Source organism: Triticum aestivum, chromosome 4A (assembly GCF_018294505.1).
Source record: "Triticum aestivum cultivar Chinese Spring chromosome 4A, IWGSC CS RefSeq v2.1, whole genome shotgun sequence".
Lineage (NCBI taxonomy): Eukaryota > Viridiplantae > Streptophyta > Magnoliopsida > Poales > Poaceae > Triticum > Triticum aestivum.
In genome coordinates, this window is record NC_057803.1 from 42,257,529 (window position 1) to 42,401,707 (window position 144,179).

Genomic DNA, 144,179 nt, shown 5'->3' on the forward strand with positions numbered 1-144,179 from the left:
ATTTGCTCATCTCGGTTGGACCAAAACATTACGAAGGGGAAATAGAGAGTTTGCATTGCGAACTCGGTGGGACCTATCGCTCATCTCGGTTAGACCGAAACGTTATGAAGGGAAACAGAGAGTTTGCAATCCCATCTCGGTGAGATTGAGATCCCTATCGGTGAGACCGAAAATACTAGGGTTTTGTGGCAGTGGCTATGTCAACTGAACTCGGTGGCGCCGGATGGAAAGTTTCGGTGGGGCCGAGTTTGACTTTTGGTTTGGGACAAATGTGGATATGAGAAAGTGGTTGAGGGTTTTGGAGCATATCACTAGGCATTTTTAGCAAGTAATCCATTAAGCAACACCTCATCCCCTTTTAATAGTATTGGCTTTTCCTATGGACTCAATGTGATCTTGGATCACTAAAAGGTAAAATGTAGAGTCTTGAGCTTTAGAGCTTGAGCCAATATTTTGTCCTTAGCATTTTGAGGGTCCACATTTCTAATACATGCCATGCCAATCATTGAGATTTCCTTAAATATTTATATTGAAATAGTATTAGCTCAATGAGCTATATGTTGTTAGGAATTACCAAAACCACCCAGGGATAGTTGCACTTTCAACCTCCCCCTTTTTGGTAATTGATGAAAACATATAGATCAAAGCTTTGACAAATGATTATAAGATTGAACTTCATCATCGCTTTGAGAAGTATGTGACAAGCAAGAGCTCCCCCTAAATTTGTGCATTATTTAAAATTTGCTTTTGAATGCAAATGCACAATCGATTAGGATCATGGGTTACTCTTCCATGTCACATACATCTTGGATTCTTGGTGGAGCGCTAAAAATGATATAACTTAAAAGCATGCACTCATCACCAAGCAAAGTGAATGATCATATAATAATATAAAAGATAATATCATCCAAGCAAGCATTAAGGTAGCATATGATCAAACACATGACCAAACAAGTATCTCACACAGACAAAGACATAGTGTATCAACCAAGCGCATAAAAAGGTTCAACCAAAAACAAGAGAGATAAAAAGCAACATACTCTCTCTCGAAGCCTATGATCTATACATATTTCTCCCCCTTTGGCAACAAGTTACCAAAATTTTTGAAAATGCATAGTGCTATGCGTCTCTCAGGCCCGGCCTTCGGGAGGTGGTGTAGAGAGAACTCCAAGGACGAAGGCATCTATCGATGTAGTTGGAGCTGGTGGAGTGGCTGCTGGAGGTGGTACTGAGGCTGTAGCTGCTGGTGCTGATAGAGTAGTTCTAGAGACTGGTACTGGCACTGCGGCAGACCTCTCACCTCGTGGTACATGCTGAAAAGCATCAATAGTTGCCTTCTGATACGTCTCCAACGTATCTATAATTCTTGATTGTTCCATGCTATTATATTATCTGTTTTGGATGTTTAATGGGCTTTATTATACACTTTTATATTATTTTTGGGACTAACCTACTAACCCAAGGCCCAGTGCAAATTGCTGTTTTTTTGCCTATTTCAGTGTTTCGTAGAAAAGGAATATCAAACGGAATCCAAACGGAATGAAACCTTTGGGAGAGTTATTTTTGGAACAAACATGATCTAAGGGACTTGGAGTAGACGTCAAGAAAGAAGCGAGGTGGCCACGAGGCAGGGAGGCGCACCTGCCCCCCTAGGCGCGCCCCCACCCTCGTGGGCCCCTCGCAGCTCCACCAACCTACTTCTTCCTCCTATATATATCCATATACCCCGAAAACATCCAGGAGCACCATGAAACCATATTTCCACCGCCGCAACCTTCTGTACCCAAGAGATCCCATCTTGGGGCCTTTTTCGGAGCTCCGCTGGGGGGGGGGGCGATCACGGAGGGCTTCTACATCAACACCATAGCCTCTCCGATGATGTGTGAGTAGTTTACCACAGATCTTCAGGTCCATAGTTATTAGCTAGATGGTTCTTATCTCTCTTTGGATCTCAATACAAATTTCTCCTCGACCTTCTTGGAGATCTATTTGATGTAACTCTTTTTGCGGTGTGTTTGTCGAGATCCGATGAATTGTGGGTTTCTGATCAAGTTTATCTATATTCTTCTCTGAAATCTTTTATGTATGATTGGTTATCTTTGCAAGTCTCTTCGAATTATCAGTTTGGTTTGGCCTACTAGATTGATCTTTCTTGCAATGGGAGCAGTGCTTAGCTTTGGGTTCAATCTTGCAGCGTCCTTTCCCAGTGACAGCAGGGGCAACAAGGCACGTATTGTATTGTTGCCATCGAGGATAAAAAGATGGGGTTTATATCATATTTCTTGAGTTTATCCCTCTACATCATGTCATCTTGCCTAATGCGTTACTCTGTTCTTATGAACTTAATACTCTAGATGCATGCTGGATAGCGGTCGATGTGTGGAGTAATAGTAGTAGATGCAGAATCGTTTCGGTCTACTTGTCGCGGACATGATGCCTATATACATGATCATGCCTAGATATTCTCATAATTATGCACTTTTCTATCAATTGCTCGACAGTAATTTGTTCACCCATCGTAATACTTATGCTATCTTGAGAGAAGCCACTAGTGAAACCTATGGCCCCCGGGTCTATCTTTTATCATATAAGTTTCCAATCTATTTTATTTTCCAACCTTTACTTTCAATCTATATTATAAAAATACCAAAAATATTTATCTTATTATCTCTATCAGATCTCACTCTCGTAAGTGACCGTGAAGGGATTGACAACCCCTTTATCGTGTTGGTTGCGAGGTTCTTATTTGTTTGTGTAGGTACGAGGGACTTGCGTGTAGTCTCCTACTGGATTGATACCTTGGTTCTCAAAATTTGAGGGAAATACTTACGCTATTTGCTGCATCACCCTTTCCTCTTCAAGGGAAAACCAACGCAGTGCTCAAGAGGTAGCACCTTCCTTATCCTCTCTTCTACTTCCTCCTGGAGCTGCTCAACTGTAGTCTGTATCTCAGTTACCTTGAGGTCAAGATCATAGAATTTTGTTTCAACGATCCTCTTGAGGGTCTCCTGATTCCGAGTCAAGGTGGCTGAGGGAGTCCTGGATTAGGGGGTGTTCGGGTAGCCGGACTATACCTTCGGCCGGACTCCTGGACTATGAAGATACAAGATTGAAGACTTCGTCCCGTGTCCGGATGGGACTTTCCTTGGCGTGGAAGGCAAGCTTGGCGATGCGGATATTCAAGATCTCCTACCATTGTAACCGACTCTGTGTAACCCTAACCCTATTCGGTGTCTATATAAACCGGAGGGTTGTAGTTCATAGGCAATCAACTCCATACACAACAATCATACCATAGGCTAGCTTCTAGGGTTTAGCCTCCTTGATCTCATGGTAGATCTACTCTTGTACTACCCATATCATCAATATTAATCAAGCAGGAGTAGGGTATTACCTCCATCGAGAGGGCCCGAACCTGGGTAAAAACATCGTGTCCCTTGTCTCCTGTTACCATCCGGCCTTGACGCACAGTTCGGGACCCCCTACCCGAGATCCGCCGGTTTTGACACCGACATTGGTGCTTTCATTGAGAGTTCCTCTGTGCTGTCACAATTAGGAAGGATGCCTTCTCCCGTATTTAAAGACGGCGCCGTTTCTAAGGGAGCCCTGGCTGTCGGCCAAACCCTCCGGCTAGGTGGTTTCCTCATGACCGCCTGTTCGGCTGTTGCGCCGACGGTGACCTCCCGGGTCATCAAAAGCAACCTACATGTCAGCTCGGAGCTCGTCGAGCAGCTAGATCCAATGGAGCTCTCTTCCGTAAACGAGCTCTTGGATCGCATCGCCGCCCTGGGGGTCGCTACGGATTACGACCAGGTTGGGCTTAAACCCGATCTAAGAGAAATCAACTCTCCCCAAGTCACCCACCACGTTGCCGTGGTAGAGACGCTGTGCGGCGACCCTTCATCTATTTTAAGGACTAGCTATGTCCGAATTCCCGACTCCTCCAAGCCGGATACCCGCGGAGAGGAGGATGTAACTCAAGACCTGAGCTTAGGATCAGGCAACGGGCTAGATTCGTTGGACAACATCCAAGAATCCGAACTTCAGAGTTCGGAAACTCTTCGGCCTCCGAATCTTGGATTGGGTGAGGTTTCAGATTCAACGACACCCGCCCACCCGAACATAAGCGATCTCTCCCAAATCAGGCAGAGGCCCGAGGAAACAGTACATCATTACTGGGCCAGATTCCTCCTGGTTATGAACAGGATAAAGGATTGCCGCGAGGGAGACGCAATCTCAATTTTCTGCAGTAATTGCACGGACGAGGGAATCCTTAACGCCGTAAGTCGTCGTGATATTACACGCTTCGCTGACTTGGCGTCCATAGTACAAAAATACTGTGCGATGGAAAGCGCCTGGAAAACCGAAATAAAATTTTGGGATAATCCGGCCTTGAATAGTAATCCCGTCCGAACTAAGAGGGTGCATCATCATAGGACACCCGGGATAAACACCAAAAAGCCAAAACCCTCTACAGGGCATGGAACCGTACTGGAAAGGTGGCTTGATGGACCCTGTAGAATTCACAGTACAGAGGACGCCACACCAACTCACAGCCTTAGAGCATGTTGGATACTCCGGCAGGTGGCCAAAATTGGCGAGGACCTCTTAATTCTGGAGGCCGCAGAAAGCCAGCCCGAGGACACCAGTACCGTTCTCACAGTCTTCGAGACTTTCGCATCAAACAATATGCGAAAAAGAACACTCCGCAGCCTCGCCGAAGTCTATCAAGTTGCAACAATAAATCCATGGAGCGACACTGCTATTACCTTCAACGCAAGTGATGAACCTAGATTCCGAACAGCCCGAGCACCAGCCGCATTGGTCCTCAGTCCCATAGTGGACGGCTTTCGCCTCACCAAGGTGCTCATGGATGGAGGCAGCGGACTGAACCTCATTTATGAGGAAACCCTTCAAAAAATGGAAATAGACTGGAACCGCATCGAGCGAAGCAGCACAACCTTTAGAGGAATAATCCCCAGTCGGGAAGCGCGCTGCACAGGAAAAATCACACTAGATGTGGTGTTCGGCACGCCGGATAATTACAGGTCCGAAGAAGTCACGTTTCAGGTGGCCCCGTTTAAGAGCGGATATCACGCTTTACTAGGGCGGGAAGCATTCACAATCTTCCAAGCAATACCCCATTACGGGTACATGAAGCTTAAGATGCCCGGGCCGAATGGAATTATCACTCTAGCTAGTGATCCGGACATAGCACTCCGCGCCGAAAACAAGACGGCCGCATTAGCCCTTGAGGCGCTATCCGAAGCCTTAGCGGCCGAGGAACTGACTGCGCTGCGCTCCACGGTTAACAGGGATGATGTGATACTCGATAAGAGATCCAAATCCACATCCTTCAAGCCAGCTGACGAAATAGTCAAATTCCAGGTCCATCCAACGGACCCCAATAAAACAGCTTCCATCGGGGCACGACTGAACCCTGATGTAGACGCCGCACTGCGAGAGTTCCTACGAGAGAACTGGGACATTTTCGCCTGGCACCCTTCAGACATGCCAGGGATCCCACGCAGGCTGGCCGAACACAGCTTAAATATCCTAAAAGGATTCAAACCTGTCAAACAAGCCCTTCGGCGTTTTTCCGAACCCAAGAGACAGGCTATGGGAGAGGAGCTAGCCAAGCTATTGGAGGCCGGATTCATTAGAGACATAAAACATCCGGACTGGCTAGCAAACTTGGTGATGGTACCAAAGAAGGACAAATCCTGGCGCCTGTGTGTCGATTTTAAAGACCTTAACAAGGCTTGCCCAAAGGATCCCTTCCCCCTCCCCCGTATCGATCAAATTATCGATGCCACCGCAGGACACGACTCGTTGTGTTTCCTCGACGCATACTCCGGTTACCATCAAATCAAGATGGCAGAATCAGACCAAGCCGCAACAGCATTCATCACACCATACGGCCCATTCTGCTTCAACACAATGCCCTTCGGGCTGAAAAACGCCGGCGCAACATATCAGCGCATGATCCAGACATGTCTGGCAAATCAGATCGGCAAAACAGTGGAGGCGTATGTGGATGATGTGGTCGTCAAATCAAGACATGTCGAATCTCTAGTAGACGACTTGAGGCTTACATTCGATAACCTCCGAAAATATGACATCAAGCTCAACCCAGAAAAATGCGTCTTCGGCGTTCCAGCCGGAAAGCTCTTGGGCTTCATTGTATCCGGTAGAGGAATTGAAGCAAATCCAGCCAAGATCCGAGCTTTGTCACAATTGGATATCCCAAAGGACCTCAAACAAATACAAAAATTAACCGGATGCGTGGCGGCTTTAAGCCGCTTCATCTCCCGCTTGGGAGAAAAGGCACTACCCCTCTATCGCCTCCTTCGGCGCACCGAACACTTCGAGTGGACGGAGGCCGCCACGGCCGGACTTGATGAAATAAAAGCCATATTGGCAACAAACCCAGTCCTGGCCGCGCCGAACACCGGCGAACCAATGTTATTGTACATTGCAGCAACACATCAAGTTGTCAGCGCAGTGCTCGTTGTCGAGCGGGAAACGGATGGACACAAATTCCCCCTTCAAAGGCCGGTCTACTACGTATCCACTGTCCTCACTCCATGCAAATCACGGTACCCGCATTATCAAAAGATTGCATACGCGGTATTCATGGCATCCCGGAAGCTACGACACTACTTTCAAGAGTGTTCCATAACAGTAGCCTCGGAAGTACCACTCAACGATATTATCAACAACCGCGATGCAACGGGCCGGATTGCAAAATGGGCCATCGAGCTTCTCCCGTTCGATATAACCTATAAGCCACGGCGAGCTATTAAATCGCAAGTTTTGGCCGACTTCGTCGCAGAATGGACGGAGGCCGAGCTCCCTAAAGAGTACGACACATATTCAAACTGGATTATGCATTTCGACGGCTCCAAAATGTTGGCCGGACTGGGGTCTGGCGTCGTCCTGACGTCCCCCACAGGAGACACAGTCCAATATGTGCTCCAGATCATGTACATGGATTCCAACAATGCAGCCGAATATGAGGCCCTCCTACATGGTCTCCGGATAGCAGTATCCATGGGTATCCAGCGCCTAGAGGTACGCGGGGATTCAAACCTCGCGATATCCCAAATAAATGGAGACTTCGACGCCAAGGACCCAAAAATGGCAGCTTACCGCAACGCCGTCCTAAAAATGTCAGCTCGGTTCGAAGGGCTGGAGTTTCACCATATAGCCCGAGAAAACAATCAAGCAGCGGACGTCCTGGCACGCATCGGAGCAAAACGCGATGCAGTCCCCCCAACATCTTTTTGGAAAGATTGTTCAAGCCATCCGTAGCATGGGAGGGGGAACCCGCAAATAACAGCCCGGACCCAGCCGCACCACTCGACGCCGAACAATCTGACACAATTGGAGGCTCTGCCAATGAAATTACACCTTCAGCCCACGTAATAATGGCGGTCATCGCCCCGTGGACAGAACCATTCCTAGCCTACCTTACTAGGCAGGAACTCCCGGAGGACCAAAACGAGGCCCGCTGCATAGTGCGGCGATCTAAAGCCTATAGAGTCCATGAGGGAGAGCTTTATAAGAAAAGCACTACCGGAGTCCTTCAAAGGTGCATCTCCGAAGAGGAAGGGCGGAACCTTCTGGCTGAAATTCATGCCGGACTCGGTGGTCACCACGCCGCTGCTCGGTCCCTTGTTAGCAAGGCTTTCCGTACAGGCTTTTATTGGCCGACGGCCCGGGCAGACGCTCAGGACCTAGTCCAACGATGCGCTGGTTGCCAACTTTTTGCCAACCAAAGCCATATGCCACCCACCGCACTCCAAACTATACCCATCACCTGGCCTTTTGCGGTCTGGGGGCTTGACATGGTCGGACCCCTTAAAGGTGGGACCGATAGGAAAAAATACTTACTGGTCATGGTGGATAAATTCACCAAATGGATAGAAGCCAAGCCTGTTAAAACGGCCGAATCCGGACCTGTGATAGACTTCATATCCGGGGTTGTACACCGTTATGGCGTCCCCCACAGCATCATAACCGATAACGGTACAAACTTTACCGCCGACGAGGTAAAACTCTGGTGCAAAAACATGGGCATCAAGCTCGATTATGCTTCCGTCTATCACCCACAAACCAACGGCCAGGTCGAACGTGCAAATGGTATTATCATGAGCGGCATTAAACCCAGACTGGTGCGGTCCCTCAAGGAATCTAACACGCACTGGGTAGAGGAGCTCGACTCCGTGCTATGGGGGCTGCGGACCACGCCAAATCGCACCACCGGATACACACCATTTTTTATGGTGTACGGCGCAGAGGCAGTTCTGCCCTGCGACATAATTCATGACTCACCTAGAGTGCGCATGTACGAAGAAAGAGAAGCCGAGCTTGATCGGCAGGACAACTTGGACGCCCTGGAGGAGGAGCGTGACGTGGCAAAAGCCCGTTCCGCATTTTATCAACAGCAGGCCCGAAGATATCAAAGCAGAGAAGTACGGGCCAAAAATTACAATGTTGGCGAACTAGTTCTACGCCTGCCGGATAAGAAAAAGGACAAACTCAAGCCCAAGTGGGAAGGTCCATTCATAATCGACCAAGTCCTGACTGGCGGGGCGTACCGCCTGCGAGATGCGTCGGATAACCGACTCGAGCCGAACCCGTGGAACGCCACCCGTCTCCGAAGATTCTATGCCTAGCGCCGGACTCTGTGTTCGTCTCCTTCCTCTGTCCATTTTTTTGCATTTTTCTGTCTTACATTTCTCTCCTTCCCCTCTTTTCTTTTATAGCCCTTAAAGGCTCATCTAGTGACGCGCCACTCGCGCTCATTAAACCTGGGGGCTTCTTTAACAGAAGCTTATTTATACGGGCTTCACGCCCAACACATGCGTCAAACTTCCGCATGTACCTTTTTCTTCACCATTATATGCATCGATATGACTTAAGTTTTGGCCAAGCTGGGTTGCCTGGCTCCTGTGCTTACCCCTACGTTCCCGATTGTTCGGCTAGGCGGTAAAGGGAGCACCTCTGCGATTGTTACTGCCGGGTCAGCCGGATGTGTACCTCAGACTGGGTGAAGCCGAAAGCTAGCGTTCTTAAGGGAATATTCGGTCGGTGAAATAAAAGATGATCTTTTTACTCATTTTATGCGCCCCCAGATGCTTTTTTCTGCGTCTTTTACGCAGTCCGGACATGCACTTTAGGGCATGCCTCCCAGCGAAAGGAACCCCTAACGGAACTATTCTCTCTGGAAGATGTTTCTTACTAACCATGTAATATAACATAACTAGTTGGGCACTTGTCTGATAAAGCACTAATGACCCCTACGCCTGGTCTCCACGCATACCACGGTTCTTATATAACCGCTATGGTATTCGGACACACTCCGGACCGTCAGGTCCCGAGGTTGAAGCGAAAAGGTCGGCAACGACAAACGATCTACAATCCGGCTAGAAGGCATTACACATGTCAATTCAAAATTACATAGTCATTCTGACTGATTGTATTCCTCTTCTATACCATCTAACAGGCTGTCTAATTTACAGTCCTGCTGGGAATACTTCGCGGCCAACTCTACTTGGCCGTATACTAAGCTCACAGGGATCTCCTTCCCGTCAGGCCCCACTGGTCCGACCTCGGCCATGTGGTTTGGGTCAGACTTCGTAAAACGGGTCTTCACCATGGCCCAGGCCTCCCTAGCGCCTTGTCGGCAGGCCGATATCTTCCACAACCGGAAGCGCCGCCGAGCTCCCTTCAGCTTCTCCGCAAGCTCTCCAAGGCCCTCGGGCATGGAGTGGGCAGGCCATAAGGCTTGGGCAACGCCTCGCATCGCCTGCCGAATTCGCTCGTGCAGTTGCATGAGTTCGGGAAGAAGGTCACCCGTAGAACCGGGCATCTCCTCTGCAGGACGACCTGTGAGCATACCTACAGACATTACTCTGTTAGTCGACTTCCTCGCCGAACTCTTTTTTCAAAGTTCGTTCAAGCACTTACTAAATATGCCGCGTCGAAGCCGCTGATTCTCCTTCGTGGAGTCCGACAGCTGGCCACGAACATCTTTAAGTTCGACGTCCAGCCTGGTGTTGGCATCCTGAAGATCATTCTTCTCTCGCCTCACCTTTGTCAACGTACTCTCACCGGCCTTTAGCCGGCGTAAGAGTTGTTGCTTTTCCGGATCGAGTCCGGCGCCATCTGCAACATGATTTGTCAGATTTGCACCCACACCGCACAATACTAATCTTTCGAAGTGTATCTTACCTGAGGGGGTCTCTTTGGGCTCCCCTGCTGCGGCTAGTGCGGCCTCTAGTTGGGCCTTGCACTTTTCCAGCTCCTGGGACAGTACAGTATTCTTCTCTGTAAGAACCTGCATATTAAATGATCCTTAAATCAGTTGCTCTAACTGTTTCAAGTCTCGGGGGCTACTGGTATATATATATTTGACCAAAATTTTCTTACCCGTATGTCTTTTACATACTGCTCCGTGGCTCTGGCTAAACCATTTTGAGCGGCACGGAGGTACGCATCTCCCGAATTAAAGGCATCTAAAGCCTCTTGGGAGAAACAAGCGTCGCGTAGAACTGTCCGGCGACGCCTGTGGTTCATGGCACTCTCCACTTCAGAATTTGTGGCAGACAGCCTGTCCGCATCCTCTGTCGGAGGAGCGTCCGGTGCGCGCCTTGTGCTCGCCTCCGCTTCCTGGCCAGACGTTGGAGCCTGGCTGGTGGAGGCGCGATTGGCAACCTCTCCGGATGTAGTCCGATGAGGTCTCTTCATTCTGAAGATAGCACGAACGTTAATATGCCCTGACAGAATAACACCAGGGAAACAGAGGGTGTGCTATACCTTTGCGCCGGCATCTCAGTCCGGACTACATTCCTTTTTGCCCCACGGGGCCCTGCGGCCCCTCGTTGGCTAGCCGCCGCAGGTTCGGCCTCCTGCCTCGGAAATCTCCCCTGCAAAACACGGTTGTCGTTAGAAACACCGGAATACGTGAGAGTGGAATCTCTCTCAAGGGAATGAGACTCCGGTTTCTGTCACCTGGGAGGCCGGGATTAACCCTGGGTAATCAGCCGTGATGGCTACCAAGGTATTGTCCTTGCTTAGCTGATGGAACACCCCGTCGATAAGCTCCACCGATATGTCCGGATCCTCTTCGGAGTCCGGATCGAGGGACCATTCTGGGTCCTCGGGCTGTGGAGGGCGGCTGTTTATATCCTTTACCTCCTGTCGCAGTTCCTGCATTGAAGTCGTTAGACTACATATCTAACCGTGGGAGTACAAAACAAACGGGCAAGCGCAATTGTTCACTTACCCAACTTGGAGGATCGTACATAGTGAATCCGGCCTGCGGGTTGACGCGGAGGAATTCCTCCTTTTCTCCCTTGTACAAAGAGGATAAGATCTTTACTAAGGCGGCAGCTGAGGCCGGCCCCTTACGACCGTAACGTGTGGCGTCATCCTCCCCGTTGAAATCCCACATGGGGTGGCCTCTATATTGAAGCGGCTGCACCCCCGCATAATGCATGCGGCCATGACTCCAATCATGGTTAGTCCGGAATGAGCCAACAGTCTTATCCGGCCCATCAGGTAAAGGACGTCTCTGTCGCTTTCTCTCTGAGAGCTCCGCGGATGCCAGCTCAAGCGTTTCTTCAATGGAGCACTGTTGAACTCAGGGAGACCGACCCGGATAGGGTCCGGTAGCGGGACGTCATCTATGTAAAACCATTCCGAAGGCCAGTCCTCGGACGCCTTCTTTGGGGTTCCGGATAGGTATCCGGTCCCGGCGATGCGCCATACTTCGGCTCCGCCCACTTGGTATATAGACCCCTCTTGAGAACGGGGCACCAGGCAGAATAACCTCTTCCACAGCGCGAAATGAGCCTCAACGCCTAAAAATAGCTCGCAAAGGGCGACGAAACCCGCAATATGTAATACGGAGGCGGGCGTGAGATTGTGCAGCTGGAGGCCGTAGAACTCCAGAAGCCCGCGGAGAAATGGATGAATTGGAAATCCCTAGTCCCCTTATTAGATAGGGGACGAGGCACACCCGCTCTCCTTTAGAAGGATTGGGGGTGCTCTCCGCTTGTTTTCCGCCATTGTAGGTGGCGAGACCGGCTCGGACCGGGACCATGTATGCCTGAGGGAGAAATCCCTTGGCCTGAAGCGACACTAACTCGCTATGCGGGATGGTGCAACTCTCCCAGTCCCCGGGTTTGGGACCGGAGGGGCGAGGGGAGGAGCTGCGACGGCTGGTCATGTTGGAATGGACCTTTGCTGGAAGCACTCTGATGATAACTCGCGAAGAGGAGAAGATGTGGTTTGGACCTAAATCCCCATCCCGTTAAATAGGCGGCTCGTTTATACGGCTAGGGATGTGGATGTAAAAACGCCCTGGCTTTTCGCATTCGTTTGACACGTGGAAGACGACCATTATTGGGCGTGGGAGCCAAGGAGCGCTACATTACAAAAATCAGACATTATTCCTATAGGTACACAGGATTTGGAGAAGAACCCGCCTTGCAATGCCGAACAATCTGCGCGCCGGACTCGTCGTCATTGAAGCCTGGTTCGGGGGCTACTGAGGAAGTCCTGGATTAGGGGGTGTTCGGGTAGCCGGACTATACCTTCGGCCGGACTCCTGGACTATGAAGATACAAGATTGAAGACTTCGTCCCGTGTCCAGATGGGACTTTCCTTGGCGTGGAAGGAAAGCTTGGCGATGCGGATATTCAAGATCTCCTACCATTGTAACCGACTCTGTGTAACCCTAACCCTATCCGGTGTCTATATAAACAGGAGGGTTGTAGTTCGTAGGCAATCAACTCCATACACAACAATCATACCATAGGCTAGCTTCTAGGGTTTAGCCTCCTTGATCTCGTGGTAGATCTACTCTTGTACTACCCATATCATCAATATTAATCAAGAAGGAGTAGGGTATTACCTCCATCGAGAGGGCCTGAACCTGGGTAAAAACATCGTGTCCCTTGTCTCCTGTTACCATCCGGACTTGACGCACAGTTCGGGACCCCCTACCGGAGATCCGCCGGTTTTGACACCGACAGTGGCCAAGCCCTTCTCAATCCTCAGTGTAGCTTGAATCAAATAGCCTAATTGATCTTGTTTTGACTTGAGGAACACCTGAGATGCTTCTTCTGCACTTGGCATCCTTGCAGCTTTCTCTGCCTTAGCTTTGTCTCTCTTCTCTTGTGCTTGTACTGAAGATGGTTCCTCCTCATTCATCACAACTGTGTTGTCTTCAAATGCAGGATAAAGGGGTAGATGCTCCTTGTCCAACAAGTATGTTCTTGTGCCCATCTTATAATTGATGAGCTCCTGAATATGTGGAGCATACCCACAACTTCTCTTTTGGTCAGCAACAGTCCTCTTGATTGTCTCTACAATCAGACTCATGACCTTGAACTTCTGAGGGACATCAAAGATTTTTAGCATGTTGATGGAATGTCCTCTGATCATCTTGTGATCTCCTGACTTGGGTAGCAATGTGTGCCTTAGGATCTAGTTGATGGTAGGAAGACCAGACAACAAGTAATGTATAGATCCAAGCTTGTGAGTCTCCAAAGCTTTATTAGGGAGATCTTTGTACATGTTTGCCATGGAGTTGTGGTCTTTCTTCTTCTTGGCATACACATCCAAGTCATCCTCATGTTCCTCTGGGGCATTGATCAGCTTGTCCCATTCTTCAACAGTGGATTGGTATACCTAGTACCTTCAGACATCCATATGATCTTCCCATCTGGGTAAAAGTGAGCAGTGGAGTAAAACTGCATGATCAGCTCATCATTCCATTTTGTGAGCTTCTGTCCAACATACTCATCTACTCCACATGCTTTGAAGCTGTCATATACTCCTGGGAAGTGATCTTCATTTTCCTTGATGAATTCCCAATCAACCCATCTCATGTCACAAACAATGGGCTTCTTGTCAAGCAAAATAGTTTCATAGAAGTCTTGCTGTTCTTTTGTGTGGAACCTATAGTCAACTGTAGTCCTTCTCCTCACAGCATGGGGATCAGACTGTCTCCACTATCTCAGTCCAGCATCTTTTCTGATGTGCATGTCTTCAGCCACTGGATGAGTATCATTGTGGTCTGGGATCTTGGGTTTCAATTTCCTAAAAACAAGAGACTCATCATCCTCTTCTTTAGCTTGAGGCACTGGGGCCTTGTTCTTCTCTTCTGCAGGAATACTTCTAGTGTTTCTCTTTGGCTTCTGAGCTTGAGCTTTTGGAGCATACTTGGGCTTTGATGTTGCAGCCCCTGACTTAATTGCATCTCCCATAAGCTTCCGAGCTTTGGGTGTTGGAGCATCCTCTTCCTGTTCCTCTTCTTCCATGGGATCCTTTAACATGGATGATCTCCCTAGAACTCTGGCAGTGGTCTTCTTGACCCTCTCCTTTCTCTTCTTGCCTTCTCCAGCCTCTTTGGGTTCAAGAGTGAACTCCATAGTTTCTTCCAAGGCTGCTTTCCTAGGCTTGGATGTTGGCATTCTCTTGGCAGGTGCCTTCTTGTGCATCCCTGGCTTTGTTGTAGCAGCTGAGCCATACTCCTTCAACACTTTCTTCTTTGAGGTGGCCTCATCTTCAACAGCCACATAGTCTTCATCCTCAGAGTCCGAGGTTTTCTTCTTCCTTGCTCTAGTGGCTGCCTTTGGCAAGTTACTAGGAGTGCTCCTGCTGCCATCATCTGAGGTGCTTGATGGATCTGAACTCTCACTCAATTGCACATGTTCCTCTGATTTGTTCTGACTGTCAGTCTGGTCAGACATCTTGGCAATCACTGACAGGAAACCCTGTGAATAGATGTAGATGAGGGAGAGTGGATGAGCATCACAAAGTGCAGAGTTTTTGCAAAACAGATGACTTAAAAACTTAGTTTTAGTTCTCCACAGAAATCATTTCAGAGCTACCGATTTGATAAACTCGGTGATACCGAAGTAGCTTTTGGAACCTAAACTAGTGAACTCGGTCAGACCGAGTCACAGTTCGGTGGCACCGAGACTGCTAGCGTTTCACAGAGAATCGAACTCGGTCACACCGACTTGCAATTTTCGGTCAGACCGAAAATGCATGTGCTATGGCCTAAGCCAAATCGGTGAGACCGATTTCTACAATTCGGTCGGTCCAAGATGAGTCCGGCGGAGACCTAACCCTAAATTTACAAATCCAATCTAATCTAAAGGAAGTTTTCAGTGGATGGATTGTTTGCATACATAGTCATGATCATGGCAAAGTAATGTGCTACGAATCGGAGTTGGGAAATAGCACAAAGAGTCAAACTCATACTCTAGTTTGGCGGGAGTTCGCTACAGTGACAACGGCGGAGCAGAATTCCGTTGACGGCGACGGAGACCAACGGCGGGAGGTCAGTAGCGGCAAGGAGACGATTCGAAGACCCGAGGAGGCAGATCAGGACACGCGCGGGGTGACGGATTTTGGAGAAATTTCCAAAATTCAACCCATCGGTATACATATCCCGACCCTGTCGGTGTGACCGAGTGGAACAACTCGGTGGCACCGAGATGCAGAATCGCGAGGGGTTACTGCAACTCGGTGTGACCGAAAAGTTCAAATCGGTTGCACCAAGATGGAAAACCTAGATCAACTTAGTGAACTCGGTGTGACCGAAGTGGATGACTCGGTCATACCGAAATGCACAAAGAGGTTTTTGAAGTTTAAGTCTATGACGAATCGGCGACTCCAAGTGCTCCTCACACAGAGTGGTTCGAATCTGACTTGATCAAAGTTTGTGATGTAGCATGAATAGAGTTTGAGATGAGAAAAGCATATATAGCTAGAGGAGGTTCTTAGTCATTCTTGTTCATCCACTTGGCAAAAGAGAAAAACGCCAAACAATCAAAACTACAAGTGGATGTCCTCGAATGAGTAAAATATGAAACCAACATGCTCACACAATAAAATGGCAAATGAAATATGTGGCAGAGCATGCACAAACACTCTAGCATCTATCAAGCAATTGGCGATGACTAGGTCATCTATATATGAGTATATTGACTGAGAAGTCAAATGAGAACATTTGATCTTAGGTCATACTCATCGTTTAAACATAAGTGGGGTTGCCACTTTTACATAAAGCATTGTTGTGTTCACACCATTAGAGTTGCTTTAGCTCAATTGATTAGAGTAAATCTCCCCCTAGATATGATATCCCCCCTAAGAGGGATGAACTAACCTTGTGTTTTGTCGATGATGACTTCATGTAGGTGTTGAAGATGTAGATGCTCAATGTTGATGTAGATCATTTGGAGTAATCCATTAGAGTGAGTTGCACTTTCAATACCCACACAGGTTAGTCCCACAAGGAACAAACAAGGATATCCATAGACATAGAGTGATGTTCACATAAGATGATGTCCATGAAATCATTAGGTTACCTTGTCCCTTGTCTTATCAACAAGAGGGTTTGTGACTCCTTGAACTAGTGCAAGATATGGAAGTTGTTTGCACGTGTCCTTGCCAAAAGATATGCGTGAAGTGTGTTAGCGGAGTCACCCTCAAGAACTCTCTAGTCCTTTTTCTTCGGGATCCAGACCATCTTGATGGGAATCCTTGGAGTTGTAGTTGTACTTGATGAAGTTGAACTTGATGTAGTCTTGGGAACCCACTTGACCAAGGCTTTGGGAGCTTCTTCAAATGCATCAATCTCCTCTTGAAGCTTGTCCTTGCCTTCTTGCTTGTGGTCTTGTGGTGGAAGATCATCTTGAGCTTGTGTTCTGATGCGGAGCATCCCAAGGTCATCCCCATGGACCTACCATCATCTCATCAAGTGCCTAGTGGACACATGACTCGATCACGTGCAAGAGCTCTTGAAACCAAGGTGACATCTCTCCTCTCACAATTCCACTTTGATGCACATGAAGCATGGCTACTACCTCATATGGATACTTTGTGCATACTCAGGTACAATGGAGAAGCTAAGGAGAAAGGACAAGAAGAAGAGGAAGATGGACGAGAAGATGAAGAAGAAGGAGGGCTGAAGGAAAAGTCCCAACCACCGGACGACCGGCCGGGACTGGACGTCCGGCGCCTGAAGCTTCAGCCGAGCCCCAGCCAGCGGACGTCCGGTCCAGACTGGACGACCGGTCCAAACCAGACGACCGGTGCCCCGACACCCGAAGCAAACAAGCGGACGTCCGGTCCGGACCGGACGACCGGCGCACCTACACCCAAACCAAAGTTAGCGGAAGTCCGACGTTTCCGGACATCCGGCACCCCCATCACAGAGCAGAACCAGCGGACGTCCGGAGGACACCGGACGACCGGCCGCTCCTGAGACTCCAGACGTCCGGTCACCAGCGGACGTCCGGTACCTGGCTGCGTCCAGATTCGGGCCCGAGGCCCATGTACCCCTACTTTCGCCCCCATTTGCACTTAGACTATATATAGACCTCCCCCACCTCCTTTCTAGGGTTAGCAAATGTTTAGCTCAGATTTGTGAGAGAGCTTTGCTCATCCACTTGGTTACCTTCTCATCGGAGATTCGAACCTCCACCGGGGAAGATCCCCCAAGCGGATTCAAGACCTCCTTTCGGAGAAGATCATCAAGACCCCCTCTTGGGCGGCCCCATCAAGACCTCCTCACGAAGAAGAACCGGTTACCGTGTATCATCCTTAGTTATCCATGGATTCGTGTACCTCTACCTATGTACTCAAGGATCTAGCCCATGTGTGACTTATTCGTGTCGGTTTAGTGATTTCCTCTTGTGTTTTCCTTCCGTTCTTCCTCGTGTTCTTCGTGTTTTCCCCGGGATCCGCTCCTTTCGTGAAAGATCGGGCAATTAGGGTCTCTACCCTACATCATCTTGGTATCTAGAGCAAGGTTGATCACGATTTCGGAGCCCCCCTCTTCGTTTTCTAGCTTGATTTTGTTGTTTTTCGTCCTAATCCGAAAATCCCTACAAAAATAGCCCCAAAATTTTTTTCTTATGTTTTGTGAGTTTTGATGATGTTTTGTTGGTTTTGATCCGTGAATTTGTTGTGTTGCAAGTGGATCTAGCCTTCCCCCCCACCATGTCCACCTCGAAATCCCTCCCAAAATCCCCATTTTCCGCCCAAAACCGCCTCCCGGATCTGAAATTTCGCGTTGACCCCGACCCACCGGACGACCGTCACTTTACCGGACGTCCGGCGACCCAGGAAGCACGGACGTCCGACCTTACCGGACGACCGGCGACCAGACATCCGTCCATTTTCGGACGACCGCTACTCTGACACTGATTTCACTCAAATTGTTGTTTGAGGCTTCCGCCACATCATCCGCTACACCACCACCGACTTACGCAAACCTTTCCAATACCCCAACCCACACCACCACTTACCTGATACCTACTCCGACATAATTGCTACTTTGAGGTTTGAGAATTTGAGTTGCGGTACCGTATCCTTTTGTGTTTTGGCTATCTAGGTACGGTTCGACATCGACATCACCGCCGCTCAACTTCGCCCCGGACGCATCATCAACAACGACCACCTCGACTATGACTTGGTATTCGTGCGACAATTTTGACACCATACCGGAAGCAAGACCAGTAACCTCATCTTGGTATTGGACATATCACTCTTGCCATTACATTGATAGCCATAATAGCCTTACTCTTTTGCGTTGCTTACCCATCGAGACTAGCCATTGAGTATTGCCGGCAACGAGACTTGTGCACATTAGTGATCATACTTCCCATAGCATACATACATACATCATTGTTGCCTATATTGGTATCATCTCTTGTGTCACAAAGTTCTCATCGCATACTCACTTGCTATCTTGGTTCGTCAAGCATTGCATGAGAAAAGAGCTCAAACATCAAAGAGCCAACCAAGCTTTTAAGCAACGAGGAAAGATAAGCAAAGAGCTTTTAAGCAAGAACCATAGCATCATACAACATTAAGATTGTCATACTCGATCATCTTGGATCATATCATAGCAACACCTTGCATAAAACATATTTGGGATAGAAGTCGTTGCATTTTTGCTAAGTAGGTTGTGCACAAGTTCTTGTATCCGCCTATCGTGCAATCGTGCTAGCGTCTCTCTAGTGTTGTGCAACAAGAGCATTTTTGTGGATTCCACATTTTGGCTCACCCTTGGTTGCACAACCCCACTTATCTTTTTGCGCGTGTGTTTCCGTGTATCGTATATGATTGGTCTACTTGTTACATTGCATCTTGCGAATCTTCTCCAACATTATTGAATCTTGCTTACATTCACATTAAAAATTGTGCCACCATCCTAACCAAGCTCCACCATAAGCTTTTACTTGTGTAGGTGTGAGAAACCTACGAGAATTCGTACCAATTGTGCTATTTCCTTGTCCTACATTGGAGTGATCATCGATTCACTTTCAACTTCGGTCAAGGTACATTGGGTATTCGTTCTTCTCTTTCTACCACTCACATTTGTCTTGGAATGATGGATAGGCCAAGTACTTCTACCAATCCACTCTTCATGGATCAAGGTGACGACATGAAATCCTTCGTCACCAAGAGTCATCTCTTTGGTGCACAACGTGCTTTGCATCAAGAGCAACAAGCTATGAGCGAACGCATCAACAATCTTGCCGCCGACTTGTGATTTTCTGAGCAACGTACAAGGGACTGCTTCGACAACAAGCTCGACGATCACAAGCTAGATAATGATGCAAGGATGGACGAGATTCGCGCTTTGTTGCTAAACCGCTCTTCTTCCACTTCAAGAAGGAGCCGTTCAAGTCGCCATTCCGACTTTACCCCCTCCGACTCAAGTATACCGACATCGAACACTCTTCATCGAGCCGCGCGCAACGAGCGTCAAGCAAACCTCAATCCTCTTCGAGACACCGACTCACAAGAACATCGACGACGTCAACCCGAAGAAGCCTTTGCGCTAGCTCAAGAACGGCAACAACAACGCCAACATGAAGAGGAAGAACGCGCGCGTCTACACCAAAATGCACAAGATGCCGAGGCTCAACGTCAAGAACAACAACTCCGTGACGCTCAAGCACTTGAGGCGCAACAAGCTCAACGTGATGCAAGTTGAGCCGTTGCCAACCGAGGCCGACAAGCCCGTGAACAAGAGGAAGCACTTCACGAAGAACTTCATGAACGATGATTTCAAGCTCGCATGCATCGTCTAGTTCCTCCTCGAGTTTGACGCACTCCTCCACAAGCTCGCCAAGACCATCAAGTTCATCAAGATCATGAAAACAATGAGAATCCTCCGCGACAAGAGCAACACGAGGTTGACAACCCTCCGCGTCAAGAGCACCACGAGTTGAACAATCATCTACAACATGGGCGTCATCATCCCCGACCCCAACACAATGAAGAGCAACGCTACGGCAAGCTCAAGTTCACCATGCCCAAGTTCAACGGAAGCAACGATCTCGAATAATACCTTTCATGGGCATTGAAAGGTGACAAGATCTTCCGTTTGCACAATTATGAAGAAGAGAAGAAGATCGCGATGGCATCCCTTGAGTTCCAAGACTATGTTCTCATTTGGTGGGAACAAATCATAGAGCGCCGCGAGACAAGAGGTGAACCACCCATCACTACTTGGGCACAAATGAAGGATGTCATGAGAGCACGCTTCGTGCCTACCTACTACAACCGCGACCTCTTCAAGAAACTCCAACAACTCAAGCAAGGAACCAAGAGCCTTGAAGAATACTACAAGGAGATGGAGATTGCAATGATAAGAGCCAATGTGATGGAAGATGATGAGCAAACAATGGCACATTTCTTGAATGGACTCAATCATCCAATCAAGAAGATAGCCGACTTCCAACCATACTCAAATCTCATCGAGCTCGTGCACCAAGCTACCAAAGCGGAACGCCAAGTGCAAGATGATTTCAAGTATGCCAAGTTCTCATCCAAGTCCTACGGCTTCTCCAATAACCAAGCTTCAATGACTCCAACACCGACTACAAGACCTTCTACTTCCAACATCGGCAAGTCAACTTCCAAGAAAGCTTCGCCAACTACAAGCAATCCTAATACGAGCAACTTCAAGCCGAGAGCTTCATCATCATCAACCCCTACCGATGAGACCGTCAAGACTAGTTCCCTCAAGTGTTTCACTTGCGGCGGCCGAGGCCACAAGTCCTATGAGTGCACCAACAAGCGCACCATGATCTTCAACGACGATGGCACTTATGGTTCCATGAGCGAAGGAGAAATGGAAGCCCTTGAGCAAGTCGCCATGCACCGCCAAGTGAACAATGAAGACGAACAAGTCTTTTGTGATGAAGACTCAAGTCCCGCACTTGTTGTCTCCAAAGTCTTGAGTCTCCAACATCACCAAGAAGAAGACCAACGATGCCACATATTCCACACCAAGGCCGGCATCAATGGACGATCCGTCAAGGTCATCATCGATGGAGGGATTTGTCACAATCTCGCAAGTGAAGAACTTTGCTCCAAGCTCCAATTGCCCAAGACGAAGCATCCACATCCATACAAAGTGCAATGGCTTAGTGACTCCGGTACCATCCAAGTCGAGCACCGAGTGCAAGTATCCTTCAAAATCGGCGCCTACGAAGACACCTTGGAGTGCGACATCATCCCAATGACCGTTTGTCATCTTCTCCTTGGACGGCCATGGCAATTCGATAGAGAAGTCGTCCACAATGGGCGTACAAACCACTAAAGCTTCAAGATGCACGGAAAGGAGTTTGTGTTATGACCTATGTCTCCAAGCCAAGTGATCGCCGATAAGAAAGCCACCCATCGTGGAGAGAATGGTGAGAGAGTGAGCCACCAAAAAGAGAGTGAGCGCCACAAGCCCAAATTGAGCGCCTCCATGATGAGTGAAAACAAGAACCTAGTTCTATTTGCCACCAAACGTGAGATGAGAGAAGTGTGTGAGAACCCATCTAGAGTCCTACACTATGTCCTCGTGTGCAAGGACAATGCACCACAAACTAACACTTCTCACACTCTTCCTCTAGTGTTGCCTTCTCTTTTGCAGGAATTTCAAGATGTTTTCCCTGATGAGCTACCTCCGGGACTACCTCCTCTACGAGGCATTGAGCACCGCATCAACCTCATCCCCGGAGCACCGCTTCCGAACAAAGCTCCCTACCGCGTCAACCCCGAAGAAACCAAAGAAATTCAAAGGCAAGTAAAGCATCTCATAGACCATGGTCATGTGCGTGAAAGTTTGAGCCCTTGTGCCGTACCGGTCATTCTTGTGCCAAAACATGACGGTAGCTTTCGTATGTGCTCCGATTGTAGACCTATCAATGCTATCACCGTTCGCTATAGGTACCCCATTCCATGCCTAGATGATATGCTAGATGAGCTTAGTGGTGCCACTATATTTTCCAAAATTGATCTTAAGAGTGGTTACTATCAAATCCGCATACAAGAGGGCGATGAATGGAAAACTGCCTTCAAAACCAAATTTGGTTTGTATGAGTGGTTAGTCATGCCTATGGGTCTCTCGGAAGCACCGGGCACTTTTATGTGCCTTATGAATCATGTCTTTCGCCCTTACATTGGTATATTTGTTGTGGTTTACTTCGATGACATTCTTGTGTTTAGCAAATCTATCCAAGAGCATGTCACCCATGTCCGCACCGTTTTGCAAACTCTTAGGAAAGAGCGTCTCTATGCTAATATGGAGAAATGCCTTTTTGGTGTTGATAAGCTCGTTTTCTTAGGGTTTGTTGTCTCTTCTAAGGGTGTTCATGTAGATGAGTCCAAGATCAATGCTATTAAGACTGGGCCGCAAACAACCAACTTGCATCAAGTGCGTAGTTTCCTTGGTCTTGCGGGTTTCTATCGTCGCTTTGTGAAGGATTTTAGCACCATTGCTTCTCCTTTGCATGCTTTGAGCAAGAAGAATGCGCCATTTGTTTGGGGACCATCCCAAGATACTGCATTCCATGAGCTTAAGAATTTGCTTACTCATGCTCCCGTGCTTGCTTTACCCAACTTCGACAAGCCTTTTGAGATTCATTGCGATGCTAGCGTGTAACACCCTCGATGCGACTATAGCTCCCACGTGTCGAGGCACGACTTAGAGGTATAATCGCATTGAAGGCATATGTCGCAAGTTAGGAAATCTTCACAACATCCCATGTAATATGAATAATAAAGGGGAGATAACATAGTTGGCTTACACTCGCCACGTCAATCAAGTACATAAATAACATTACATCATCCAAACACTCATGGCCCGACTACGGCGCCAAAATAAAGAGAACCCAACATGCGACAACGGTCCCGATCACCCCCAACTGGGCACCACTACTGATCATCGGGAAAGGAAACATAGTATCGTTGAGAGTCTTCGTCGAACTCCCACTTGAGCTCATACGCGTCTCCTGGAGCGGAATCATCAGGCCCTGCATCTGGTGTAATAGTAATCTGTGAGCCACAGGGACTCAGCAATCTCGCACCCTCGCGATCAAGACTATTTAAGCTTATAGGTAAGGCAAGGTAAAATATGAGTGGAGCTGCAGCAAGCGACTAGCAAGTATGGTGGCTAACTTATTCGCAAAAGAGAGCGAGAAGAGGAGGCAAAGCACGAGCGAGAAACTAGAGAGCAACCTGCGCAAACATTACTCCAACACCGTGTCCACTTCCCGGACTCCGCCGAGAAGAGGCCATCACGGTAACACACTCAGTTGATTCATTTTAATTAAGTTAAGGTTCAAGTTATCTACAACCGGACATTAACAAATTCCCATCTGCCCATAACCGCGGGCACGGCTTTCGAAAGTTCAATCCCTGCAGGGGAGTCCCAACTTAGCCCATGACAAGCTCTCACGGTCAACGAAGGAATAGACCTCCTCCCAAGACGTTCCGATCAGACTCGGTATCTCGGTAATTCAAGACACTTCGACAGGTTAAAACAAGACCAGCAACACCGCCCGAATGTGCCGACAAATCCCGATAGGAGCTGCACATATCTCTTTCTCAGGGCACACTCAGATAAGCAATCGTACAACTAAACCAGCCCTCGAGTTTCCCCGAGGTGGCGCTGCAAGGGCTCTAGTTTGGACCAACACTCAGAGGAGCACTGGCCCGGGGGGGGTTAAAATAAGATGACCCTTGAGTCTGCAGAACCCAAGGGAAAGAAAAGGCTAGGTGGCAAATGGTAAACCAAGGTTGGGCATTGCTGGAAAAGCTTTAATCAAGGCGAAATATCAAGGGGTTCCCATTATAACCCAACCGCGTAAGGAACGCAAAATCCGGGAACATAACACCGATATGACGGAAACTAGGGCGGCAAGAGTGGAACAAAACACTAGGCGAGAGGCCGAGCCTTCCACCCTTTACCAAGTATATAGATGCATTAAGATAACATGGCAATATAATGATATCCCAACAAGTAAATAAATGTTCCAACAAGGAACGGCCTCCAATCTTCACCTGCAACTAGCAACGCTATAAGAGGGGCTGAGCAAAGCGGTAACATAGCCAATCAACGGTTTGCTAGGACAATGGTGGGTTAGAGGTTTGACATGGCAATTTGGGAGGCTTGCAAGCAAGTGGTAGGCATCGTAGCAATGGCATAGCAAAAGAGCGAGCAAACTAGCATAGCAAAGATAGTAGTGATTTCGAGGGTATGATCATCTTGCCTGCACATTTGTCAGAGTTGACTGGATCCTCAAAAGCAAACTCAACGGGCTCCTCGTTAGCGAACTCGTCTCCCGGCTCTACCCAAACAAGACAAACAAGCAACAAGGATACAATCAACCACGTGCAAACTCAAACAACACGATGCAAAGATGATATGCTATGCGGGATGCGATGCGGGATGCAAAATGCAAGATATGACAGGAAATGCATGAACCTGGCCTCAACTTGGAATTCCAAGTGTGCCACTGGAAAGATGAGATGAAATCGCTTGAAAATGATATAAAGAACGCCGGAATCGGAGTTACGGTTTGGAAATGGCAAGCGATTCAAAAATGACACCGGTCTGCGATTTACAGCAAGTAGGCATCTAAATGCAATGAGATGAACATGCTACAGCACCAAACATGACAACAAAATACATGGCAGGGATGCAATCAAGATGCTTAACAAAAGTCTAGCACTGAGCTACGGCCAAATCATCCATTAACAGGTTCAAACAAGCATGGCAAAAACGCAAATGGTAAAACAGATCTCAGACTTAGTGAAATTAACACTTGTCTGGAATTTCAGATCATATAGCCCTCTTCGGAGCAACAAAACAACATGCTACAGGACCTGAACATGACAAAGAAAGACATGGCATGGAGCTACTCAACAAGCTTAACAAAAGTCCCTTAGTGACCTTGAGCCAAAAGGGACCACAAAATATACTAACAAGCACACGAACATAGCAAAAACATAATCAGTTTTCAGACTTAGTGAAAACTGGGACATGCTGAAACATAACTCACGAAGGCATGTTTACGAGCTCGATGCACTCACCATGGTGCAAGTCATGGCAAGACAAGCATACATCCCTTAAGAAGGCACAAAATTCAAGCTAGACATGGCAAGAACAATGGCATAGCATGCACGGATCAACTACAATAACATCGGCAAAATCGCAAACAAGTTGACGATCTGCCCAGATTCGCAACGAAGCAAAAGTAGAGCTCGATTGCCTCAAGCTAGGGTGCTCCATAATTGCAAACAAAGACATGGATGGATAGAGCACTACAAGATTAACAAAACTCCCTTACTGATCATCCTCAAAAGAGGCACGGATCACTAGGAAACAACAAGAACATATGGCATCATGAGATAAACAATCCCATGACTTTGTGAAATTACTAAGTCCCTGAAAACAGAATTAGCAAGTGCACCACTTTGCAAGCTTGCACAAGTCACCACACACATCCTAAAAATACATGGGTTGCACCTCTGGAAAGATGACAAAACCCTTAACAAACATATGTAGAACTCACGGGCATAGCACGCACACAATAATCATGGCAAAAATGACAAAAGTGCTAAACGGAGTAGCAGATCTCACAATTAACTCAAGTAGTCCTCTTCTAACAGCATTTCGGGCATCAAGATGAGCTCAAATGAAAATGATGCAATGGAATGAAATGATGTATTCTCTGAGGTGAACATTTTGGTATTCTATATGCATGAATCGGATCTACGGATGCAAATTTACGGAGCCGCGAACATGTGCACTTGGGCTAGGGTTTCTGAGACTTAGGGAAAAAATCAACCCTGATAATTTTCAGATCTGGATCGGGGCAGCGCGCGAACCGAGGTGGCCAAGCTCTCGCCGGAGCTCCTCTCCGGAGGAGGGCGCGGGGCGGCGCCGGGGAGGTCGGAGGAGGCGGCGGCTGGCGGCGCCGGGCCCGGCTTCGGTCGGCGGAGTCCGACGGCGGAGCGGCGAGCTCCGGGCGGCGGGCGAGCTGGGGGGCCGCGGCGGAGTTCGCCGGAGCCGGGATTTGCGGTGGTGCGGCGAAGGCCGAAGGACGCCGGCGAGCGGCGCGGGTGGCGCGCCCGGTCGGTGCGGGTGGCGGGAGGAGTCGGGCCGGGAGGGCCCCGCCTGGGCCCCAGCGGGCCGGCGCGCGGGCAGACGCGGCGAAGTGGGCGCGGTGGCGGCGCGAATCGCAGAGCGCCACATGGCGACGGCGGCTGAATCGGACACGTCCGGCCGTCCGGATTTTGTTCGGCGGCTGGAGGAGGAGGGGGACTAGGGTTTCACCCGTGATTTCGGATGGGGGAGATATTTATAGGCATAGAGGGAGCTAGGAGAGTCCAAATGAGGTGCGGTTTTCGGCCACGCGATCATGATCGAACGCTCTAGATGATGGAGCAGAGTTAGGTGGGTTTTGGGCCAAATTGGAGGGGTGTTGGGCTGCAACACACACGAGGCCTTTTCGGTCCCTCGGTTAACCGTTGGAGTATCAAACGAAGTCCAAATGGTACGAAACTTGACAAGCGGTCTACCTAGTAAACCAAGGCCGCTTGGCAAGTCTTGGTCCAATCCGGAAATGTTTAATCCCCAGACACGAAAGAAAGCTAGAAATGACCACCAGAGGAGAACGAAGCACCGGAATGCAAAACGGACAACGGGGAAAAAGCTCGAATGCAAGAGATGAACACGTATGCAAATGCAATGCACATGATGACATGATATGAGATGCATGACAACGCCAACAACACACGGAGACAAAACCCGAACCCGAGGAAATAAATATAACTTAACGCCGGAAACGGCAAGAGTTGGAGTACAAATAGGGAAAGTTACATCCGGGGTGTTACAACACTCCACCACTACGAAAGGATCTCGTCCCGAGATCTAGGACTGAAAGAACGCCGGGTACTCAGAACGGAGGTGATCCTCGCGTTCCCAGGTAGCTTCACGGTCGGAATGGTGTGACCACTTGACTTTGAGAAATTTGATTGACTTGTTGCGAGTCTTGCGTTCAGTCTCTTCAAGAATAGCAACTGGGTGCTCACGATAAGAGAGATCTTCTTGGAGCTCAATGTCCTCGAAGTTGACGGTGCGGTCAGGAGTCTTGAAGCACTTTCGAAGCTGAGAGACATGGAACACGTCATGAACATTTGCAAAGTTTGAAGGAAGCTCGAGTTGATAGGCGAGGTCGCCTCTCTTGCTGACAATCTTGAAAGGTCCCACGTATCTAGGGGCAAGCTTCCCTTTGATACCGAAGCGACGAGTACCTTTCATAGGAGAGACACGGAGGTAAACATGATCTCCGATCTCGAAAGCCCAAATCACGGTGCTTACTATCATAGTAGCTCTTCTGGCGGGATTGGGCTGCTTTGAGGTTATCACGAATGACTTTGCACATTTCTTCTGCTTCTGTGATTAAGTCATTACCCAAAAGCTGACGTTCACCGGTTTCAGACCAGTTGAGAGGGGTACGACACTTCCTGCCATACAGAATTTCAAAAGGGGCCTTGCCCGAACTTGCTTGAAAACTGTTGTTGTAGGAGAATTCAGCATAAGGAAGACAATCCTCCCACTTCATGCCGAAGGAGATCACACAAGCCCTGAGCATATCTTCAAGAATCTGGTTGACACGCTCGACTTGACCGCTTGTTTGAGGATGGAAAGCTGTGCTGAAGCGGATGTTCGTGCCCATGGCCTTCTGAAAAGAATCCCAAAACTTGGAGGTAAAGATGCTGCCACGGTCTGAAGAGATCACTTGTGGAATACCGTGCAGAGAGACAATACGAGAGGTATAGAGTTCCGCCAATTGAGCTGCAGTGATCGACTCTTTGATAGGCAGAAAGTGAGCCACTTTGGTGAGTTTGTCAATGACAACGAATATAGCATCATTGACACGCTTGGACTTTGGAAACCCAGTCACGAAGTCCATTTCAATGTGGTCAAACTTCCATTCTGGAATGGCAAGAGGTTGGAGGAGACCTGCTGGCCTTTGGTGTTCTGCCTTCACTCTTCTGCAGACATCACATTCATTCACGAATTGAGCGATCTCGCGCTTCATTCGAGTCCACCAATAAGCTTGCTTAAGGTCCTGATACATCTTCGTGCTCCCAGGGTGGATGGAGAGGAGAGAATTGTGAGCCTCGTTCATGATCACTTTACGGAGGTCACCTTTGGGCACAACAATACGATCCTCGAAGAAGAGAGTGTCCTTGTCATCAAGGCGGTAGCACTTGTACTTGGACTGGCTCTTGGCAATCCCAATCTTCACCTTTTTCACCATAGCATCAAGAAGCTGGGCTTGGCGAATCTGGTCTTCTAAGGTAGGAGAGACTTGAAGGTTGGCGAGGAAACCTTGAGGAACAATCTGCAGGTTAAGTTTGCGGAAAGCTTCACAAAGCTCGGGTTGATAAGGCTTGAGAATCAGACTGTTACAGTAGGCCTTTCTGCTCAATGCGTCAGCAATCACATTGGCCTTGCCTGGAGTATACTCGATATCATTTCGACCCAACGAGTTTGCCTGAGGTTGAGATTAGGCTGAGTGAAGATGTACTTGAGACTCTTGTGATTAGTGAAAATGTCCACTTTTCTTCCCAATAGAAGATGTCTCCAAGTCAAAAGAGCATGCACAACTGCCGCCAACTCGAGATCATGAGTGGGGTAGTTCTTCTCATTAGGCTTCAACTGGCGAGTGGTATAAACAACAACTTTCTTCTCTTGCATCAATACTGCGCCAAGACCTTGGAGAGAGGCATCACAAAAGACCTCGTACGGTTTGGATTCATCAGGTGGAGTCAGAACTGGAGCGGTGATCAATTTCTCTTTCAAAGTGTTGAAAGAAATATCACACTCCGGAGACCAAACGTACTTGACATGCTTCTGGAGAAGATTAGAGAGAGGCTTCGCGATCTTGGAAAAGTTTTCAACGAATCTTCGGCAATAGCTTGCGAGACCGAGAAAACTGCGGAGTTGCTTCACGTTCTGAGGAGGTTCCCAATTCACAATTGCAGACACCTTCTCAGGATTCACGGCAATGCCCTTGGCAGAGATGATATGACCAAGATAAAGCACCTCATCAAGCCAAAATTCACACTTGGAGAACTTGGCGTAGAACTGATGTTGTCTGAGCTTATCGAGAACCAAACGCAATTGCTTGGCATGATCTTCCTTGTTCTTGGAGAAAACCAGAATGTCGTCGAGATAGACCAAAACGAAGTCATTGGTGTAGGCATTGAAGATGAAGTTCATCATGCGAGAGAACGTCGGAGGAGCGTTGGCGAGGCCAAAAGACATGATAGTGTATTCATATGAACCAAAGCTTGTTCTGAATGCGGTCTTGGGAATATCTTCTTCACGAATGCGAATCTCGTGATAACCCATATGGAGATCAAGCTTGGAGAATACTTGGGCACCTTTGAGTTGTTCGAACATCTCATTGATGTTGGGAAGTGGATATTTGTTCTTGATGGTCTTCTTGTTCACTGGACGGTAATCAACACAAAGTCGGTCCGTTCCATCCTTCTTCTTCACAAAAAGAACACCACAACCCCATGGAGAAGAACTAGGCCGGATGAGACCCATTTTCTCTTGCATATCGAGTTGCTTCTTCAGCTCTTTCAACTCTTCAGGTCCGAGCTTGTAAGGACGCTTGCACACAGATTCCATGCCAGGCTCAAGATCAATAACGAATTCAACTGGCCGGTGCGGAGGCATTCCTGGAAGCTCTTCTGGAAAGACGTCTTGATATTCGCAAACGACTGGAATTTGAGAGATGGCATCCAATTCACCCTTCTCATTGATAGAAAACAGACGGATGGTATTATCCCGAGGGGCAAAGACAATTACATCCTCAGACGAATGAGTCAATTGAATCTGCCTGGCTGCACAATCAAGCTGAGCCTTGTGCTTAGAAAGCCAATCCATTCCGAGAATAAGATTAATATCCGAGTCACCAAGAACATTTGGAGAGGACAAGAACTTATAGTCACCCAAAGTGATTGTAACATCCGGAACGCATACTCGAGATGTCATTTGATGGGCCGGAGAGACAATGGCCAACAGCTTCGGCAACACTTGAGTAACAAAATCATGCTTAGATGCAAAAGGTCTTGAGATGAAACAATGCGATGCACCAGTGTCAAAAAGAACTTTAGCTAGAATATCATTAACAGGAAGGTTACCCATGATCACATCTGACGAGTCCTCTGCCCGAGCTGCATTCATCAAATTGACCTTGGCATGCTTGGGGTTATGCTTGACCACAGCTGTACTCGCCGATCTGACAGGAGGAGGAGGAGGAAGACGCCTCTCGTTGAGACACTTGTTGGCATAGTGACCCTTCTGTTGGCACTTGTTGCACGTGACCTCTGAAAGCGGACGGTGATACGGAGCACTCGATCTTGGAGCTTGAGACGAAGTCTTGTTCTGAATGCCAGGGTTGGGTGGTTGGGAAGAGCCACTGCCACCTTTACTCTTCTGCTGATACGGCTGACGAAACGGAGGAGGAGGAAGCCAAAACTTCTGCTACTTGGCCACTTGAGTAGAGGAAGAAGGAGTAACATCTCTGACTCGCTTCTTGGAAGCATCACACCTCAACTGAGAAGCCTCTTGTTTCAGTGCCATGTTGTAGAACTCATCGTATGTCAAGGGCTCAAAGAGAACAAGAGCTAGCTGAATTTCTTCTCTGAGACCACCCTTGAACTGGTATATCATGCTCTTCTCATCAGGGACGTCCTGCTTAGCAAAGCGGGCGAGCTTCTGAAACAACTTGTTGTAGTCATAGACAGACAAAGAGCCTTGCTTCAGATTGCGAAATTCCTCACGCTTGCTTTCAACCACGCTCTGCGGAATATGATGAGCTCGGAAATCTCGACGGAAATCATCCCAAGTGATAACACGTCCACCTCTGGAGTCCTTGTACTGCTGGAACCATTCTAAAACTTGATCTTTGAGTTGGAAGGAAGTGAACTTGAAAAAGTCCTCAGGCCTGACGTTACTGCACTCGAAATGCTTGCACAGATCCACAAGCCAATCGTCAGCATCGGTTGCCTCAACACAATTGCTGAAAGTCTTTGGCCTGTTAGCAAGGAACTGGTTGAGTGTAGCAAAGTGATTCTGATTGCTGCCTTGATTCCCTTGGTTGCCTTGATTGCGCTCTTGAAGAATTTGCATGATCAGCTGTGTGTTTGCATTGGTGCGGCCATCACAGCTTGCCATTCCTCCGGAGGAGGCGGAGGTGGTGGCGGATCAGGATTCGGAGTCGTGCGCGTTGGAGGAGCCATCCTGAAGAGGTTGACCACCATTAGCACATCGATAGATAAATATTGAAGCTGAATCCAACGGAATGAAAATTGCAACATATAGTCTTCACATCCGAACAAAACGAACGAATGTATTTCTCTTGAAATGGTCACATACCCATAAATTGAGAAGCCACGTAGAATTAAGGTAGAGAAATAAATCAACAAGGTATGGATCAAGAACGAATAATCGGTAAGAAATCCCAATCTCAAACCAATATCCGTGGAAGAAGAACTAGAGCTACAAGAATTCCCACCTATGAAACTCCCGAACCTTTCCGGTTATGCAATCAGGTGTTGGGGATACAGGGGAAGCATAATATCTCACCCAAACTAGCAATTCCTACATCCATCTATATCCATCCTTCAACACATAACTAAGAAACCTTCGGAAACCATCTACCTCAACCTTCGAAAAGCATCCGTTATACAAGTTATGGCGATACTCCCGAACTCCCGCCCCAGTACTGGGTGGCGTCGAGGTTATCTCACCAACGAACTGCATAAAAGAGATTTTCGATGTCGGCGTACTAGACTCAGGTATTCCAGAACTACAACGATAAAATTATGATGACAACACCTCAGAGCTCAACTCCTCGGGACACTTCCACTAAACCCCTGACAGGAGGCACCAAGACAATGTTCTCATCATAAAACCATCGGAACGATTCCAAGATACCCGCGTGATCCTAATTTTTTTTAGTGAAATTTGAGAAGAGAAGAGTCAAAACTCTACGTCAGGATGCCTCACCAGAGCGATGAGGAGACTGGGAAGTAAAAAGAATTCCTAAACTCTCCGATATATAATTCCTAAATGACTCAAAACATTTTTCTAGACACAACTCGGCCGCTAAAAACGATCAAGCAATGGGGCTCCTAAGGTCGGGGAAGGCTTTGATACCAAATTGTAACACCCTCGATGCGACTATAGCTCCCACGTGTCGAGGCACGACTTAGAGGTATAATCGCATTGAAGGCATATGTCGCAAGTTGGGAAATCTTCACAACATCCCATGTAATATGAATAATAAAGGGGAGATAACATAGTTGGCTTACACTCGCCACATCAATCAGGTACATAAATAACATTACATCAACCAAACACTCATGGCCCGACTACGGCGCCAAAATAAAGAGAACCCAACATGCGACAACGGTCCCGTTCACCCCCGACTGGGCACCACTTCTGATCGCCGGGAAAGGAAACATAGTATCGTTGAGAGTCTTCGTCGAACTCCCACTTGAGCTCATACGCGTCTCCTGGAGCGGAATCATCAGGCCCTGCATCTGGTGTAATAGTAATCTGTGAGCCACAGGGACTCAGCAATCTCGCACCCTCGCGATCAAGACTATTCAAGCTTATAGGTAAGGCAAGGTAAAATATGAGTGGAGCTACAGCAAGCTACTAGCAAGTATGGTGGCTAACTTATTCGCAAAAGAGAGCGAGAAGAGGAGGCAAAGCACGAGCGAAAAAAAACTAGAGAGAAACCTGTGCAAACATTACTCCAACACCGTGTCCACTTCCCGGACTCCGCCGAGAAGAGGCCATCATGGTAACACACTCAGTTGATTCATTTTAATTAAGTTAAGGTTCAAGTTATCTACAACCGGACATTAACAAATTCCCATCTACCCATAACCGCGGGCACGGCTTTCGAAAGTTCAAATCCCTGCAGGGGAGTCCCAACTTAGCCCATGACAAGCTCTCACGGTCAATGAAGGAATAGACCTCCTCCCAAGACGTTCCGATCAGACTCGGTATCTCGGTAATTCAAGACACTTCGACAGGTTAAAACAAGACCAGCAACACCGCCCGAATGTGCCAACAAATCCCGATAGGAGCTGCACATATCTCTTTCTCAGGGCACACTCATATAAGCAATTCATACAACTAAAACCAGCCCTCGAGTTTCCCCGAGGTGGCGCTGCAAGGGGCTCTAGTTTGGACCAACACTCAGAGGAGCACTGGCCCGGGGGGGTTAAAATAAGATGACCCTTGAGTCTGCAGAACCCAAGGGAAAGAAAAGGGCTAGGTGGCAAAAGGTAAGACCAAGGTTGGGCATTGCTGGAAAAGCTTTAATCAAGGCGAAATATCAAAGGGTTCCCATTATAACCCAACCGCGTAAGGAACGTAAAATCCGGGAACATAACACCGATATGACGGAAACTAGGGCGGCAAGAGTGGAACAAAACACTAGGCGAGAGGCCGAGCCTTCCACCCTTTACCAAGTATATAGATGCATTAAGATAACATGGCAATATAATGATATCCCAACAAGTAAATAAATGTTCCAACTAGGAACGGCCTCCAATCTTCACATGCAACTAGCAACGCTATAAGAGGGGCTGAGCAAAGCGGTAACAAAGCCAATCAACGGTTTGCTAGGACAATGGTGGGTTAGAGGTTGACATGGAAATTTAGGAGGCTTTCAAGCAAGTGGTAGGCATCGTAGCAATGGCATAGCAAAAGAGCGAGCAAACTAGCATAGCAAAGATAGTAGTGATTTCGAGGGTATGATCATCTTGCCTGCACAGTTGTCAGAGTTGACTGGATCCTCGAAAGCAAACTCAACGGGCTCCTTGTTAGCAAACTCGTCTCCCGGCTCTACCCGAACAAGACAAACAAGCAACAAGGATACAATCAACCACATGCAAACTCAAACAACACGGTGCAAAGGTGATATGCTATGCGAGATGCGATGCGGGATGCAACATGCAAGATATGACAGGAAATGCATGAACCTGGCCTCAACTTGGAATTCCAAGTGTGCCACTGGAAAGATGAGATGAAATCGCTTGAAAATGATATAAAGAACGCCGGAATCGGAGTTACGGTTTGGAAATGGCAAGCGATTCAAAAATGACACCGGTCTGCGATTTACAGCAAGTAGGCATCTAAATGCAATGAGATGAACATGCTACAGCCACCAAACATGACAACAAAATACATGGCAGGGATGCACACAAGATGCTTAACAAAAGTCTAGCACTGAGCTACGGCCAAATCATCCATTAACAGGTTCAAACAAGCATGGCAAAAACGCAAATGGTAAAACAGATCTCAGACTTGGTGAAATTAACACTTGTCTGGAATTTCAGATCATATAGCCCTCTTCGGAGCAACAAAACAACATGCTACAGGACCTGAACATGACAAAGAAAGACATGGCATGGAGCTACTCAACAAGCTTAAAAAGTCCCTTAGTGAACTTGAGCCAAAATGGACCACAAAATATACTAACAAGCACACGAACATAGCAAAAACATAATCAGTTTTCAGACTTAGTGAAAACTGGGACAGGCTGAAACATAACTCACGAAGGCATGTATACGAGCTCGATGCACTCACCACGGTGCAAGTCATGGCAGGACAAGCATACATCTCTTAAGAAGACACAAAATTCAAGCTAGCCATGGCAAGAACAATGGCATAGCATGCACGGATCAACTACAATAACATCGGCAAAATCGCAAACAAGTTGACGATCTGCCCAGATTCGCAACGAAGCAAAAGTAGAGCTCGATTGACTCAAGCTAGGGTGCTCCATAATTGCAAACAAAGACATGGATGGATAGAGCACTACAAGATTAACAAAACTCCCTTACTGATCATCCTCAAAAGAGGCACGAATCACTAGGAAACAACAAGAACATATGGCATCATGAGATAAACAATCCCATGACTTAGTGAAATTACTAAATCCCTGAAAACAGAATTAGCAAGTGCACCACTTTGCAAGCTTGCACATGTCACCACACACATCCTAAAAATACATGGGTTGCACCTCTGGAAAGATGACAAAACCCTTAACAAAACATATGTAGAACTCACGGGCATAGCACGCACACAATAATCATGGCAAAAATGACAAAAGTGCTAAACGGAGTAGCAGATCTGACAATTAACTCAAGTAGTCCTCTTCTAACAGCATTTCGGGCATCAAGATGAGCTCAAATGAAAATGATGCAATGGAATGAAATGATGTACTCTCTGTGATGAACATTTTGGTATGCTATATGTATGAATCGGAGCTACGGATGCAAAGTTACGGAGCCGCAAACATGTGCACTTGGGATAGGGTTTCTGAGACTTAGGGAAAAAATCAACCCTGATAATTTTCAGATCTGGATCGGGGCGGCGCGCGAACCGAGGTGGCCAGGCTCTCGCCGGAGCTCCTCGCCGGAGGAGGGTGCGGGGCGGCACCGGGGAGGTCGGAGAAGGCAGCGGCTGGCGGCGCCGGGCCCGGCTTCGGTCGGCGGAGTCCCGCGGCGGAGCGGCGAGCTCCGGGCGGAGGCGGCTGGAGGCGGCTCCGGGCGGCGGGCGAGCTGGGGGGCCGCGGCGGAGTTCGCCAGAGCCGGGATCTGCGGCGGCGCGGCGAAGGCCATAGGACACCAGCGAGCGGCGCGGGTGGCACGCCCGGTCGGTGCGGGCGGCGGGAGGAGTCGGGCCGGGAGGGCCCCGCCTGGGCCCCGGCGGGCCTGCGCGTGGGCAGACGCGGCGAAGTGGGCGCGGTGGCGGCACGAATCGCAGAGCGCCACGTGGCGACGACGGCTGAATCGGACACGTCCGGCCGTCCGGATTTTGTTCGGCGGCTGGAGGAGGGGGACTAGGGTTTCACCCGTGATTTCGGATGGGGGAGATATTTATAGGCATAGAGGGAGCTAGGAGAGTCCAAATGAGGTGCGGTTTTCGGCCACGCGATCATGCTCGAACGCTCTAGATGATGGAGCAGAGTTAGGTGGGTTTTGGGCCAAATTGGAGGGGTGTTGGGCTGCAACACACATGAGGCCTTTTCAGTCCCTCGGTTAACCGTTGGAGTATCAAACGAAGTCCAAATGGTATGAAACTTGACAGGCGGTCTACCGGTAGTAAACCAAGGCCGCTTGGCAAGTCTCGGTCCAATCCGGAAATGTTTAATCCCCACACACGAAAGAAAGCTAGAAATGACCACCGGAGGAGAACGAAGCGCCGGAATGCAAAACGGACAACGGGGAAAAAGCTCGAATGCAAGAGATGAACACGTATGCAAATGCAATGCACATGATGACATGATATGAGATGCATGACAATGCCAACAACACACGGAGACAAAACCCAAACCCGAGGAAATAAATATAACTTTTAACGCCGAAAACGGCAAGAGTTGGAGTACAAATAGGGAAAGTTACATTCGGGGTGTTACATAGCGGTAATGGCATAGGAGGTGTGTTAACGCAAGAGAAGCGCCCCATAGCTTACTTTAGTGAGAAACTTTCCGGAGCGCAACTCAACTATCCCATCTATGACAAAGAGCTATATGCTTTAGTCCGTGTTTTACATGAATGGGAACATTACCTTCGTCCCCATGAGTTTATCATTCACAACGATCATGAGACTCTAAAGTATCTTAAGGGTCAAACTAAGTTGAACAAGCGTCATGCTAAATGGAGTGAATCCATTGAGTCTTTTCCCTATGTCATCAAGTACATCAAGGGTAAAGAAAACATCATAGCGGATGCCATTTCCCGCATATGCATGCTAGTCACGCAACTTGAGTTAGATGTCATTGGCTTCGAGCATATCAAAGAATTATATGAGCATGATGAAACTTTTGCCACTCCGTATGCCAAGTGTTTGTCGAATACATCTTGGGAACGCTATTACATGAAAGACGGCTATCTTATGAGAGCTAAAAAACTTTGCATCCCCAAGTCGTCCCTTCGTTTGTTGCTTTTGCAGGAATCCCATGGAGGAGGCTTAATGGGACATTTCGGACGCGACAAGACGTTCGCCATGCTCTCGAAGAGCTACTTTTGGCCAAAGATGTTTTGGGACGTCAATCGCTTCACCAACCGATGTTCGACATGCCGCAAAGCTAAGTCCAAAGCTCAATCTCATGGCCTCTATATGCCTCTGCCGATTCCATACCAACCATGGGAATACATTAGCATGGACTTTGTACTTGGTTTGCCTAGAACTCGCAATGGGAAAGATTCCATATTTGTCATTGTGGACCATTTCTCCAAAATGGCACATTTTATTCCTTGTCACAAGATAGACGATGCTTCACATGTTGCTAATATCTTTTGTAGGGAAATATTGCGTCTCCATGGTGTGCCAAAGACAATTGTCTCGGACCGCGACGTCAAGTTCCTTAGCTACTTTTGGAAGACCTTATGCGCCAAGCTCGGAATCAAGCTACTCTTCTCCACGGCGTACCATCCTCAAATTGACGGCCAAACGGAGGTGACAAACCGCACACTCTCCGCTCTACTTCGAGTACTCATCAAGAAGAACATCAGGGAGTGGGAGGAGTGCCTACCTATCGCCGAGTTCGCTTACAATCGAGCAAGACACTCAACAACCGGCAAGTCTCCTTTCGAGGTCGTTTTCGGATTCAACCCATTTTCACCATTGGACATTCTTCCTCTACCACTCCAAGAACGCATCAATTTGGACACAAGTGCGCGTATGACACATCTCAAGAAGATGCATGAAGATACAAGACACACCATCGAGCGCCAAGTTCAACGCCTTGCGACCAAGCTCAACTTCAACAAGCAACCTATGGTCTTCAATATCGGTGATCGAGTGTGGCTACACCTTCACAAGGACCGTTTCCCACAAGAACGCAAATCCAAGCTTCGACCACGAGCGGATGGACCCTTCAAGGTGCTTGAACGCTACAACGACAACACTTACAAGATTGACCTCCCGCATGACAAGTACAATGTGAGCGACATCTTCAACGTCAAAGATCTCTCTCCCTTCCATGGTGATGAAGAATTTGATCTGAGGATGGATCTTCCCCAAGGGAGGGGAGATGATGCGGAGCATCCCAAGGTCATCCCCATGGACCTACCATCGTCTCATCAAGCGCCTAGTGGATCCATGACTCGATCACGTGCAAGAGCTCTTGAAACCGAGGTGACATCTCTCCTCTCACAATTCCACTTCGATCCACATGAAGCATGGCTACTACCTCATATGGATACTTTGTGCATACTCAGGTACAATGGAGAAGCTAAGGAGCAAGGACAAGAAGAAGAGGAAGATGGACGAGAAGACGGAGAAGAAGGAGGGCTGAAGGAAAAGTCCCAGCCACCGGACGACCGACTGAGACCGGACGTCCGGCGCCTGAAGCTTCAGCCGAGCCCCAGCCAGCGGACATCCAGTCCAGACCGGACGACCGGTGCCCCGGCACCCGAAGCAAACGAGCGGACGTCCCGTCCGGACCGGACGACCGACGCACCTACACCCGGACTAGAGTCAGCGGAAGTCCGACGTTTCCGGACGTCCGACACCCCCATCACAGAGCAGAACCAACGGACGTCCGGAGGACACCGGACGACCGACCGCTCCTGAGACTCCGGACGTCCGGTCACCAACGGACGTCCGGTACCTGGCTGCGTCCAGATTCGGGCCCGAGGCCCATGTACCCCTACTTTCGCCCCCATTTGCACTTAGACTATATATAGACCTCCCCCACTTCCTTTCTAGGGTTAGCAAATGTTTAGCTCAGATTTTGTGAGAGAGCTTTGCTCATCCACTTGGTTACCTTCTCCTCGGAGATTCGAGCCTCCACCGGAGAAGATCCCCCAAGCGGATTCAAGACCTCCTTTCGGAGAAGATCATCAAGATCCCCTCTTGGGCGGCCCCATCAAGACCTCCTCACGGAGAAGAACCGGTTACCGTGTATCGTCCTTAGTTGTCCATGGATTCGTGTATCTCTACCTATGTACTCGAGGATCTAGCCCATGTGTGACTTATTCGTGTCGGTTTAGTGATTTCCTCTTGTGTTTTCCTTCCGCTCTTCCTCGCGTTCTTCGTGTTTTCCCCGGGATCCGCTCCTTTCATAAAAGATCGGGCGATTAGGGTCTCTACCCTACATCATGTTCCTTGGAAAGAAGTAGGATCATACTTCTCTTGTTGAGGAACAAACTTCGTCTTGGGGTATTGATCTTCTTCCCACTCAACTCCATTTGCATTGAACTTTCGTTCAAAATCAACACCTTGATTCTTTCGGTGCCTTTCTTGCTTGCATACAATTTCCTCAATTGCTTACTTTCGACAAGGCTCTTGTAAACACCTTTCTCTATAATTCCCTTCAATAAGCTATTTTCTTGCTCAAGTGTAACTTGGCTAAGAGAATCATTAGTGGAATCAAGAGAACTACTAGAAGCAACAACATTGGGTTTAGCACGATTATTGTTACTACTAGAAGAGGAATCTTTCTTACTCTTGTTGCTAGATTTAACTTGTGGCATGTAAGTAGACGGGAGTAAATGCTTGGCAATGTAAGAAGAACTTTTTTTGCGAAGATCATAATTGATCGCTTTTAAGAACCCATGCTCTTGCTCAAGGTTAAGCTTTTCGAAGCGTAAATTCTCATGAGTCTTTAAAAGCTCTCGATGATTTTCCAAGGTAGTTTCATTAGCTAACTTAAGAGTGTTTAGTTCTTTAGTTAGACTCTCAATCTCCTTCTTATCATTGTCATTCGTTTTATCTTGATTAACATGATTAATAGCAAGTTCATCATAGTTTTCATCACTAGAATTGTCGGATGTGGGGTTCCGACAAACCCTTAAGGTTCTAACACTAGGGTGCGCGCGAAGTCTTTTCCTCCCACCAATCTGCGCCCTAACTTGCTAAGATCTCGTGGATGAACTCAACGAACTCGCAACACGGAAAGACACAAGATTTGTACTGGTTTGGGCCACCGTTGTGGTGTAATACCCTACTCCAGTGTGGTGGTGGTGGATTGCCTCTTGGGCCGATGATGAACCATACAATGGGAAGAACAGCCTCCTCAGGTTGAGGTGTTCTTGTGCTTGGCTAACTTGTGTGGGTGAGAGTGATCTAAGGTCTCGTCGTCCTCCTCCTCTCCCTCTTCTTCTCTTCCTCTCTCCTATGGTGGGGGCTAGTCCTACTTATAGAGGCCCTGGTCCTCCTCCCAAATCTTGAGCGGGAAGGGAGCCAACAATGGCGGGCCAATTTGAAGGGGGACAGCTAGTACAAGCTATCGTGACAAAAGTGGTCTTCGCCTACCAAAGGCTCTGGTGGTGACGCCATCTCGGGCTCCATGATGACCTTCGCCTTGCCGTCCTTCTGGTCTCGGTCTTGTTGCACCAAAATGGCAACCTTTGCCTGATGCCTCGGTACTCCTCACCTGCGCTGGTTTCCTTAGCACCAAAGAGGAAACAAGGACGTTGTGCGCGCTGGTGCCCGCCTGGTGCCGATCGTCATGGCTCACGTCACGAGAGCCTCGTGAGGTTCGCCTCGCCTTGACATCTCCGCTCCTCGTGAGCGTGCCTGACTAGGCCGCTCCAGAGGAGGTCTTGTGTCGTCCGCCTCGCGAGGCTTGGCCCCTCGCGAGGGTCTTGGATGCCTTGTTGATGAAGGTGGACTGTATGGCCTACTAGCTTAGCCACGCCACGGGACGCAGGCAGGCAAGTCTAGGGACCCCCGTTCTCAGGACGCCGACAGTAGCCCCCGGGCCCAAGGTGTGCTCGGGCTTGGCTTCACGGCAAAGCCAAGGGTCAAGTACGGAGCACCGCGGGCCCCGAAAGCCCGCGGCCTTGGTTGACGCATGGCGGTTTAATTGGATGTGGGCGTCTCCACTTCCCCACGCTGCCTCGGCAACTGCTCGACCTGTCAAAAGGCTGGCGCAGGCAGCACTTGCCTTCATTGCTTCTTCCTCTCCTTGCTCTAGATCCCCTTCGTTACTCTCCGCCACCGCTACCTCCAGATCCGCTCTAATCTCATCCTGTAGCTGTGATCCATGGCGCTGCGCAAGGCCAAGGCTTCCGTAGCGCCGGCTTGGTACGAGCCGTCCCTTGAGGCGCCCACCTTCACGGAGAAGAGCCTCGCCTCCGTGCGCCTGTTGACGGCAGGCAAGAGCAACGAGTGGGGGAAGACCGAGCTCCGGCTTGCCTCTGACGTGCCAGTGCCCGAGGAAAGCCCTTTCTTCCCCTTCTTCTCGAGCAGCATCGCCGTCGGGTTGGTTCCTCCCTTCTCCGGCTTCTTTTACAAAGTCCTCGACCACTACGGGCTGCAGGCGCTGCATCTCCGTCCCAACTCTGTCCTCGTCCTTTCCATCTTCGCCTACTACTGTGAGGCGTACCTGGGCGTGATGCCGTCCGTGGCGCTCCTGCGCCATTTCTTCTTCCTCCGTGTCAGCGAGGGTAACATCTCGGATGCGCTAACTTCGTTGCATCTGGCAAGGCCAACTCGATCTCGAGCACTGGGAAGAGGGCCGATAACATTTGATCCCAATGGGTCATGATGGACGCCAAGTGCGCCGATCCGCGTCTGGTGTTGCCCACGGCGGCGCCCTCTTTCCACGGGGGATGGCCCAGGGCGGAGCTTGCTGATGAGCGGGCCTCATCAGTGTTGGGGCATATGGTGACCGACCTGAAACCGGGCAACACGAGGGCGGCAAAGGTGACAGGGTCATGCTTATGAGGGAGTTCTTGACCCTGCGAGTAGCTGCACTCCAGGCGCGTGCACGCCCTCTGTGGGAGCTTGAAGAAGAGGGGAACATGACACGCCTGAGGCCAGGGGCCCTGCCTGATGATGAATTGGCCGCTGTCCTGCGCCTCATAGTTGGGGACAACCAGGAGTACCCACCAAGCGCCTTCATCCCCCTGTTCTAGCGCAAGGATCGGGAGGAATTCGTCGCCTCCAGGCCAACCTTTGATGCACGTGGGTTGGTGCCGCCGGTGTTTCTGGGAGCCCCCGCGGCACCGGAACCGGTGGAGGTGTCGTCTGGCGAGCCCCGCGGGGAGGGGGAAGAGGAGGTGGACCCGGAGAAGACTCTGGAAGAGGTGGGGGAGACTTCCCCTCTGAGAAAGGCCGAGATCCTCCGCGCACTTCCTAACGATGCCGAGGCCGACGCCCGCCAAAGGAAGAGGGAGCAGCCCCCCATCCCGATGAGGGGTAGGTCGTCGTTGGTGCCTCGTGATGCCGCCTCCGCCCCGATGCTATCAGGCTTCAGGCTTCCTAAGCGGAAGTATGTCGTGGTGGATCAGTAAGTGTCTCAAGCTTCGCCTTGTCCCTATTTGCAGTCTTCATTTCCTGATGCTGGCCCTTGGTTGGTCAGTTCGACGTCTTCTGCGAAGAAGATGAAGGAGGATGCAGTGTCTGTGCCTACTTCCTCAGGAAAAGGTGGGAGCAGCGCCCGCATCTCCCAGCCCGGTCGTCCTCGCGGGGCCAAGAGGAGCATCGCCACATGGAGCCAACCTCCATGGCCTTGCTAGCTCCGGAGGTGCCGGCGCCTGGCGCGGCTGACGAGGTCCCAGTTGCTCCGGAGGTCGCGGTCTCCCAGGTCCTGGTGATGATGTCGCCTCCTCCCACTGCTGCACCTCCACTTCCAGGTTCTTCTGCCCCTGCTGCTACTTTGGAACGTGCTCTCTTGGAGATGACCCAGCTGCAGGCGGATCTCATGGGCACAGACCCACGCCTTGTGGCCGGGCGCCTGGAGTTGGCTTTAGGCTGGCTCCATTCCGACTCGGCGGTTCACGCGACACTGGACCAGGCCGTTGCGGCTTCTGAGGAGAAACAGAGCACCGCCAATGCTGCAGCCGGTCGTGAGATGGCATTGAAAGATGCCGAGATCGCCTGCGACCGCTGCCAGGCGCTGGAGGACGAATTTCAGGGCCTGCGCACCAAGCTCGCCGAAGAAGCACGCTGCCACCAAGCGAAGGAGGGGGAAATGAAGGCCTGGGAGGGCGCCGTCAAGAACCGCGATGCCGAGCTGGTGGAGTTGGGGCAGACGCAGGCCGCCGAGCGCAGCCGGTTGGAAGAGCTAGAGCGGGAGGTGAAGGTGAGGGAGGCTAAGCTCGACGCCAAGGAGCGAGTCCTGACTAAAGACCGTGCGGCCTTTGCCGATCTCGAGAGGAGGTCCCGGAAGGCACTAAAGACGCTTTACGAGCACGACCTGGAGAGGTCGCTGGCCACCGACGAGGACGGCCCTGCCCAGCTGCTTCCTCTCTTGGTGCAGGCGCTCGAGGAAGTCGTTGATGGTGTTGGTCCTATGGCGGAGGCAGAGGCTCACGTCCTGTCTTCAGCTGCATTGACTCGTGTCTTCAGCCACCTGCACCTTCGCGACCCCGACGCTTGCCTTGATGAGCTGCTGGAGCCTATGGCTGAAGACCAATACGAGGTTGCCGCTGCAGCTGTGCAAGGTCAGGTGGAGGCCTTGTTGGAGAAGTTCCGCAGCTTTGTCTCCGCTCCTCTGTCCGGCGATGTCACCGATCCTGCAGCTGGTGGTGAAGGCGAAGACAATGATACTCACGAAGTGGCGCCTTCCGCAGGTGATGGCGGCGTCCAGGGGTGACCTGCGGCTACTCTCCTGTTTCATTCCTGCAACATGCATTAGGCCTCGGGGAGGCGTTTAGACTTTTCATTTGGTATCGTGAGGATAACGTGCGAGGACAATATGTTTGTAATATTTTCTTTGAGATTTTGTGATTTCCTTCCTATTTGCTTTGTGTTCTGCGCCGGCAGAGCCCGACCCCGCGCATACCTCAACCGCCATTGGGCCGACCGGAAACTAGGAAGGGCCAAGGAGTGAGGGGCTACGTGACCAGTTAGGCTCCTGACTTGCGATGCTCGGGAGTCCCCCTTGATGCACAAACATCTTATAGGGAGAGTTCGCGAGGATAGACTGATGTTCTACGTCGGCAGGGCCTGGCCCCGCGCATACCTCAACCGCCATTGGGCCGACCGGAGACCAGGACGGACCAAGGAGTGAGGGGCTACATGACCAGTTAGGCTCCTGAGTCGCGATGCTCAGGAGTCCCCCTTGACGCGCAAACAATTTCCATACCTGCCCTCGCCGAGGCCTCGAGAGGTGCGCGTGATGCCCAGGTCCGGGAGACCTGGTTGGGTGGCGTGCGCTTGGGTGTGGCCCGAGCGCAGCCCCGTGCCCAGCCCCCTCGCGTGGCTCTCTTGAAGGGAGGCGTTGCGGTGAGGCCGGACGCTGAGCTCTGGGCTCCCTGAGGTTGGTACGACCGTGGGGCCGCCCTCAGTTGTTTATCACCAGCGCAGAGCATAGTGCTTCTGCTTGTGCACGGGCATAGCCGCTCCTCGGCAGTGTCGATAGCCAGCACGGAGCATGGTGCTTCCACTTGTGCGTGGGATGGGGGCCCCCCTCCAGGAGGAGCCCCCGGGGCGTGTACAGCCCCGCCCTGACACATGGCTTGCACGGTAGGGCTGCGAGGTGTATCTGGGCACTCGTGAGCCAGCGCGGGACTCACGAGGCCCTACCTCAAGGCAGGTTGCGCCTGGTCTTGAGTCTTGGTGACTGTGTGTTCCTGCAAGGCGGTCAGGTGCAAGCACTCTACGTCCTCAGGTCCCGGCCCTCGAGCGAGCTCAGCTGCCGCTGGTATGCCAGGTCGCGATGCCGTGGTCAAGGCTAGGGGGTGAGGGCTGGAGAGCCAGTAAGAGCTCCTGAGTCGCGATGCTCAGGAGCCCCCCTTTTAACGCGCAAGCGAATTGCACGGGGTGAATATATCCGCGGCAGGTGGCAATTGAGCAGGCGATAACCATAGGCAGGTTAAGCAGGGAAGGCAAATCAGCTTGGGTAAATGCAGGAAGATACATGCCACCGGGTCTGACCTGAGCGGCTTGGGGATGATGCAGCCCGAGGGGCGCCCCCAGCAAGGTAAGCTAAAGACATAAGCAAATGTGATACATGCCGTAGGGACGGACCCACACGGCCTGGGAATAATGCAGCCCAAGGGGCGCTCCCAGCTTAACGAGCTTGGAAGATGTCACCTGGTTCTATAGACGAAGCCGAGTTGGTGCAGCTGAAGGCGTGCGTTGGAGAAAGGACTCCTCATGAGCCACCGGAGCCCTGAGTCTCAGGGGGCTTTGGGGGCTCAGGAGGCTTCCTGAAGACCGTCTCCATTCCCTCTAGGGTGACGCGGTGCCCGGCCTCTTGAGCCGCCAGGTCACGCCGCACGGCGCGCTGATAGGCCTGCGCCACGCTCGGCAAACCAAGGGGCATGCGAACATAGCTATGTGGCGGGCCCTCACAACGGCCCACACGCGAAGGCCAGAAACGCTCCTGAGACGCGGCCCTGTTGAGCCGTGGGACATCGATGCAGACGCGCAGGTCAACACTCTCGCCTGGGTGGTAAGCCATGCCCTATGAGCGGCTTTCGCCCCGCATGGCTCTTGCGTCTTGCAGTTCCTGTGTGGTCTTGGCGATGAACTCCTAAGCGGTGGGCACTCCTTGCCCTGCGTCCTCCTGAGGAAAACGTGCCGCGTGGCACACCTCCAAGTGGCGCCCAAGCGCCTCCCTCGTGAGGTTGGCAAGGCCTGAGGCCCTCCAGAAGAGAGCCCCCGAGCCCTGCCCGAGGAGGGTGCTGGGCGCGCCTTCCTATGCGACGGAGGGAGGCGCCCTTGGGACGGACGCTGATCCTGACGAGGCTCCCGTCGCGAGGCCATCCTCCTGAGGTCCTGCGCGGTGCAGCTGCTTCTTCTTGGGGATGGCCTCCGGAGGGCCCTCACTTCTGTTGTCGGGGTCATCGATTGCTGTAGCTTGGAAGGCGCGCTCGAGGGAGCACACCGTATCCCTTTCTTCACACGGGATCGTGATGACCCCACCACTTCCAGGCATCTTGAGGACGTTGTAGCCATGGTGGGTGACCACCATGAACTTTGCCAAGGCCGGATACCCGAGGATGGCGTTGTACGGCAGGCAGATGTGCACGACGTCGAAGTCGATGAGCTCAGTGCGATAGTTGTCGCGTGTGCCGAAGGTGACAGGCAGGCAGACCTGCCCTATCGGTGTGGTGGAGCCGTCGGTCACTCCTGAGAAAGGTTTGGTAGGCTGGAGCTGCTCATATGGCACTTGAAGGTTGTCGAAGGTGTCGGACGTTGAGCCCCGCACCACCGTCGATGAGGGTCTTGATAACCTACACATTGCTGATGACTGGGGAACACAACATCGGGAGGATGCCAATGGTGGACGCACATTTGAGCTGATCTACCGAGTCAAAAGTGATGGCGCACTGGGACCACTTGAGCCGGCGCGCGGCCTCAAGCTTGGGGAACGCTGCGTTCACCTCGCGAGCGAACCGTTTGAAGATGCGCTGAGAGGCTGGGGCCTGGGCACCGCCCAAGATGCAGGCGATTGCACGCGGCTCCTGGAAGCCCCCCAGCCCCCTTGTCCTGATGATGGTCGTCGTTCCTTCTTGGCAGCAGTGGAGGAAGACCGGCGTTGCCCTGGGGGCGATCCTCACGAGGCTGGTCCCTCCAGGGCCCCTCGCGAGGTTGGTCCTGCCAGCGGTCCTCACGAGGCCTGTCGCGCCATTCTTGGCATGGGCCACGGTCGTCCCAGCGTCCCTCGTCCTCCTCCACGGCCGTAGCCCCGATTGCTGCGCTCGGGGCGTCGACCGTAGCGTCCCTCGCGTAGGGCTCGGAGCTCTTGGCAGTCGCTGGTGTTGTGGGTGTTCAAGTTGTGGAAGGCGAAGAACGGTCAGCCGTTCTTGGATGACTCGGGCTGATCTCTGCCCCGTTTGGCGTCGGGCCCCGCAGCTAGCACTACCGCTTGCTTGCGCTTCACGTCCTTGGCCTTGGCTTTCTTCTCCTCTGTGCCCGCGGCTGGCAGCTCAAGGAGGGAAAGGCGCCCCTCCTTAGCTCTCACGCACTTGGTCGCCAGGTTGAACAACTCCTGAGATGTGCGGAGCTCCTCATGGATGGCGAGCTCTTCCTTCATCTTGACGTCATGAACGCCGTCAAAGAATGCGGAGATGATGGCCTCATCCGTGACCTTGGGGATCTTGAGGTGGGTGTTGTTGAAGCACTCGATGTACTTCTGGAGGGTCTCCCCTGGTTGTTGCTTGATGCAGCGTAGGTCGTTCGCGGCCGGCAGGAGGTCGCGAGTGCCCTGGAAGTTGGCGACGAAGCAGTCGCGCATCTCGTCCCAGGAGGAGATCGAGCCATGCTGCAGGTTCAGGAGCCAGGTGCGGGCCCCATCCTTGAGAGCCATGGGAAACCAGTTCGCCATGACTTTCTCGTCGCCGTTGGCTGCTTCGATGCTCAGCTCATAGAGCTGCAGGAACTCTGTGGGGTCGGCGGTGCCGTCGTAGCGAGGAGGCAGATCTGGCTTGAACTTGCCTGGCCAGGCGACGCTGCGCAGCTCGGGGGTGAAGGTGCGGCAGCCGGCTGTGGTTACCGGGGCCCGCCTTGGAGGTGGAGCTTGGTCTTGTCGAGGTCCGCGTGGTGCCGCCGCAAGCGGCGCAGGGTCTTAACGAGGCGGCGCAGGAAGTGCGAGTGCAGCTTCACGCGCCCTTGGGATTTCTTGGCAGCTTCTCTCTTCGCGCGCGGCCACTAGTCGTGGCGGATCACACCGCGAGGCCACACGCCTTGGTGCCAAGGCGCCGTCTTTGGGCTGGGGTGGTGGAGGCGCGCCTCGGGCCTCGTCGCGCATGGCTGGCTGACGGTGAGGCCGAGAGAGGGACAGCGTCATGGAGCCCCCTGCGGCGCCAACGAGCTCGGCGACGCGGTCAATGTAACGCCCTCGATGCGGCTATATCTGCCACATGTCGAAGCACGACTTAGAGGCATAACCGCAGTGAAAGCAATGTCGCAAGTGAGGTAATCTTCACACAACCCATGTAATACATTAGGGAAAAAGATATATAGTTGGATTACAATCGCCACTTCACACAAATACATGAATAAAGCATTACATCATCCAGATACACTCAAGATCCGACTACGGAACCAAAATAAAAGAAGACTACCCCAAAAGCTACACAGATCCCCGATCGTACCAACTGGGCTCCACTACTGATCAACTGAAACGAAACGACACTACGAACAGGGTCTTCATCGAGCTCCTCCTTGAGCTCGGTTGCGTCACCTGTACGGTATCATCGGCACCTGCAAACTGGTTTTGGAAGTAATCTGTGAGTCACGGGGACTCAACAATCTCAGACCCTCGCGATCAAGACTATTTAAGCTTATAGGAAGGGTAAAAGGTATGAGGTGGGGCTGCAACAAGCACTAGCATATATGGAGGCTAACATACGCAAATGAGAGCGAGAAGAGAAGGCAAAGCACGATCGAGAAACTATGATCAAGAAGTGACCCTGGAATAACATACGTCAAGCATAACTCCAACACCGTGTTCACTTCCTGGACTCCACCGGAAAGATACCATCACGGCTACACACGCGGTTGATGCATTTTAATTAAGGTAAACTTCAGGTTTTCTACAGCCGGACATTAACAAATTCCCATCTGCCCATAACCGCGGGCACAACTTTCGAAAGTTCAAATCCCTGCAGGGGTGTCCCAACTTAGCCCATCACAAGCTCTTACGGTCAACGAAGGATATTCCTTCTCCCAAGACAATCCGATCAGACTCGGCATCCCGGTTACAAGACATCCTCGACAATGGTAAAACAAGTCCAGCAAGACCACCCAGATGTGCCGAGAAATCCCGATAGGAGCTGCACATATCTCGTTATCAGGGCAAACCGAATGAGCAAGGCGTCGAGTGGGCTAGCCCAGAGTTGCCCCTGGTAGCTTCGGACATCGCTCGGTTGGACCAACACTTAGACAAGCAATGGCCCGGGGGGGGGGTTAAAAATAAAGATGACCCTTGGGCTGGCCTAACCCAAGGGAAAAAGAGGTTAGGTGGCGAATGGTAAAACCAATGTTGGGCCTTGCTGGAGGAGTTTTATTCAAGGCGAACTGTTAAGGGGTTCCCATTATAACCCAACCGTGTAAGGAACGCAAAATCCAGGAACATAACACCGATATGACGAAAACTAGGGCGGCAAGAGTGGAACAAAACACCAGGCATAAGGCCGAGCCTTCCACCCTTTACCAAGTATATAGATGCATTAATTAAATAAGAGATATTGTGGTATCCCAACAAAATATCCATGTTCCAACATGGAACAAACTCCAATCTTCACCTGCAACTAACAACGCTATAAGAGGGGCTGAGCAAAGTGGTAACATAGCCAAACAACGGTTTGCTAGAACAAGGTGGGCTAGAGGCTTGGTTTAACAATATGGGAGGCATGAGAAGCAAGTGGTAGGTATCGCATCATAGGCATAGCAAAAGAGCGAGCAACTAGCAAGCAAAGATAGAAGTGATTTCGAGGGTATGGTCATCTTGCCTGAAATCCCGCAAGGAAGAAGAACGAGTCCATGAAGAAGACAAATGGACGTAGTCGAACGGATCCTCACAATGCAACGTTATCAGAACTAACCCGAAGGAGCAACACCGGAAAGAAGCACACATCATAGTAAACAACCAACACATGAACATGGCATGACATGCGGGATGCGGTATGCGATGCATATGCATGATTTGGAAAGGAATGATTTAGCCTGGCCTCAACTTGGAAATCCAAGAGTTCCACTGGAAAGGTGAGTTGATTTCGGTTGAAATCGATATAAAGATCACCGAAATCGCATGCACGGTTTGGAAATGGCAAGCAAAACAAATATGGCACCGGTCTGCGATAATCATCAAGTGAACTTCTAAATGCATCACGATAATTAAGCTACTTCACTCAAACATGGAAACAAAATACATGGCAGGGATCCACTCAAGATTCTTGACAAAAGATGAACACTGAGCTACGGCTAATTCACTCAATAGCAGGTTCAAACATGCATGGCAAAAGAGCAAATGATAACAGGTTTCAGACTTAGTGAAATAACAACAAATCAGGAATTTATCATCAGGAAGCAATCTTTAGAGCATGAAAACTACATGCTACAGGAACATATGATGGCAAATCAAGGCATGGCAGGAAGCTACTCGAATCACTTAACAAAAGTCCCTTAGTGACCTTGAGCCAAAAGGGATCAGAAAATACAATTGCAAGCATGTGAACATGGTAAAAACATAAACAGATTCAGACTTGGTGAAAAACTGGGGCATGCAAAACAGTTAACAAGTAGGCATGTTTATGAGCTCGATGCACTCACTACAAAGCATGGCTTGACAATATAAGCATACACCCAGCAAGACGACATGGCATAGAAGCTAGACATGGCAAGAACAACAACATAGCATGCACGGATCAATAACAACAAGCTCGGCAAAATTGCTAATCATGTTAACAATCTGGCAGGAACATTTTATAGCAAAAGTAGAGCTCGATTGACTCAAACTAGGGTGCTCCATAAATGCAAACAAAGACATGGATGGATAGAGCACCACAATATTAACAAAACATCCTTACTGATCATCCTCAAAAGAGGCACGGATCACTAGGAAACAACATGAACATATGGCATAACAACAAAATCAGGACAAGGACTTGGTGAAATTCTAAGTCCCTGAAATCAGCATCATCGAGTAAGCTACTTTGCATGCTTGTGCTAGTCACCACATAGATCACACAAATACATGGCAAGCACCTCTGTAAAGATAACATGGCATATAACAAAACACATGTAGAGCTCAGGATCATAGCATGCACACATTAATCATGGCAAAAATGACAAAATGCCATTTGCTGAAACATATCTGAAATATTCCTCACAAATCCCTCTTCCAACAGCATTTCGGGCATCACGATGAGCTCAAATGAAAATGATGCAATGAGACGAAATGATATACTACTCGAGGCGAACATTTTGGTATGCTACACGCGCGAATCAGAGCTACAAGTGCAGAGTTATGATGCGATGAATATGCTAAAAAAATACTAGGACTTGGAGAAAATATACCACTCCGAGAACGGATCTAGGGTTGACTTTGGCACAGAAGTCGAGGCGGGCCGGATCTTCGCCGGAGGCAACGGGGCGGCGGCCGAAGGTGAGGGAGAGGGCGCCGGAGTGGAGCAGGGGCGACGCGACGGGGTACGATGATCGCCGGTGGGAGGCGGGCGCCACGGGGAGGCGCTGGCGACGGAGGGCACCGCCGGGGCGCGGAGCGAGGCGCCGGCGCGGGGCATGGCGGCGGGTGAGCGCCAGCGAAGGGCGGCGGCCGGCGGGAAGGAGCCGCGGCGCATCCGGCGCGGTGGCGGTGGAGATCGACGGCGGCGCGGGGCGCCCTAGGCGGCGGGGACGACCAGGTGGCGGGCGCGGCACACCGGGCCGGGGGCCCCGGATCTGGGCCTCCCGGGCCCGCGCGAGAGAGGCAGCGTGTACGGCTAGGTGGAGGCGCCTGAGTGGAGGGGAGCGGCGGCGGGGCGATGTGGCACGACGTGATTCATCGGAGTGAGGTGGCCGGCGGGGGTGGACATGTCCGGTGCGGCGCGGACATGTCCGGTGGCGCGAGGAGGGAGATGGCTAGGGTTTGGACTGCATGAAAATTCGGAGGAAAGCACATATATATGGGTAGAGGGAGCTAGGAGAGTCCAAATGAGGTGCGGTTTTCGGCCACGCGATCGTGATCGAACGACCGAGATGATGGAAGGGGTTTAGGTGGGTTTTGGGCCACTTTGGAGGGGTGTTGGGATGCAACACATACGAGGCCTTTCCGGTCCCTCGGTTAACCGTTGGAGTATCAAACAAAGTCCAAATGGCACGAAACTTGACAGGCGGTCTACCGGTAGTAAACCAAGGCCGCAAGACAAGTCTCGGTCCAATCCGAAAACGTTTAACACCCACACACGAAAAGAGGTAGAAAGGGACACTGGAGGACATAGGAGCACCGGATTGCAAAACGGACAACGGGGAAAATGCTCGGATGCATGAGACGAACATGTATGCAAATGAAATGCTCATGATGACATGATATGCAATGCATGACATGCAAGCACATGACAAGGCAACAACAGTGAATAACTACAGGACACCTGGCACATCGGTCTCGGGGGGTTACAACACTCCACCACTACGAGAGGATCTCGTCCCGAGATCTGGAATGGCACCGGAGGGAAAACAGAAGAGAAAGAGAGGAGGTAAAACTAAGTTGCTTCTTTGACCAATGAGTGAAACCAAGGAACCTTGCGAGGTTGAACAATTTCGAGAAAAGAATCCAAAGAAGGTGAACAAAGTCGAAAACACTCCGTTAGAAAAGAGGAACAAAGAACATTGCGAAAACCTTGAGGTTGAAGGGCAAGATATATATTGAAACCACTCTGGTTAAGAAGTTAAGCAAGACTTGATAAGATGAAAAGAACTTGAGCAGAGGACACAACACTCCGGTTAAATGGATAAGCAAAGGAAAGAACATGATCTTTGATAAAACGAGATGATGGGTTGAAGAGAGCAACATCATAATGCCTCCGGAAGAAAGAATAAAAGATCGCTCATTGGAATAAAAGAATGGAGAAGGGAAATGCCAACTTATGCCACAAGTGAGCTTGAAAAGGCATCCTTAGGAGAAGGGTCGAACGGAGTTGTTGGAAAACCAACAACGAAAAGAACAAGGTTGTAGTGGACTTATGGAGAACATCTCAAAACTATGAGGTGAAATTCTGCCGCTCATGGAAACGATAGATTGGATTGATATGAACAAGGAGACGAGAAACTTATTTCACCGGGAGGGTAGGAGAAGAACTTGGATCATTTATAAGCACCATAGATAGCAACAATCCTTAGGGAAGGCTTTAGGTGAAACATGACACAAGATAACTCCAACGAAGAGGTTGATGGATTTAAAATATCTCATTCATAACAACATGTGAATCATGAAACATGAATTCAAATTATCAAGAATGACATAATACCACCTCCAATGATACGGAAGAAAGAATTGCACTCTGGATTACAATATGAAGAAAGCTTGAGCTTCTTAGAAAAGAATCTCAATGAAAAACTTGGAGAAGGAATAAAATCCTTGATGAACCATCATGTAGAGCCTTCATGAAGAACTCCGTTAACCAAAAGAATGATCAAACGGAAGAAACAAAAAGTTGAAAACACAAGGTGAAACCTTGTACCGATTTAGATGAATCTCCATGGTGAAATAGTTGAAAACGGTTGGAACTCCAGGAAAAAGAGAAGATGAAAACAATTGAAATCAGGAATTTGAAGAGCCTCCAGAATAAGGAATTAATCACTCGATGAAACAAGAATAAGAATTACATTATACTTATCCTTCACCAATTTAAATTGATGACAATCAATGGATTTGGCATATTACTTATTCTCGTAGAAAAGATTAAGATAGATATAGCATAAACTTGAGAAGGTCTTCAACGATCCACCGGAAGGATTGAAACAATGAATAAATTGATATGATAACCAAGGAAGAGAACTCTTGAACGAACCACCGTAAGAATTAAAATGAACGAAGTAAAGGGATGAATCACCGGTAAGAATTAGCAAATGAACGAAGATGTTTGAGAGAATTTAGATCCATGAGAACAAAGAGATTACGAGCTGATTAGAGAGTCCTTGATTTAAGCACCGATATGATTTTGAGTATGAGAGCTGAAAGCTGGAACGAATAAACCTGAATTTATGGACTCCGGATAATCAAACTGAGAAGACTCTTGAATTGCTCCGGATAGGTGAAAAGAATTCCCACAATCGAAAATAATTCTGAGAGGATGGCAACAAGCTAGAATCACGAATCTTGAAGAGAATGGAGCAGGATTGAGAGAAAAATCTTCTCCGGTCTTCCAATCTGAAAATGTCGACGAGAAACACCACCATGAATTGTTTAGACGCTCCGGAAGAATCAAAAGCGAAAAGATTGAGCCAATGATGAAAAGAATTAAACCGATCTTGGAGAAAGGCATTTGACTGATTATAACACATACTTACGTCAAACTTTGAAATGAATTTGAGAATAACTCCGGAAAATAAGAAGACTCAGGTAAGATCCTGGGAAAAGACCTGTGGGTTAGGGCCCACTCAAAAGAAAACATTGTTGAATGATTTAAAAGAGAGAATGCACCGGTTGAATTAAATGGCTTGAATGATATAACATCCTCGAAAGAGTTTGAACGAAAGCAGAGTTGAAACATGAATCTTCGAAATATCTTGAGCACTCCGGAACAATTGAATAGTGAAAAGTGGATGATTAAGAGGTGCACCGGCATTAGAAAGCATTGAAACAAGGAAAATGATATGATCAACAAAGCTTGAATTGAATCCACCAGAGAAGAAAAGAAAGAAGAATGACGAACTTGAGGCTCCGTTAGAATCTTCATGAACATCACCGGGTAAGAACATTGACGGAAAAGAATGGAGAGACTTCATATTCATAAGATAGATACTTCATAAAGAAATCCGAGTCCTTGAAGAAAAAGGGTGGGAGGGCGGGAAAACAAAGGCAGCTTGGGACGAATGAAATGAACACCGTTGAGAGGACTTGAGTTGATCTTGTGGAAGTTGAAATGATTGGATCCACTTGAGGAGGAGCACGTCGGCTGAAAAGGATTGACATGACAATCTTGATGATCAAGAAGGATTGATATTCACATAGGAACATGAGAACACCACTTAGGAAAAAGGTATGGAATCAACATTTGACTTTGAAGCAACTCCAGTACCACAACTCAAAACAAAACAAAGGATTGGCTTGCAGAATAAACCAGAACAAACATATGATAGAGGTTTCGTCCGAAGTTTTCGTGGCGGGGCCTACACGGGCTCGATCGTACAACACCATCATGTACAAGGCAGTGCACATGACATATGAAGCATCCCCGAGTTGGCATAGCCAAGGACTCTTTAAGGCACAACGAGACCACTGTAAAATCGACCGTGGATAGGCGGACCACTAGACGTCGAACCCCAATTTCATATCATACATCTGTCAGAAAGATATCCTAAAAGCTACTTGAATTCCCACTTATAAACTCCCGAACTCTCTGGTTATGCAATCAGGTGTTGGGGATACAGGGGAAGCATAATATCTCACCCAAAACTAGCAAATCCTATATCCAGCTGTATCCATCCTTCAACACATAACCCAGAAACCTTCGGAAATCATCTACCTCAACCTTCGAAAAGCATCCATTATACGAGTTATGGCAATACTCCCAAACTCTCGCCCCAGTACTGGGTGGCATCAAGGTTATCTCACCAACAACTGCATAAAAGAGATTTTCGATGTCGGCGAAACTAAACTCAGGTATTCCAGAACTGCAATGATAAAATTGTGATGACAACACCTCAGAGCTCAACTCCCCGGGACACAGCCACAACCCCTAAATGTCAGGAGGCACCAAGAACAATGTTCTCGTCACAAAACCATCGGAACGATTCCAAGATACCCGCGTGATCCTAAATTTTTTTAGTGAAATTTGAGAAAAGAAGAGTCAAAACTCAACGTTAGGAGGCCTCACTAGAGCGACGAAGGGACTGAGGAGTAAAAATAATTCCTAACTCTCCGATATATATAATTCCTAAATGACTCAAAACATTTTTCTAGACTAAAAAATTCCAACGATTTGATCAAGCAGGGGGCTCCTAAGGTCGGGGAAGGCTCTGATTACCAACTTGTAACGCCCTCGATGCGGCTATATCTCCCACGTGTCGAAGCACAACTTAGAGGCATAACCGCATTGAAAGCAATGTTGCAAGTGAGGTAATCTTCACACAACCCATGTAATACATTAGGGAAAAAGATACATAGTTGGCTTACAATCGCCACTTCACACAAATACATGAATAAAGCATTACATCATCCAGATACACTCAAGGTCCGACTATGGAACCAAAATAAAAGAAGACTACCCCAAAAGCTACACAAATCCCCGATCGTCCCAACTGGGCTCCACTACTGATCAACTGAAACGAAACAACACTACGAATAGGGTCTTCATCGAGCTCCTCCTTGAGCTAGGTTGCGTCACCTGTATGGTATCATCAGCACCTGCAAACTGGTTCACGGGGACTCAACAATCTCACACCCTCACGATCAAGACTATTTAAGCTTACAGGAAGGGTAAAAGGTGTGAGGTGGGGCTGCAGCAAGCACTAGCATATATGGTGGCTAACATCCGCAAATGAGAGCGAGAAGAGAAGGCAAAGCATGATCGAGAAACTATGATCAAGAAGTGACCCTGGAACAACCTACTCAAGCATAACTCCAACACCGTGTTCACTTCCCGGACTCCGCCGGAAAGAGACCATCACGGCTACACACGTGGTTGATGCATTTTAATTAAGGTAAACTTCAGGTTTTCTACAACCAGACATTAACAAATTCCCATCTGCCCATAACCGCGGGCACGACTTTTGAAAGTTCAAATCCCTGTAGGGGTGTCCCAACTTAGCCCATCACAAGCTCTTATAGTCAACGAAGGATATTCCTTCTCCCAAGACAATCCGATCAGACTCGGCATCCCGGTTACAAGACATCCTCGACAATGGTAAAACAAGTCCAGCAAGACCACCCAAATGTGCCGACAAATCCCGATAGGAGCTGCACATATCTCGTTCTCAGGGCACACCGGATGAACAATACGTCGGGTGGGCCAGCACAGAGTTGCCCCTGGTAGCTCCGGACATCGCTCAGTTGGACCAACACTTAGACAAGCACTGGCCGGGGGGGTTAAAAAATAAAGATGACCTTTGGGCTGGCCTAACCCAAGGGAAAAAGAGGCTAGTTGGCGAATGGTAAAACCAATGTTGGGCCTTGCCGGAGGAGTTTTATTCAAGGCAAACCGTCAAGGGGTTCCCATTATAACCCAACCGTGTAAGGAACGCAAAATCCGGGAACATAACACTGATATGACGGAAACTAGGGCGGCAAGAGTGGAACAAAACACCAGGCATAAGGCCGAGCCTTCCACCCTTTACCAAGTATATAGATGCATTAATTAAATAAGAGATATTGTGGTATCCCAACAAAATATCCATGTTCCAACATGGAACAAACTCCAATCTTCACCTGCAACTAACAACGCTATAAGAGGGGCTGAGCAAAGTGGTAACATAGCCAAACAACGGTTTGCTAGGACAAGGTGGGTTAGAGGCTTGGTTTAACAATATGGCAAGCATGAGAAGCAAGTGGTAGGTATCACAGCATAGGCATAGCAAAAGAGCGAGCAACTAGCAAGCAAAGATAGAAGTGATTTCGAGGGTATGGTCATCTTGCCTGAAATCCTGCAAAGAAGAACAACGAGTCCATGAAGAAGACAAACGGACGTAGTCGAACGGATCCTCACAACGCGACGTTATCGGAACTATCCCGAAGGAGCAACACCGGAAAGAAGCACACATCATAGTAAACAACCAACACATGAACATGGCATGACATGCGGGATGCGGTATGCGATGCATATGCATGATTTGGAAAGGAATGATTGAACCTGGCCTCAACTTGGAAATCCAATAGTGCCACTGGAAAGGTGAGTTGATTTCGATTGAAATCGATATAAAGATCACCGGAATCGGATGCACGGTTTGGAAATGGCAAGCAAAACAAATATGGCACCTGTCTGCGATAATCAGCAAGTGACCTTCTAAATGCATCAAGATAATTAAGCTACTGCACTCAAACATGGAAACAAAATACATGGTAGGGATCCACTCAAGATTCTTGACAAAAGATGAACACTGAGCTACGGCTAATTCACTCAATAGCAGGTTCAAACATGCATGGCAAAAGAGCAAATGATAACAGGTTTCAGACTTAGTGAAATAACAACAAATCAGGAATTTATCATCAGGAAGCAATCTTTAGAGCATGAAAACTACATGCTACAGGAACATATCATGGCAAACAAGGCATGGCAGGAAGCTACTGAAATCACTTAACAAAAGTCCCTTAGTGACCTTGAGCCAAAAGGCAGAAAATACAAATGCAAGCATGTGAACATGGCAAAAACATAAACAGATTCAGAGTTAGTGAAAAACTGGAGCATGCAAAAGAGTTAACAAGTAGGCATGTTTACGAGCTCGATGCACTAACTACAGAGCATGGCATGACAATCTAAGCATATACCCAGCAAGAAGACATGGCATAGAAGCTAGACATGGCAAGAACAATAACATAGCATGCACGGATCAACAACAACAAGCTCGGCAAAATTGCTAAACATGTTAACAATCTGCCAGGAACATTTTATAGCAAAAGTAGAACTCGATTGACTCAAGCTAGGGTGCTCCATAAATGCAAACAAAGACATGTATGGATAGAGCACCACAATATTAACAAAACATCCTTACTGATCATTCTCAAAAGAGGCACAGATCACTAGGAAACAACATGAACATATGGCATAACAACAAAATCAGGACAAGGACTTAGTGAAATTCTAAGTCCCTGAAATCAGCATCATCGAGTAAGCTACTTTGCATGCTTGTGCTAGTCACCACATAGATCACATAAATACATGGCAAGCACCTCTGTAAAGATAACATGGCATATAACAAAACACATGTAGAGCTCATGATCATAGTATGCACACATTAATCATGGCAAAAATGACAAAAGGCCATTTGCTGAAACATATCTGAAGTATTCCTCACATAGCCCTCTTCCAACATCATTTCAGGCATCAAGATGAGCTCAAATGAAAATGATGCAATGAGATGAAATGATGTACTACTCGAGGCGAACATTTTGATATTCTACACGCGTGAATCGAAGCTACGAGTGCAGAGTTATGATGCGATGAATATGCTCAAAAAATACTAGGACTTAGAGAAAATATACCACTCCGAGAACGGATCTAGGGTTGACTTTGGCACGGAAGTCGAGGTGGACCGGATCTTCGCCAGAGGCAACGGGGCGGCGGCCGGAGGTGAGGGAGAGGGCGCCGGAGTGGAGCAGGGGCGACGCGACGGGCTACAGCGATCGCCAGCGGGAGGCGGGAGCCGCGGGGAGGCGCTGGCGACGGAGGGCGCCGCCGGGGCGCGGAGCGAGGCGCCGACGCGGGGCATGGCGGCGGGCGAGCGCCAGCGGGAAGGAGCCGCGGCGCATCCGGCGCGATGGCGGCGGAGATCGACGGCGGCGCGGGGCGCCCTAGGCAGCGGGGACGACTAGGCGACGGGCGCGGCGCACCGGGCTGGGGGGCGCATCTGGGCCTCCCGGGCCTGCGCGGGAGAGGAGGCGGGTACGGCCAGGTGGCGGCGCCTGAATAGAGGGGAGCGGCGGCGGGGTGACATGGCACGACGTGATTCGTCGGAGCGAGGTGGCCGGCGGGGGTGGATATTTCTGGTGCGGCGCGGACATGTCCGGTGGCGCGAGGAGGGAGATGGCTAGGGTTTGGACTGCGCGAAAATTCGGAGGAGAGCACATATATATAGGTAGAGGGAGCTAGGAGAGTCCAAATGAGTCGCGGTTTTCGGCGACGCGTTCGTGATTGAACGACCGAGATGATGGAAGGGGTTTAGGTGGGTTTTGGGCCACTTTGGAGGGGTGTTGGGCTGCAAAACATATGAGGCCTTTCCGGTCCCTCAGTTAACCGTTGGAGTATCAAACGAAGTCCAAATGGCACGGAACTTGACAGACGGTCTACCGGTAGTAAACCAAGGCCGCAAGACAAGTCTCGGTTCAATCCGAAAACGTTTAACACCCGCACACGAAAAGAGGTAGAAAGGGACACCGAAGGACATAGGAGCGCCGGATTGCAAAACGGACAACGGGGAAAATGCTCGGATGCATGAGACGAACATGTATTCAAATGAAATGCTCATGATGACATGATATGCAATGCATGACACGCAAGCACATGACAAGGCAACAACAGCGAATAACTAGAGGACACCTGGCACATCGGTCTCGGGGCGTTACAGTCAAGCCACTCCTCGTAGAGGTCGTCGACTGGGCGGTAGTGCAGGAGCTCGTTTGCGGTGATTAGTGCGGCCCGCGCCTCCATGGGAGCGCGGTGTGGATGAGACGAAGAGATGGCTGGGGCCAGCGATGGAGTTGTGGTGCGGTCGTCCTACCGCACTGAAGGATACAACGAAGACGCTTGCTGCTCGTTCCCCACCGGGCCGGTGGCAGGGTTGGCAGCGGGAGACGGAGAACGACGTGGTGGCCCGCTGATGTGAGCCGTCTGCGCAACGCGGGCGGTAAGGGCAGCCCGACGCTCAGCTCGAGTACGGCGAGCGTCTGCCATGGGGACAATGGAGCGACGGAGCGACGACCTGATGGAAGGAAAGCTATGGCGCACCCCTACCTGGCGCGCCAAATGTCGGATGTGGGGTTCCGACAAACCCTTAAGGTTCGAACACTGGGGTGCGTGCGAAGTCTTTTCCTCCCACCAATCTGCGCCCTAACTTGCTAAGATCTCGCAGACGAACTCGACAAACTTGCAACATGGAAAGACACAAGATTTATACTGGTTTGGGCCACCGTTGTGGTGTAATACCCTACTCCAATGTGGTGGTGGTGGATTGCCTCTTGGGCTGATGATGAATCATACAATGGGAAGAACAGCCTCCTCAGGTTGAGGTGTTCTTGTGCTTGGCTAACTTGTGTGGGTGAGAGTGATCTAAGGTCTCGTCGTCCTCCTCCTCTCCCTCTTCTTCTCTTCCTCTCTCCAATGGTGGGGGCTAGTCCTACTTATAGAGGCCCTGGTCCTCCTCCCAAATCTTGAGCGAGAAGGGAGCCAACAATGGCGGGCCAATTTGAAGGGGGACAGCTAGTACAAGCTATCCTGACAAAAGTGGTCTTCGCCTGCCAAAGGCTCTGGTGGTGACGCCATCTTGGGCTCCACGATGACCTTCGCCTTGCCATCCTTCTGGTCTCGGTCTTGTTGCACCAAAATGGCAACCTTTGCCTGATGCCTCGGTACTCCTCACCTGCGCTGGTTTCCTTAGCACCAAAGAGGAAACAAGGACGCTGTGCGCGCTGGCGCCCGCCTAGTGCCGATCGTCATGGCTCACGTCACGAGAGCCTCGTGAGGTTCGCCTCGCCTTGACATCTCCGCTCCTCGTGAGCCTGCCTGACTAGGCCACTCCAGAGGAGGTCTTGTGTCGTCCGCCTCGCGAGGCTTGGCCCCTCGCGAGGGTCTTGGATGCCTTGCTGATGAAGGTGGGTCGTACGGCCTGCTAGCTTAGCCACGCCGCGGGCCGCAGGCAGGAAAGTCTGGGGACCCCCGTTCCCAGGACGTCGACAGTCAACAAGTAAATCATCATCACCTAGCAAATTATCTTCATCACTATTGAAATCAACATACTTGGGGTGTGATACCTTTGGGACTTTAGCCATGAAGCATCTTCCATTTCCTTCATTTGGTGACTCAAATATGTCGTAGGAGTTGGTTGACACAAGTTCTAGACCGGCAACACCTTCATCTTGAGTATATTCAGAGTCGGAGTGATAACTTCTCTCAGAGTGATTGTCGGAGTCGGAGCCGGCTACCCATTCACCAACATGAGCTTGATGTCTTCGTTTTGTCTAGCTCCTTGATGATTTGTCCTTCCTTTCCGAATCCTTGCTTCTCCGTGATTTTCTTCGTTCATAATGGTCATCTCTACTCCTTCTCTCTCTTGGTGGTGGTTCTTCTCTTCTACTTCTTCTTTTGGGAGAATCTTCTCTTATTTTGTAGGAAGTCGTACACTCATTGGAGTAGTGTCCGGGTCTTCCACAATTGTAGCAATTACGTTCACGACTTGAAGATCTTTTGTCATTGTAGGACATTGACTTGGAACTTCTTTCCTTACTTCTACTCTTGTAGAACTTGTTGAAATTCTTCACCATCAGGATCAATTATTCAGTGAAGGCTTGTTTCTCACTTGATGATGTGGGAGCATCACATGAGGCTTTGTAAGCACCACTTGACTTGTTATGAAGCTCTTCCTTATCCTTGAGTGACATCTCATGAGCAACAATTCTTCCAATGACTTCCGTTGGCTTGAGATCTTTGTAATTCGGCATCATTTGGATCAATGTGCACACGGTATCATATTTTCCCTCCAAGGCTCTTAGGATCTTCTTGATGATGAATCTATCGGTCATCTCTTCACTTCCTAAGCCGGCAATCTCATTTGTGATGAGAGCAAGCCTAGAGTACATTTCAGCGACACCTTCACCATCCTTCATTTTGAACTTGTCAAGTTGACTTTGAAGCACATCCAATTTGGATTCCTTGATGGAGTCGGTAGCTTTGTGCGTATCAATCAAAGTATACCAAATTTCCTTTGCATTCTCAAGACGGTTGATTTTGTTGAATTCTTCGGGGCACAATCCGTTGAAGAGAATATCACAAGCTTGAGTATTGTATTGTAGCATCTTCAACTCTTCCACGCTAGCTTCATGGTTTGGTTCTCTCCCATAAAAGAATTCACCTTGCAAGCCAATACACACAATAGCCCAAACGGCGGGGTTATGTCCAAGAATATGCAATTTCATCTTATGCTTCCAACTAGCAAAATTTGTACCATCAAAGTAATGACCTCTATGGTGATAATTTCCCTTGCTAGACGCCATACTCTCCTAGGTTGTGAAACCAAGGCTATGATCACCAAAAGCTATGGAAATCAAGATAAATGGAGACCAAAGCTCTGATACCACTTGTAGGATCGAAATTATGTCTAGAGGGGGGGTGATTAGACTACTTGACCAAATAAAAATCTAGCCTTTTCCCAATTTTAAGTCTTTGCAGATTTTAGCAACTTAGCACTAGTCAAGTAAACAACCTACACATGCAAGTGTAAGAGTATAGCAGCGGAATGTAAAACATTGCACATGAAGGTAAAGGGAGGAGTTTGGATGGAGAAAACGCAATGTAGACACGGAGATTTTTGGCGTGGTTCCGATAGGTGGTGCTATCGTACATCCACGTTGATGGAGACTTCAACCCACGAAGGGTAAACAGTTGCGCGAGTCTAGGAGGGCTCCACCCATGAAGGGTCCACGAAGAAGCAACCTTGTCTATCCCACCATGGCCATCGCCCATGAAGGACTTGCCTCACTAGGCTAGATCTTAATGAAGTAGGTGATCTCCTTGCCCGTACAAACCGGTTCAACTCCACAACCTTGACGGAGGCTCCTAAGTGACACCTAACCAATCTAGGAGGCACCACTCTCCAAACGGTAATAGATGGTGTGTTGATGATGAACTCCTTGCTCTTGTGCTTCAAATGATAGTCTCTCCAACACTCAACTCTTTCTCACTGATTTGGATTTGGTGGAAAGATGATTTGAGTGGAAAGCAACTTGGAGATGGCTAGAGATCAAGATTTATGTGGTTGGACTGGAATATCTTGACCTCAACACAAGTGTAGGTGGTTCTCTCTTAGAAAATGTATGTTGGAAGTGTAGGCATGTTCTGATGGCTCTATCCATTAATGAAGAGTGGGTGGAGGGGTATATATAGCCTCCACACAAAATCTAACCGTTACACACAATTTACCAAACTCGGTGAGACCGAATCATGAAACTCAGTCAGACTGACTCGGTTCAAAATGTGAACGTTGGGATTTTTGGTGGGTCTGACACGTCAACTCCGTGGGACCGATTTCATTAAGGTTAGGGCATAACGTAATCTCGGTGAGGCTGATTACACAAACTCGGTGGGATCGATTTTGGTAATAAGCTAATCAGAGAGTTGGTCAGGCAAACTCGACCGATTTGCTCATCTCAGTTGGACCAAAACGTTATGAAGGGTAAACAGAGAGTTTGCATTGTAAACTTGTGGGACCGATCGCTCATCTCGGCTAGACTGAAATGTTATGAAGGGAAATAGAGAGTTTGCAATCCCATCTCGGTGAGACCGAGATCCCTATCGGTGAGGCTGAAAAGACTAGGGTTTTGTGGCAGTGGCTATGTCAACTGAACTTGGTGGCGCCAGATGGAAAGTTTCGGTGGGGCCGAGTTTGACTTTTGGTTTGGGACAAATGTGGATATGAGACAGTGGTTGCGGGTTTTGGAGCATATCACTAAGCATTTTGAGCAAGTAACCCATTAAGCAACATCTCGTCCCCTTTTATTAGTATTGGCTTTTCCTATGGACTTAATGTGATCTTGGATCACTAAAAGGTAAAATGTAGAGTCTTGAGCTTTAGAGCTTGAGCCAATATTTTGTCCTTAGCATTTTGAGGGGTCCACATTTCTAATCCATGACATGCCAATCATTGAGCTTTCCTGAAATATTTATCTTGAAATAGTATTAGCTCAATGAGCTATATGTTGTTTGGAATTACCAAAACCACCCAGGGATAGTTGCACTTTCAAATTTGCCTATTGAAACTCCAGGAGGTCCTCCTTCAACTAAAGGTGATCATGTGTTTGAATTAAAACAATTACCAAACACTTTGAAATATGCTTATCTTAATGAGAAGAAGATATAACCTGTTATTATTAGTGCTAACCTTTCAAAACTTGAAGAAGAACGATTATTTAAGTTCTAAGGAAGCACGGAGCTGCTATTGGATATAATCTTGATGATCTTAAAGGAATTAGTCCCACTCTATGAGAACACAAGATTAATATGGAACCTGAAGCTAAACCCGTTGTTGATCACCAACGCCAGTTAAATCTGAAGATGAAAGAAGTGGTAAGAACAGAAATATTAAAACTTCTGGAAGCATGTATAATCTATCCTATAGCTGATAGTAGATGGGTAAGTCGTGTCCATTGTGTCCCTAAGAAAGGAGGTATTACTATTGTTCCTAATGATAAGAATGAACTTATTCCACAAAGAATTGTTATAGGCTATATAATGGTAATTGATTTTAGAAAATTAAACAAAGCAACTAGAAAAGATCATTACCCTCTGCCTTTTATTGATCAAATGCTAGAAAGATTATCTAAGCACACACATTTCTGCTTCCTTGTTGGATATTCTGGTTTTTCACAAATACCTGTTTCTCAACCCGATCAAGAAAAGCCCACTTTTACTTGTCCTTTTAGAACTTATGCTTATAGTTGTATGCCTTTTGGTTTATGCAATGCACATGGTACCTTTCAAAGATGTATGACTGCTATATTTTCCGACTTTTGTGAAAAGATTGTTGAGGTTTTCATGGATGAATTTTCTGTTTATGGGAAGTCTTTTGATGATTGTTTAAGCAATCTTGATCGAGTTTTGAAGAGATGTGAGCAAACAAATCTTGTCTTGAATTGGGAGAAGTGCCACTTTATGGTTAATGAAGGTATTGTTTTGGGCCATAAAATTTTTGAAAGATGTATTGAGGTGAATAAAGCTAAGGTTGATGCAATTGAGAAAATGCCATGTCCTAAAGATATCAAAGGTATTCTTAGTTTCCTTGGTCATGGTGGTTTCTATAGGAGACTTATCAAAGAGTTTTCTAAAATTTCTAGGCCTCTTACAAATCTTTTGCAAAAGGGTATTCCTTTTGTTTTTGATGATGATTGTTTAGAAGCCTTCGAAACACTCAAGAAAGCCTTAATTTCTGCACCTATTGTTCAACCACCTGATTGGAACTTGCCTTTTGAAATTACGTGTGATGCTAGTGATTATGCCGTTGGTGCTATTCTAGGACAAAGAGTTAATAATAAATTAAATGTTATTCATTATGTTAGTAAAACTCTAGACAGTGCTCAATGAAATTATGCTACTACTGAAAAATAATTTCTAGCAATGGTGTTTGCTTGTGATAAATTTAGATCCTATATTGTAGATTCAAAAGTAATTGTTCACACCGATCAGGCTGCAATAAAGTATCTTATGGAAAATAAAGATGCCAAACCTAGGATTATTCAATGGGTTCTCTTGCTACAAGAATTTGATTTGCATATCACTCATAGAAAAGGAGTGGAGAACCATTGCTAGAAAATATTCTTGATGACCCACAACCTATTAATGATAGCTTTCGTGATGAGCAGTTAGGTGCCATAAATGTTTCTAATAGTACACCTTCGTATGCTAACTATGCTAATTACATTGTTGCTAAATATTTACCATTTAGTTTCACATACCAACAAAAGGAAAAAAAATCTTCTATGATTTAAGACATTACTTTTGGGATGACCCACATCTTTATAAAGAAGGAGTAGATGGTATTATTAGATGTTGTGTACGTGAGCATGAACAGGAACAAATCCTACAGAAATGTCACTCTGAAGCTTATGGAGGACATTGTCGGATTTCGGGTTCCGGCAGACCCTTGAGGTTCGAACACTGGGGTGCGCGCGGAGATCTCTCCCCTACCGATCTACGTCCAATCTCCTCGCGTGATTTGGGCTGGAAACCACGAACAACACAAGGGACACAAGATTTATACTGGTTCGGGCCACAATTGTGGTGTAATACCCTACTCCAGTGTGTGCTGTGGTGGATTGCCTCAGGGGCTGCTGATGAACAGTACAAGGGAAGAACAGCCTCGCGAGAGGTGTTCTTGAGCTGGTGCGATGAACTGCTAGGGTGAGTTCAGTCGCCTCTCTCTCTTTCTCTGCTAGGGCTCTACCAGATTTCTGGATGTCTCGGGGTTTTTCTAGCTGTTTTCTAGATGTCTCTTCTCTGTGGTGGCTAGCTCTATTTATAGAGGCCCTGGGCCTCTCCCCAAATAATGAGCGGGAGGGCGCCAACAATTGGCCATTTTGAAGGGGAACATCTAGTACAAGTTATCCTGACCAAAGGTGGTCTTCGGCTGCCAAAAGTACTGGTGATGACGCCGTATTGGGCTCCACGGTGACCTCCATCCTGCCGCTCTGCTGGTCTTGGTCTCGTTGCACCGGAATGGCAACCTTTGCCTGATGCCTTGGCCTGTCCTTGCCCCCTTTGCACCAAAGAGGAAACAAGGACACTGCGCAGGACGTTGCCCGCCTGGTCTCGATCGTTATGGCTTGCGTCACGGGTTCCTCGCGAGGTACCCCTGGCTTGATCTCTCCGCCTCCTCACGAGCCTGCCTGATGAGGCTATCACTGAGGAAGCTTCCGGTCGTCTGCCCCACGAGGCTTGGCCCCTTGCGAGGGTCTTGAGCTTGAACTTATGAAGATGGGCCGCGCTGGGCCCCCACTTGAGCCACGCCGCAGGCCGCAGGCAGGCAAGTCTGGGGACCCCCGTTCCCAGAACGCCGATAGTAGCCCCCGGGCCCAAGGCACGCCCGGGCTTGGCCCAGCAGGGAAGCGAAGGGGCAAGCGTAAAGCACCGCGGGCCCTAAGAGCCTGCGGCCTTGGGCGCCGCATGGCGATTCATTGGACGTGGGCGTCTGCGCTTCCCCACGACGCCTTGGGAACTGTCCATCTGACAAAAGAGGTGCCCGGGCCAGACTTACTTGCTTTGTTCTCCTTCGCCTCGCTCCAGATCCCCTTTCTCGCTCTCCTCCTCACTGCTTCCGAAATCCTCCAGATCTGTCTCAATCCTTCTCATCCGGCACGCCATGGCGCCTCGCAAGTCCCCGACCGAGGCCTGGTACTCGCCGGCCCTGGATTCCCCGAACCTATCAGAGAAGAACCTCGCCCTTACGCGCCTGATGAGGGTGGCGCAGGGCAGCAAGGGGGCAACTGTGCTCAAGGCCGGCTCCGACCAGCCTGAAGTCAAGGGGAGCACCTTCTATCCGATCTTTGTGAGCGCCATTGTCGTCGGTCTGGTGCCTCCTTTCTCTGAGTTCTTCTTTGCTGTCCTCCGCCAGTACAACTTGCAGGCTCTGCACCTCCACCCCAACTCCGTTCTTCTCCTGGCGATCTTTGCCTACTACTGTGAGGCTCATGTCGGGGTAAAGCCCTCGGTGGCCTTGCTGCGCCACTACTTTTCCCTCCGGGTTTCTGGTGGCCATGTCTCCGCGTGTGCGAGCTTCATCGCATACTCCAATTCCAATGCCATCTCGAAGCCTGGGAAGAGAATCGAAGGCTTCGGGAGCAAGTGGGTCATGGTGGACGTCGGGCGCCTCCACCCCCGTCTGGTGTTGCCTACGGGGCAGCCCAAGGCTGTCGACGCGTGGTCCCGCACGGAGCTCGTCGACCCCCGTGCGAGGGCGGTGCTGAAGAGGATGAACGCGGACCTGAGGCCGAGCAACTTGGGGGCGGCGAAGCTGACTGGAGCCACGCTCTTGAGGGAGTTCTTGGAGCACCGGGTGGCTCCACTCCAGGAGCACTCGCTCCCGTTGTGGAGGCTTGGGGAAGCGGAAGCCGCCTTATGCCTAAGCTTTGAGGCCCTGACTGATGAGAATCTGGTCGCGGCCCTCCATTCCTTGGTTGGGGGAGATGTGGCGAAGCCGGTGGGCGCCCCCGTCTCCCTGTTCCTTTGGGGCGACTGGGAGCAGGTGGTGAACGCCATGCCCACCTTTAATGGCGATGGGCTGGTGCCCGCGGAAGCTCCCGAGGGTCTTGCGGTGCTGGCGATGGTGAACGTGTCCTCCGGCAGCTCCAGCGAGAGCGAAGAGGCGGAGGAAGAAGAATCTGACTCTGAGGCGACTGGCGAGGAGTCGAGGGAGTCTTTCCCCCGACGCAGGTCCCAGGTCCTCCACTCCATGCCGGACGACAATGAGGCCGGCGCCAGGCGAGAAGGGGAGGACTCTCCCTTGGTCGCGAGGAAGAGCAGGTCGGGGCTGGTTCTCCCAGGGTCTGCTCTTGTCCCTGAGCGATTCGAGGCCAGCTCCAGCCCTCCTGGCGTGCCTTCTGCCTCCGGGCCTCCCGAGGCTGACCCAAGCTGCAGGCTCTCGGGCTTCAAGTTCAGCCGGAAGTTGCTTGGGTCCGCGAGCGACGACCAGTAAGTCTTGATTCATGCTTTGCTTGGTTTCTGCCGCCGAGGCTTGACGTACATATTCTCTTGTCAGGCCGGCGCCTGCGGCGAAGAGGTTGAGAGGGGCTTCTGTAGCTCCGCTTGGGGCGAGTCCAGCTGTCGGGGCGGTGCCTTCGTCCACTGGGGAGGAAGACGGCGCGGCTCGTGCCTCCCTGGTCCGATCGTCCTCGCGAGGCCGACTGGGACGCCTTGAGTCGACTGCGCTCGATGCTGCAGCCGGGGCGACCAAGGCCCAGGGGGTTCCTTCCTGCCAAACCGTGATCACGCCACCGTCTTCTTTGCCCGCTCCGCCAGTTCCCGCCTCTTCTGCTTCCTCTGCCGCCGTCCTGGACCAGGTAGCCAGCGAACTGAGCCAGCTGCGGGAGGATCTTCTGAGCGTGGACCCTCGCCTAGCGGCCGGGCGCCTGGAGATAGCTTCTGGCTGGGCCCGTTCCACGGCCTCTGTCCGAGCAGCGCTGAGCCAGGCCGTGGCGACCTTCGATGGGGAGAAGCAGGCTGCCAACCAAGCCAAGGCCGCCCGCGACGCTGCCCTAGGCGACGCTGCAACTGCCAAGGCTCGCTGTAAGGAGCTGGAGGTCGAGCTGCAAGGCCTGCGCGACGAGCTCGCCAAGGAGGTCCATGGCCGCCAGGAGAAAGAGAAGGAGATGAAGGCTCGGGAGGCTGCCATCAAGGACCGGGACGCCAAGCTCGATGACCGCCACAGCGAACTGGAGACGCTGGAGCAGTCACTGCAGGCGGAGAGGGCCGAGCTGGACGCCAAGGCGAAGGTCCTGGTGGAGGATCGGGTGGCCTTCGCCAAGATGGAGAAGAGGGCTCGTGCCGCGCTAAAGACGCTTTACGAGAGCGGCTTGGAGGAGCCGCTGGCCGGCACGGAGGACGGCCCCGCCAAGCTACTTCCCTTCCTGGTCCCTGCACTTGAAGATGTCATAGATGGCCTTGGCCCCACGGCCGAGGCCGAGGCGCGCGCCCTGTCTTCGGCGGCACTGACGCGTGTCCTCAGCCACGTATACCTGCACGACCCGAACGTCGACCTTGACAGCCTGCTGGAGCCTGTGAGCGGCGACCTTGCTGCCGTTGCCGCTGAGGCCATGGAAGGCCAAGCCGAAGCTTTGCTGGGGAGGTTCCGCGCCTTTAGCATCTTGCCCGGGAGCGGTGCCACCAGCTCCGCGGCCCCAGGAGGCGATGCCACTGGAGAGTGATCCCTTCACGGCTTCTGTCCTATTTTTATTCCTGCAATATGCACCATGCCTCACGAAGGCGTTTAAACTTGTGTTTGGCGTCGTAAAAACAATCTATAGCTTGTAATATTTGCTTTAAATTTCCTGGAATTTGCATTTTTCTCCCCTACTTGCTCGCGCTCTACGTCGGCAGGGCCCAGCCCCGCGCGTACCTCACCCAGCGTTAGCGCCGACCGGAAACCAGGACGGGACTAAGGAGTGAGGGGCTATGTGGCAAGTTAGGCTCCTGAGTCGCGATGCTCAGGAGTCCCCCTTGACGCACAAGCAACAAGTAGGAAAGGGAGGAACTAGGAGTGGATTGATCGTTCTGCGTCGGCAGGGCCCAGCCCCGCGCGTACCTCACCCAGCGTTAGCCCCCGACCGGAAACCAGGACGGGACTAAGGAGTGAGGGGCTACGGGGCAAGTTAGGCTCCTGAGTTGCGATGCTCAGGAGTCCCCCTTGACATTCAAACGGGTTTCCATACCTTGGCTCCGCTCGGGGAGGGGCGCGTGACGACCAGGTCCAAGGGACCTGGCTGGGTGGCGTGCGCTCGGGCGAGGCCCAGGCGTAGCCCCCGTGTCCAGCCCCCTCGCGCGGCGCTCCCGAGGGGAGGCGTTGCGATGGTGCCGGACACTGAGCTCTGGGCTCCCTGAGGTTGGTACGGCCGGAGGCCGCCCTCAGTTGTTTATCACCAGCGCGGAGCATAGCGCTTCCGTATGTGTACGGGCATAGCCGCTCCTCGGCAGTGTCATCAGCCAGCACGGAGCATGGTGCTTCCACTAGTACGTGGGAGGGGGCTCCCCTCCGGGAGGAGCCCCCGGGGCGTGGACAGCCCCGCCTTGACACGTGGCCGGCACGGTAGGGCTAGGAGAGGTGTATCTGGGCACTCGTGAGCCAGCGCAGGACTCACGAGGCCCTACCTATAGGCGGGTTGCGCCTGGCTCTGGGCCTTTATCAATGGTGTGTTCCTGCAGGGTGGTTAGAATGCAAATGCTCTATGTCCTTAGGTCCCGGCCCTCGAGCTAGCTCAGCCGCCGCTGGTATGACAGGTCGCGATGCCGTGGGTCAAGGCCAGGGGGTGAGGGCTGAAGAGACAGTAGGAGCCCATGAGTCGCGATGCTCAGGTACCCCCTTTTAACGTGCAAGCGCTTTGCATGAAAGCGGAGAAGTCCGCGATAAGCAGCAGGTGAGAATTAAGCGCGAAAGAGCAAATTCATTTTAAGTAGACGCGGGAAAAGCAAACGCTGCTGGGCCAGGCCCGAGCAGCTCGGGGATGATGCAGCCCGAGAGGCGCCCCCAACAAGGTAAGTGAAGAGCATAAGCAAGACGGATACATTCCGCAGGGACGGACCCATGCGGCCTCGGAATGATGCGGCCCTGTGGGCGCTCCCAGCTAAAAACGGAACTTAGAAAGATGTCACCTGGTGCTGTTGAAGATGAAGTGGTGCTGAAGAAGCGGGCGATGCGTGATGAAGACGTCGACCCTCACGAGCCCCCAGGCCCAGGAACCTCGGGAGGCTCCGGGGGCATAGGTGGGTCTCCGAGAGCCATCTCCATCTCCGCCAGGACCGCACGATGCCTGACCTCCTGAGCCTCCAGAATGCTCCTCAGCAAGCGCTGATGAGCGGCGAGCGTGTTCAGCAGGCCGAAAGGCATGCAAACGTAGTTGTGAGGTGGACCCTTGCAACGCCCCACGCGCGAAGGCCAGAGGCGCTCCTGAGACGCGGCTTGGTTGAGCCCTGGCACGTCGACGCAGACGCGCAGCCCACCATCCTTGCCTGGATGTGGGGCCATGGCGGGCAAGCCGCGGCTGCCGCACATGACTCTCGACTCCTGTAGCTCTTGAGTATTGCTTGCGACGAACTCCTGAGGGTTTGGTCTTCCTTGCCTTGTACCTTCCTGAGGGAAACGTGCCTGGAAGCACCCTTCCAAGTTGTGCCCGAGCGCCTCCCTCGCGACCTTGGCAAAGTTGGTGGCTCTCCAAGAAAGAGCCCCCGAGTCCTGCCTGAGGAGGGCGCCGGACGCGCCTTCCTATGCGAGAGAGGGTGGCGCTCCCTGATTGGGCGCAGATCCTGACCCAACACCTCCAGAGGCGCCTGCCTCCTGATGGCCTGGGCCAGGCGAAGCCTTCTTCTTCTTGGGGGTCGCCTCGGGAAGTCTTCCTTATCTGCGGTCCGTGTCTTCGATTGCTGCGGCTTGGAACGCGCGCTCAAGTGGACACACTACATCCCTTTCTTCACATGGTATGGTGATGACTCCACCGCTTCCTGGCATCTTGAGGACATTGTATCCATGGTGAGTCACTGCCATGAACTTGGCCAGGGCTGGGTACCCGAGGATGGCGTTGTATGGCAGACGGATGTGGGCGACGTCGAAGTCGATGAGCTCGGTGCGGTAGTTGTTGCTCTGCCCGAAGGTGACTGGAAGGCGAACCTGCCCTATCGGAACAGTGGAACCATCAGTGACTCCTGAGAATGGCTTGGTTGGCTGAAGATGATCGTACGACACTTGGAGATTGTCGAACGTCTCGACGGACAGGACGTTGAGTCTTGCTCCACCGTCAATGAGGGTCCTGGTGACCTGCACGTTGCTGATGACTGGGGAGCCAAGCATTGGGAGGACTCCGACCGTTGCCGCGCACTTGAGCTGATCCACTGAGCTGAACGTCATAGCGCACATAGACCACCTGAGAGGGCACGTGGCCTCAAGCTTGGGAGGGTTGCATTCACCTCTCGAGCAAACTGCTTGAAGATGCGCTGTGAGGCGGGGCCTTCGCGCCACCCAAGATGCAAGAGATTGTGCGCGGCTCCTGGAAGCCCCCAGCCCCCTCGTCTTGATGTTGGTCTTCGTTCCTCCTTGGTGGTGGCGGCAGAGGAGGAAGGCCTGCGTTGCCGCGCGGGCAATCCTCACGAGGCTGATCTCTCGAGCCTCCCTTGCGAGGCTGGTCCTGCCAGTGATCCTCGCGAGGTCGGTCACTCCACCCTTGGCGAGGGCCACGGTCTTCCCATCGTCCGCCACCTCTTCCTCCTCCTCGGCCATAGCCCCTGTCGTTGCGCTCGGGGCGTCGGCCGTCACGTCCATCTCTCACAGCCCTGAGCTCTTGACATTCATTGGTGTTGTGGGTGTGGAGGTCGTGATACACGCAGTACCGGCTGCCCTTGGATGACTCGGGATGATCCGTGCCTCACTTGGTGTCTGGCTCCGCTGCAAGCATGGCAACCCCCTTGCGCTTCACTTCCTTGGCCTTGGGCTTCTTCTCTTCTGGGTCGGCAGCCGAGAGTTCGAGGAGGGAAAGGCGCCCTTCCTCAGCCCTGGCGCACTTGGTCGCCAAGTTGAACAGCTCCAGGGATGTGCATAGGTCTTCATGGATTGCTAGCTCCTCCTTCATCTTAACGTCGCATACGCCATCGGAGAAGGCCGAGATGATGGCTTATTCAGTCACCTTGGGGATCTTGAGGCGAGCGTTGTTGAAGCGCTGGATGTATTTTTGCAGGGTTTCCCCTTGCTGCTGCTTGATGCGGCGCAGATCGCTCACGGCCGGGGCCGGTCGCGAGTGCCCTGGAAGTTGGCGATGAAGCGAGTGCGCATCTCGTCCCAGGAGGAGATTGTGCCAGGAGCCAAGTTCAGGAGCCAGGTGCGGGCCCCGTCCTTGAACGCCATGGGAAACCAGTTCGCCATGTCCCTTTCGTCTCCGTTGGCGGCTTCGATGCATAGCTCGTAGAGTTGCAAGAACTCCACAGGGTCCGCCGTGCCATCGTAGCGAGGGGGCAGGTCAGGCTTGAACTTGCCTGGCCATGCGACACCGCGTAGCTCGGGGGTGAGGGCACGGCAGCCCGCTGTGGCCACCGGTGCCTTTTGCTGGTACTGGGCTTGCTCCTGGGGATTACCGCGCGCCGCCGCTTGGAGCAGCATGGGGTCTTGGCGTGGAGGTGCAGGGACGCGATCTTGGCGCGCCTGTGCCGGGAGCGTGTGTGCGCCTTCTTGGGGATGAGGGATCTCTTGGCAGCTCCTTTCTTGCTGCGCAGGCGCCGGACACGGAGGGTCTCACCCTGGGGCTGCGCACCTTGGAGCCAGGGCGCCTTCTTGGGGAGGAGGTGGTGGAGGCACTTCCTGATCCTCGCCTCCTGCGTGGAATGGAGGGCGAGGCAGCTAGAGGGACGGCAAGGAGGATCCCCCTGCGGCGCCGACGAGCTCGGTGATTCGGGCGACCCAGTCTTCGTAGAGGCCGTCGACAGGGCGGTAGTGCTGGAGCTCTCTTGCCAGGAGCAGCGCGGCGTGCGTGTTCGTGGGGGCAGGACGGGCGTGGGACAACGAAGCGGCTGGAGTTGGCGGCGGCGTGGCAGTGTGGCCTTCCCGCCGTACCGAAGGATGCTGGGACAAGGCCTGCTGCAAGTTCCCCGCCGGGCCGGTGGCGGCGTTGGCGGCAAGCGATGGGGAACGACGAGGGCGTCTGCCGACGGGCGCCGTCTGGGCGACGCGGGTGGCGAGAGCAGCCCAGTGCTCAGCGCGAGCCCGACGAGCATCAGCCATGGACATGACAGAAGATCACACGCGAACAACGGAAGAAAGATTCCGGCGCACCCCTACCTGGCGCACCAAATGTCGGATTTCGGGTTCCGGCAGACCCTTGAGGTTCGAACACTGGGGTGCATGCGGAGATCTCTCCCCTATCGACCTACGTCCAATCTCCTCGCGTGATTTGGGCTGGAAACCACGAACAACACAAGGGACACAAGATTTATACTGGTTTGGGCCACCGTTGTGGTGTAATACCCTACTCCAGTGTGTGCTGTGGTGGATTGCCTCAAGGGCTGCTGATGAACAATACAAGGGAAGAACAGCCTCGTGAGAGGTGTTCTTGAGCTAGTGCGATGAACTGCTAGGGTGAGTTCAGTCGCCTCTCTCTCTTTCTCTGCTAGGGCTCTACCAGATTTCTGGATGTCTCGGGGTTTTTCTAGATGTTTTCTAGATGTCTCTACTCTATGGTGGCTAGCTCTATTTATAGGGGCCCTGGGCCTCTCCCCAAATAATGAGCGAGAAGGGCCATTTTGAAGGGGAACATCTAGTACAAGTTATCCTGACCAAAGGTGGTCTTCGGCTGCCAAAAGTACTGGTGATGACGCCGTCTTGGGCTCCACGGTGACCTCCGTCTTGCCGCTCTGCTGGTCTTGGTCTCGTTGCACCGGAATGGCAAGCTTTGCCCGATGCCTTGGCCTGTGCTTGCCCCCTTTGCACCAAAGAGGAAACAAGGACACTGCGCAGGCCGGCGCCCGCCTGGTCTCGATCGTCATGGCTTGCGTCACGGGTTCCTCGCGAGGTACCCCTGCCTTGATCTCTCCGCCTCGTCGCGAGCCTGCCTGATGAGGCTGCCACTGAGGAAGCTTCCGGTCGTCCGCCCCGCGAGGCTTGGGCCCTCGCGAGGGTCTTGAGCTTGAACTGATGAAGATGGGCCACGCTGGGCCCCCACTTGAGCCACACCGCAGGCCGCAGGCAGGCAAGTCTGGGGACCCCCATTCCCAGAACGCCGACAGACATCATGCAGGAGACAGAATTGCTCACAAGGTATTGCAATCTGAGTTTTATTGGCCTACTCTCTTCAAGGATGCTCGTAAGTTCGTCTTATCTTGTGATGAATGTGAAAGAATAGGTAATATCGGTAAGTGTCAAGAAATGCCTATGAATTATTCACTTGCTATTGAAGAATTTGTTGTTTGGGAATTCGATTACATGGGACCTTTTCCTTCCTCTAATGGGGAGAAGCTATTCCAAATAGTAGTGTTGATCACAACACCTCTATTTAAATGCTTAAAGAAGTTATTTTCCTAAGGTTTGGAGTCCCTAGATATTTAATGACTGATGGTGGTTCACACTTTATTCATGGTGCTTTCCGTAAAATGCTTGCCAATTATGATGTTAACCATAGAATTGCATCACCCTATCATCCTCAGTATAGTGGTCAAGTTGAACTTAGCAATAGAGAAATAAAATTAATTTTGCAAAAGACTGTCAATAGGTCCTAGAAGAATTGGTCTAAGAAATTAGATGATGCACTTTGGGCATATAGAACAACATATAAAAATCCTATGGGTATGTCTCCTTATAAAATGGTTTATGGAAAAGCTTGTCATTTGCCTCTTGAGTTAGAACATAAAGCTTATTGGGAAATTAAAGAACTCAACTATGATTTCAAACTTGCTGGTGAGAAGAGGTTATTTGATATTAACTCATTAGATGAATGGAGAACCCAAGCTTATGAAAATGCCAAGTTATTTAAAGAAAATTTTAAAAGATGGCATCATAAAAGAATCCAAAAGCGTGAGTTCAAAGTTGGAGAATATGTTCTTTTGTACAACTCCCATTTCAGATTCTTTGCGGGAAAACTCCTCTCCAAATGGGAAGGACCCAATGTTATCGAGGAGGTTTATCGATCTGGAGATATAAAAATAAATAATGTCGAAGGTACTAACCCGAAGGTTGTTAATGGGTAACGAATAAACATTATATTTCAGGTATGCCCATTAATGTTGAAAGCAATATTATCCAAACTACGACACCGGAAAAACACATAAAAGAAACCTTCTGGAACACTCTAGAATCGTGAAAAAGGAGGTATGTGAGACGGTAAGTAAACGGACTCCGAAAAATCCGCAAAAATATTTTCTGTTTGTTTTGGAATATAAAAAATTAGGAAAATAATAAGCGACCTGGAAGGCACCCCTGGTGGGAACAAGACACCAACGCATGCCTGGCTTGCCAGGCGCGCCTAGGTGGGTTGTGCCCACCTCGGGTACCTTCCGGACTCCGTTTTTCTTTGGTTTGCTTGTTTCCTGTCACGGGATATCCGCGGCCACCTATGGGACAGGGCGGCCCCTTGCTGGTTTGGTGGGGGACATCGTGTTGCACAACGGGTAGAATAGCGCGCGGCAGCACGACAGAGAGCACACAAGCAATTTACCCAGGTTCGGGCCGCCGCGAGGCCTAATACCCTACTCCTGCTTTGGTGGATTGATGGTGGAAATGAGCGTGGTGGTGCATGGTACACTTGCACGGCAAGGCCTGCCTCAGGGCTACATAGACCACAAGCGTATGGTGGCTTGGGTGTGTCAAGGTTCCAACCCTCTATCACCCTCCTACGATTGCCATGGGCCTCCTTTTATAGATTAAGGGGTCACCATAGTGGCAAAACAGTCATTACCCACTGATATGGTAGCAAATAGTGCCATCATACCTAACTCTGCAAGCTGACAAGGTGCATTAAATACACCACTTTGTGTCACATCACTAGCTGCCCGGCAAGGCCTGCCGGGCTTATCTTGCCAGCTCCGCATCTGTTCTCTTGACACATTGCTGGACGGGTGTCACTCGTGGGTTTCTTCTATAGGAGATGGCTGCCATGTGGCGAATGCAACGACTTAATCACCTTGCGGCTAGACACCGCACTGATTGATGACATGGGTCACAGTTGAGCGGTTGGCGGGGTAGTTCAGGCACCGCAAGCCCCAGCAGGCGCTGCCGGGGAGTCTTGGTTGGTTGCTTCTGGTGGTAGCCTGGCCCCTTGCCGGGTTTGCCTGCCCTGCAAGGGAGTCTCTTTCCCTCGTGGATATCTTGTTTCCCTGGCTTGCCCTTGGTCTCTCTGGGTTGTATGTAGGTACTTCAAATCTCTTGGTTTTCGACCTCTGTCTTGATCTGGTGCTTCAATCCTAATCTTGTGCTTGTGCATAGTTGGGTAACATACGTGGGGTCTGTTGCACCGACAGAAGCCCTCGGGCCTGCCCCAATCGCGCTACAGAGCGTCGGTAGGGTAGGGCCTAATAAGTGCACAGGCAGGGCTGCTGAAGGGGTTGCCCCCTTGAGGGTTTCCTTTGCTGCTTCATTAGTCTTGAATTCGTGACAGTTTCCGTTTTCCCCGCGCGTTTTGTAAAGCCAAAGGTGGTGGGGCCATGGCAGTGATGGCCCGTGAATGACTTTAATGCATGGGGTAGAAACTGCCAAATTACTCTTCCCATGGCGCGCTCTTATCCTTAGCGACACATGCTGCATGCATAGCGCGGGGTAGGTAATGAAGGCACGTAGTGTGGAAGAGCATCTTGAAGAGGGCCTGCCCGCCTTGAATTGGCGGGGGAGGGCGGTGGTTGCCTGTTGATGGAGTAGCGCCCTTCCCCGCCCGGCCTATAAAAGGGGAGGAGTGGAGGAGGGCGGAGTCACTCATCCCTGCATTCTTCCTCCCCTTCTTCTGGTTCTCTGCTTCTTCTGGTAATGCTTAAGGGAAAGGCCCAGGGCCAGCCCCCGGGCTTCTATTTGGGACTTCTCTTGGATCTAAAAGGAAGGTTCGGCCGGCGCGGGCACCAGCGCCAGGAGTGGCAACCCCAGCGCGCTTCCCGCCGGGTCGCCCGTGGCCTTGACTTTAGTGGGATGGGATGCGGCCAACACCATGCCGCGACTCGAGATGGGCATGTCGCGTGGTAGTCGACTGCTCCCCATGCTTCTTTCCTTCGCGGCATCAGGGAGGAGCCATAGGAGAGATTCGCCGCCAACAGGGGCGAATCTGGCTCCTCCTGGACGCAGTCTTCTTCGTCGGACGGGAAGGCTCCTCGCTTTCTCACACGTCTTCGGGACGTGCGGTGACTTCTAACGTCAGGGCTCCCGGGGACGACAATGCTCTCTATGGGATGGTTTAGAGAGCATGGTGCCCGGCGTGGTGGTCGCGCCGAGGACTTCGGGTGGTAGTGATGCGGACGTCACCGGCAACCCCATGACGCGTCAAGAACGGGGACGACCATTCCGACGAGTTGTGTTTGCTGGTGACTCCGTGCCACCCATCTGGTCCTCCGGCAGCATCACCATCCACGCCTGCCCTCCGGTTTCTTCCTCCCTGTCGGGGAGCGGCGCCGCCCTGATACTGGGGAGGCGCCGTATCCTAGTTGTGCGCGCCTCCGTCCCCTTTGACCTCTTCCTATAGGAGATGGAGAGGGGCAAAGGCGTAACGGGGCACTTATCTTTTTTAAATCTTAAACCAGCCGGCAATTGCCAAATTTTAATTGAAATAATGTAATCTCTCGAGTCCATCTTTGTATTCTGTAATGCTTTGTGATGGCCTGGTTTATTAGGGATGATAGACTACTCATATCAATAAGGAATTCCTTCTTTTCTGGTAGCCCATTCGGACAGAAATCCAAAGTTAAGCGTGCTCAGCTTGGAGTAGTGTCCAGATGGGTGACCGACCGGGAAGTTGCTCCCGAGTGCGCATGAGTGAAGACAAAGTGCGTAGAAAAGACTAGTATTGATCTGTGGGGCCAGTCTAGATCCCTCCAAGAGTAACGACCACCAGCCGGTGTGTCCGGGGCGTTACGAGTTGGTATCAGAGCCGACCCTCGCGGTTACACGGATGGTTGCGGACAAGTGCGTGGTCATGTTGTTCATGACGTTTGTGACCCGTCATGGCACACGGCATGGCACATGTACTGGACTGGAAGCACAGACGTCTGTGCTAAGAGGGAACGTTCCTGTGGCCCGACGAGGACGTCGGTTCCTCTGAGTGGGGGTGTATGTGATGACCTGGCTTATTAGGGATGATAGACTACTCATATCAATAAGGAATTCCTTCTTTTTCGGTAGCCCATTCGGACAGAACTCCAAAGTTAAGCGTGCTCAACTTGGAATAGTGTCGGGATGGGTGACCGACCGGGAAGTTGCTCCCGGGTGCACATGAGTGAGGACAAAGTGCGTAGAAAAGACTAGTATTGATCTGTGGGGCCAGTCTAGATCTTGCCAGGAGTAACGACCACCGGCGGGTGTGTCCGGGGCGTTACATGCTTGTACTTGTAACTGTATAAGAATGAAAAAGATGAACCTTGTCGGGAACTCGTGCAAGTGTATGTCCATGCAGAGGCAAAGTGCCTCTTTAATAGAATAAACAAGTTTTCCCTGGCAGGATATCCCGCCGACACCCTCTTTTGATCTGTGGGGCCAGTCTAGATCCCGCCAGGAGTAAGGACCACCGGCGGGTGTGTCCGGGGCGTTACATGCTTGTACTTGTAACTGCATAAGAATGAAAAAGATGAACCTTGTCAGGAACTCGTGCATGTGTATGTCCATGCAGAGGCAAAGTGCCTCTTTAATAGAATAAACGAGTTTTCCCTGGCAGGATATCCCGCCGACACCCTCTTTGTCTGCTGGAGAACTACGTCTGCCGAGGAATAGACAGAGGGGCCATCCCCCGCCAACTCCTTTTTCCCAAAGGGAACTACGACCACCCTGACTGAAGTAGTGTTAAAATCATGGATGGGATCACCTAAGTTTCAAAGAGGGAGGCGCGGGTTTCTCATGCAAAGTTGTAGCTTTACAGAATACCAATGGACAAGAGGTGAACTTATCTATTTCGCTTGCCAGGGATCGCCGTGCCATGCAATCTTCTCGTCCTTTGTCGAAGTCAGGTTCACGGCAGGAACCTGCAACTCCATGTAGATGAGAAAGAATGCAGGATACAATCCTATGTATATGCATATGCAAATGCTCATGAAGTGCTTATGCAATGATCTAGGTGTGCTTGTGCATCCATGCAATCTTAGTTGGGACCCCCCTACAATGCTTATTTATTTTCTCTTGCACGGGGTCATCGCCCCGGCTTGTACAAGGGGTTACATGCAACTTTGGCAATGCCATGTGCAATGGGTGGCTGCCGGGCAGGGCCCAACAGCCTCTGCACCTTATGGGTAGAACTTACGGAGATGCTCAATGTTCCATGAGTTTTGCAACGGTGTGCCATCTCCGGTCTCCAGGCAGACTACGCCGAGTCTGGAGACTCGTACTACCCGCTAAGGGCCTTCCCACTTCGGTGATAACTTGTGTGTACCCTTGGCGGACTGAACGCACGTAAGGACAAGGTCACCTTCCTCAAACCACTGGGCACGAACCCTGCGGCTGTCATAGCGACGCAGGGCTTGTTGATAGCGTGCAGGACATGTAGCGGCCCGGAGACGGTTCTCCTCGAGTAGCACAGCGTCGTCATGCCGGTACTGATCTTGCGCTACTTCATCATCGGCAAGCACCCAGGGAGACCCATAAATGAGTTCTATGGGGATAACTGCTTCTAGCCCGTAGAGCAGGGAGAAGGGAGTCTTCCCGGTAGCTCGATTAGGTGTCATTTTGACAGACCAGAGAACTATCGACAGCTCATCGATCCATCGTCTGCCGTGCTTCTGCAGCATATTGAAAGTTCTTGTCTTGAGTCCATGAAGCACTTCAGCATTCGCCCTCTCATCTTGTCCATTGCTCTGAGGGTGTGCCACAGAGGCAAATGAGATCTTGCATCCGAGGGATCGAACATATTGCATGAAGGTGTGGCTCGTGAATTGGGTGCCGTTGTCAGTGATGATCCTTGTCGGAACTCTGAAACGACACACCAATTCTTTCAACAACTTGATAGCTGACTGAGCAGTCACCTTCCTCACGACAGTCACTTTCGGCCAATTTGTAAACTTGTCGATGGTAACAAATAAGAATTCAAAGCCGCCGATTGCTCAGGGGAAGGGGCCGGGGATATCGAGCCCCCAGACCGAAAATGGCCATGCCATAGGGTTTGTCTGAAGAGCTTGGGCAGGCAGGTGTGTTTTCTTGGAATCGAACTGACAGCTTCACATGTCGTGATGAGCTCAACTGCGTCTTGGAGGGTTGTGGGCCAAAGGAATCCTTGCCGGAATGCTTTCCCAACCAATGCCCTTGATCCAATGTGTGAGCCGCACATTCCTCCGTGAATCTTAGCCAACAGTTCCTTTCCGTCCTCCCGGCAGACACACTTCAATTTCACACCGTTGGGCCTTCTTCTGTATAGAGTGTCATCGACAAACTGATACATACTAGCCCTCCGGGCTACTTTCTCAGCTTCATCTGAGTCACTGGGGAGTTCTCCGGTTTGGAGGAAGCGGACGATGTGCCTTTCCCAAGCTAGAGCCTGGGGCTCGGCAACAAGGACTAGTGGCACCTCCTCGGCTGTGGGAGCACCAGCCTCGTTCGTGGGGTCCATAGGCCCGGCTGGAGGGGGTGGTCCGGCAGGCTGTGAGGAGTTGTTTCCGGTAGGGTCTCTGCCGGGAGTGGATGGCTCGTTCGGGAGAGGCTTACCGTAGTCCAACTTTATCCTTTTCTAGGCCATTATGGCTGGTGATACGGAGGGTTGATAGAGGTGGAGAACAAAAGTTCCTGGTTCCATAGGAAGCTTCTGCGCCACACACTTTGACAGGTGATCAGCTATGCTGTTTTTTGCACGGTGTACATGCTCTATTTGCAACCCGTCAAAGCGCTCATCCAACCTCCTTACTTCCTCAATGTATGCTTCCACCAATGGGCTTTGGTAATCCTTGTTGACTTGTCTCACTATCAACTGTGAATCTCCTCGAATGATCAGCTTCTTAATTCCCAATTCTGGTGCAATCCTGAGCCCGGCAAGGAGCCCTTCATACTCAACTGTATTGTTGGTGGCTTCTTCCTGGGAAAAATGCATTTGGATGACATACTTCAAGTGCTCCCCGGAGGGGGCAACAAGAAGCACGCCAACCCCTGCACCTTGTAGGTAAAAAGCACCATCAAAATACATAATCCATTCTTGGGGGATTCCTTGCCGGGGAGAGCTGTTTATGTTGCTTCCTCATCAGGGGTTGGCATCCATTCTAAAATAAACTCTGCCAGTGCCCTACTTTGAATGGTAGAAGTGCTCTCAAACTTCAAACCAAAGCTGGATAACTCCAAACCCCACTCCACTATTCTGCCAGTAGCCTCAGGCTTTCGGAGTATCCTCTGCAACGGAAAACGAGTAACAACTGTGATCTCATGGGCTTGGAAGTAGTGGCACAGTTTCCTTGAGGCCATGATGAGGCCAAAGATCAACTTTTGCACACCAGAGTACCTCGATCTAGCTCCTTGTAGCAAGCAGCCGACGAAGTAAACTAGGTGCTGCACCACTTTCTTCCTTGTCGCGTCCTTGGGGTTGCACTCGTTGGCGTCCTCACTGCTGTTCTGATCCTCTTCTGACTCTGCCGCGGTTTGGCCGCTCTCTGCTTCATCCACTTCTCGCTGTGCTACCAAGGCTGCACTGACCACTTGGTTGGTTGCCTCTAAGTAAAGAAGCAACGACTCTTGAGGTTTGGGTGCAACCCAGGTAGGCACAGATGACAGGTAAGTCTTCAACTCTTGTAAAGCTGCATTTGCGTCCGGGGTCCACTTCACAGGCCCTGCCTTCTTCAAAATTTTGAAGAATGGTAGGCCACGCTCGGTAGACTTGGAAATGAATATGCTTAGCGCGGCAACGCATCCCGTCAAGCGCCTCACATCCTTAACTATCCTTGGAGCTTGGATCTGCTCAATGGCCTTGATCTTGTGGGGGTTAGCTTCAATCCCCTGATGGGATACGAAGAATCCAAGTAGCTTGCCGGAGGGAACACCGAATACACACTTCTCTGGGTTAAGCTTCAAGTTGATCTTGCGCAAATTAGCAAATGTCTCCTCCAAATCCTGGATAAGGGTGGCCTTATCCTTGGTTTTGACCACAATGTCATCCATATATGCTTCTATGTTTCTGTGTAGCTGTGGCTCAAAACCAATCTGGACTGCCCTTGCAAAAGTGGACCCGACACTCTTTAGTCTGAAAGGCATGCGAACAAAGTAGTACGTACCACATCGAGTGATGAATGATGTTTTCTCCTCATCTTCTTTGGACATGAAGATCTGGTGATATCCGGAGTATTGCATCCAAAAAGGAGAATAGATCACAACCTGAAGTAGAATCCATAATCTGATCGATGCGTGGCAAGGGGAATGGGTCCTTCGGGTAAGCCTTATTGAGATATGTAAAATCAATCCAAAGCCTCCATTTCCCATTCGCCTTCCGAACTACAACTGGGTTTGACAACCATGTGGGGTGCAGTACTCCTCTGACCAATCCAGCTACCTCTAACTTCTTGATTTCCTGGGCAATGAACTGCTGCCGCTCCAAGGCTTGCTTCGTAACTTTCTGCTTGACGGGTCGGGCATGTGGGCAGACAACAAGGTGGTGCTCGATTACCTCCGTGGGAACACCAGGGATATCAGATGGTTGCTAGGCAAACACATCAATATTTGCCCGCAGGAAGGCAACGAGCGCGCTTTCCTCTTTTTCATCAAGGGTGGCGCTGATGATGAAAGTACCATCAACACCAGCCAGCCCTACCGGGACCTTCTTCACTTAGGGTGCTGCAACCTTGGATCTCCTGCTATTGGAACACTCCGGCACGTCGTCAACGGGTGTCGTGCACTCGAAGGGGGCACACTTCCCGGACTCCTTGCTGGAGGTCCTACAATCCTTCTTCTTTCCTCTGCTCTCCAATATTAAGCTTGTTAATAACTACTGGGGAAATCAGATTCAACCTGGCCCCGCCATCCACTAACATCTTCGTGACCTTGAGGTTGCAGATTGTTGGTGAGACAAACAACGACAAACACCCTACCGCGGTGGTGCGGCAAGGGTGGTCCTCATCAAAGATGATGGGCGTGCGGGACCATTTGAGCGGCTTCCGGGCCTCTGGCGCTGGCTCCACAGCATTGACCTCTCATGCACATCGCTTGAGATGGCGATGGGAGGAGTGCAAAGACGCACCCCCAACAATGCATAGGGCGTCAGTGGCCCTCTGAAATTCCTACTCACCGGTTTCCTCTTCATTCCCTCCATCACTCAGATCATCACAGGTTTCCTTCTCTTGGCCCCTGGCGGGTTTTCCTTGGTTTCGAAAGGGTTTGCCGGGGTGGTTTGCTTCACTGCCTTGGCTCTTTCCGCCAGCAGCATTCTGACCTTTCTCCTTATCACACTTATCATACTCTGCTCTCTGTCTCTTAACAGGCTACTCAACTTGATAACACTCATGGAGGTCGTGGCCCTTGGTCCGATGGATCTTGTAGTAAGGCCCATCACCTTTCCCGGCTTTTTCCGCGGTAGCGGCTTCCCGGTAGGCAGTGCACGCAGAAAATTCCTTGTCGGGGGCCTCAGCCTTGGCCTTCTTGCCGGTACTAGGCATGCCAGAACCTTCCAGAGTCATTACTGCCTTATCTATTGGCTTCTTGTTGCGCTTCTTGCCCTTTCTCTGACTCGTTGATTCATCTTCTTCCTCTGAATCAACATTGATGCAAACCTCCGGCCCGGGAAAATTCCTTCCTTCCTCCATCCTTGCACACTTATCCACTAGTGTGTACAGCTCCTTCACAGTCTTGGGCAACCGCACATTCATCTTGGAATGAATGCGACGGTTGTGCACATTGGACTAGAAGGCGCTGCTATAACAACTGCGGGATGGATATTTGGAATATTCCTATGAACTTTACTGAATCTTTGTAAATACTTATGGAGAGTTTCTCCTTCTTTTGCTGGAGAAGTTGTAGGTTGCTGGGTCTGCCGGGCTCCTGGTGGCCACCGGTGAAGGCACTGATGAACTCATGGCACAGGTCTGCCCATGATGAAATGGAGTTCTCCGGCAGGTTCATGAGCCAAGATCTCACGTTGGACTTGAGAGCCAACAGGAAGTAGTTGGCGAACACCTTCTCATCCCTTCCCCCGGCAGCCCGAACAACAATGGTGTAGATGCACAGGAACTCTGCCGGGTATAGTCTCCCATAACACTTCTCGGGTATCTCCGGCTTGAACATGCGGACGGACGGCCAATGGACTTGCCACAGCTGGCGTGTAAAGGCAGGGCAGCCAACCTCGAAAGGTAGGCAACTGCCAACACCGAACGCAGGCTCGTCAATGTTGAGGCCGCCGCACCCGTCGGCCTGGCTGGGGTCATCTAGAGGCCGCCCCATAATGACGCGTGCGTCTCCCCGCCACCTATCCTCCGGGGTTCGCCGTGGGCCCGAACATGCTCGTGGGTCGGAAGAGGCCATCGAGACGTCGTCGGGGTCTTGATCTTGCTGCGCCTGCGCCTGCTGTCGTGGTGGGGACTACACAGTGGGGACAACCCCCTCCGTTCGGCCAACAGTACGGGTAGTTGTCATCGCTTGGGGAGGTCGTGGCGGGCCAGCGCGCCGCGAGCCCCCAGCCTCAGCGAAACCAATCAGACTTTGGATGGTCATGCCATTCATCAATTTACTCGGCTGCTGGCGGGAACTTTAGTAGCAGCTGGGCCCGCGCCACAGCCTCCGTGGCTGTTCTTGGCATGTAAGTTGATGACCTCGACTGCACCGTCGCCTGGCTCCTGGCGGTACCCGCGAGGGCGACAACAGTGGCGCGTCTGCGCTGTGGTGTGGCGGCCACCTGGGCAGCAGGGTCGCGCGGCGATGGCGCCCGTGGGTCCGCAGCTCCGCCGAGCGTAGTGGTAGGGTCGACTCACCTGGGAGGAGACACATGTGTCGTGACCGCCCCCGTGGCAGGGACGACCGGAGGACGATGTCTCATCCCGGACTGAGCGCCGTTGTTGAGGCTCTGCCCATCGGTGGGAGGAGTGGATGTAAATGGAGTCACCCTCCCATCCGTACCTTGCGGAGCTTGACCGTCAAAACGCTGCTGAAGCTATTCTCCTCCGACACCTCCAGCCCCTGTGTTTGCCGTAGGGGGGGGTGGCGATGGTGCCACATGCTCCTGCCAAGCCCCCAGTGGCGCTCACGTCCTCACTTGTCCCCGCATCCACCGCGGTGTCTAAGGCCGCGGGCGGCGGAGCCTTTGAGGTGGTTGGCTGGGCCGAAGGGCCGGATTTCTTCTTCTTGGGCACCATGGTTGATGGCGTCGTCGAAAATGAAGATAGCAATGAAGATGACGCGCTGCGCACGCTTTCAGGTTTGCACAAGCGAGCCCCTAATTGGCGCGCCAAAGATGCCGCGGGATATCCGCGGCCACCTATGGGACTGGGCGGCCCCTTGCTGGTTCCACAGGGGACGTCGCGTTGCACAAAGAGCAGAACATCGCGTGGCAGCATGACAGAGAGCACACAAGCAATTTACCCAGGTTCGGGCCGCCGCGAGGCCTAGGACCCTACTCCTGCTTTGGTGGATTGATGGTGGAAATGAGCGTGGTGGTGTGTGGTACACTTGCCCGGCAAGGCCTGCCTCAGGGCTACGGTGACCACAAGCGTATGGTGGCTTGGGTTTGTCAAGGTTACAACCCTCTAACCCCCTCCTACGATTGCCATGGGCCTCCTTTTATATAATAAGGGGTCACCATAGTGGCAAAACAGTCATTATCCATTGATATGATAGCAAATAGTGCTATCGTACCTAACTCTGCGGGCTGACAGGGTGCATTAAATGCACCGCTTTGTGTCACATTACTAGCTGCCCGGCAAGGCCTGTCGGGTGTCACAACCTGATTTTTGGCCCTTTATTTTTTTTGATTTTCCGAGGTTTTTGCTTGAGTTTTCTTTTTCCGTGGCTAGGTGGTCTGAAAACTGAAGAAGATGACCTCTTCTTTCTTTCCAGAGTTGCTTGTCATCCTCAACCCTTCCCAAGACCTTGCCATTTTCATCCTAGCCAAACCCCAATATTCTTTTCCTTGGGAATATTCCTTTTCTATTAAATGAATAACCCAATTTGCCCTAGGTTGTGAAGCAACCTATATTTCTATCACTCCTAAAAATCCCAAATAATTCTAATAAATTGTTTGGGTCATATCTTCATCAAACATGGCAACATATTTCATTGGCCATGTTCTCCATCATGCTCAAATGATTCATTTCCTATTCTGTCCTAAATGGCACATTGTGAAGCAAGTGCTATTTATCTTTTCCCATTTGACCCCAAACTTTGTGGACATATTTTCATGTCCATATACTTGACCTGTGCCAAAATTCAACTTTATTTTCCTAGCCAATATTCCACAGTGATTTTTCAAAGTTCCTGTCCGAGGGAAGCCTTTGTGAAGGAAGTGCTAGCTAGGGTTATCCAAATGAGTTGAAAATTTTGCATACTCCTTAATGTGCTCATATAAATGCCATCCTCCAATTTGCAACCCTATCTAATCATCTATGTGAGCACATGACCAAATCTTTGATTCTGCTCAAATTTTCAGTTAGTGAAGCAAGTATATTTTATCTTGCTCCATTATTGCTGAAACTTTTCCAGGGCCTTTTCCTACCCATATAACCTATCTCTACCAAATTTGAGCATATTTCATCTGGCCATTTTCTCTCAGGATTTTTCCTAAGTTTCTGTCCAGAGATGTGCTGTATGAAGGAAGTACCATTTTGGCTTGGCCAAATGGCATGAAATTTTTATGGCACTCTCATATGACCAAATCATCCTTCCATGTTCATTTTCAGCTCAAGTGGTTACTACTAGTGACTGCCACTTCATCATTTTGATTCTGGATCAGTTTATGCATTTGCAAAGCAAGTGTATTAAATACTTGTCCAAATCACACCAAAATGCACAGGATTAGAGTCCTTCCTATCCTAAACCTCCCAGACAATTTATTTATCCCTTAGCATATACCTGTTGAATACTACATCATGGTTTAGTTTGATACAGTAAACTTCAGAACTCACTTACCATTTAACCACAACGTCTTTAACCAATCTACCACTGTAGTTGAAACCTCCCCTGGATGAACTTACCACTAGACAACACGTTCCAGCTTGTTTCACCCGCTACATGCCAGTGCTCGTGGTGACCGTGACAATGGCGTGCCTGTGCACGCGCTCTGTGCGTCGTGGCTGCGTCTAGGGCGTCGTTTCTGCTTCGTCCTCTTCCCTCTTGTCGTCTTCGCGCGTGTGAGCATGTATGGCGTCTTCACCTAATCGTTGCCACCCCTGGACAGCGCACCCTCCTTCGTCCGCTTCCTCACCAACGCTCGCCGCCGAACGCACACGGCAGCACAGTGCGCCGACCATCGTCTTCCTCCTCGTCCCTTCCTCCCTGCGCTCCCTTGGTCGCCCCTTCCCCGTGAGCTCTCCCTCCTGTTCCCTCTCGTCGCCTAACCCTGAGCTCATGCACGTGCACACACGTCCGCGGCGCCGGACATGTATCCTCGGCAACGCCAGCTCGGCCTCCTTGCCTCGCGCCTATTTAAGCCCTCCCCTGAGACCCTCGAGCTCACCACCAGCCTCACAACCCTCCTCTTGTCCCGCCCAGCCTCTCCAATGAGCCTCTGGAGCTCTCCTCGACCCCCATGGCCGCCACGAAGCTCGGCTTAAATCCGAGCTATCCAAGCCCTCCCCCTCCCTCCTGAACTCACCGAAGGACCACCCGGACCCCATAGCTCCTCTCCAGCCTCTCATTTTCCCGCCGGAGTGCCCCAGGCCGCGACCCCAAGATTCGGCCGCCGCCGCACGCTCTCTATCTTCGCGAGGCACCATCGCTCCGTCCCTCCACGGCGCTCGAAGCTTGCTCAGATGGACGCGACGCTCCTCGCCGGTCTCTCCAGTGGCCTCGGCGCGTCCGGAGACTGTCGGAGCTGCCCGGGCCATCGCCGGCGTCGAGGCCCTCCTCTGTTCGGTCGTGCCCGGTCGGGAGGAGGAGGAAGGAGCCAGGAGGAGAGAGATGGATAAGGTGGGTCCCTCCTGTAAGCCTCTAAGCCACCCGGCCCCGCCTTGCCACGCTGGATAAGTGGAGGCGTGTTCTTCGGAATACGTCCTCCCACCTGGAAAGCATGTTTCATTCTGTTTCGGCCTAAAACACGTTTCCTCTTTTATGAAAGCGTATTATATCTCTGTTTCATCCAGGAATATGTTTGCCCTCAAGCGAAGACGTATTCTTTAACCTACGCTCTCTGTTTTTCTGTCCTGGCCCAGTTTGTAAAGATTTTTCTTACAGATGGGTCCCTGGCAGACAAACACTCATATCTTTTTGATCCTAACTCCATTTAACGTGAATCCAAAGCCAACTTCTTCGTTTCGTCAAGCCCGTTCTATTGGTATCATTTTCACCATGTTTTGACATTCTGAAAATGCCCATTTTGCCCTTGTATTAAATCAGCCCCTTCGAGAGAGAACGTTTTCCGGCGATTCTTTCCGCGAGCTTCTCGCACGCCTTCCCGGTGATTTCTTCTACCCCAGGCAAGCCACAACTACCATTTGCATGATAGCCATGCAGTAGCATTTGTTTTCAACTTGAATCTTTAATAAATGTATGTTTGTTTTGCTACTATTGTCGTTATTTCAGTTATGCTTATGGATCAGTGATTACCGTCATGCTATGTTCTCTTGCACTCTGTTAACATGTTCTACCTGCTAGAATTACTTTCATATTGCCATTCTTGATAGTAGTACATGTTGGGTCGGTCATGTTCTTCGGTGCATGACTAACGTCGGTTACCGAGTACTCTTGATATGCATTGTTCCTTTGCTATTAGTTGGTTAAGTGTTTACTCGGTAATGTTATTGATGTGTTCTTACATGGTATTTATTGTTGATGATAATGGTCGTGTTATGCTATGAGTAGTGTTGTACTTGTAATATTCATGCTCGTCATTATGCTATGCTCAGTTGGATATGATTCATGGTTGATATGGTGGATAGTTATGTTGCACCTCGTGCTTATGTTGATATCATGCTCATGCATTGTAATTGCATCATGTTATTTTATCATGGCTTAGCATATTGCATTCAAGTTTAACCGGACTAAATTGAACTTGAACAACTGTTGGCTGAGTCATGGTGCCACCATATCGAGCTGACCAGTGCAACCACGCTTACCTAATGGGAAGGTCCTAACTAGGTCTATTGTTGTGCCTCCCGCCGGTGCCTCCAACGAGGGAAGGTTATGCGCGGGTGCTACCTTGGCCAGGTAGGACGACATAAGCCTTGTGAGCCCGAGTTTGGTTATGTGCACATGTCCCTGTTTGGGACCATTTATTGTTTTTGCCAGTACGGTGGCCATTGGTGTCTTTGGTAGGCACGGGGCCACCCATGACTTAGCCCAGAGGGGAGTTAGTCGGAGTGGCCGGGAGAGTGTCATGGCAGTAGGACGGTTTTGTCGGAACGCCGTTGGTCCACACGAATGTGAGTGCGAGGCCATGGGTTCTGTGGTGTGGGTAAAGTGCGCTACCTCTGCAGAGTGTATATTAAATCTATTGATAGCCGCGCCCGCGGATAAGGGCCCAATTTGTAGTTGGTCACACTAAGGGTCAACAATAATAATAATAATAATAACTTGCTTAATAACAACCTTGGTTCGATGATGAGAAAGAGATTGGTTGTGATCGTGAGATGATCACTGTGGTATCGAGGATACCGAGTTGATGGATATTTGTGGTGTTATGCGAGAGTCAATGGTGAAGATCAAGCTCCTTGTGGTCATGTAATGATTACTATAGTATGGTTAATACCAAGCTTGATTGGATCCTGAGATGATCGTGTGATGTCCGTGTTGGTTATGAGGTAACCCGAACAGAGTAAGTTGGTGCATGATAACGTCATCATGTTGCATGATAGAGTCATCATGTTTATATGTTCATGCCATGCTCGTATTGTTCTAGCTGTATCATGTTGTTCATGCCATGTTGATGTATCATGTTGTTCATGCCATGTTGTTCTGATAATATCATGTTAACCTTGTTAACCTGTAATTGCCATGTTGTTGTATGTCTCGATTGCCTTGGTTGCTGTGAGCTTGCAAGTACATTCAATGTACTGACCTGGCGTGTCATGCCAGCTTGTAGGTCATGCTGGTTTTGATTGCTTGTTTGTCATGGATCCCTTGTTTGCGAGCTAGGATAAGCGTTCCAGCCAGAGTCCCTGCGGAGTGGAGTTCATCACCATCATCTCTCTTCCGCTACTAGAGTTATTCCGCTGCATCGCGTGGTTCTGCTGCTTGCATGGAGCAACCGTGGCAGGCGTATTGTCGTCGTGCCGATGTAATTCCCTTGTACCCAAATAGAGTGTAATAAAGAGCTGATTTGTTCTATGCTAAGCAGGGCCATATTCCAGAAGACTTCTCCTCGATCCCTGGGCTGGAATACGGAGCGTTCCGGTTTCTCTGAGCCGGGGTGGCACACCGGGCTTATCTTACCAGCTCTGCATCTGTTCTCTTGACACGTCGCTGGACGGGTGTCAATCGTGGGTTTCTTTTGTAGGAGATGGCTGCCATGTGGCGAATGCTGCCACTTAATCACCTTGTGGCTTGACACCGCACTGATTGACGACGTGGGTCACAGTTGCACGGTTGGCGGGGTAGTTCAGGCCCCGCGAGCCCCGGCAGGCGCCGCCGGGGAGTCTTGGTTGGTTGCTTCTGGTGGTAGCCTGGCCCCTTGCCGGGCTCGCCTGCCCAGCAAGGGAGGCTCTGATACGTCTCCATCATATCTACTTTTTCAAACACTTTTGACCTTGTTTTGGACTCTAACTTGCATGATTTGAATGGAACTAACCCGGACTGACGCTATTTTCAGCACAATTGCCATGGTGTTATTTTTGTGCAGAAATAAAAGTTCTCGGAATGACCTCAAACTTCACGGAGAATATTATTGGAATATATAAAAAATACTGGCGAAAGAATCAACGTTAGGGGGCCCACACCCTGTCCACGAGGGTGGGGGCGCGCCCACCCCCCTGGGGAGCGCCCCCTGTCTCGTGGGCCCCCTGAGGCTCCACCGACCTCAACTCCAACTCTATATATTCACGTTCGGGGAGAAAAAAATCAGAGAGAAGGATTCATCGCATTTTATGATACGGAGCCGCTGCCAAGCCCTAATCTCTCTCGGGAGGGCTGATCTGGAGTCCGTTCGGGGCTCCGTAGAGGGGAATCCTTTGCCATCATCATCATCAACCTTCCTCCATCACCAATTTCATGATGCTCACCGCCGTGCGTGAGTAATTCCATCGTAGGCTTGTTGGACGGTGATGGGTTGGATGAGATTTATCATGTAATTGAGTTAGTTTTGTTAGGGTTTGATCCCTAGTATCCATTATGGTCTGAGATTGATGTTGCTATGACTTTGATATGCTTAATGCTTGTCACTAGGGCCCGAGTGCCATGATTTCAGATCTGAACATATTATGTTTCCATGAATATATGTGAGTTCTTGATCCTATTTTTCAAGTCAATAGTCACCTGCTATGTGTTATGATCCGGTAACCCCAAAGTGACAATAATCGAGACCACTCTCGGTGATGACTATAGTTTGAGGAGTTCATGCATTCACTAAGTGTTAATGCTTTGTTCCGGTACTCTATTAAAAGGAGGTCTTAATATCCCTTAGTTTCCAACAGGACCCCACTGCCATGGGAGGGTAGGACAAAAGATGTCATGCAAGTTCTTTTCCATAAGCACATATGACTATATTCGGAATACATGCCTACATTACATTGATGAACTGGAGCTAGTTCTTTGTCACCCTATGTTATAACTGTTACATGAGGAATCACATCTGACATGATTATCCATCGCTGATCCAATGCCTACGAGCTTTTCATATATTAATCTTTGCTTAGCTACTTTACCGTTGCTATTGTTACAATCACTACAAAACCAATACTATTACTTTTGCCATTGTTACCGTTACATCCATATTACTTTTCTACTAAATACTTTCCTGTAGATATTAAGTCTTTCAGGTGCGGTTGAATTGACAACTCAACTGTTAATACTTGAGAATATTCTTTGGCTCACCTTGTGTTGTATCAATAAATTTGGGTTGAATAGTCTACCCTCGAAAACTGTTGCGATCCCCTATACTTGTGGGTTATCAAGACTATTTTCTGGCGCTGTTGCCGGGGAGCATAGCTCTATTCTTTTAGTCACTTGGGATTTATATCTGTTGATCATTATGAAGAACTTGAAAGAAGAAAGAACCAAGATTTTCCCCTTAACTATGAGGGGAGCTAAGGAATGCCATATAGCTCTACACTTGATTCACCTTCTGTTTTGAGTAAACTTGCGACACCTACTCCTGCTATTTATTCTGATATGTCGCATGTTATCGATGATGCCACTTCTGCTTTGCATGATACTTATGATGAAACTACTTCTATGTTTGATAATACTGTGCCATTAGGTGAATTTCTTGATGAACAACTTGCTAGGGTTAGAGAGAATGAAATTATTGAAACTGATAATATTGATGAAAGTGATGATGAAGATTCTCCGCCTAGATATGAATTGCCTATTGTGCCTGAGGGTTATGTTATGGATGAAGAAACTGCTAGAGACTTTTTAGCTTGCAATGACAGATATGATCTTAAGAAACTGTTAGCTAAGCTGAAAGAAAAATCCTTCAATCCTAGAATGAAATATGACCCTGCTTTTGCTACTTCACCTATCTGTATTTCCCATAAGGACTATGATTTCTCTGTCGATCCTGAGTTAATTACTTTGGTTGAATCTGATCCTTTTTATGCCTATGAATTTGAAACTGTTGTGGCACATCTTACTAAATTAAATGATATAGCCACCCTGTTCGCTAATGAGGAGAAAATTTGTCACTACTATATTCTTAAGTTATTTCCGTTCTCATTAAATGGTGATGCTAAAATATGGTTTAATTCTCTTGATCCTGGTTGTGTGCGTAGTCCGCATGATATGATTTATTACTTCTTTGCTAAATATTTCCCCGCTCATAAGAAACAAGCTACCTTAAGGGAAATATATAATTTTGTGCGAATTGAAGAAGAGAGTCTCCCACAAGCTTGGGGGAGCTTCTCCGATTACTTAATGCTTTGCCTGATCATCCTCTCAAGAAAAATGAAATACTTGATATCTTTTATAATGGACTAACTGATGCTTCTAGAGACTACGTGGATAGTTGTGCTGGTTGTGTTTTAGGGAAAGAACTGTTGATCAAGTTGAATTGCTATTGAATAATATGTTGAGCAATGAAAATGATTGGACACTTCCTGAACCAATTCCTAAGCCAACTCCGAAGAAAAGGGGTATTCTATTTCTCAGTCCTGAAGATATGCAAGAGGCAAAGAAATCTATGAAAGAAAAGGGTATTAAAGCTGAAGATGTTAAGAATTTACCACCTATTGAAGAAATACATGGTCTTGACAACCTGTCACAGGGAGTAAAGGTAAATTCTCTCTATAGATTTGATAAGGGTGAAAGCCCATATACTAAGTTTGCTAGCCAATGCTTGGATGGGTTTGATAATTTTATGGTTAAATAAGAAGACTTCAATGCTTATGTTGGTAGACAATTGAAACATAATGCTTATATGATTGAACACTTGAGTGATTATATGATTATATGTCTAGAGTTAAAGGTGAACTTAAACTTATTAGTAAACATGCTGATATGGTTACCACTCAAGTAGAACAAGTGCTTAAAGCTGAGAATGATTTGCTCAATGAATTAGATAATAAGAAAAATGATAATGCTGTTAGAGTTGTGACTAGAGGGGGTAAAATGATTCAGGAACCTTTGTATCCTGGGGGGCACCCTAAGAGAACTGAGCAAGATTCTGTGAGAACTAATATTGATGCACCTGGTTCTTCTAACAAGAAGAAAAAGAAGAATGATAGGACTTTGCATGCTTCTAGTGAACCTGTTGTTGACACACCTGAGAATCCCAATGATATTTCTATTTCCGATGCTGAAACACAATCTGGTAATGAACATGAACCTAGTGATAATGTTAATGATGATGTTCGTGTTGATGCTCAACCTAGCAATAACAATGACGTAGAGATTGAACCTGCTGTTGATCTTGTTAACCCACAATCAAAGAAACAATGTTATGATAAGAGAGACTTCGTTGCTAGGAAGCACGGTAAAGAAAGAGAACCATGGGTTCAAAAACCCATGCCTTTCCTCCTAAACCATCCAAGAAAAAGGATGATGAGGATTTTGAGCGCTTTTCTTAAATGATTAGACCTATCTTTTTGCGTATGCGTTTGACTGATATGCTTAAAATGAATCCTTATGCTAAGTACATGAAAGATATTGTCACAAATAAAAGAAAGATACCGGAACCTGAAATTTCCACCATGCTTGCTAATTATACTTTTAAGGGTGGAATACCAAAGAAACTAGGAGATCCAGGAGTACCAACTATACCATGCTCCTTTAAGAGAAACTATGTTAAAACTGCTTTATGTGATCTTGGAGCCGGTGTTAGTGTTATGCCTCTCTCTTTATATCGTAGACTTGATTTGAATAAGTTGACACCTACTAAAATATCTTTGCAAATGGCTGATAAATCAACTGCTATAACTGTCGATATTTGTGAGGATGTGCGTGTTGTGGTTGCAAACGTTCCTATTTTAACGGACTTTGTTATTCTTGATATTCCCGAGGACGATAGTATGGCGATTATCCTTGGTAGACCTTTTTTGAATACTGCAGGGGCTGTTATTGATTGCAACAAAGGCAATGTCACTTTTCATGTTAATGGTAATGAGTATACGGTACACTTTCCGAGAAAACAACCTCAAGTCCACATTATCAACTCTATTTGAAAAATTCCGACGATTATTATTAGAGGTTTTGAATTTCCTCTTCCTACAGTCAAGAAAAATATAATATTCTTATTGTTGAGGATGTGCATATCCCCGTTGAGGTAACCTAGTGTTATTCGAAAATTATCCGGTTTCATGTTATTCGAAAAGAGTTTGTTAACAAGACTTGATCAACCTTGTTAGTGGATTCCTCTTGATGAGCATGAGCTGGATGAAGTTAGAAAGCACAACTCTGTGTACCCTCCTCTTACTTTCTGTTATTTAGATTAAATAAAGCAAAAATAGTATTTTTTGTCTGTTTTCTGAATTATCCTTGCAATAAAAAAATACCCCGAAAATAAAATTTCTCCAAATGTCCTGAAAATTTTATATGATTTTTTCTAGAATATTTAAGAATTATTGGCACTAAGAACACACCCGTGGGCCACACCACCTGGCCATAAGAGTGTAGGGCGTGCCCACCCCCCTTGGGCACACCCCCTACCTCATGGACCCCACATGGGCCCCTCCACTTATTCTTGCACCCACACACTTCGTCTTCCTCCAGAAAAAATCATCCACGAGCTCAAACCCGAGTTCTAGCTCATCTTGCTGCCATTTTCGATCTCCTTGCTCAAAGCTCCATTCACAAAACTGCTTTGGGGGATTGTTCTTTGGTATGTGAGTCCTCCAATGGTCCAATTAGTTTTTGTTCTAGTGCTTTATTTATTGCAAATTTTTGCTCCTTAGGTGACTCTATTCTTGAGCTTGCATGTCAAATTTATGTGGTAAAAAGTAGTTTTAATGCATGATATGGTCACTAGGCACTTGTGGGAGTAGTTTCTATTAATCTTGTTAAGTTTGGTTCACTTTTATTTTGAGTCACTAAAAATTTCAGAAATTTTTTAGAGGAAGAAAAATGTTTAGGAAAATGTACCAAGGTGGTTCCTCAAGGAAGCAAGGCCCAAGGTTCGCGATACATGAGCCAGACAATGAACTACCAAGGGAAGCTCAAGTGTGGCCTTGTGAATGGCCATCAGAGGGGTTCATGGTCCAGGCAGGCATCAAGGATGAATTTGATGCGTACGTGCATAACACTGATCTTGAGAGCTTCGTGTTAGATAAGTGCCAGCAATACCTCTATCTAACTGGTTCCTTTGTGAGAAGGTTTAAATTGACATCCTCGCGCAATTATCACACTGTTTTATTTGATCTTTATGATAAATTATATACCATGGACCTAGAAGATTTTAATACTGCTTCTAAACTCCCGCACTGGGGCAATGTTAGTGAACCTCGTAAATCTGAATATAAAGACTTTCTTGCTAGTATTACTGTGGGGGAATCTAGGGAGATTACACAAGCTACCATAGGGAGCATTCATTTCCCTTCGATAAATTATTTTTCTCTCTTCATTGGTAGATGCATTAATGGTAAAGATGAGGCTTGTCACATGTGTGTTCTAGATCTCAGTGTCCTCAAGAGTGCGGTATTAGGTGATAAACAATATAACTTGGGGGCTATTGTTGCACGTAGGTTGCATCATAACTGTATAAGTGGAGATTTGTTTGGTGAAATTTATGCAACTCGTGTAGCTAACTATCTTGATATACCCATACGTGGAAATGATATTGAGTTGCCTCCTACTTACCTAGATTATAATGCCATGGTTCGCCATCAGTTTGTTGAGAGGAACGATCAGTTCCTCCAGTACTGACTAATCTTTGACAGACGGCTCACCGTCCATGTTGCTCTCCCTACTCCTACTTTCTTTGATTTTCAGGCAAAAAGGATATATGTTATAACTAGGGAGGAGGTGAACGAGTACGAGAGGAGGACGGAGGCAGCTCGGCAGGCAGTAGCTGATGCATCTCAATACGACCCCAGCTACAACTTTGGATACCCACCAGGCCAGCCGTGGTCATAAACCAACTTAGGCCAAAAGCCTAAGAGCATCTCCAACCGTTGCCCCCCAGGAGGTGCTAAAAATCGCCGCTTGGGGGCGTACCGGCGCTAAAATCAGCGTGTGGGCTTTCGGGCCCCCAGCCGCCAGCCCCAGGGTTGCCCCCAGAAGGTGACATTTTTTTAATACAAAATAGGAATTCGGCTAAAGTTTGGCAAAAATGACATTTTATAGCATAGTTTTTATTACATAAACAAATTTAATGCCATTCTACGGCGCGAAGAACGCAGTGATCTTGGCGAAGTCGCAGTCGTCGTTTCTAGCCTTCTCCTCCTTGATGCGGACGCCACCCCTGCTGGACCCCTGGCCGGCGTCGCCTTGGCGGACCGGTGCAGGTGGTGCGCCGTCGTCGCTGTCGTCGTCGAGGACGATGACCCCCTCGTCGCAGGCTCGCCAATGCCGTGCGGTGAGCTATTCATAGGCGCGGCGCTGGCGCTCCATCTCCGTCCGCGCCCAGTCGTCGCGCGCCCACGTCAAGACCGCCGCGTCGTCGAGCACCTCCTTCTCACCGCCAACGATCCCAGGCTTCGTCTTAACAGGAGCGAGCCCAGGATCCTTCTTCACGATGGTAAGACCCGGCTCCGTATTCGACTTGATTAGTCGGGGAGGAGCCAAGGACGAGGCGCACCCTCTGCCTTCGTTGATGATGATGCCGGCCAAGCGGGGTCTCCGCAGCGGGCTCGGCCTTGACGCCGAACACCGCCGGAGAGCCGGAGGAGTGGGAAGAGGATTGGGAGGAGGAGCGGGACGAGGACGACGAGCCGGAGACAAACCTCCTGGGCATCCATTGCCCGGCGCCGCGGCCGGGTATGTGAGCAACGGGTTGTTGCCGCCCTCGAGGTGCGCGAGAACCTCGCAGAGCATCTAGTCGGGGGCGGCCCACCATAGGCGTCGCTCCCCACTGTTCCACCGGCCCCCACCACCGGCGCCCCGTTGTTGGAGGCGAGGCATTTCTCCTGATGGCGCTGGAAGTACGTCGCCCACGCCTCATGGTTGTCGGTGGTGTACTGCGGGGAGGCGCGCTGCTCCTCTGTCAGCGATGACCGAACGCGGTCGACCTCGCGGGCGAAGTAGTCAGGGCGCGCGCCGACGTCCGACAGGGGGGGACGAGGACGCCTCCGGCGCTGAGCCTCCAACCGGTCGGCCCAGCGCGCATGTCTGGAGGCGCCGGGATGTTGGCCTCGAAAAGCAGGTGCGCCTTCCATGCTTGCAGCGAGCGGCTGCCGAAGCCGTTGGCCGCCGCTCCGTCGTCGGGGAATCGCTTGCACATCGTCGCGGCTGGGGCTGGGAGAGAGAGGAGAGGTTCGTCGGCGGCGGAGAGAGAGGCAAAGAGCACGACGTCTGTGGCCAGCGGCGAGGGGTTGGGGGAGGGTGACGCTTTTTATAGCCGCCAGGGAGGCGTGTCTACGCGTGGCGGGGAGTGAGGCATCGTCGCGCCGCCCGTGAAGAGCCGCCCCATGGTGAGGAATCAATGGAAGGCTGACCGGCGGTAGCCTTGGCATTGATTCCCCGCGGGAAACTGAGGTGTTCTGAGGACGACGAGGCGAGTGTCGCTGACTCGGTGGGCCCGCGGCTCTTTCGTGCCAAAACCGTTTCGCACGGCGCCCTCCAGCGCGCCGGGTTTAGCTTGGGTTCGGTGGCGGCAAATTCGGCCCGAGCCGACGAAAATTGGGCTTCTGGGGGCGCGGCTGGGCCGTTGTGCGCCGACGCAAAAAAATCGCCTGGGGAGGGCGTGTTGGGGGCGCGGCTGGAGATGCTCTAAGCTTGGGGGAGTACGTATCTCTCATCGATATTACATTCATGTTCACACACTCATGCCAGTTGTCGGTGCTCATAGTTTTTCTTTGTAATATCCATGCTAGTTTATTTTGTTTTCCAGCATTCTTCTTGTGTGTTTCAAAAACCTTAAGAAAAAACCAAAAAAATTAGTAGTAGCTTTTAGCTAGTTTATACTTTTCATGCATGTAGTAGTAGTAATTAAAAGAAAACCCAAAAAGATTTCTCGTTCTTCTTTTGCTTGTTGGGAGCTTTCCTGTGTAAATAGTTTTGTTTCTTTTCTTTTCTTTGGGTGTCGAGAGGAGAAGACCATGATGAAAATGTTGAGTGGCTATCATATGCATTATTGTTGATCTAACAGAGAGCCCATATTACCTTGTCTTCTCCTGTGTATTGAATGCTTGCAAATTCCAGCTTAGTCCAATGCACGTGTACTATTATTATTATTCACACCGTTTGGTCGTGCAAGTGATAGGCAATAATGACGATATATGACGAACTGATTGAGATGAGAGAAGCTGGTATGAACTCGACCTTTCTTGTTTTTGTAAATATGATTAGTTCATCGTTCCTGATTTAGCCTATTATGAATTAAACATGTTTGCAATGACAATTAGAGATTATAGTTTCTCATGCCATGCGTAATTACCTAGGAGTTTATAATGGTTTACCTTGCGTGCCAACATGCTATTAAAATGGTTGTGATGTGGTATGATAGGGTGGTATCCTCCTTTGAACGATTCGAATAGCTTGACTTGGCACATGTTCACGCATGTAGTTGAAACAAAATCAACATAGCCTCCACGATATTTATGTTCATGGTGAATTATATCCTACTCATGCTTGCACTCAGTGTTGATTAATTTTAATGCATGTTCATGACTGTTGTCGCTCTCTAGCTGGTCGCTTCCCAGTCTGTTTCTAGCCTTCACTTGTACTAAGTGGGAATACTGCTTGTGCATCCACTTCCATAAACCCCAAAAGTTATTCCATATGAGTCCACCATACCTTCCTATATGCGGTATCTACCTGCCGTTCCAAGTAAATTTGTATGTGCCAAACTCTAAACCTTCAAATGAAATTCTACTTTGTATGCTCGAATAGCTCATGTATCAACTAGGGATGTCTATATCTTCCATTCTAGGTGGGTTATTCTCAAGAGGAGTGGACTCCGCTCCTCATTCACGAAAAAATGGCTGGTAACCGGGATGCCTAGTCCCATGCTTAAATTAAAATAATTGCAAACAAAACTCCCCCGGGATTGTTGTTAGTTGGAGGCACCCGTTGTTTTGGACAAGCCATGGATTGATGTTTGTTGGTGGTAGGGGGAGTATAATCTTTACCATTCTGTTTGGGAACCGCCTATAATGTGTGTAGCATGGAAGATATTGATATCTCTCGGTTGTTATGTTGACAATGAAAGTATACCACTCAAAATATTATTTATCTCTATTTCAAAATCGAGCTCTAGCACCTCTACCAATCCCTGCTTCCCTCTGAGAAGGGCCTATCTATTTACTTCTATGTTGACTCATCATCCTCTTATTAAAAAGCACCAGTTGGAGAGCACCCCTGTCATTTGCATATATTACTATTAGTTTACATTGAGTATGACTGGATCTCTTTTACCATGAATTACAATGTTTAGTCAGTCCATGATCTTCAGAGGTGCTCTGCATTTATGTTTTGCGGTCTCAGAAAGGGCTAGCGAGATACCATCTTGTTATATCATATTATGATTGTTTTGAGAAAGTGTTTGTCGGCGTTCTGGGAACGGGGGTCCCCAGACTTGCCTGCCTGCGGCCCATGGTGTGGCTGGGCTAGCAGGTTTGTACGACCCATCTTCATCGACGAGGTATTCAAGACCCTCGCGAGGGGCCAAGCCTCGCGAGGCGGACGACACAAGACCTCCTCAGGAGTGGCCTCGCCAGGCAGGCTCACGAGGGGCAGAGAGATCAAGGCAAACCTCGCGAGGTCCTCGTGACATGAGCCATCACGATTGAGACCAGGCGGGCGCCAGGCGGGCGCCAGCGCGCGTAGTGTCCTTGCTTCCTCTTTGGTGCCAAGGGGGCAAGCGCAGGAGTGGAGTATTGATGCATCAAGGAAAGGTTTCCATATTGGTGCAACGAGACCAAGACTAGTAGGACGGCAAGACGGAGGTCACCATGGAGCCCAAGACGGCGTCACTACCAGAGCCTTTTGTAGGCGAAGACTACTTTTGTCAGGATAACCTGTACTAGCTGTCCCCTTTCAAATTTCCCGTTGTTGGCTCCCTTCCCGCTCAATATTTGGGGAGAGGACCAGGGCCTATATAAGTAGAACTAGCCACCACACGAAAAGAGAGGAGAAAAGGTAGAACTCATTCAGGGGCATCTCACCCACACAAGTCGCCAAGCACAAGATCACCTCAACCTCAGGAGGCTGTTCTTCCCCTTGTATGGTTCATCATCAGCCCAAGAGGCAATCGACCATCGCCACACGGGAGTAGGGTATTACACTAGAACGGTGGCCCGAACCAATATAAATCTTGTTTCTTTGTCTTGTGAGTTCGTCGAGTTCGTCCGCAAAATCTTAGAGAGCTAGGGCGTGGATCGATAGGGAGAAAACCTTCGCGTGCACCCCAGTGTTCGAACCTCGAGGGTTTTGCCAGAACCCGTGATCCGATATTTGGTGCGCCAGGTAGGGCTGCGCCTAAGCTTCCTTCCATCGCTACACGCCCCGTTGCTCCGTCGTCTCCATGGAAGACGCCCGCCGTGCTCGTGCTGAGCGCCGGGCTGCCCTCACCGCCCGCGTCGCTCAGACGGCTCCCATCGGCGGGCCACCTCGTTGTTCCCCGTCGCCTACCGCCAAAGCCGCCACCGGCTCGGCGGGAAACGAGCAGCAAGCATCCTCGTTGCACCCCTCGGTGTAGCGGGACGACCGCACCGCCACTCCATCGCTGACCCCGGTCGGTTCTTCTTCCCATGCACGTCGCCCTCCCATGGACGCAGGGCCGCGCTCCTCATGGCGCACGAGCTCCTACGCTACAGACCGGTCGACAACCTCTACGAGGACTGGCTCGACCGCATCGCCGAGCTTGTCCGCGCTGCAGGGGGCACCCCTGTGCCGTCCCTCTCTCCGCCTCGCCCTCCGCCAGCTACGAGCGACGTAGCTCATGAAGCGCCTCCACCACCTCTGCCCCAAGATGGCGCCCTGGCGCCAAGGTATGCGGCTCCACGACGCGACCCGCCGCGTCCCGCGCCCGCGCGTGAAGAAAGAAGTTGTCAAGAAGTCCCTCGACCGCAAGAAAACACTCCGCCGCTCCTCGTGCTACCGCGCCAGGACCGGGTGCGGCGGCAAGACCGCATGCCACCTGTAGCTGCAGGGCACGGACCCTATCAAGACCAAGCTCCACCCCCAAGGCGGGCCCTGGTGACCACAGCCGACTGTCGCGCTTTCACCCTCGAGCCGCCTAGCGTCGCCTGGCCGGGCAAGTTCAAGCCGGATCTGCCTCCTCAATATGACGGCACCCCCGACCCCACGGAGTTCTTGCAGCTCTACGAGCTGATCATCAAAGTGGCCAACGGTGACGAGAAAGTCATGGCAAACTGGTTTCCCATGGATCTCAAGGATGGTGCCCGCTCCTGGCTCTTGAACCTGCCACCGGGCTCGATCTCCTCCTGGGAAGAGATGCGCAACCGCTTCGTCACTGATTTCCAGGGCACTCACGACCACCCACCGGTAGCGGGTGACTTGCGCCGCGTCAGGTAGCAACCGGGAGAGAACCTCCAGAAGTACATCCAGTGCTTTAACAATGTCCGCCTCAAGATACCCAAGGTGACGGTCGAGGCCATCATCTCTGCATTCTTTGATGGCGTCCGCGACATCAAGATGAAGGAAGAGCTCGCTATCCACGAGGAGCTGTGCACGTCCCTGGAGTTGTTCAACCTGGCGACCAAGTGCGCAAGAGCTGAGGAGGGGAGCCTCTCCCTCCTCGAGCTCCCAGACACAGCCCGGAGGAGAAGAAAGCCAAGGCCAAGGATGTGAAGCGCAAGGGAGCAGCCGTGCTCGCAGCGGAACCAGTCACCAAGCGTGGCAGAGATTAACCAGAGTCATCCAAGAGCAGCCGTCCATTCTGTGCCTTCCACAACCTGAATACCCACAACACCAGCGACTGTCAAGAGCTCAGAGCCATTCGCGAAGGACGCTTCGGTCGACGCCCAGAGTGTGGCGACCGGGGCTACGACCGAGGAGGAGGGCGTGGTGGCGGACGCTAGGACGACCGTGGCCTGCGCCAAGAGTGGCACGACCGGCCTCGTGAGGACCGCTGGCAGGATCAGCCTCCCGAGTGCGCCTGGAGGGATCAGCCTCGTGAGGATTGTCCTAAAGGCAACGCCGGACTCCCTCCGCTGCCGCCACTGCCAAGAAGGAATGACGAACACCATCAAGACGAGGGGGCTGGGGGCTTCCAGGAATCACGTGATATCGCCTGCATCTTGGGCAGAGCCCAGGCCCCAGCCTTGCAGTGTATCTTCAAGTAATTTGCTCATGAAGTGAATGTAGTCCTCCCCAAGCTCGAAGCCACACGCTCGCTCAGATGGTCCCAGTGCCCCATCACGTTAAACTCGGCGAATCAGCTCAAGTGCGCAGCTACCGCTGGCGCCCTCCCGATGCTTTGCTCCCCTGTCATCAGCAACATGCAAGTTACCAAGACCCTCATCGACGGCGGCGCAGGGCTCAACTTCCTGTCCGTCGACACGTTCGACAACCTCCAAGTGCCATATGACTAGCTTCAGCCTACCAAGCCTTTCTCAAGAGTGACCGACGGTTCCACCACACCGATAGGGCAGGTCCGCCTCCCTGTCACCTTCGGGGAATGCAAGAACTACCACACCGAGCTCATCGACTTCGACGTGGCGCACATCCGTCTGCCGTACAATGCCGTCCTCGGGTATCCATCCCTGGCCAAGTTCATGGCGGTGACCCATCATGGCTACAATGTCCTCAAGATGCCGGGAAGCGGCGGAATCATCACGGTCCCATGTGAAGAAAGAGATGCGGTGTGCTCCCTCGAGCCTGCCTTCCAGGCTGTAGCAATCGACGACCCCGACAGCAAGGGCGAGGGCCCTCCTGAGGCTGTCCCCAAGAAGAAGAAGCTGCGCCGTGCAGGACCTCAGGAGGGTGGCGTCACAGCCGGAGCCTCGTCAGGATTAGCGCCCGCTCCTGGGGCGCCTCCCTCTATCGCATAGGAAGGCGCGCCCGGTGCCCTTCTCGGGCAGGGCTCGGGGGCTTTCTTCTGGAAGGCCTCAGACCTTGCCCACATCACGAGGGAGGCACTTGGGCACCACTTGGAGGCGTGCTACGGCATGTTTCCCTCAGGAGGGCACAAGGCAAGGATCACTCACCATTCAGGAGATCATCACCAAGACCACCCAGGAATTGCAAGATGCAAGGGCTGATAACCCACAAGTATAGGGGATCGCAACAGTTTTCGAGGGTAAAGTATTCAACCCAAATTTATTGATTCGACACAAGGGGAGCCAAAGAATACTCTCAAGTATTAGCAGCTGAGTTGTCAATTCAACCACACCTAGAAACTTAATATCTGCAGCAAAGTGTTTAGTAGCAAAGTAATATGATAGTAGTGGTAACAGTAACAAAAGGTAACAGTAATAAAAGTAATGTTTTTGGTATTTTGTAGTGATGATAGCAATAGCAATGGGAAAGTAAATAAGCGAAGAACAATATATGGAAAGCTCGTAGGCAATGGATTAGTGATGGAGAATTATGACGGATGCGGTTCATCATGTAACAATCATAACCTAGGGTGACACAGGACTAGCTCCAGTTCATTGATATAATGTAGGCATGTATTCCGAACATAGTCATACCTGCTTATGGAAAAGAACTTGCATGGCATCTTTTGTCCTACCCTCCCGTGGAAGTAGGGTCCTTACAGAAACTAAGGGATATTAAGGCCTCCTTTGAATAGAGAACCGGAACAAAGCATTAACACATAGTGAATACATGAACTCCTCAAACTACGGTCATCACCGGTAAGTATCCCGATTATTGTCACTTCGGGGTTAACGGATCATAACACATAATAGGTGACTATAGACTTGCAAGATAGGATCAAGAACACTCATATATTGATGAAAACATAATAGGTTCAGATCTGAAATCATGACACTCGGGCCCTAGTGACAAGCATTAAGCGTAGCAAAGTCATGGCAACATCAATCTCAGAACATAGTGGATACTAGGGATCAAACCCTAACAAAACTAACTCGATTACATGATAGATCCCATCCAACCCATCACCATCCAGCAAGCCTACGATGGAATTACTCACGCACGGCGGTGAGCATCATCAAATTGGTGATGGAGGATGATTGATGATGACGATGGCGATGGATTCCCCTCTCTGGAGCCCCAAACGGACTCCAGATCAGCCCTCCCGAGAGGTCTTAGGGCTTGGCGGCGGCTCCGTATCGTAAAACATGATGATTTCTTCTCTTTGATTTTTTTTCTCCCCGAGACTCAATATATGGAGTTGGAGTTGGAGTCGAAGACGCAACAGGGGGCCCACGAGGTAGGGGGCGCGCCCTAGGGGGGCAGGCGCCCCCACCCTCATGGCAAGGTGGTGGGCCCCCGGCCTTCATCTTTTGCAGGTATTTTTCTTATTTTATGAAAAGTGGCTCCATGAAGTTTTAGGTCATTCCGAGAACGTTTGCTCCTGCACATAAATAACACCATGGTAGTTCTGCTGAAAACATCGCCAGTCCGGGTTAGTTCCATTCAAATCATGCAAGTTAGAGTCCAAAACAAGGGCAAAAGTGTTTGGAAAAGTAGATACATTGGAGATGTATCAACTCCCCCAAGCTTAAACCTTTGCTTGTCCTCAAGCAATTCAGTTGACAAACTAAAAGTGATAAAGAAAAACTTTTACAAACTCTGTTTGCTCTTGTTGTTGTAAATATGTAAAGCCAGCATTCAAGTTTTCAGCAAATAATATAACTAACCACATTTGCAATAACGCTCAGGTCTCAAGTTTACTCATATCAATAGCATAATCAACTAGCGAGCCATAATAATAAATCTCCGATGACAACACTTTCTCAAAACAACCATAATATGATATAACAAGGTGTTATCTCGCTAGCCCTTTCTGAGACCACAAAACATAAATGCAGAGCACCTTTAAAGACCAAGGACTGACTAGACATTGTAATTCATGGTAAAAGAGATCCAGTCAAGTCATACTCAATGTAAACTAACAGTAATGAATGCAAATGACAGTGGTGCTCTCCAACTGGTGCTTTTTAATAAGAGGATGATGACTCATCGTAAAAGTAAATAGATAGGCCCTTCGTAGAGGGAAGCAGGGATTTGTAGAGGTGCCAGAGCTCGGTTTTGAAATAGAGGTGAATAATATTTTGAGCGGTATACTTTGATTGTCAACATAACAACCAAGAGATGGCGATATCTTCAATGCTACACACATTATTGGCGGTTCCCAAATAGAATGGTAAAGTTTATACTCCCCCTTCCACCAACAAGCATCAATCCATGGCTTGCTCGAAACAACGAGTGCCTCCAACTAACAAGAGTCCCAGGGGGAGTTTTGTTTGCAATTATTTTGATTTAGTTTGCATAAAGCATGGGACTAGGCATCCCAGTGAACAGCCATTTATCTCGTGAGTGAGGAGCGGAGTCCACTCCTCTTGAGAATAACCCGCCTAACATGGAAGATACAGACAACCCTAGTTGATACATGAGCTATTGGGGCATACAAAACATGATATTTATTTGAAGGTTTAAAGTTTGACACATACAAATTTACTTGGAACAGTAGGTAGATACCGTATATAGGTAGGTATAGTGGACTCATGTGGAATAACTTTGGGGTTTATGGAGTTTGGATGCACAAGTAGTATTCCCACTTAGTACAAGTGAAGGCTAGCAAAAGACTGGGAAGCGACCAGCTAGAGAGCAACAACAATCATGAGCATGCATTAAAATTAATCAACACCGAATGCAAGCATGAGTAGGATATAATCCACCATGAACATAAATATCGTGAAGGCTATGTTGATTTTTTTTCAACTATATGCGTGAACATGTGCCAAGTCAAGTCACTTAAATCATTCAGAGGAGGATACCACCCTATCATACCACATCATAACTATCTCAATAGCATGTTGGCACGCAAGGTAAACCATTATAACTCATAGCTAATCAAGCATGGCACAAGAAAATATGATCTCTAGTTGTCATTGCAATCAACAAAGCACTCAAAATCCTCATCATCCTTTTTCTTGGATGGTTTGGGAGGAAAAGGCATGGGTTTCTGAACCCAAGGCTCTCTTTCTTTACCATGTTTCCTAGCAACAAAGTCTTTCTTATCATTACATTGATTCTTTGATTGTAGGCTATCAAGATCAACAGTAGGTTCAATTTCTACATCATTATCATTACTAGGTTGAGCATCATCATGAACATTATCATTAACATTATCACTAGTCTCAGGTTCATTACCAGATTGTGTTTTAGCATCAGAAATAGAAATATCATTTGGATTCTCAGGTGTTTCAACAATAGGATCACTAGAAGCATGCAAAGTCCTATCGTTTTTATTTTTCTTCTTTTTAGAAGAACTAGGTACATCTATATTATTTCTATGAGAATCTTGCTCAATTCTCTTAGGATGGCCTTCAGGATACAAAGGTTCCTGAGTCATTCTACCAATTCTAGTAGCCACTCTAACAACATTATCATTATCTTTACTATTCAATTCATTGAGCAAATCATTTTGAGCTTTAAGTACTTGTTTGACTTGAGTGGTAACCATAGAAGCATGTTTACTAATAAGTTTAAGTTCACCTTTAACATTAGCCATATAATCACCCAAGTGTTCAAGCATATTTGAATTGTATTTCAATTGTCTACCAAAATAAGCATTAAAGTCTTCTTGCTTAGCCATAAATTTATCAAACTCATCTAAGCATGGGCTAGCAATTTTAGTAAATGGGATTTCAGCTTTATCATATCTATAGAGAGAATTTACCTTTACTACATGTGTCGGGTTATCAAGGCCATGAGTTTCTTCAATAGGTAATGGATTAAGATTATATGTTTCTTCAACTGGCGGTAAATTAAGACCATGTATTTCTTCAATAGGAGGTAAATTCTTAACATCTTCAGCTTTAATACCTTTTTCTTTCATAGATTTCTTTGCCTCTTGCATATCTTCAGGACTGAGAAATAGAATACCCCTCTTCTTCGGAGTTCGTTTAGGAATAGGCTCAGGAATTGGCTCCGGAGGTGTCCAATTATTTTCATTTGTCAACATATTGTTCAATAAAATTTCAGCTTCATCCGGTGTTCTTTCCCTGAAAACAGAACCAGCACAACTATCCAGGTAATCTCTGGAGGCATGGGTTAGTCCATTATAAAAGATATCAAGTATTTAATTTTTCATAAGAGGATGATCCGACAAAGCATTAAGTAATTGGAGAAGCCTCCCCAAGCTTGTGGGAGACTCTCTTCTTCAATTTGCACAAAATTATATATATCCCTTAAAGCAGCTTGTTTCTTATGAGCAGGGAAATATTTAGCAGAGAAGTAATAAATCATATCCTGGGGACTACGCACACAACCAAGTTCAAGAGAATTAAACCATATCTTAGCATCACCCTTTAATGAGAATAGAAATATTTTGAGGATATAAAAGTAGCGAGTTCTCTTATCTTTAGTGAACAGGGTGGCTATATCATTCAACTTAGTAAGATGTGCCACAATAGTTTCAGATTCATAACCATGAAAAGGATCAGATTCAACCAAAGTAATTATATCAGGAACAACAGAGAATTCATAATCCTTATCGGTAACACAGATAGGTGAAGTAGCAAAAGCAGGGTCAGGTTTCATTCTAGCACTTAGAGATTGCTTACTCCATTTAGCTAATAACCTTTTTAGTTCATTTCTATTTTCGCAAGCTAAGATAGCGAAAGAAGCTTCTTGATCAAAAACATAACCCTTAGGAATAACAAGTGATTCTTCATCATCACTTTCATCAGTATCATCAGATTCAATATTTTCAATTTCTCTAGCCCTAGCAATTTGTTCATTAAGAAAATCACCAAGTGGCACAGTAGTATCAGGCATAGAGGTAGTTTCATCATAAGTATCATGCATAGTAGAAGTGGCATCATCAATAACATGCGACATATCAGAACGAATAGTAGAAGCAGGTGTACACGTCGCAAACTTACTCATAACAGAAGGTGAATCAAGTGCAGAGCTAGATGGCAGTTCCTTACCCCCCTTGTAGTTGAGGGATAGATCTTGGTTTTTGGATCTCTCAAGTTCTTCATAATGATAAGCAGATATGTATCCCGAGTGACTCAAAGAATAGAGCTATGCTCCCCGGAAATGGCGCCAGAAAATAGTCTTGATAACCCACAAGTATAGGGGATCGCAACAATTTTCGAGGGTAAAGTATTAAACCCAAATGTATTGATTCGACACAAGGGGAGCCAAAGAATACTCTCAAGTATTAGCAGCTGAGTTGTCAATTCAACCACACCTGGAAACTTAATATCTGCAGCAAAGTGTTTAGTAGCAAAGTAATATGATAGTAGTGGTAACGGTAACAAAAGGTAACAGTAATAAAAGTAATGTTTTTGGTATTTTGTAGTGATGATAGCAATAGCAACGGGAAAGTAAATAAGCGAAGAACAATATATGGAAAGCTCGTAGGCAATGGATCAGTGATGGAGAATTATGCCGGATGCGGTTCATCATGTAATAGTCATAACCTAGGGTGACACAGAACTAGCTCCAGTTCATTGATATAATGTAGGCATGTATTCCGAACATAGTCATATGTGCTTATGGAAAAGAACTTGCATGACATCTTTTGTCCTACCCTCCCGTGGCAGCGGGGTCCTTACAGAAACTAAGGGATATTAAGGCCTCCTTTGAATAGAGAACCGGAACAAAGCATTAACACATAGTGAATACATGAACTCCTCAAACTACGGTCTTCACCGGTATGTATCCCGATTATTGTCACTTCGGGTTAACGGATCATAACACATAATAGGTGACTATAGACTTGCAAGATAGGATCAAGGACACTCATATATCGATGAAAACATAATAGGTTCAGATCTGAAATCATGGCACTCGGGCCCTAGTGACAAGCATTAAGCATAGCAAAGTCATGGCAACATCAATCTCAGAACATAGTGGATACTAGGGATCAAAACCTAACAAAACTAACTCGATTACATGATAGATCCCATCCAACCCATCACCGTCCAGCAAGCCTATGATGGAATTACTCACGCACGGCGGTGAGCATCATGAAATTGGTGATGGGGATGGTTGATGATGACGATGGCGATGGATTCCCCTCTCTGGAGCCCCGAATGGACTCCAGATCAGCCCTCCCGAGAGGTTTTAGGGCTTGGCGGCGGCTCCGTATCGTAAAACGCGATGATTTCTTCTCTCTGATTTTTTTCTCCCCTAGACTCAATATATGGAGTTGGAGTTGGAGACGGAGACGCAATAGGGGGCCCACGAGGTAGGGGCGCGCCCCCACCCTTGTGGCAAGGTGGTGGGCCCCTGGCCTTCATCTTTTGCAGGTATTTTTCTTATTTTATGAAAAGTGGCTCCGTGAAGTTTCAGGTCATTCCGAGAACGTTTGCTCCTGCACATAAATAACACCATGGTAGTTTTGCTGAAAACAGCATCAGTCCAGGTTAGTTCCATTCAAATCATGCAAGTTAGAGTCCAAAACAAGGGAAAAAGTGTTTGCAAAAGTAGATACGTTGGAGACGTATCAAGGGCCATGCGCGGAGACCGCCGCTCATGAGGCGCAGCTTCCCATCCAGGCGAGGATGCCGGGCTGTGCGTCTGCATCGATGTTCCAGGGCTCAACAGGGCCGCTTCTCAGGAGCTTTTCTGGCCTTCGCACGTGGGACGCTGCGAGGGCCCACCGCACAGCTACATTTGCATGCCCTTTGGCCTGCCGAGCATGTCATCCGCCTACCAGCGCAACTTGCGGCGCATCCTAGCGGCTCAGGAGGCCAGGCACCACGCCGTCCTGATGGAGATGGAGACGCTCCCCAAGGAACCACCTGAGCCCCTAGAGCCTCCTGAGGCTCAGGGGCCCGGTGGGTCGTGATGAGCAACCCCTTCGCTGCGCACCTTCAGCTGCCCCAACTCTCCTTCGTCAACATAACCAGGTGACATTTTCCAAGTTCATTAGCTTGGAGCGCCCCTCGGGGTGCATCATTCCCAGGCCGCTTGGGTCCGTCCCTGTGGCATGTATCCCTTTTTATGTCTTTAGCTTACCTTGTTGGGAGCGTCCCTCGGGCTGCATCATCCCTAAGCCGCTCAGGCCTGACCTAGTGGCACGTATCTCCCATGCACTTACTTAAGCCTGCTACTCCCATGTTTAATCTACCTATGATTACTACCTGCTCAAATGTCGCCTCCCATGGGGCCTCCTCACGGCGGCACGGCGCTGGTGCACGGGTCCGTCCCTGGCACGTTGAAAAACCTAAGTGGTCGAGCTCTGGCTCGCGGCACGCCCTGCGCACGTCACCTCATCGGGCCCTCAGTGCCTTCACCCCCTCGTGGAGCAACCAGCGGCAGGCTGGTAACCATAACGGCATATCGTGTTCTTCCTTGTGCTGGCTCGCGGGAATCTCACGAGAATAACACTAGGCGGCACCGCGAGCTCCCACCTCTTCCAAGTAATCCGCTTGCATGTTAAAAGGGGGGCTCCTGAGCATCACGACTCAGGAGGTCTTACTGGCTCTCCAGCCCTCACCCCCTGGCCTTGACAACGGCACGCGACCTGGCATACCAGCAGCGGCTGAGCTCGCTCGAGGGCCGGGACTTGAGGATGTAGAGCACAAAGGAGAGCATAGGAAAGGGGAAGGCCCGTATGGGCCTGACCTAGCTGCGCTGCGGATGTTCGCGCATAGGTATGGCGCATCACGAAGAATCGACCCCGTACCGCCAAGATAAGTCATGAGCTCAGATCAACTAATCGTTGGAACCTAGGGGACACGCTTGCCGCAGCCCTATTGTGGCATCGTCGCCTCCCTTTCTTATCTTACCACGGCTGCTTGAGCGCTAAAGGGGACCCCCTGAGCATCGCGCCTCAGGAGCTCTTACTGGACCTCGGGCCGCTCACCTCCTGGCCTTGACCACGTCACATGACCTGGCATACCAGCGACGGCTGAAGCTTGCCTGGGGACCGGGACCTGTCAGCGTAGAGCAACAAGCTGTCGCGAGATTAGAAAGGGAAGACCGAGCATAAACAGGACTTGCGCTCACAAGGCTTCCATAATTGGGATAATATCGACAAAATACATTGCAGACTCTTTACACGCCCCCACGGGGTACTTCTCGATTCCTCGCAGGGAACAAAAGACAAGAACCTAGGAGAATCCTATCTACACACCCCCGCGTGACCTCGCCCCAGCCACGGGTCATGAAGATCTTTCCGGTGGAGACTGCTTCAACCTCTGTTCTGGTCGCCGGAGCGTCGCAGTCGGCATGCTGCAACCAGAGTTCGAGAGGCCCCCTGGGCGGCATCACGTCAGAGAAGAAGTGTGGGAAGCAGATCCAGGAGCTTGGGGGCATCGCCGTCCACATCACGAGCTCGTGTAAGAAGTCCGCGGCATGGACTCCAGGAGCGACGACACTCGTTGCTGCAGCGCGTCGACCTTGGCCGTGGTGTGCGCGCCGACGCTCGTTGCTCTTTCCTCCCGAGCCCCCAGGCTGGGCATGCAAGGGCAGTGGATACCTAGGAGGAGGCCGCTCACACCAAGGCCTCGTCACCAATTGCATCGCCGTAGCGTCTCGACGGTGGACCGACCTCTTCTTTGGCGGAAGCAGCGCTGGCATGTCGAGGGGAATCTTTCCCTTCTCGTCAGCTGAGAACCTTCGGATCGGCACCATTGGAGTCGATGGTGGAGCAGAGGAGGAAGAAGCAGGCGGAATGGGAAGAAGTGAGCGATGGGGGCTCCGCCTCCTTCCTCATTTATAGCAGGAGAAGGCCAACCAGCGCCCCCCACGATCACACGTAATGCTGGTTTTCCTTGCATATAGCAGGGACTTGTCAAGACGGGCAGTTGCCGAGGCAGCACGGGGAAGCGGAAACGCCCACGTCCAATCAACCGCCACACGTCAACCGAGAATGCAAGCTTTTGGGGCCCGCGGTGCTCCGTGCTTGACCTTTGGCTTCGCCTTGAAGCCAAGCCCGAGCGCGCCTCAGGCCCAGGGGCTACTGCCGGCGTTCTGGGAACGGGGGTCCCCAGACTTGCCTGCCTGCGGCCCACGGCATGGCTGGGCTAGCAGGTCTGTACGGCCCATCTTCATCGACGAGGTATTCAAGACCCTCGCGAGGGGCCAAGCCTCGCGAGGCGGACGAAGCAATACCTCCTCAGGAGCATCCTCGCCAGGCAGGCTCACGAGGGGCGGAGAGATCAAGGCAAGGAAAACCTCGCGAGGTCCTCATGACATGAGCCATGAAGATCGAGACCAGGCGGGCGCCAGCGCGCGCAGTGTCCTTGCTTCCTCTTTGGTGCCAAGGGGGAAAGCACAGGTGTGGAGTACCGAGGCATCAAGGAAAGGTTTCCATATCGGTGCAACGAGACCAAGACCAGCAGGACGACAAGAAGGAGGTCACCATGGATCCCAAGACGGCGTCACCACCGGAGCCTTTTGCAGGCGAAGACTACTTTTGTCAGGATAAGCTGTACTAGCTGTCCCCTTTCAAATTGGCCATTGTTGGCTCCCTTCTCGCTCAATATTTGGGGAGAGGACCAGGGCCTATATAAGTAGAACTAGCCACCACAAGAAAAGAGAGGAGAAAAGGGAGAACTCATTCAGGGGTATCTCACCCACACAAGTCGCCAAGCACAAGACCACCTCAACCTCAGGAGGTTGTTCTTCCCCTTGTACTATTCATCATTGTCAGATCATGGGCTCCGGCAGACCCTCAAGGTTCGAACGCTAGGGTATGCGCGAAGGTTTTCTCCCTATCGATCCACGCCCTAGCTCTCTAAGATCTCGCGGATGAACTCGACGAACTCACAACACAGAAAGACACAAGATTTATACTGGTTCGGGCCACCGTTGTGGTGTAATACCCTACTCCAGTGTGGTGGTGGTGGATTGCCTCTTGGGCTGATGATGAACAGTACATGGGGAAGAATAGCCTCCTGAGGTTGAGGTGTTCTTGTGCCCGATGAACTTGTGTGGGTGAGATGCCTCTTGATCTGTTCTTGATCCGAGCCGATCCGGTGGATCTGATCAGCTCGCCCCCTACTGTGGTGGCTAGTTCTACTTATATAGGCCCCGGTCCTTTCCCTAAATATTGAGCGGGAAGGGAGCCAACAACGGCCAATTTGAAGGGGGACATATAGTACAGCTTATCCTGACAAAAGTGGTCTTCGCCTGCGAAAGGCTCTGGTGGTGACGCCGTCCTGGGCTCCATGGTGACCTCCGTCTTGTCATCCTTCTGGTCTTGGTCTCGTTGCACCAATATGGAAACCTTTGCTTGATACCTCGGTACTCCGCGCCTGCGCTTGCCCCCTTGGCACCAAAGAGGAAGCAATGATACTGCGCTTGCTGGCGCCCGCCTGGTCTCGATTGTCATGGCTCATGTCACGAGGACCTCGCGAGGTTTGCCTTGCCTTGATCTCTCCGCCCCTCGCGAGCCTGCCTGGAGAGGCCACTCCTGAGGAGGTCTTGGGTCATCTGCCTCGTGAGGGATGATATACCCCTAAGTCTAACCCACCTACCTGCTATATAACCAGACCAAACCCTAAAATCTAGGGAGATGTCCCATCCATTCCATCACCGCGCCGCCACTCCACCCGGTCTCTCCTTCCACCTCGGGATCTTCCCAGATCCAAATCCTCCCCTCCTCAATTTCAGCCATCAGCCAACCATCGCTCTCCACTGCTCCTCCTCGAACCAGAGCTCACGCCCCTGACCCAAATTCTTCTCGGCCTCCACCCGTGTAGCCTCCTCCCTCCTGCTCGTGCCGAGGGTTTGTCTCGAGCGCTGCCGCAAGCAGCAGCAGCCATTGGAGGCCCAGAGCCGCTCCTTTTCTCCGTCCACAGCACCAGGAGCCCGAGCTCCATCTTCTACGTCCGCGTTCGAGTGAGAGGAGCTCGCTGCTCGAGCTCGAGCATGCAGCCCAGTCCCATGGCGCCCTCCCGAGGTCCTCCCGTGCGTGCCTCCACTCGTCCTCATCGCCCTCCTTCTTCATCGGAGCATCACCGGACCAACAGCTCCATCGCGCACGCCCGCCGCCGGCAAAAGACCTAGGATCCTCGTGGTCGCCCGACCCCCTGCTGCTTCGCGCTGCCGTCGGAACCTCGCCTCCACCACCAGATCTGGCCGGCCTCCGCCGCCCTTGCCTGTTCCCGGCCGGATCCCGCTCCAAGACCCTTGCCGGAGTCGCGCCCAAGTCCCCGGCCTCGCCATCCCCTGCTGCGGCCTCTACAATGAGCAGGTCGCTCGTCCCGTGCCCGCTCGCGTTGACCAAGCCAGCGCCAGGCTCAGCCTGCTTCTTCGCCAAGGCCCAGCGCCTCTACATCCCCCAGCTAGCCTCAAAGGCCCAACATGAGCAGCCCAGATCCAGCTAATCCGGCCTGTAGTATTTTTTTCCTTAGATGCGATTTTATCCATTTCCAGGGATTTGCACTTTTGCAGATCAGCCCTTAAACTTCACGCATTTCATTCCTCTCATCCGGTGCATCACATGTAAAAAGTTTATATATGAAAAATGCTTAAAATTGTGTCTAGTTTCATAATATGTCACTTTCATCCATGTTCAAAATGTTTAAAATTCTGTTTGGTTAAATTTGCTCCTATGCCATGCTAAAATGGTTTAATTCATAACTAAATAACCGTAACTCGGAATTTAATAATCTTTATATGTAAATGGGGTAGAAAAATGCCTAGTTTAACTTGGGTCGCTTACTTTGCATGTTTAATAACTCTAAAATTATGATTAGGGCAGAACAGTACCAAATCTATAATATGCATATGAGGATTTTTCCGGAATTGTTGCTCGGTGCTTCCGGCCTCATTTAAACTTGACTAGATAGGTAGTTTTACTTTGCTTCACCCTCTTGCCATGTTTTAACAACATTTAATATTGTTGGGTACATAAACGAGATCGAACTAAATAACTTGAATGTGGTGTTTAGTCTATATGCAACCTGTTGCATATTGAGCTCCACTTAATTTGTAGGTTTGTTTGTGCACTTTGCCATGCCATGCCTCATTAAATCGGACATGCATCATACCTGTTTGCGCATCATGCCATGTTATGTGGTGGTTGTTTACTATGTTGTTTGCTTTCTTTCCGGTGTTGCTTCTTCGGGTTGGTTCCGATAACGTCGTGTGTGTGAGGATCCGTTCGTCTACGTCCGTTTGTCTTCTTCATGGGCTCGTTCTTATTCCTTGCGGGATTTTAGGCAAGATGATCATACCCTCGAAATCACTTCTATCTTTGCTTGCTTAGTTGCTCGCTCTTTTGCTATGCCTATGCTGCGATGCCTACCACTTGCTTATCATGCCACCCATATTGTTGAACCAAGCCTCTAACCCACCTTGTCCTAGCAAACCGTTGTTTGGCTATGTTACCGTTTTGCTCAGCCCCTCTTATAGCGTTGTTAGTTGCAGGTGAAGATTGAAGTTTGTTCCTTGTTGGAACATGGAGATGTTGTTCCTTGTTGGAACATGGTTATTAGTTGGGATATCACTATATATCTTATTTTATTAATGCATCTATATACTTGCTAAAGGGTGGAAGACTCGGCCTTATGCCTGGTGTTTTGTTCCACTCTTGCCGCCCTAGTTTCCGTCATATCGGTGTTATGTTCCCGGATTTTGCGTCCCTTACGCGGTTGGGCTATTATGGGAACCCCTTGACAGTTCGCCTTAAGTAAAGCTCTTCCAGCAATGCCCAACATTGGTTTTACCATTTGCCACCTAGCCTTTTCTTTTCCCTTGGGAGTCGCGCTCCTGAGAGTCATCATTATTTTACCCCCCCAGGCCAGTGCTCCTCTGAGTGTTGGTCCGACCGAGCAGACTGCGGGGCCACCTCGGGGCAACTTGAGGGTTGGTTTTACTCGTAGGATGTCTCATCTAAGTGTGCCCTGAGAAAGAGATATGTGCAGCTCCTATCGGTATTTGTCGGCACATTCGGGCGGTGTTGCTGGTTTAGTTTTACCCTGTCGAAATGTCTTGTTGTACCGGGATACCGAGTCTGATCGGAATGTCTCGGGAGGAGGTCTATTCCTTCGTTGACCGTGAGAGCTTGTGATGGGCTAAGTTGGGACACCCCTGCAGGGATTTGAACTTCCAAAAGCCGTGCCCGCGGTTATGGGTAGATGGGAATTTGTTAATGTCCGGTTGTAGATAACTTGAACCTTAACTTAATTAAAATGAGTCAACTACATGTGTAGCCGTGATGGTCTCTTTTCGGCGGAGTCTGGGAAGTGAACGCGGTGTTGGAGTTATGTTTGACGTAGGTCGTTTTAGGATCACTTCTTGATCATAGTTTCTCGATCGTGCTTTGCCTTCTCTTCTCGCTCTCATTTGCATATGTTAGCCACCATATATGCTAGTCGCTTGCTGCAGCTCCACCTCATACCTTTTACCCTACCTATAAGCTTAAATAGTCTTGATCGCGAGGGTGCGAGATTGCTGAGTCCCCGTGGCTCACAAATACTTCCAAAACCAGCTTGCAGGTGCCGATGAGTCCGTGCAGATGACGCAACCAAGCTTAGGAGGAGCTCGATGAAGATCTTGTCCTTTGTGTTGTTTTGTTCTAGTTGATCAGTAGTGGAGCCCAGTTGGGGTCGATCCGGGACCTTGTCACATTTGGGGTTCTTCTTTTATTTTGGCTCCATAGTCGGGCCCTGATTGTACTTGGTTGATGTAATGCTTTATTTATGCAATTGTGTGAAGTGGCGATTGTAAGCCAACTATGTATCCCTTTCCCTTATGTATTACATGGGTTGTGTGAAGATTACCTCACTTGCGACATTGCTTTCAATGCGGTTATGCCTCTAAGTCATGCTTCGACACGTGGGAGATATAGCCGCATCGAGGGCGTTACAAGTTGGTATCAGAGCCTTCCCCGACCTTAGGAGCCCCATTGCTTGATCGTTTTTAGCAGCCGAGTTGTGTCTAGAAAAATGTTTTGAGTCATTTAGGAATTATATATCGAGGAGTTTAGGAATTCTTTTTACTCCTCAGTCCCTTCGTCGCTCTGGTGAGGCATCCTAACGTAGAGTTTTGACTCTTCTCTTCTCAAATTTCACTAATTTTTTTTAGGATCACGCAGGTATCTTGGAATCATTCCCATGGTTTTATGATGAGAACATTGTCTTGGTGCCTCCTGTCAGGGGTTTTGTGGAAGTGTCCCAGGGAGTTGAGCTCCGAGGTGTTGTCATCATAATTTTATCGTTGTAGTTCTGGAATACCTGAGTTTAGTATGTTGACATCGAAAATCTCTTTTATGCAGTTCGTTGGTGAGATAACCTCGACGCCACCCAGTACTGGGGCGGGAGTTCGGGAGTATTGCCATAACTCGTATAACGAATGCTTTTCGAAGGTTGAGGTAGATGATTTCCAAAGGTTTCTCGGTTATGTGTTGAAGGATGGATACAGCTGGATGTAGGATTTGCTAGATTTGGGTGAGATATTATGCTTCCCCTGTATCCCCAACACCAGATTGCATAACCGGAAAGGTTCGGGAGTTTTATAAGTGGGAATTCTAGTAGCTCTTAGGATATCTTTCCAATAGATGTATGATATGAAATTGGGGTTCGACGTCTAGTGGTTCGCCTATTCACGGTCGGTTTTACAGTGGTCTCATTGTGTCTTAAAGAGTCCTTGGCTATGCCGACTCGGGGACGCTTCGTATGTCATGTGCACTGCCTTGTACATGATGGTGCTGTACGATCGAGCCCGTGTAGGCCGCACCATGAAAACTTCAGACGAAATCTCTATCATATGTTTGTTCTGGCTTATTTTGCAAGCCACTCCTTTGTTTTTGTTTTGGTTTGTGGTATTCGAGTTGCTTCGGAGTCAAATGTTGATTCCATACCAACCCCAAATGGTGTTCTCGTACTCCAATGTGAATACCAATCCTTCATGATAATCGAGATTGTCATGTCAATCTTTTTTCAACCGGCGTGTTTCTCTTCAAGTGGATCCGATCATTTCGACTTCCGCAAGATCATTGATCAGTTCTTCTCAACGGTGTTTGTTTCATCCGTCTCCAAGTTGCCTTTGTTTTTCCCGCCCACCCACCCTTTTTCCTCAAGGACTCGAATTTCTTTATCAAGTATCCTTTTATTCTTGTGAAGTCTCTCCATTCTTTTTTTTCCGTCAATATCCTTATCTGGCGATTCTCATGAAGATTCTAATGGAGCTCCAAGTTCGTCATTCTTCATTCTTTTCTTCTCCGGTGGTTTCAATACAAGCTTTTGGTGTTGATCATATCCTTTCCTCGTTTCAGAAGTTTTATCATACCGGTGCTCATCATATTCATTCATTTCTCGCTATTCAATTATTCCGGAGTGCTAAAGATATCTCGGAAGGCTCGTCTTTTCCTTCAAGATCCGTTCAAACCTAATCCGAGGTTATTATCTCTTTCAAGCCATTTTAATTCAACCAGGGCAACCTCTCGTTTAAATCATTTCAGTGGTGTTTCTTTTGAGTGGGCCCTAACCCACAGGTCTTTTCCCAGGATCTTACCTGACTCTTCTTATTTTCCCGGAGGTATTCTCAAATTCTTTTTGAAGTTTGACGTATGAATGATTTATCATCAGTCAAATGTCTTCTCAAGATCTGTCAAAATCTTTTCATCGTTGGCTCAACCTCTTCGTTTTGATTCTTCCAGAGTGTCTAAATGATTCATGGTGGTGTTTCTCGTCGTTATTCTTGGATTTTGAAGACCGAAGAAGAGTTTCTCTTTAATCTTGCTCCATTCTCTTCAAGATTAGTGATTCTAGCTTGTTGCCACCCTCTCATAATTGTTTTGATCGTGAGAATTCTTTTCACCTATCCGGAGCAATTCAGGAGTCTTCTCGGTTTGTTATCCGGAGTCCATCAATTCAGGTTTATTCATTCCCAGCTTCCAGTTATCGTCCTCCTAATCTTACCGGTGCATCATTCAAATATTCTCTAATCAATTCATGATCTCTTCGTTCTCATGTATCTAAATTCTCTCAAGCATCCTCGTTCATTTGCTAATTTTTCCCGGTGTTTCTTTATTTTTTCTTCGTTCATTTTTAATTCTTATGGTGGTTCGTTCAAGATCTCTTTTCCTTATCTATTTATTCGTTATTTCAATTCCACCGCTGGTTCGTTGAAGACCTTCCCAAGTTTGACGCTATATCTATCTTAATCCTTTCTACGAGAATAAGTAGTATGCCAATTCCATTGCTTGTCATCAATTTTAATTGTTGAAGGAATGCATAACATAATTATTATTCTTGTCCCATCCAAGTGTTTAATTCTTTTTCCGGAGTGGTTCATCGTATCACATCCTCAGTTCGAGATGCTTATCTTTTCTTTTCTGGAGTTCCAAGATTTTCCGCATTATCTCATCGCGAAGCTCCATCTAAATCATTGCAAGGCTTCACCTTGTGTTTTCAACTACCCTTTCTTTCCGTTTGATCATTCTTTTGTTTAACAGAGTTCTTCATGGAGGTTCTACATGATGGTTCACCAAGGATTTGTTTCCTTCTCGAAGTTTTCATCGAGATTCTTTTAAGGAGCTCAAGCATTCTTCTTCTTGTAATCCAGAGTGCAATTCTTTCTTCCATACCATTGGAGGTGATATTATGTCATTCTTGATAATTTTCCTTCGTGCTTAATGTTTCTCAAGCTATCAAGAATGAGGTATTTTAAATTCATCAACCTCTTCATTGGAATTATCTTGGGTTATGTTTCACCTAAAGCCTTCCCTAAGGATTGTTACTATTTATGGTGCTTATAAACGACCCTAGTTCTTCATCTATCCTCCCGGTGAAACAGTTTTTCTCGTCTCCTTGTTCATATCAATCCAATTCTTTCTCCCGTGAGTGGCAGGTTGTCACCTCATAATTTGAGAGGTATGCCATAAGACCATATCAAGATTATTCTTTTCGTTGTTGGTGTTCCAACAACTCCGTTCGACCCTTCTCCTAAGGATGCCTTTTTAAGCTCACTTGTGGCAGAAGTTGCCATTTTCTTCTCCGTTCTTTCGTTCCGATGATCTACCTTTTATTCCTTCATCCGGAGGCATTGTGATGTTGCTCTCTTCAACCCATCTTCTTGTGTTTTCAGGAGCGTGTTCTTTTATGGGTTTATACATTCAACTGGAGTGTTGTGCCCTTTGCTCAAGTTCCTTCATCTTATCAAGTCTTTCATCTCTTTTCAAGCGGAGTGCTACCCGAATCGGTTCTTTCTTATTCCTCTTTCTTAACGGAGTGCTTTCAACTTCGTTTATCCCCGTTGCATTCTTTCTTTCAATTTGCTCAATTTTTTTCAAGGTTCTTTGGTCTCACTCGTTTGTCAAAGAAGCAAATTAGTTTTACCTCTTCTTTTTCTCTTCCGTTTTTCCCTCCGGTGCCAGTCTAGATCTCGGGACGAGATCCTCTCGTAGTGGTGGAGTGTTGTAACGCCCAGAGACCGATGTGCCAGTTGTCGTCCAGTTATTCGCCGTCGTTGCCATGTCATTTGCTTGCGTGTTGCATCTTGCCATGTCATCATGTGCATTGCATCATCATGTTTTTCAAAACTTGCATCCGTCCCGGTCTCCTCGTTCCTTCCGTTGTCCGTTCTGAGCCCAGACACACTTGCTCGCGCCCGCGGCATGTCCGAAATATTATTTTATAAGTGGCCGGAAAATGTTCTCGGAATGGGATTAGAGTTGGCGTGCGGTCTTGTTATAGTGCAGGTAGACCGCCTGCCAAGTTTCATCACAATCGGAGTTCGTTTGACGCCCCAACGATTAATTATAGCGACATTATAGTCGGTCTAACGTCGGACGTTTTCGGTCTCCGGAAACAGATGCCGGGCCCTCTCTCTCTCTCTTCTCCCCCCTCGCAGTCTCGCCACAGCCCCCCTAATCCATCCTCCTTCCCCTCTCGCTTCCGGAGTTGTCCGTTGCGACCGCACGGCCCGAAACACTCTCTGCTCAGTGCATCAAACCCCCTCACGCGCGCGTCCAAGAAGTTGTCCCGGACCCGACCCGGGCTGTCGCCACCGTTGTGTCCGGATCATCCCCAAACGTCTACAAAACGTCATTGTTTTCTTATTTGGACTTCCTAGCTATTTTATTCGCGATCGTTCGATTGCGATCGGAGGGACGATATACCCCTAAGTCTAACACACCTACCTGCTATATAACCAGACCAAACCCTAAAATCTAGGGAGATGTCCCATCCATTCCATCACCGCGCCGCCACTCCACCCGGTCTCTCCTTCCACCTCGGGATCTTCCCAGATCCAAATCCTCCCCTCCTCGATTTCAGCCACCAGCCAACCATCGCTCTCCACTGCTCCTCCTCGATCCAGAGCTCACGCCCCTGACCCAAATTCTTCTCGACCTCCACCCGTGCAGCCTCCTCCCTCCTGCTCGTGCCGAGGGTTTGTCTCGAGCGCTGCCGCAAGCAGCAGCAGCCATTGGAGGCCCAGAGCCGCTTCTTTTCTCCGTCCGCAGCACCAGGAGCCCGAGCTCCATCTTCTACGTCCGCGTCCGAGTGAGAGGAGCTCGCTGCTCGAGCTCGAGCATGCAGCTCAGTCCCATGGCGCCCTCCCGAGGTCCTCCCGTGCGTGCCTCCACTCGTCCTCATCGCCCTCCTTCTTCATCGGAGCATCACCGGACCAACAGCTCCATCGTGCACGCCCGGCGCTGGCAAAATACCTAGGATCCTCATGGCCGCCTGACCCCCTGCTGCTTCGTGCTGCCATCGGAACCTCGCCTCCACCACCAGATCCGGCCGGCCTCCGCCGCCCTTGCCTGTTCCCGGTCGGATCCCGCTCCAAGATCCTCGCCGGAGTCGCGCCCAAGTCCCCGGCCTCGCCATCCCCTGCTGCGGCCTCTGCTACAACAAGCAGATCGCTTGTCCCGTGCCCGCTCGCATTGACCAAGCCAGCGCCAGGCTCAGCCTGCTTCTTCGCCAAGGCCCAACGCCTCTACATCCCCCAGCCAGCCTCAAAGGCCCAACGTGAGCAGCCCAGATCCAGCTAATCCGGCCTGTAGTATTTTTTTCCTTAGAGCGATTTTATCCATTTCCAGGGATTTGCACTTTTGCAGATCAGCCCTTAAACTTCATGCATTTCATTCCTCTCATCCGGTGCATCACATGTAAAAATTTTATATATGAAAATGCTTAAAATTGTGTCTAGTTACATAATATGTCACTTTCATCCATGTTTAAAATGTTTAAAATGCTGTTTGGTTAAATTTGCTCCTATGCCATGCTAAAATGGTTTAATTCATAACTAAATAACCGTAACTCAAAATTTAATAATCTTTATATGTAAATGGGGTAGAAAAATGCCTAGTTTAACTTGGGTCACTTACTTTGCATGTTTAATAACTCTAAAATTATGATTAGGGCAGAACAGTACCAAATCTATAATATGCATATGAGGATTTTTCCGGAATTGTTGTTCGGTGCTTCCGGCCTCATTTAAACTTGACTAGATAGGTAGTTTTACTTTGCTTCACCCTCTTGCCATGTTTTAACAACATTTAATATTGTTGGGTACATAAACGAGATCGAACTAAATAACTTGAATGTGGTGTTTCGTCTATATGCAACCCGTTGCATATTGATCTCCACTTAATTTGTAGGTTTGTTTGTGCACTTTGCCATGCCATGCATCATTAAATCGGACATGCATCATACCTGTTTGCGCATCATGCCATGTTATGTGGTGGTTGTTTACTATGTTGTTTGCTTTCTTTCCGGTGTTGCTTCTTCGGGTTGGTTCCGATAACGTCGTGTGTGTGAGGATCCGTTCGTCTACGTCCATTTGTCTTCTTCATGGGCTCGTTCTTATTCCTTGCGGGATTTTAGGCAAGATGATCATACCCTCGAAATCACTTCTATCTTTGCTTGCTTAGTTGCTCGCTCTTTTGCTATGCCTATGCTGCGATGCCTACCACTTGCTTATCATGCCACCCATATTGTTGAACCAAGCCTCTAACCCACCTTGTCCTAGCAAACCGTTGTTTGGCTATGTTACCGTTTTGCTCAGCCCCTCTTATAGCGTTGTTAGTTGCAGGTGAAGATTGAAGTTTGTTCCTTGTTGGAACATGGAGATGTTGTTCCTTGTTGGAACATGGTTATTAGTTGGGATATCACTATATATCTTATTTTATTAACGCATCTATATACTTGGTAAAGGGTGGAAGACTCGGCCTTATGCCTGGTGTTTTGTTCCACTCTTGCCGCCCTAGTTTCCGTCATATCGGTGTTATGTTCCCGGATTTTGCGTCCCTTACGCGGTTGGGCTATTATGGGAACCCCTTGACAGTTCGCCTTAAGTAAAGCTCTTCCAGCAATGCCCAACATTGGTTTTACCATTTGCCACCTAGCCTTTTCTTTTCCCTTGGGAGTCGCGCTCCTGAGGGTCATCATTATTTTACCCCCCCCCCCCGGGCCAGTGCTCCTCTGAGTGTTGGTCCGACCGAGCAGACTGCGGGGCCACCTCGGGGCAACTTGAGGGTTGGTTTTACTCATAGGATGTCTCATCTGAGTGTGCCCTGAGAAAGAGATATGTCCAGCTCCTATCGGGATTTGTCGGCACATTCGGGCGGTGTTGCTGGTTTAGTTTTACCCTGTCGAAATGTCTTGTTGTACTGGGATACCGAGTCTGATCGGAATGTCTTGGGAGGAGGTCTATTCCTTCGTTGACCATGAGAGCTTGTGATGGGCTAAGTTGGGACACCCCTGCAGGGATTTGAACTTTCAAAAGCCGTGCCCGCGGTTATGGGCATATGGGAGTTTGTTAATGTCCGGTTTTAGATAACTTGAACCTTAACTTAATTAAAATGAGTCAACTGCGTGTGTAACCGTGATGGTCTCTTTCTGGGGGAGTCCGGGAAGTGAACACGGTGTTGGAGTTATGTTTGACGTAGGTTGTTTTAGGATCACTTCTTGATCATAGTTTCTCGATCGTGCTTTGCCTTCTCTTCTCGCTCTCATTTGCGTATGTTAGCCACCATATATGCTAGTCGCTTGCTGCAGCTCCACCTCATACCATTTACCCTACCTATAAGCTTAAATAGTCTTGATCGCGAGGGTGCGAGATTGCTGAGTCCCCGTGGCTCACAGATACTTCCAAAACCAGCTTGCAGGTGCCGATGAGTCCGTGCAGATGACGCAACCAAGCTCAGGAGGAGCTCGATGAAGATCTTGTCCTTTGTGTTGTTTTGTTCTAGTTGATCAGTAGTGGAGCCCAGTTGCGGTCATCGGGGACCTTGTCGCATTTAGGGTTCTTCTTTTATTTTGGCTCCGTAGTCGGGCCCTGATTGTACTTGGTTGATGTAATGCTTTATTTATGTAATTATGTGAATTGGCGATTGTAAGCCAACTATGTATCTCTTTCCCTTATGTACTACATGGGTTGTGTGAAGATTACCTCACTTGCGACATTGCTTTCAATGCGGTTATGCCTCTAAGTCGTGCTTCGACACGTGGGAGATATAGCCGCATCGAGGGCGTTACATGCCCGACTTGACAAGTCCCTGCGACATGCAAGGAAAGCCATCATCACATGTGATCGTGGGGGTGCTGGTTGGCCTTCTCCTGCTATAAATGAGGAAGGGCGCGGAGGCCCCGTCCCCCACTTCTTCCTATTCCACCTGCTTCTTCTTCCTCTGCTCCACCACTGACTCCAATGGCGCCGTCGAAGAAGTTCTCCGTCGCGGAGAAAGGAAAGGCCCCTCGCGAGGGGCCTGGCTCCCCGGTGCCCAAGCGAGGATGCAGCCGTCCCCGCAAGCACACCACGACACCCGCCGTGGCCCCCCTGCTCCTAGGGTGGCGCCACTGCGTGTGGTGGAGGTCGCTTCGGTCATGGAAGCCCCATCGATGAGGTGAGATGCGTCGTGATTGCGCGGCCTCCCCGGCCATGCTTCCACTCGGCGGAGGTGCTGACGGAGTTCATTGTCTGGTCGGAGGATCCGGTCGGCAACTGGCTTCAGCTTCCACTACAAAAAAAAGACACATCCGTGACATATTGGGCCGAACAATTTTTTTCTGTCATACATATGACACTTCTATGACGATAATTGTGACAAAACCCGGTATCATCATAGATGTGGTGGGCTCCTACTTCTATGACAATAAATCATGACAGAAAGTGGGGTTTTCGTCTTGGGCGGGCCGGAGGCGCAGCTGCATGACATTCTTTGGGCCGTCCATGACAGAAAAAACCGTAGTAGAAGCGAGGGCGAGGAAAATTTCAGGGAGTTCCCTGTTATGGTGGGAGGTAGGGGGCCGAACGATGCGCGTTTCTCTCGTACACATTCGCGCGTGTGTGTGAGGCATTGGCTCTACCTGAACCCGAGCGAGGCGTTGGGCTCTAACTGAACCCAAGAGATTGCACTGCAGGCTACGCATTACTGAACCCGAGCGATCGATCGATGGCTGTTAACTGAACCCGATCGAGCAATTCCTTCGCTACTGCTGCTAACTGAAGTCGGTCGATTGGATGAACAGTGAGCGTTGCGGTGGGGGGGGGTGGATGAACAGTGAGCAGTGGCGTTGCCTCTGGATGAACAGGACCCCGTGGTGTGGTGGAGGCCTGGATGAATAGTAGACGGTGGAGGGGTGCCCATGGAGGGGTGGTTGAACAGGACCCCGTGGTGTGGAGGGATGGATGAACAGTAGACGGTGGAGGGGTGCCCGTGGAGGGGTGGTTGAGGGGTGCCCGTGGAGGGGTGGTTGAACAGTAGTCGATAGAGTAGCGGGCGGTGGAGGCTGGATGAACAGGAGCCTGTGGAGGCTGGAGGAGGTCGACGGTAGCCTGTGGAGGCTGGAGGAGGTGGACGATGGAGATGAACAGTATCGCGTGGAGTCCCTTTTGCGTACGCCACACCCCTCCCGATGAACAGGACCCCCGTTTCGACCGTAGGAGGTCCGTTTCGTCCGTTTTGCGGTACGCCACACCCCTCCCGATCATCAGGACCCCCGTTTCGACCGTAGGAGGTCCGTTTCGTTCGTTTTGCGGTACGCCACACCCCTCCCGATCAACAGGACCCTCGTTTCGACCATAGGAGGTCTGTTTCCTCCGTTTTGCGGTACGCCAGACCCCTTCCAGTCAAGAGGACCCCGTTCTGAGCGTAGGAGGTCCGTTTTCCTCCGTTGTGCGGTACACCAGGCCTCATTTCCATCGCCTGTTCCGTCCAAGCCCTCCCGATGAACACGACCACGCATTCCGTTCTGACCCAGCCGGTTGGCTCCCACGCGTTCCGTTGCCTCCTGATGAACACGACGCTTTCCGTTGCCTCCCCATGAACACGACGCATTCCGTTGCCTCCCCATGAACACGACGACGACGCCGTTTCTCCGTTCCGACCCAGCCATGTACACGAGCCCTGGCCGTACGTATGCGCGAGTAGGCATTCGAGACCTCGCCCGTATGTACGCATACGTGGCCATATTTTCTTTCTTGCACCCTGGCCGCTGTACGTACATGTACATGCTACGTGCGCGCCTCTACTAGGACACGTACGCGCCTCAACTACGACACGTGCGCGCCTCTACATCCACCAATACATATGTACATACATGTTCGCGACCAGAATGACAATGCTACATACGCTTCGACCAGGTTGGTCCCGGCTGTCAGGTATTTCGTTGCGTGCGAAGATGTAGCTGGTGGGTCCTAGCAGTCAGGGGGAAACTTTTTTTTGCGAAATACGGTGGCTCGTCCGGTGGGTCCCTGCTGTCAGGTGGAGGAATAATTATTTTGCACGTAATAAGGAGGCACTTCCTTGTTGCGGCCGTGGACCCAGCTGTCAGCCTCTCCACGTACAGTCCACGTCCGATAGAAGCTGTTCCTTGACCACGTTGACCATGCCGCGCCAAGAGCACCAGGGCGGTGGACGATGACAAGGCCTAGGAAGGGGACGACATGGACCGGGGAAGACGCGGCAGTGGATGCCCACACGTAGAGGAGTACGAGGGTTCACTGGTTCGCTGCGGTGTGAGGCTGCCGTCGCCGGAGAATAACAGGGGGTGTGGGTGAGTAGGGGGATGGCCTGGCCAGCGGTGGGAGTAGTAGGGGGCGGTGAGGCCTCCGCCGCATCATAGCCGGCCACGGGAGGCAGGAGCACGAGGCATGACCGGCACTGGTTTGGGCCGCTGGAGCAAGAAGACCAGAGGTTGAAAAAGCACTACGGCCGTTGGATGGACATCGTACGGTCACTAGAGCTAGAATCGTGCATATGACTAAGTTGACAAAGCCCTCCGTCCCCGTCAACTTAGTAGGCCCACAAGTCAGCATGCCACTATACTGGGTCCCAGCTAACAGGGGGAGTATTAATTTTTTTTGTGCGTAATAAGGAGGCACTTCCTTGCGTGCGAAGATATAGCTGGTGGGTCCGAGCTGTCAGTAGCGGTAACATTTTTTTGCGAAATACAGAGGCCCTTTCGGTGGGTCCCTGATGTCAGGTGGAGGAATCATTATTTTGCGTGTAATAAGGAGGCATTTCCTTGCGTGCGGTCGTGGACCCAGCTGTCGGCCTCTCCACGTACAGTCCACTTCAGATGCATGTCGGTCGTTAACCACGTTGACCAGGCCGCGCCAAGAGCACCAGGGCGGTGGACGATGGCATGGCCTAGGAAGGGAACGACACGGAGGCAGGGAAGACTCGGCAGTTGTGTCCCACGCGGAGGGGAGTACGACTGTACGAGGGTTTACTGGTTCATCTGCCGTCGCCGGAGAATAACAACAGGTGTGGGTGAGTAGAGGGATGGCTAGGCCAGCGATGGGAGTACGGTGGGGTGGTGAGGCCTGCGCGGTAGCATAGCCGGCCACGGGGAGGAGGGAGCAGGCAGTCCCGTCGGCGCTTGTTTGAGCGGCTGGAGCAGGAAGAGCAGAGATTGAAGAAGCACGACGGCTATTCGATGGACATCCAACAGTCACTGCTTGTGCGTCAACCTTTCTTTAGGAAAGCCTCAAATCTGTGGAAAACAACATACAGCCCATCTGCCATTATTTCTAATAATTTACAGCCCATTTGCTAATTATTAAGGTTTTTTTGGAGCCCATATTCTTTTTGTTATCATTACAACACATATTGTGGCCATGGTTAAAAAATTATACGAAATTTTGCATATTTTGGTGCGGTCCGAACTGTTTTTAATCCCGAAATTTCGACTCACATTCAAACTGATTTTAAAAATAAATGTATATCAATATAAAATCCAACAAATTCTCCACGCAAAAAAAATTAATGTAATTTAAAATCTCGAAATGAAAAAAAGATATTTGAAACTAATTGCCGGTTTGATGTGTTTTAAAAATGTACATCCCATTTCTCATTACTGATGGGCCATTTTCTCGGCCAGCTGAATGAAAGCTCTCCTCGTCTTGAAAGATTTGCAGCCCAATAGGCCTGAAAAAGCAACTTACTTGGCTAATCACAAAAAAACTGGGTTGTGGCCGTGGACCCAGCTGTCAGCCTCTCCACGTACAGTACTCTTCCGATGGAATGTCATTGACCACGTTGACCACACCGCACCGAGAGCACCAAGGCGGTGGACGATGGCGAGGCCTAGGAAGGGGATGACACGGAGCCGGGGAAGACGCGATAGTGGATGCCCACGCGGAGAGGAGTACGAGGGTTCACTGGTTCGGCTGTGTCGGATTTCGGGTTCCGGCAGACCCTTGAGGTTCAAACATTGGGGTGCGCGCGGAGATTTCGCCTCCTACCTACCTGCACCCCCCGCCTTGCTAGGATCTTAACTATGGAAAGAACAACACAAGAGACACAGGGTTTATACTAGTTCGGGCCACCGTTGTGGTGTAACACCCTACTCCAGTTTGTGGTGTGGTGGATTGCCTCTTGGGCTGATGATGGTGAACAATACAAGGTAGAACAGCCTCGCGAGGGTCTGTTCTTGGCTGGGGTGATGAACTGCTAGGAGGAGCTCAGTCACCTTTCTCTCTCTCTCTCTCTTTCCATCTCTGTCTCGACCCCCCTGCTCTGTGGGTGGCTGGTCCTATTTATGGAGGCCCTGGTCCTCTTCCCAAATATCGAGCGGGAAGGGAGCCAACAATGGCGGGCTAATTTAAAGGGGGACAGCTAGTATCAACTATCCTGACAAAAGTAGTCTTCGCCTGCGCAAAGCTCTGGTGATGACGCCGTCTTGGGCTCCACGGTGACCTCCGTCTCGTAGTCCTCCTGGTCTTGGTCTCGTTGCACCGAAATGGCAACCTTTGTCTGATGCCTCGGTACTCCGCGGCTGCACTTGCCCCCTTTGCCGCAAAGAGGAAGGGAGGACGCTGCGCGGGCTGGCACTCGCCTGGCGCCCCTGGCCGTCATGGCTTGCATCACGGGCACCTCGTGAGGTACCCCGCCTTGATCTCTCCGCCTCCTCGTGAGCCAGCCTGACGAGGCCGCGCCTGAGGAAGCTCTGCGTCGTCCACCCCACGAGGCTTGGCCCCTCGCGAGGGTCTTGGGTTTGTGTTGGTGAAGATGGGCCGCGCTGGGCCCCCCTTTGAGCCACGCCGCAGGCCGCAGGCAGGCAAGTCTGGGGACCCCCGTTCCCAGAACGCCGACAGTAGCCCTCGGGCCCAAGGCGCGCCCGGTCTTGGCCATGCAGGGAGGCGGAAGGGCAAGGGCGAAGCGCCGCGGGCCCTAACAGCCTGCGGCCTTGGGTGCCGCGTGGCGGTTGGTTGGACATGGGCGTCTCCACTTCCCCATGGCGCCTCGGCAACTGCACGGATTGGACAAGTCCCTGCATGCAAAGCGGGTCATAATTACCTGCGATCGTGGGGGCCGTTGGTTGGCCATCGCCAGCCATAAGTATGGACCGGCGCGCGCCCTTCCAGTTCATCCCCCTTGCTTCTCCTTTTTCTTCATGGCCCCGTCGAGGAGGTTCTCGGCCGCTGAGAAGGGGAAGGCTTGCCGGGTTGAGCCCGCCTCTCCCCACCCAAGCGCGCCCGAGGGCGCCCTCGCAAACATCCTGTGGCCACCACGGTGGCTTCCCGCGGCCGTGGAGGCGATCTTCAGCATAGCGGCGGGCGGATTGCTGCAGCCGGGGGGCGCGCTCCGGCTGTGCGTCCCCCTAGGCCGCGCTTTCGTGCTGCTGAAGTGCTGCCGGAGTTCGTCGTGCGGTCGGCGGAGCCGGCTAGCACCCGGCTTCCGCTTCCTCGCTTCCTCCTCAGCGAGCTCCCGGCCGGCGCCCCGGGCATCCTCTGGCTCCAGGCCGACGGCTGCTGCAGCCGGGCCTCATGGGTCTCACTGGAGGTCTCTGCGGCCGGGAGCCTGTCCCTGGCCCGCGGTTGGCAGACGTTTGCCCGCGCACGTGGCCTGAGCCGTCGGTGCACCCTATACTTCAAGTTTGACGGTGATGCCACCTTCTATGTGAGGGTGTTTGGGGAAGATGGTCGCCGCGCAGGGTGTTGCCCCGAGGGTGACGACCGCGACTGGGAACCCAGCTCCGGCGATGATGGAGAGGGCAGCGCTCACGCGGCTGGCGGCGCTCGGGGTTCCTCAAGCTTCTCCGGTTCTTCTTCAGGTGGCGACTCCTCTAGCGGTGGCCGCGGTCAGCCTCCACGTCGTCGTATCTGCTTGGGGGTGGCAACGTGTCCGCCCGCCGTCGCGCCCTGGTGAAGCGCGAGAGGGAGTCCGCCTGAGCTCCGGAGGCAGCTCGGGCCTTCCCTGCGGGCCGGTGTGAGGCGAGCCGCGCCGGATTTGTTCTTTCTTTTCCTTTTTCCTGCATAACAAAGACAATAGTGCGGAGCCCCGCGGGGGCGTGTTTGGGTTATTGCTGTTAATCATCATTTTGCTTTCGTTACCGTACCTTCCGGCTACGTGCCCGAGCGTGGATAGTTCCCGGCCCCGGCCGTGGGGGGGCGACCGACCCAGGCCCTTTGTTTGTGTCGCGGTGCCCGTGGGGCACGGACTGGAGGGGTGCTCCTGTAGGGGGCCCAGGTCGCGAACTCTTTGAATGACTAGGATAGGAACGCTCGTGAGGGCGCTCAGCTGCCCCCCTCACGAGGCCTTGCGCAAGAGAAATTGAGGCAGGAGAGTGAAAAGTCGAAGAACCTCGAGCCAAAGACGGCAACAACTTCAATAAAACTTCGAATGAGAAGGAACAAGCCAACTGCGGAAAGCAAATGAAAAGCCGTGTCCGACACCTAATCCAGTCTTCGACGTCTTCTCACCAGCGCGGAGCTAAGTGCTGCCACTGGGCGTGGGTGGGAGCCCCAGGGCCTGAGGCCGGCGCTCCTGAGACTCTGGGGCGTGTACAGCCCAACTCATTATTACGTGAGAGTGTCACGGGCAGCGAGCTTCACAGGCGTTGGCCTTCTTCACAGGCTCCGGGCCTTTTCCAAAACGCGATAGCTTCACAGGCATTCGCCTTCTTCACAGGCTCTGGGCCTTTTCCAAAATGCGATAGCTTCACAGGCATTCACCTTCTTCACAGGCTCTGGGCCTTTTCCAAAACGCGGTAGCTTCACAGGCATTCGCCTTCTTCACATGCTCTCGGCCTTTTCCAAAATGCGATAGCTTCACAGGCATTCGCCTTCTTCACAGGCTCTGGGCCTTTTCCAAAACGCGGTAGCTTCACAAGCATTCGCCTTCTTCATAGGCTCTGGGCCTTTTCCAAAATGCGATAGCTTCACAGGCATTCGCCTTCTTCACAGGCTCTGGGCCTTCTTAGGGGTAGAACCTCCGGAGGTGCTGGATGTTCCATGCATTCTGGACTGGCACCCCCTCCTGAGTCTCCAAGCGCGCGGAGCCGGGCCTGGAAACATGAACAACCTTGAACGGGCCCTCCCACATGGGAGAGAGCTTGTGCAGCCCCTCCTTGGAGAGAACCCGCCTGAGCACGAGGTCTCCTACCTCGAGAGTTCTGGGGCGGATGTTGCGGCAGTGATATCACCGCAGTGCTTGTTGGTACCTCGCCGCTTGTAGCGTGGCTTCTCGGCGACGTTCCTCCCCCAGCATGAGGTCCATCCCCCGCATGGCGTCCTACTGTGCCTCGTCAAACGCCAGGACCCGCGCGGAGCGACGTCTGACCTCGTGAGGGAGGACCGCTTCCGCTCCGTAGACCAGGAAGAACGGGGTCTCTCCAGTCGGCTTGGTCGCGGTTGTGCGGATGGACCACAACATGGACTGAAGCTCGTCGTACCAACCTCTGCCGCAGGCCTCAAGCTTCTTCTTGAATGTCCTGGTCTTGAGGCCCCTCAGGACCTCCGCGTTGGCTTGCTCGGCCTGGCCGTTGCTTCGGGGGTGCACCACCGAAGCGTAGCATATCTGCGTTCCAAGGTTAGCATAGTATGTTTTGAAGAGGTTACTGGTGAACTGCGAACCGTTGTCCGTGATGATGCGATTCGGCACCCCGAACCGGCTCACGATGCCCTTGATGAACTTGACCGCGGAACCCGCGGGAATGGTGCGGTCAGCCTCTACTTCAGCCCACTTGGTGAACTTGTCCACGGCGACGTAGAGGTAGCGGTAGCCCCCAGGCGCCCGAGAAAACGGGCCCAAGATATCCAGCCCCCAGACTGCGAATGGCCACGAAAGGGGTATAGTTTGCAAGCCTCCTGCTGGCTGATGGATCTGCTTGGCGTGGAACTGGCAGGCCTCACAAGCTTTCACTAGTTCGACGGCGTCATTGAGCGCGGTGGGACAATAAAACCCACTGCGGAACGCCTTGCGGACAGGGTCCGTGATGATGAATGATGCCCACAATCTCCGCCCTGTATATCTTCCAGCAGTTCCTTCCCTTGCTCCCTAGAGATGCAGCGCAGGGATACATCGTTTGGCCGCTTCCAGTAGAGCTCTCCGTCCTTGATGCAGTATGCCGTGGCCTGGCGTGCCACTCGCTCCGCTTCCTCCTCCTTCTCCGGCAGGGTCCCTTGTGTTAGGTAACTCCGGAGCTCCGCGATCCAACATCCCTCCTGAGGTTCCATCGTCAGGAGCATACATGCTCCTGAGGCTGGGCCACAGGCCGGAGCCCCCGAGGCAGGTGGCTGGGGGAGCTCCTCCCGGGGATGAGCCGTGTTTGATAATGACGGCAGGGCTGATGGCTTGAAGAGCCGCTCCTCGAAAACGCCAGGCTCTTGAGGTAACCGCCTGGACGCCCGTTTGACGATGTCGTCGGCCTCCTGATTGGTGCCACGGGGCACATGCTGCAATTCCAACCCCCAGAACTATTTCTCCATCCTGCGGACCTCCGCTAAGTAGGCTTCCATGTGCTCATCCTTCGGCTCGTACACCTTGTTGGAGAAATTGACAAGGAGCTGCGAATCGCCCTTGATGGTGAGGCGTTTCACCCCCAGGGCAGCCGCGGCCTTCAAGCCCGCTATTAAACCTTCATACTCCACTATGTTATTGGAGACCTTTTCACCTTGCTGGAAACAGAGCTGCACGATGTAATAGAGCTTGTCCTGTGTGGGCGATATAAGCACCGCCCTAGCCCCAGCGCATGCCTGGAGAATGCCCCATCGAAGTACATGACCCAGCCTTCTGGCGCCTCGCTTCCCGGGGATAGGGACCGATCCTCGTCGGCCTTGAGGCCTAGCGCCTCCGTCCATTCTGCCACAAAATCTGCCAACGCTGCTCCCTTGATGACCCTGGTCGTGCTGAATTCGAGATGAAACGCTTGCAGTTCTATGTTCCACTCAGCGACCCTTCCAGCTGAATTAGGGCTCCTGAGCACTCTCTCCAGGGGGTATGACGAGACGACCTTGATGGGGTGACCCTGAAAATAGTGCTGCAGCTTGCGCGAGGCCACCAGTAGCGCGAGAAGGAGTTTCTGAGGCATGGGGTACCGTGCTCTTGCATCCCGCAGCACCGTGCTGACGAAGTACACTGGGTGGTCAACGAGGTGGAGTGCGTCAGTGCCGGTGGCTCCCTTCGGAGACCGTGGCACCTCTTGAGGCAACGAGGCCTCCTGAGACTGGCCATCTGGAAGAGGGGCCTCTTCCGCCTCTGGTGCGCCCCTCTGCGGCGGCCGATCCTCCTCAGCCGCGATGGCGGTTTCTGTAGGCCTTCCTTGTCCCTGTTCTGCCTTGTCCCGAGCTGCTGCCTCGGTTTTGATTCGGCGCTCCTCTCTGACTGCCACCAAGGCTGCGCTAGCGGAGTAGGGAGTGGCGGCGAGGTAAAGCACCAGGGGCTCCTAAGGGCGTGGAGCCACCATGACCGGTGGGCTGGTCAGGTATCTCTTGAGATCCTGGAACGCCTTGTCGGCCTCTTTAGTCCACTCGAAGGGCCCCTTTTTCTTCATTAGCTGGAAGAAGGGCAGTGCTCGTTCCCCCAACTTGGAGATGAAGCGCCCTAGCGCGGTCACGCGCCCCGTGAGCTTCTGCATTTCTCTGAGGGTCTTTGGCGGGCTCATGTCTTCCACCGCCTTGACCTTCTCCGGGTTAGCCTCGATGCCTCGGTGGGACACGAGGAAACCCAAGAGCTTGCCCGAGGGGACTCCAAACACACACTTCTCTGGGTTTAGCCGTATGTTCACTGCGTTGAGGCTCGTGAAGGTTTCCTCCAAGTCTTGTATCAAGGTCCTGGCCTCCCGAGACTTTACCACAATGTCATCGACGTAAGCTTCAACATTCTTCCCGAGCTGCGGGCCCAAGGTGATGTGCATCAGCCGCTGGAAGGTCGCCCCTACGTTACGCAGCCCGAATGGCATGCATGTGTAGCAGTACACCCCACACGGGGTTAGGAAGGCTGTCTTCTTGACGTCTTCTACCGCCATCTTGATCTGGTGATACCCAGAGAAGGCATCCAAGAAGCATAACAGGTCGCATTCCGCAGTGGAATCGATGATCTGGTCGATGCGGGGGAGCAGGAACAGATCTTGCGGGCATGCTTTGTTGAGGTTGGTGAAGTCGACACACATACGCTCCTTCCCTCCCTTCTTTGGCACAACGACAGGGTTGGCCAACCAATCCGGGTATCGGACCTCGCGAATGACCCTAGTGGCTTCTAATTTATGGGTTTCTTGGACAATGAAGGCCTGCTTTTCTGTGGACTGCCGCCTGGCCTTCTGCTTCACAGGGCGCACGTTGGGGCACACATTGAGGTGATGCTCGATTACACTCCTAGGGATCCCTGCCAATTGGTCAGGCTCCCAAGCAAATACCTTCTTGTTTGCGCGCAGGAACCCGACCAGGGCCTTCTCCTGCTCGGGTTTGAGGTGGGCGCCTATGGTGAAAGTGGCGTTGGTGGACCCGTCCTCATCGACGGGTATCTGCTTGGTTTCGCCCTTGTCTTGGGTGAAGAACTGTTTCTTCTTGGCGGGTGCAGCCCCCTTGGGCCCGGGGGTCTCCAAGTCGGCGGGCTGTGCTGACGCCGCCGTCTTGAAGGCGAGCTTGAGCGCCCGCAGCGCGTCCCCGGTGTCCCCATGCGCAGTGAGGACACCGCTGCTCCCGGGCATCTTCATGAGGTTGTACGCCGGGTGCGTCGCGGCCATGAATCGGGCTAGCGCTGGGTAGCCGAGGATGGCGTTGTAGGGGAGACCGATGGAGGCGATGTCGAAGTCGACCAGCTCCGTGCGGAAGTTGTCGTAGGTGCCAAACACTGGGAGCCGGATCGGTCCCAAGGAGCTGGACGACTTGCCCCCAACGCCTGAGAAGGGCCGGCTGGGTTGCAGTCATTCCAAGGGTATGTAGAGGAGGTTGAAGGCCTCGACCGAGAGCACGATGAGGCCCGTGCCGCCATCAATGAGGGTTCTGGTGATGGCCACCTGGTAGATGGTGGGGGTGCACAGCATGGGGAGCGCACCCGCGCAGGCCGAGTTGGAGGGGTGGTCCTCTGAGCTGAAGGTCAGGCTGGTCTCGGGCGCCGCCCGGTCTGGGGGAGCCCCCTGCCGCATGGAAGCGGCGCTGACCCGGCGGATGAACGGCTTGACGTGGTGACTTGTAGGCGGCGCCTGCGAGCCGCCCAAGAGGGCCACGACGACCGGGGGTGTTGGTGCAGCGCGATGGGCGGGGGAGAGGTTGCGGGGCTCCATGGGCGCGCGGAGCGCACGGGACGAAGAACCAGCTGGGGTGAGCGAGGGACTTGCGGTGCGGCCATCTTGCCGCATGGACGGATGCTGGGACGATGCTTGATGCTCGTCCCTCGCCGGGCCGGTGGCGGCGTTGACGGCAGGTGACGGGGAACGGCGAGGACGCCCGCTGACAGGGGCCGTCTGGACGACGTGGGAAGCGAGCGCGGCCCGGCGCTCGGCGCGGGCCCGACGAGCGTCAGACATGGGCGTGATGGTCGGTGGAGAACGGGGTGGTGGAAGACGAATCCCGGCGCACCCCTATCTGGCGCGCCAAATGTCGGATTTCAGGTTCCGGCAGACCCTTGAGGTTCGAACACTGGGGTGCGTGCGGAGATTTCGCCTCCTACCTACCTGCACCCCCCGCTTTGCTAGGATCTGAACTATGGAAAGAACAACACAAGAGACACAAGGTTTATACTGGTTCGGGCAACTTTGTGGTGTAATACCCTACTCCAGTTTGTGGTGTGGTGGATTGCCTCTTGGGCTGATGATGGTGAACAATACAAGGAAGAACAGCCTCGCGAGGGTCTGTTCTTGGCTGGGGTGATGAACTGCTAGGAGGAGCTCAATCACCTTTCTCTCTCTCTCTTTCCATCTCTGTCTCGACCCCCCTGCTCTGTGGGTGGCTGGTCCTATTTATGGATGCCCTGGTCCTCTTCCCAAATATCGAGCGGGAAGGGAGCCAACAATGGCGGGCTAATTTAAAGGGGGACAACTAGTATCAACTATCCTGACAAAAGTAGTCTTCGCCTGTGCAAAGCTCTAGTGATGATGCCGTCTTGGGCTCCATGGTGACCTCCGTCTCGTAGTCCTCCTGGTCTTGGTCTCGTTGCACCGAAATGGCAACCTTTGCATGATGCCTCGGTACTCCGCGGCTGCGCTTGCCCCCTTTGCACCAAAGAGGAAGGGAGGACGCTGCGCGGGCTGGCACCCGCCTGGCGCCCCCGGTCGTCATGCCTTGTGTCACGGGCACCTCGTGAGGTACCCTGCCTTGATCTCTCCGCCTCCTCGTGAGCCAGCCTGACAAAGCCGCGCCTGAGGAAGCTCCGCATCGTCCGCCCCGCGAGGCTTGGCCCCTCGTGAGGGTCTTGGGTTTGTGTTGGTGAAGATGGGCCGCGCTGGGCCCCCTTTGAGCCACGCCGCAGGCCGCAGGCAGGCAAGTCTGTGGACCCCTGTTCCCAGAACGCCGACAGGCTGTGGTGTGAGGATGCCGTCGCAGCAGGGCCTGGCTAGCGGTGGGAGTAGTAGGGGGCGATGAGGCCTCAACGGCAGCACAACCGGCCACTGGAGGCAGGAGCAGGCGGTCTCCCCGGCACTGGTTTGGGCGGCTGGTGCAAGAAGAGCAGCGATTGAAGAAGCGGCAGGACCGTTTGATTCAAATCCAACGGTTACTGCTGCTAGAATCATTTGTTGACTAAGTTGACAAGCCATGCGTACGCGTCAACTTAGTAGGCCCACAGGTCAGCGTCCCAACCAGTGCGCCCTAGATGTCAGTGGGAGGAATCATTTTTTTCGCGTAATAAGGAGGCAGTTGATTGTGTGCGGCCAGGCCAGCGGAGGGAGTAGGGTGGGTCGGGGAAGCCTGCGCGGCATCACAGCAGGCCACAAGATGAGGGAGCAGGGAGTCCCGCCGGTGCTAGTTTAGGCGGCTGGAGCAGGAAGATCAAAGATTGAAGAAGCACGTTGGCCGTTGGATGGACATCCAATAGTCACTTCTGCTAGAATTATGTGTTCACTGACAAAGCCTTGCATAAACAAGTCAGCCTCGAAATCTATGGCGTGTACAACCCATTTGCTATTATTTTTATAATTTTTACTCATTTTCTAATTCATATGGAATTTATTGCAGTCCGTTTTCCATTTTTAGAATTGCTGGCCATTTTCTGGTCAGTACCAGGGTCAAAAAATTAACTAAATATGTGGGAAATTTTGAAAATTCGCAAATTTTTGCTGGGTGACAAAATATTCTTAATCCAAAAATTAATAGCCATACTAAAAGAAATTTAAAAATAAATTAGTACTATGTCATTTTAAATCCAATGAAATACGTATAAGATATCAGTGAAGAACAAAAACAAAAAAAGAAACTTATATCCCATTTGCTATAATTTTTTTGGAATTTTCAACCCCTTTTGATATTACTTTTAATAGACATTGACCATACTCCTAAGCCAGGACGGAATGCATCCCTCCTCGTCTTGAAAGATTTGCAGCCCAGTAATTCAGAGAAAACAAATAGGCCTAGCTTGGGTATTCTTCAAAAAGAAATACTGGGCTACCTATTTTCCCAAAGAACTGGTGCATGAGCATTTAGCATTATTTATTTACTTATTTATGTTTAGGGGACCATCAGCATGTACCTGGGCCGGATTCATGTGAGAGCCTCCCTTCCAGTTAATTATGGGCTTCTCTATTGGGCCTTCATCAGTGGGCTGCATGTTATCAACAAGTGGAAAATGTGTTCCGTACGAAAAATAGTATGCGCTATGTACGGTACGGGGCACTAAAGGATCGAACCGTGCAATGACTTCCAAAACATTGTGTTTGTCGTTCTAACAACACATTTATTCAACCAACAGACGAAATATACTATTGATTTGTACATTGAAAACAGCAGCGGCAGCAACCAGGGCTGGGGGTGCAACAGAAGCAGTAAGCAGGCCAGAAGAGTGAAGACGCAGCTCTCTCTTCCAAACCAAACATCAGCCATCATTACAAAAGGGCTACCAAAAAAGAACAAGTGTATGCATCAAACTAAATGAAGATCCTACTACACCAAGTGTACGCATCTAACTAACTGGCTCAGTTAGACGTTACTATTTATTAAGCTATGGAGATTGGCTGATGGCTTGAACCAGATGGGTGCCTGGCGGGGGAAACTCTAGCCAGCAGGTCGAAGTCTGATACTTGCGACCCTCTCTCCTACTTTGGGTTGCAGAGCGTTGCGGCACATATCAGGGTATGGTGCATGCAGAGACGCATGGTACGTTGTGTACACACAGTTTTGCCTAATGAACGAAACCGCGCTGCCATCATGATCCTTGCTGTCGGTTATCTCCTGGTTAATCGGATAATTTAGTCCGACAAACAGAGAGCATGTACCAAGACTACTTACCAGCCTCCAGTCAAAAATTCCTGAAGGCCCAGAGAAGCTGGGATCCTGCTCAAAGGCCTTGCAGTGACTGTGATTGTATTCCGCGAAACAACACGTGCGGTACGTGCGAACGAACATCAATCTTTCGCGTCGTCTGATCGAGCCAGGAACCACCTGAAACTGCCATGCCGCTTTTCTTTCAAAGGTTCTGGGATTAGGAAGGGTAGGGACACCAGGCGGCCTACAACATCACATCAAGTTGGAGTCAAATAAAAAAGGGCTCTTGATTTAGCCAATCTTAAGAACAACATGTTATGAGCATGAATATTTTTTCAGCAAATGTTGACAGTAATATAAGCAAGCCATCATGATATCATAGGAAAGTAACATACTGCTGTAACAACTGTTTGTAGCAATGACTCGAGTAGGCCAGCAATACGTCCATCCATAGAAGGAGTCGACAGCGTAAATGAAGCCCTTGTGTTCAATGGCATCAGAGAACCATGGAGGATGTATGATCCTGCGATGGACGTGCAGATTTATCCACTTACCGTAGTGACCTGTCAGATAGGCGAGACCGCGGTTGAAGAATGCAATTAGCCTGAAGTCTTTATAATTCGCAGATCTTGTGGGCACTTGGCAGATTAAAACCTTGAGAAAATCAAACTTGGTATCATGTTGGCTACTGTAAGATTCTGAGTATTCTGGGCCGCGGTGCCAAAGCAGTGCAGTGTTAATCGAAGGAAGGGGGATCAATCGCCGGGTGTAGACCTCCACGAGCATCCAGCTACCGCAACCATCGACGAGCACCATCCAAGACGTGTTCATCCCGACCCAGTACATACCGTTAATGTAGTTGAGGCTCACGGGGATCGGATCGCAGTCAAGGGGGTTGATGCTCGCCACCCTACGATCGTTATGTTGCGTGACATGTCGTTTCTGAAGATCAGACGGCATTAGCAAGCTAGGAGCTGGCTTAAAAATCTCCGGCCTGAGGGCTTTGAGTAAACGGTACAGCCCCGACGAGCACGCGGCGAGCGGCATGGTACTGAGATTGTCCACACGCGAAACAATGAGCTTGATTACCTCTGTGGGAAGCGAACTCCAACCACTCTTTCGGTGGACGCTGCTCGGTTCTGCCATTGTTAGTGCTTGGGTTTCGGACGAGGGGGGGAGGCGCCTTAGCAGGGATGGAAGATTGGACGAGATTATGTGCGGACAAAGATGGAGAAGCGAATATGTGCTGCGGGAAGTGGACAGGTGATGATGACTACTACACGCCGCTTGACTTATGAGACACATACCAGCAGCGTAGGGTCATGTCGATGCCAGACAACTTGCTTGAGTGATCACAGTACTGGTACTCCCTACAGTGCTATGCCCTAACTTGCTTGAGTAGAGTAGTAGAGTAGGACTCTGCTCTACTACTAGCACCGGAGGAGTAGTATATTCTAATCTAAAATAGTTACAAACTTCAATGCCCGAGCGTGGAACGACTACGAACCGTGCTCAAAGGCCGTGTCTACGTGGTGTTTGGACATGGGCGACAACCTCAACGCCAACGGTGCTGCTCCCTTTTGCACCGTATGTGTTTCTGTCCTTCCTGCTCGAAATTGCTCAATGTAATCCGCTGTCAAAGCATGTGGAGACTTCCATGCAGGATCTTGCTCTATTGGAGTATCGCGCATGAATAAAAGTGTATCCGTTTATGCTTTAGTCAAGAATCTTCCATGTATGAATTTTTACTACAGTACTGGTGAAAGACTTACGATGAACCATTTCTTACATCTCCTCTGCCCGCTTGCAAGTTGTGACACCCAAAATTTTTGGCCTTGTTTTATTAATTAAGATTTTGCCAGGAATTAAAACTTTTATTTTCTGGGCTCCCTTTTTATTTTTGAACCATTATCTCCCTTGTTATTATGGAGTTTTTCCCCAAAATGAAAAATTTTCAAATATGTTTTTGGACTTGTTTAAACCTCTCAAGAAAAACTTTTCTTTCATTAGTAGAACTAATTACCTAATTAATTTGCCTGATCTTCATTTTATTGAAAAATGGTTTTTATAGGTTATGTGGCCATATTTGAACTACAACCCCTTTAAAAATTTATTCAAAAATCCCACCAAAATTTGGAGATGTCATGTGATGTTTCTAAATCACTTTTGTGCAAAAATATATTTTATTATTAAAATAATTTGAGCTCTACACCCAATTTTCTTCTCTGGTCCAGAGTGAAATTTTGCACTACAACCCATTTAGATATTTCTTTCTAGCCTCCACCAAAATTATGGGATGTTGATAGTAGCTTATGATTCAACATTATGCAAAAACCTAGTGCTGTTCTTTGAAAATTTTGAGTGAATCAACCTCTTTTCCATTCTGGTCCAG